The sequence below is a fragment of the Columba livia genome, chromosome 9 (genome assembly GCF_036013475.1).
Source record: "Columba livia isolate bColLiv1 breed racing homer chromosome 9, bColLiv1.pat.W.v2, whole genome shotgun sequence".
Classification (NCBI taxonomy): Eukaryota; Metazoa; Chordata; class Aves; order Columbiformes; family Columbidae; genus Columba; species Columba livia.
Window position 1 is genome coordinate 18,551,827 of NC_088610.1, and position 119,533 is coordinate 18,671,359.

Below are 119,533 nucleotides of genomic sequence, written 5' to 3' on the forward strand. Positions count from 1 at the left end.
ACAGGTGCGCTTTGGCCATGAAGTTGGGCTCCAGATTTGCACTCTTCAAACTTAAAACCAGAAAATTCCCGTCCAGACTCCTCTCTAATTCTTTGTGCCTATTTCTCTAGTTGGCAAGATTTGTTTGAAATTGGTGATGAATCAGGAAATTTTTTAAGAATGTGACCAGAACAGAAATCCAGGTGAATTTTGTGTTTATATATTTTTTGAAAGATTTCACTTTGTTTTATCAATGTTGCTGTGCTAAGCAAAACACTTTTGAGAATCCAGGTACCCACTTCATCCAAGAAGGAACAAACCCAGGCTTGATGTTGAGAGTGCTGATGTAACTAATTCACATTTAAAGCATAAAACCCTTCCCTTCAGTATTATGCAATTTGATCTGGGATACAGCAGAGCAATGGCAACCCTCAAATTGCATTATATACCAGCGAGTTGGTTTCAAGTGCTGTTTGTGAGGACTAAGAAAGCTCATGAGAAGAAAAGCCATCATTCAAAAATTTTAAGAGCTGTTAGGAATGGAAATTAGCTACAGAAAGTTCTAGCATTTTCTTACATACACACATGTATAGATGTACATGGATATGGAACTGCTCATTTAGTCATTAATTTTTTATTCCCATACATGGTAATTCCTTTGCTGCAAGCCCCTAACCAAAGTTTAGGGGTGGCTGCAAAGCCCTTTGCAAACTTCAACAGGACCTGAACACTGTGTTCTAATTATTTTTATTTCAAATGTTTGTATATTATTAAAATAGGAGATCTAGCTAACTGTGCTGTAGAGAAATCATGTTTTACCTAAGCTCAGCCTGCTATAACAATACCACTTATTTCAATAGCTGATAAGTTAAAACGTATTGCTAGTGAACACAACCGAAAGCTATTTTTCTGTTGAAAATAAGAATGAAAAACCAGATCAGCACTGGCATTACATCAAACATCAGTCCTGGTACATTAAAAATTTACCCCTATACGGTTTGTGATCAGAGCAGAGATTAAATGATTCAGAAGGTCGGCTGGTGTTTTTTTAATAAGGTCTGGTAACCGGGTTACAACTCTGGACAGTAGCCAGGAGTGCAGTTTTCACGGGCAATAGAGGCAAGAGCTGAAAATGGAGAAGGGATCAAACCCTGTGTGCAGCCAGGGCAGGAGCGGAGCAGCCGGCAGGTGGTCGTGGCGGAGGCCCCATGATGGGGGACGGCTGTGCATTACACTCCAATGTCTTCTCTTTTCCTTTTCGTTGTTTTTGTTTGTTTGTTTGTTTGTTTAAATGCAAGTGATTAAAAACACAGCTGTCCAGCTGCATCCCTGATGGCAGCTGGGTTTGCCTTCTCACCGATTAAACAAAGCCATCCAGTCTCTGCAGCCCATGGAGACCACTGCCCACTGCTGCCAGCGCCTGGTTCCACCCACCGGCCACGGGCAGCAGGTGACTCTGGGGGACACCACCATGGCCAGGGCAGTTGAGATGCCTCCACAGATAGGCCAGGCTGGGGGGCTGTGCCCGCCTGCTCCTCACCCACCACAAGGCTGAGCAGCCCTCCTGTGTGTAGATGGGGTCAGGAGCTGCGTCAAGCTGAACAGGAATTGTGAGTGAAGCTGAGAACATCCTACCCAACAGCCTCGCCTTTGAGGAGCATCTTACATCTCAGCACACAGCTGAAATTATGCGCTTTTGCAAATACCACTTTGCCTTAAGCAAAGAAGTTGCATTTGTATCAGAAGGGGTCACAAAGGCCCTGTAATACAAACCTTCATTGGAAGCTGAATCAGGGGGTTTTTTCCATGCAACTGTGCAAAAAGTGAAATGGCGTGTGATTAGAAATTGTACATGGAAAGAGCCAATTTCATGCTCTTCTCTATTTTCTCCAGCTCTTACTATCTTGCGCTGTGAAATTCTACACAGCAAACATAGCAATATAGTCAAGTGATATTAGAATATCTTTCCAATACTGAAAAGGATACATCACATATAATATTAGCAAAATTGATAATATTGCTAGATAAATATTAAGCAAGTCAACATTAATATCCAGCTGCCACAATGAAGGACTGTAGACAAATAGTGTAATAACAATTTTTAAAACTGGGGATTTCCAGACAGGTACTCATATCAGTAACCTTTTTCCCAAAGGTTTAGAGTGCCAGGCTATCACCATACGAAATCAGCCGAAGAGATTCTTGTAGAAACAAGACATGGGGTTTAGGATTCCAATTAGTAAAACAATTAGCTGAACTTCAAAGTCATTTTCTGCTTTTATATTCATACTTTTGGTTTTGCTCATTCAAATGTGGATCATTTTCTTACGTACTTCATTTTTTACTAATGGTTCACTATAAATAACATGTTCATTTCATTTCCCATCTATCATGGAAAAGATAAATTATGGAGTTTAATACTAGCTTTTAAAACAAAAATTATTGTCTAAAGGAGGAATCTAGGAACTGTCTCTCATATGAAGGTAAGCTTCAATGCTTAAAAAAGAAGACCCAAGCTGGTGACAACAGCACTTACTAGTTTTACCCCCACTGACAGCATGTCCAGACTGAGATAAGGATCAGCGCTTTGCACACCCATGAATGGTTTCCTTCTCAAGATACTCGTGGTAGAGCTACTCACCCTGCAGTGAGGGTCACCTTTTCCACTATGGCTTTTGAGAGACAAGGAAATTCAGCATTCACTGGGATCAGGCTACTAAAATACCTCATTCTCTTCCAGCTTTTACAGCAGTCCGTGCACAGAGGGGTTGTTAGAAGGGGGTCCTGGGGCAGCAGCCGGTGCCACAGTTGTGCCCCCAGCCCGGGCAGCGGGTGCTGGGATGGAGCTGCACCTCAGCAGTTCTGGGGAAGATTAATAATCTGTGGCCAAAGAGGTAAATGGAGGCACAGAGGACAAAGGCCCATTCCGAATCCCAAGGCCAGCAATTCATGAACTCTGATTTGTTTATTACCAAAATGTCATCCCCTTGTGAATCCATTCCCTGTTTGCTGACCCGCTATCCTGACTTCTGGACCACATTCAGACCACTGAATCAGATCTGCTTTTACCTGGTTGAAAGGACTGAGAAGCCAGCAGACCTATGTTACCTCTATTTCCATTTGAGTTCGGTTTTAAACACACAAGGGAAGCTGTTTGCACTGTCAGTACCTATAAGTGGAATCCTCTTGAGCTGATTATCCGTGAGTAACTTCTCCCAAGGTTACTACGAGTTTTTAAGGCTGATTTAGGACTCTCTGAAGTGCTTCATTCCCACAGGGTTTGTGGCATAGAGCTAAAGTCCATCATTCCTATGGCTTCTGTTTACATTAGCAGTATCCATTTTCTCAACAGTTCCTAAAACATCTGGAGCGGTCTGGGACTATCTGGGTGATGAGAAAATTTCAAGTGCTTTGCTCTGAAATGTCCAGTCTCTGAAGACAACACCTCCTGAAAGGCAAAAAGGCCTTGAGAACATATTCCTGTGAGGCTTGCGAGAGGACCCTGAGTCTGAAAGCCAAACCAACAAGAACCCCACACGAGCTCTGAGGCAGGTGGGATCTGCCCTTTTTCCTCCAGCCTGACAAATTTCAGCCGACCTGCTGGTGACTCCTCGCTTCTGCCTCGCGGAAAACCGAAACGAGCTTCACATGTAAGACCCAGGATAACACACTGTGTACTGGGGGAGCAAAATCTTCTCAAGTTTTCCTGCTGACTTCAAGACCTTTCCCCTGGCAACATGTGTTTTCAAAGAAAGAGAAAATGCTACAGACAAATGCATCTCAGCCTTCCCTGCTGTTCGTCTGATTCAAAGCAGATCTGAATTAGCTGCAACAGATATATTTAAGAGTTGCCGTACACCAGTAAAAAGACACGTTGCTTTGGACTTATTTCTGTAGCGATTCTCGGGATGGATGCCTTAAAAGCTACAGATGCTTGGCCACTGAGCAGAATCCAGAACCTGAGGAGAGTGACTGGGAGAAATTATTGACAAATCTGTGTTTTACTTCAGCTTAGGGAAGCAAATGTGAACTGAATCTCCCAAGCATAGCAGTAAGAATTAGTTAAGGTATTACTTTTGATGAGTAAACACAACAAAACTGCAGGAGTAAATTCCTAGGTACGGCCTCACTTCTCACCTGGGAAAAACACATAACATAGGGCTGGAAACAGAGCCATTTCTTCCGTAGTTGTTTGGATTCAGTGAGAGCTGCGGATACCAGTGCCCATAGTGCCTTTTCAACACACCTGTGAGATACTCAGCATACCCTGACACCTCAGAAAATGACAACGGCTATTTCGGCTTGGCTGTGAGTGCTTTCTCGTTCCCTCTCACTGTTTGCAGACAAAATTCCAGCTTCATTTTCTTCTCCTCAACATCCCCCCCGTGCTGTCCCCACCTGACAGAGCCCCTGCACCACAACACACAGGACACGCTGCAGTTCAAAGGCCAAAAGTTGCTAAAGCGCTTATGCAAGTTAATTACTGTGCCTGTTTAATCCCACGTAATGCAGATTAGCACTGTCAGCCGCTGCTGGGAGAGCGGCTGATGTGACAGGCTGGCCCACCAGCAGGGAAACCACTCTCCAGGAGCAGCGGAGGGAACAGAAACCTCTCATGCTGCTTCCCCGTTGCTGTCAGGGTGTAGGAGGCGGACACGAAAGGCAGGTATGGCAAACAGGCATGTTTAAAGAAGGTATCACACCCCTTGTTTCAAGAGAAAACTGTCAGCTTTGACCCTGTGCCCCACTTTAGCACGCCTAGATGAAAAACTTCAACGTTTCAGAGAGCCCCACAAAAGATGTCCTTATGTCAAGACATCAGCCACAGTGCAGTCAAGCCACTAGCCGCTATTTTCACATCAACCTAAAAAACCTAATACACATTTCCATCAAAATGAACACTGACAGGCCAAAGAAAGCCGTGCAGTTTGAAGGGCCAGCATCGCTCTGGGCAGGAGGAGGTGGAAGCTGCCTAGGAACTGCAGCTTTTCGCAGCGCGAGTCCAATCTAATTGGATTAATTTACAATCGCTCCTTGGGTAAAATGCCCTTTGGGAGCATTGTGTTTTTACATAGTGCCTGCTTATTCCCCAAAAGAGTGCACATACAGTGTGTTCAGATGGCTCACTCCAGAAATTAATGGCATGTAATCTTTCAGGATTTCCAACAATGCTTTTCCTGTTCTGGAGGGGTAAATAACACTGATTATCTTCATTTGTAAGTAGTATCCAGGACTATGGCATTTCATACGACATGATTGGTAACTGAGCTACAGTAATAACACCCATTTCCTCCACCCATGCATTATATGACAGTTAAGAAAATACTTTTCAGCTCAGCAAATTTTATGGTCAAATTATAGACTTTTCTCTCTCTGGTTCACAGCTGACAAAACTTTGTTTGATCAAGGTAATGACAGAATATGTGATAAGGCTATCTACTCCTGGCTGAGAGTCAAGGCATGGGACACTACCATGTTTTATAATAAAAGCCTTTCTTATTCCACGTGACTTATAGATGCAGTAAAATTTAAACATTAGTTTTTTTAAAAAGAATGATTAAATGTAAATCACATCAATTTTTTTTTACATTAGAAATCTGCATTTTATGTTCTAAAAACCAAGACTTTGCAAGCAAAAGAGACATGAGATTAAAAGATAAGCAAACATTTAGAAATGTTTAACCTCACTCTCAGCATGCTTCGGCTGTTCACCCCAATGCCTGAGGACAGACCAAAGTTTCTCTTAAACCTGCAGCCAGCTACCCGAAGCTGAAGCTGGTTCCCTGAAAACCCACCTGCCGGCAGCCCCCTGTGCAGCACTGCAGCGATGCTCTCGCGGGATGATGCTCTCCCGGGATGATGCTCTCAGGTGAGCACACACAGGGCAGCAGCCAGCAACATCCCTGCCCACACCTGCCTCTTCCTCCACCTCTGCCCTGTGCTGCCAGCCTGGGTTTCAATGAAGGCTGGAGCTACGATGCCAGGCTGAGATGTGGACACGCATCTTGTCCCAACAGCTCTGCCGAGGGAGTGCTGACCTCCCTCAGGGAGATGGAGCCGGCAGCAGAGGGTGACATCTCAATCAGCACGGCAAGACTTGCAGCAGCTCAGGTACCAGACACCCCACTTCTCTCTGCTTGTCCCCAAGGACAGCATGAGAGAGGGAGGTTACCTCTGACTTCATGGGAAGAGAAAGACGACATATGTCAAGTCCCTCACTTCACACAGCACGGGAAAAGAAAGTTGCAAGCGAGGAAGGCAAAAGCGTCCCACAGAGGCAACGTGGCAAGTACAGGACAGCAGAGCAGAGCTTGGGAGAGAGGCTCAAAAGGATAAACCCTGCTATAACGTAAACAAGTTTCCAATTTGAGAATATTGAATATTTTTTTCACAGAGTCTTTTTCTCCTTTTGCTAAAGACGACAAAGTGGTGATACATTTCAAATAGCTTCTAGAGCAGCAACAGTTGCATTACAGCGAAATTTTCAGGCAAAACACTGAACCAGAAGGAAAAAATATGCAAGAAGATGAGATAGTGAGAGGGAATGAAGGCATTTGAGCAGGAGTGCTTTCCTCAGCACAGGAACATAAAAATGCCAAGTCCTGAGCATTCAGGAAGGAAAGAGCAAATGCATTTAACTCTGCAAAGCTTGAGTAAGCATCAGCCCCACAGCTCCCCAAGCAGGAGCAGCAAGACAAAACACGCATGTGGCGCGTCAGGGAACCCTGCCTGGGCACCGCTCCGTCCCACTGCAGAAGCATGAGAGAGTACCTGCCTAAATTTTGGCACCCAGGGACAGAAGTGCAAGAATATCCCACCCTCTCCTGTCCCTGATTTGTGACTGTAGTGACCAGGTTAAAAACAAAATTCAGCACCATTTGGAAAATTTGTTCACTGATGCTGGAAAAAAACGCAAAGCTGGGCTCTTGAGAAAAGCCTGACTTCTATGTCTTCATTTTCACAGATTCTGAGGAGCCACAGTTTATATTGGTTTCACGCGGTGCCTTTTGCAGTGAGCGCTTCCGAAAACCTTCCTGGCACACACCCCTAAAAACAGATGCCGGTGAAAGCCCTCAGAGCTCTCTGCAAGGCCAGGTGAGGGCAGCGCCTCCATCCTCCCGCTGGGGCTCAGCCTTGTGTTTCTGCCAAAGCACCCGCCTCCCAGCCACCTCCTGAGCGCCTGAAACGGGACGCGCACCTACAAGGAACTGTCCGGAATGCTCACACGGCTCAGAGCCCCACGGCTCCGGTGCACGCTGCAGGGTGTTCCACGCGTGGGCGTGCGAACCTCCCGCCTTCCCGTGGTGCACCCGGCCGGGAGAGTCGGGACCCCGCGACTGCGGCTTCTCGCTGTCACCTGCCGCCCGCGGAAAGGGCCGGCGCTGCCCGCACCCCCCCGGCCCCCGGAGCGGGGCACAAACCGCGCCCCCCCCGCCGCTCCCCCGACCTTGCACCGGGCCGCGGCGCGGCGGCGCCCCCTGGCGGCGCGCCCAGGCGAGGCCCGCGGTGCGCACCGTTCGCCCTCCGGTGCCGCTCCCGCATCAGCCGCAGCAACCGTGGGCCCATCCGGAGCCCCAGGGCAGCCCCTCCGGCGCTGCCAAGGGTTTCCTGCCTTTATTGAAACTGCTGTAAAAGCCAGTACTACGTGACTTACAAAACAAAAAAAAAAAAAAGGCGCCTTTCAAGCGGTAGAGCCTTCGGCCTCCGTGTGTCAGCACACGCACCGGTTGGCCCGAGCACGCGTGTGCTGCCGTGGCGAGGTGGCCGGGTGCGGTCCGCGGTGTGCGCGGTGGGGCTGAGCCCTCTCCTGCTGCCCCAGCCCGGCCGGCACCCGGCTGCTCTGCTCCGGCCACCGGCTGCCCCTCGGGTCCAGCCCCAGGGGTGAGTAACATCCTCACCTGAAACGTGTTTTTCCAGCGCTGAGCCGAGGTCACGGGTCAGTAACTACCAGTGGTGAGCGATGCTCTGCGCAATAAAACCGCCGCAGTTCAGCCCAGCCTGGCTCATCTTCCACATGAGCCATGGTGGTGCAGGCTACACGGGGTGCCCTGTTTTAACTGGACTCTTTATTCAAACCCGTCTCTACCAGGCAGGAGTAATTTGGGGAAAATTGTGAATAAAATGCCTGCCTTAAACACCAAAATTAAGTTTTACTTTGCATGCATGCAGCAAAAAAATTTAGAGAAATAGCACAAATTTTAGCACAGAACACCTAGGTTCTGTTTTAATGTGGACTTCAATACATTTTAAAGCACATATATGTCCATATTATTGTCTAAGAATTAGTGCTGAGCAATTTCCCCAGGAAAACACTATGATCCACGTCTCTATAGGACAGTCTCAGCTCTACAAACAGCGAGAATGCCAGTTTTCCAGGCAACAAACCTGTTCTCAATACTTGGATACTGGTTGTTGACCGCAGAAGGAAAAGATGAGACCGCTGTTGATTCATCTTAGCCAATAAAAGCTCACAGCCAGTGTGCTGGGCTCGCTCTTGTTTTATTAAATTTCATTGTAGCCATTCAAAAAGCAATGGGGCTCCCTTCACGTCAGCAGGAAACTTAATTAAATACAAACTGCATGAAGAGATGGCGTCGTTTGGCTAACAGTTGTAATGCTTACTATTGACCGAGATGGACAAGAACCCAGGGCAGATGTTGGCCAAAATGAGCGTACAAAGGCAACAAGTACAGTCTTCTGGGACCTGGCAGTAAGGGACCCTGTCTCTCTGTGCACTGCAAAAGGCTCTTCCCAAGCTTTGCTATTTGTGGAACTGGCTGCTAGGGTCTGGAAGGCAACCATAAATTACATGGTTCCTCAACTTCTTTTAGTTACTTTTTTAGAGGGATGTATTTATCCAGCATATGAATACATTGAGTAAACCAATTTCCTCCTGTTTCTCTTATCCTCCTTATCCTCTCTTATCCTCTCTTATCCTTCCTTTTCTACAGCTCTATTCTGTCCATTAAACTGAGACAGGATGGGGGTCTGCAATACAGGCAGTGCTCCTGCAACCCTACAACATGAAATGGATGCCAACATGAAGAAATGTCAGTGGAAAAATCAACTACATTCTTCAAGTCCACCCAGTTCCCTTCAGAGTCAAGTACCTGGGTACGCAGGTAACATCACTTACCTATCACGAGCAGTTGTGCCCAGGATTCGTGTTGCTGCAGCGCTTTGAGAAGCATGAAGATTTAGTTGCTCTCCATTCCTCATTTTTCTCCATTTCTTGCTTTACAGGTATAACTTGCTTCTTTTTAGTGTTTCAGCAAAAACAGGATGTGATGTTGATCCATTCATTGATAAACCATGACACACCTCCCATTTACACACATATGGGTATAATGAGACTACTTCAAAGCAATCTGAGGCCACTTTTCATGCATTTTTTTCCCTTCATAGCATACTCAGATGCAAAGTGGGATTGTTCCATAAATAAAGTATTAAAAGAGTAATAAAACACAATCAGCCTTTCCCAGGCTTGGGAATTCATACTTGTCACTGCAGCTGCTATTCTAAACATTGCCATACTTTTAAAAAACCCTAAAATACATCACCGTTTTAAGGTTGCTGCTTTTCATTTTCCCAACAGGCAAAAGCAACACTTTTTTACCCCAAGTGGCTATTTAGTTCCCTGCTTCCTAGAGTTATGCAGAGCCCCTGCAGGTTTGTTCTCCTTTCTAGGGTACAGATACCAAGACTTGGACTCCCTGATGCAAGTTTCACTTGAAATTCAAATTTATCCTTAAACTCAAGTTGAATTCAGCTCCAAAGGCTGTTAGTTCACCAGTTCCTCAGAGGAGTCACCCACTCTCCAGCAGTCCCTGGGTGCTGCTGCAGCCCATTCATCCATCTGTCCATCCATCTGTCCATCTTCACTGTCCCCTGGTTTCTGAGCATATTATGACCACCACCTATAGCTAATCTAATCTGACCTCTTGAGCTCAGTCAGACTCCCACGGTCCACAGGATGGTGCCCTTACCCAATAGCGAGGATGCATATTTGAATTCCAGTCAACACAAGCACACTTTGGTACAAACCTTTATTATCTCACACCTCCCAGCCACAGCTATCACTGAAACAACTGACATTCGTATTTTACAAGTACCATAAAAAGTTAAAGTGTAAAATATGCTTTGTAGTTCACAAAGCCAAAATTATTGAGGATCAACTTTCTGTAAACAACAGTCGGCAGAGAGATGTTTGCCCACAAGGGAGCAGGCAGGCGTCATCAGCTGGAGCGCCCTGGGGAGGCAGTGTTTGCATGGTACACAGGCACAGCGTCTCGCTGACAGATGACCAGCTTCCTTGGGATTACCTGTGACATTAGAAGGCACAAGGAGAAGCACACCACAAAGCAGGCCCAGTAAGTGTGGATGTCCTACCAGAAATCTGAGCACTACCCGATTCTTCTCACTGCAGCTGGGGAAGGAGGTTCTCACCATTCCTGCGAGCTGCTTGCTCTTGCTTTGTGAAGCATGAACCACAACAGAACACTCTGGTGACACTTCAGCTCCTTGTGGCTGCAGCAGCGGCAGCATTGGTGCAGGCACCAGCCACATCAGCTCTACAGCTTCCAGGGCTCAGGCCTTTAAGGTCAGTGTTGTAGGGCTGTTTTACAAACCCACATGCTAATACAGAGGTAAATATTCTAGATGACACCAAGCCTATCAGGTTGAGAAACTGATATTCCATTTTAGAATAGTCCTTGATACACTAGACAATTTGTAGTAGTAGTTTGGAAGGACCATCAATAAGCAATATGCAGCAGCTACTGAGCAACAATATATATTTAAATAGCTTGGAGATTTTGTTTTCTTTTTTCCTCCATCTTCCTGTGTTACAAAGCAAAGAAAATTTCAGTAGTCAGAGGAACACAATTCCTACTTGTTCTAACTGTGCCAGTTATGGATGGTACTCAGAGCCCATAAGTAATATTCTCATGGAATTCAGAGGTAAGCCTGTTTGTAAGGTACCCTCTGGACCAGATACTGCTCCCAAATCAGTATTCATGTATTCCCTCAAAGTTTTGGCTGGTTTGATCAACAACAAGCCATTGTTACTTCCTATGCTCAACCGAACACTAATGCTTGTAAATTTACATCCTGAGCTTCTATATCATTAAGGCAATGGGAAAAGAGCAGACTGAGAATGAGAGGAAATATCTCATTATAGCAAATGATCTAGGACAGAACCATCTGACACAGACACAAATTCTTCCATCATGAATAATCAGCACTACTCATCAAGGCAAGCAGCAAAAACCCAAATCCAAGCAAAATTTCTCACAACTGGCTAAGAAAAAAACGACTTTTCAGTGCTCATCAGTTCCTACAGTGCTTGGGACGCTGGAGACATCTTCCCAGGCATCAAACCTGCCATGTTCAACCTCCCTAGACACTGTCCTTCCAAGAGCTGAAACAATCCTGATCTTAAACTTGTGTGAAACACACAGTCAGTGCTTCCTCTTCTCAAGCCCTGCTCCTCAAACCTGTTTCTGCTGAACAGTAAGGCATCACTCAATATTTTGTATGCATACATAGTCCTTCAGAGATCTAAACACAGATCTAAAACCAGGGATAGATGAGGAAGTAAAACATCCACACACATGGCACCAAGAAAGCTCGAGTAGAGGTGAATTGTGGGCATACTGATGGCAGTCTCTCAGGGAAGAGGGGGCTGCTTCTTTAGGCATTCTGAATTTGAGCCCCGGCTCCCACAGAGATATCTGTCATCCTAGAGAAGTGAGAGCAGGATTCAGTGGCTCAGTGCTGGTCACACCTGAATGACGGGCACTTGGAGGAACAGCCCTCCTATGGAAACCAGCTTGTTGCTGGAGCACATCAGATCAACATTGATCTACTCTGTATAGCGAATATTTAGTTGGCTTTAGTTCATTAGGGGTCCGCTCCGTAGGAGTCAAGATATTTCCACTTTTTAAGCATCTTCATCTTGCAAAGATTTTTTTTTTTCCCAGAGTTTTAATTTTTTTCCCCAAAATTCCATCTGCATTTCTTTCAAGGAGGCTCCAGCCCAGCAAGCACACAATGTGTCCAGTGCCTTTGTCCATCCAGTGCTACCATTCCTGGCAGCCCCTGAGGCTGAACTGACCCAGCTGCAGATGCCCCAGGCTGCCTGGCAAGGCTGTGCACCCAGCTGATGTAATACTCAAGCACCAAAACTGCTTAAAGAAAATCAAATACTCCAATAAAACCAGATCTGCAAAGTCCATGTGCAGATAAAAAGCATTTACTAATGGAAGGATTTATCTTGTAAAAGTTCAATAATATACTATAATTCTCTTCACACACCATCTCCAAGACCTGGGCATTTTAACTGAAAACGAGTTTAGCTAAAATTTGTCTTTTCTTAAATGGATATTCACATTTAGGATAAACCTTCTCTCAAATTTAGGCACCTGGTTTATACAAAAAGCATCCTCTTAAGCTGCTGCCCCCTACAGCTGTGCTCTTGCTGCCCTGGCAGTTCCAGCTGTGTCACACTGCAGCACAGCTTTCCACACACTTCCCCACATCTGTCAGTGGGGAAGGAAAAGGCGTTTATCAAGCACACTTTCCTTGGTGATGTTTCTGAACCAGACTGAACAAACTGTGTTCTCCTTCCTTCTGTGGAAGAGCATATGATCATAATAAATTTGCACAAGGTGTAAAGATCATGATCGCCTCACTTGCTTCCTCAATACACTTCTCCCGTCCTGTGCCTGACATCTCCTCTGAGGCTGGCACTACCAAACAAAGCTGCATCATCTTCCAAACTGGTGATCCAAAGCACAGCTTGTCAAAAAAAGTCACAATGTTCAGTGTTTCCCACTACCCAGTGTATACATGCACACAGAAAACTCAGCACACTTCTCCAATCACAGGGTTTGTTCTGCTCCATAACTTGAACAACCCCCTTTTGCTGATATCTTGTTCAAGGCAGAAAGCTCCTTTTTATTTTTCAATTCACATGTAAATGGCTTATAACAGCCATCTGCTGAAAACACAGACCTTCATTTCTATGGAAGAGCAGCAAGGTTTTCTGAGTCAGAGAATCATCTGATGTCATGTTTGATACATGCTGGCAAGCCTATCAACTTCTAACCAAACACTTCTCAGGTTTATACTTTCCTGCTCATGATCTCATGCTGGGGCAATTTCCTCTGCTCAAGCCACGGTTTGGTACCACAGTGGTAAGAACATCTGTGTGGAGTCTCTCACTAGTATTTCTGGTACGGAAGAACCTAAAAGGACAACTCAAAACAGCACTGGCTTTAAGGCTCACACCCTAAGGATTTGTTTTTCCCCAAGAGTAAGATAAAAATCAATAAATCATCTAACAATCCCTTCTTAAAGTTATTCCTTACACAAGGATAATTACAGATTGCAAGAAAGATATCTTTCAGCATACACTGTTTTCTTCCACGAGATTTGGAATTCCAAATGGTAATTCGCTACTCGAAGACGAGGGATTTATGCTCAGGGATCCCATAATTTCTTTTGTGTTCTTCAAATAATTGTCTTAGTTTCTGCAGATACAATGCATGTAGCTGTTCAATCTCTTCAGTGGTGGGGTTCAAGTTCTGTTTCACATGGATGGGGCTTCCCACTGTAAATCAAACACAACAGCAGCATTAACTTAACTGATGCCCCTTTTAAGTAGAACCACACTCCCTCATGTACCAGCTCCACCACAGCTTCCAGCAAGGTGGCAGAATCACAGCACAATTCTCTGGCCCTGGGGCCTGATCCTGCCTCACACAAACCTGAGCTCTGGGTCTGGTTCTCCACTTCTTCTTTGCTCAAGTTCAGATAAAATGAATTTTAAAACCCCATCATTTCAGTCTGGCAACAAAAGAGCAAATGAGAAGGGAGTTGAGCTCTAACTTGAAGGAGTATTTTACACTTCAGAGTACAATCCCAGAGGTCATGTGCTGTCTTGTCATCCCAGTAGCACTCCACAAATTCAAAACTGCATTTAAAAAAATGTACCTTCTCACTGTCTTCTGTTCTGATCCAAATACGAAATGTATCCCATGTGAGAGACATGCCTGAGAGGACAATGGTACCTTCAATTGCACAGCCACATGAGCAGGACTGATGGAAATACAGATATCTTCCGATTTATTCAAAATGAGTATCGGAGCACCAGAAACGTTGTTAGCTACCTCAGCCTAGGGAGTGGTAGTTCATAAAGCCCTCAAAGCCTGTAAGATGCCTCTGAACCATCCACTGCCCACAAACACCATTCCAACCAAAACGTTCTCCAGGCATTGCACAAAGCCTGCTACCTGCTCTGTCAGACCGAGAGTGAGCACAGGAGGCAATTCCACGGAGGTCCAGGGAGCAGCCTCCTCCTCTGCCAAAGCTATGGCTAAAAAGCCTGTGATACGCTATGAGAAGCTTTCCACGATCTCAGTCGTCTTTGTGTGGTTCAATCACTACAGACTTTGACAGCTATTCTTGCACTAGAAGCACTGAGAGCTTAATAGATTCAACCAAGATTACAGGTGAGCTCTGTAGAAATGCAGAAAGTTAAAAGCACCCCCAGGAGCTTTTACAAAGGCACCTGAAAATCCCTTTCAACAGATGTTGCCACTTCAAATTGCATGGTGTTGACTAAAGGAAAGTCTAGTCAGAGCCACAAAGAGGCTGATTCTGCATTTTTCCTGCTGCAGCTTCAGCTGCCAACAGCTCTTGCCACTACATGGTGCTGAAATTCAGACTTTATGTGGCAAGGGGCGGGAACCCAGCCCCGGATTGAGCAATATCTTAGGGGGTGTGAAATCAATATACATCAATACAAGATTTCCAGAAGCATGAGTGGGAACACCGAACCACCCTCAAGCCCTTCTGGAGCAGTCTCTTCTAACAGTGGGTATTTCTTGTGGTATTGGAAACTACACTCATCTCTCTAATTTCCTGTGCAACTTTAAGCAACCTGCTCAATTTGGTGTTTTAGAGTTGGTTCTATTTCTGAAAAGCAGTAATAATTTTCAGGATAAACAAAAGTACTTGTCAAGCCCAAAGCATTCAGACTTCACAGACATCGGTTTTGCTGAACTGCATCTCCTTAACCACAGCTTCTGAACCAGGAGGAAACTCGCTGATACCCATGTTGTCACCACAGCTACCCGGCTCAGCTGGAGCTCAGTGCGACTCTGCAGCTCTCAGCAGCTGAGTTAACACCCTCAAAGCCGTGTTGAGCCATACCCAGATCCCCCCAAGAATGCAGGGACATGGTGATAGTTTTCAAACAGGACGAAACAGACACCAAAGGTAAGGGGTTTCTGGAGCTCATACAACAAATCCTGTTGCAAGACTCTGGTCTTGCTGATTTGAAGCACTCCCATGCTTTAGCCATGGATCATCTCTGCCTTGCAGTAAATATTACAATGATGAAGATTTGCCTCAAAGTGAAAGACATTTTAAGCTTCAGAACAGTTCGATGTGTTTTCTGCAGTTTTTCTCTGGGCTGATGACATTGCTGTGATTCCAATGCTTAGAAAACATTTTGGCTTCAAAATAAGTGACATTTTTTGCCTGCCTGTGCATAATATGGGCTTTAAAAGTTAAATCTTTTATAAAACATTTAACTACATGCACTGTTAAGATACAGAGCTGCATGAAATTTAACATAAAAAGAGCTATATTTTTGTCTTAAATATTTTTATTTGATCCATACTGAAATCAAATCATCCCTTCATCAAAGGAAGAGCCTTCTTAAACATCCCCTGTGGAACACCAGAAAAGCTCTATTTATTTATACTTTTCTGTAGAAACAGGCTGCAGTAGTTCACTCAGCTCATAACCTAAAAATCATTTATCTAAAATATAAAGACATCTAGCTATTCTCTTTGCATGATTCCCAGCACAACTTTTTTTAAAGGTGTGGTTGTCAAGAGCACTAGTTAAACCCACTAAAAATCAAAAGACATTCAGTCCTACACTCCAGTGGGTATAGGTGACCAGGGCTGAAAGGTCTGGGGGAAAAAACTCTCTTCCAAACTGTCTGTCGATATGGCATGCATGCTCTCGATTAAACACAAACGGATCTTTCCATAGGGACAAAAGCCAAAAGGGAAGCTGCAGTGCCATGTGTGCAGCAGCAGTGTGCGACAGTGCTGCCGCAAGGCTCCCTCTCCCTTCCTCCTCCATCCGTCCCAACAAGCGCGGGGTCGGGACTGGTCCAGCTGGAACACCCAACCGCTGCTCCTCTGCAGGGCTGAGCAATGAAGGTGCTGGGCATCTTACAAAGTCACTGCAGCACCCAGAACGTGCAGTCACAGCTGCAAAGCTGTGGCAGCCCTCTGGTACCAACTGCACAACCCCTTGGTTTTGCTTAAGGACTGCTGAGGATAGAAGCCTGTGAATAACTGCAAATGAAGAACAAGATTTGGCCTGGAACAGAAAAGGGAAAGAAGAAAAGATCCCCTCCTTTAATTGAAGTAGGACAGGAATTTAAAAAAAAAAAATAGAAAAAGAAAAAAAATACGTATTTTAAACCTCATATGTTTGCTTTAGATGCACAGTGACCAATTGTCTCTGTTAGAACAGATTTATATATTTACAGATATTAGTAGTACACTTATGCATTTTAAACATTTGCAAAAGCATTAGAGGCACGCAGGGAACTTACCAACAGTATGAATAGGTTGCCTGTAAGGTATTAAGCCAAAACTGTATTGAAATATCCCTCTAGCATGAAATAGTGGTAAAGCAAAGCCCATTTTCTTTTGCAACTTCTCCTGTACATTTCTGAGCCATGAACCTTTGGGGTTTGCAACTTGCTTGAATAGTTCATTTTCACCAAAGGAAAACACTGGGACCAGATGAGCCCTGTAAAACAATGAACACACTCAGAATCCCACATCAGCCTGCACTTGCACTGCAGTTCACATCAGCAGCGTGGAAATGGTTTCACAATAACCAGCACAGAAAGCTTTGGCAGCTCAAGACCTCATCAGCAACAGGCATTCAACTCTTCGGATCCGCAGCTGCTTTGGTTTTTTTGTTGTTGGTTGGTTTTGGGGGTATTTTTAAGTGCTAGCATATAGCTAGCAACTAGCTTGTGGGCAGCATTTAGCTGGTTGCTACCCGTACAACTTTTTATGACTGTTCATAATAATAAAAATGAATAATTGTATATATCATAATTATGACTGTGATCTTGTCCAGCACTATTTCAGCAAGTCCACCCTTGTTCCACTGCATTTTCTCCCTTGGCAACACAGAAGCCTCATTGCTAACCTAATAATGCTCCCAGCTGGGCAGCGTCAAAACCAGACCTTAGCTTTCCTCTGCCTTTTGACCGGAGCAATGCACGCACATGATTTCAGCACAAAGAACGTGATAAAAACCAGACATCCTTACAGACATAAGTGCACTCTCAAATTCCTCTGCTGACCAATTGCGAGTGAAATCCTGCTTCCTACAGACTTCTTCGAAAACAGCCTTAATCCATTATTACCAGGGGTCAAATCCTACCCACAGAAATTATACTCACTCACTTTGGCTCCTCCACAGCCTAATGAATTCTCTTTCAGTCCATGAACTGGCTTGGAAGGAAAGGCACTGATTAGCTCCTGGACAAACTACTTAGGCTGATGGAATCAGTGCAGTTGTCTCCAAGAGTCAAAAACACCACTATATTTAAAACCTTGACTGCAGTATGCTTTTTGATGAATGCTTAGTTTCATTAAATAGTATTCTACACAGTTTAAACAAAAAAGAGAAGGGTAATCCTAAGCAGCCTCTGAAGGATACAGAGGTGTTTTATTTGCTTTCCTTACGTCTTAACTTCTATATCCTAGCTCCATTCAGCCCACACTACCTTTGAGAAAAACCTTACAGTAAAATAGCAGCACTGCTATAATACTGTCAGGATAAATTACTGCAGAGCTCTGAATACCTGAGGAGGAGGCACTAAGGACAGAGCTGGCTGGAAAGTACTGTGGACAATCAAAATTCACCTGTATGGAAAAACAACTGCTTCTACAGCTTCTCAAGCCTGAGGACCCCAAAAGACTATAATTCCCACTCACTGACCCGTGTCTGCTCAAATGTTCTTTCTCAAATAGAGCATATATCACCCAGCCACCTGTAAAGGAAATATCGGAAAGCCTGGTACACACTGTGGCTGTGTAAATACTCCACTTTTTACTACAACACTAAGACAAACAGGAACATCTTATGGTGCAACAGTAACCTCAGCCTGTGGGATTTGCTTTAATCTGGTAAAGGCTTTTGCAAGATGCTCTGTAGGAGGTTGAGACAGAGAAATAAGTAATTTACGATTGTGAAACAAATGATAAGTTAGCTGATTCATCATTTGTGTCATGGCTATAGGATTTCTTCACTTCATATCTGATATCTGTACTACCTTGGACCAAAATGTCTTTTCCAGATGTGCAGAAGACTTTTGTTGACACATTCAGAACAGATTTGACAAGTTCCTAGCTGACCAACCACAGCTTCTCTGTGCTGGCATTACAGAAGCCAGGGCCAGAAAGCACAGGTCTCCACATTGCCCCTGGTCTCCACATTGCCCCTTCCTCTCTTGGTATTTGATGCTGCAGATCAAAAGCACCAGAAACATATGCAGGCATTGACAGCAGGTGATTCTTCTCATCTGCCCCCCTGAAGCATTCCTCATCCTTTCCACTCGAGTTGGAAACTTGTTTCCCATTTTGTTAATTGTTAGAAATAAAATGTTAAAACCAGAAGCAATTACTGCATGTCTTTGAACTCAGGACTGCCAACAATGCTGCAAGAGCTGTAATGCCGAGAGTCATTCTATCCTACCGTCCCACAGCCCTACTGTAGAGAAATGAAGTCAGGACTCCTGTGCTCCATGTAGAAGTGTTTTTTCTCGCTGGTGCTCAGATCCAGCATGACTTGTAGCCTGGTGGTTAAGGTGACCATGTGCACGATGTAGCTCTCAAGTCCCTCAAGCAGAAACAAGCGTTAAACAAGCCCTCGTGGAGGGCTCTGGACAACTAATCTTCTTTCTTAAAGTAGCAAATCAGCAAATGCTTGAGCAAGCACCAATGCAAGCCTGAGTTTGTAATAAATGTCTCTCTTCGCACCTTAAAGAGAGTCCGTGCCTCATTCGCTACAGTGACTCTAGAAGACTAATCCTCTTTCTTAAAGAGGAGGGCCATCATTTCAAACAAAGGACTTCATAAGGAAGGAAGTGCCATTCCTGTGTTTTGTAAGTGTCCTGATCTTGTTGTTGTGTGTTGAAGATGCTTTTGAAATCAGGGCCATGAAAAGCACAGGTGTATCTGGTTTCTCAATCCAAATCAGTTTAGATGAGAGATAAACACCAACCTTTGTGATCTGACAGATCAGATGTTTATGGACATGTTAAAGACAAAAAAAGCCCACCACCTGAATATTCTTCTAAACTTTATGGTAAAAAACCAGAAAATCTACTGATAGTGTTTAGGATCCCACTGGATTATTCAGCAGTTGAAGAGAAATTGAGTAAAGACTCATTTGGCTATTAATGTCCTAATTTAAATATACAAGTATTGTTTCTGGGTACAAATTAGACTAAAATGTTACTTTCTATCAGAGAACAGGTCCTTTATCAGACTTCTTGTGATATGTGTAAAAAACCCTCTTGGAACATTTTGACACAGAATAGTTTCTAGAAAAGATGGACCTTAGCATCCTGTGTGAAAACAGAGAACCTAATCTTTTCAGAGACTACTTTTTTCCAGTTATTAGTTTAAAAAACTGCTAAAGATTTCTCACAACTAATATTTTTTTCTCATTGTTTTCCATGTCAATATATAATCTTGGGAGTTGTTCAGAAAGCTAGGCAGGAACAAGTCATTGGTTCCAATATCTCTAATATACAAGACATCTAGTCCAGTCCAGCCCAAACACAACACCTTATACTGTGTTACTCAAAAGATGTTAATACCACCTCTGTTTAGTTACACACTGATGGCTCCTGAAATTTTCACCCAAAATTCTCAGAAACTTACTCTTGCAAATAACAATTTTCAAAAGAAAGTCTTTAGAATAAAGGTGAAAACAAATCTTCCTAGACCACAATTTTCAGTGATTTAATAAAACAGGGCCCGACTTTCTAATATTTTTTGTTTGCCTAGAATGGTAAGAAAATTCTATCTTAATGTAACTTCAGTTTACACAACAGAAAACAGAATGTCTGCTCCACTCAGCAACAGCAGCCAAGATTTACTAATATTGTTTCATAATTCTTCCTCTTTGCTAGTGCAAAGAACAATTGAAACACAACACCAAGATATGTTAATGACACCTACTGCTTACAAATTATGAAAGCCAAAGGGAGTTTTCAAAACTCCCAATTGGATCTGGGTTGACAGACTGGCTCCTATGCCAGCCACCTGCACGTTCTTAGAATTTGAAAGAGTCACTTGTCTAACTATATGAGTTTACTATATATATAATACGAAAAATATTTAAGAATCAATCTGTATTCAAAGCATGCTTACTACAGCAGCCCAGATGGGAAACTTACCCATGTTTCAAGGCCATTTTAATAAAGCCCTTCCTCTTGAGGATGTTCAAAGTTAAACTTCCAGGATGTGCATTCAGGGATTCCTCTGCTCCTCCGATCACAATGACCGATGCATGGCCACCTCCTTCATTATTCAGCACATACGAGACACTCTCCTTGGATGCAGAAACCATTCCTTCAGGAGCAAACATTTTAAGAGTGACTCATTAGATTTTCCTGTACAAGTACAGTGAAATTTAAGAAATATTTTTAAATATATAAACAATGCTTAAAAATGATCACAGCATAGGACAGGGTTCAGAGATTTCGTTTCAACCCCTCACTCTGCCACAGATTTGGTCTTCAGTAAGTCCTTTGATTTCACACTGATGAGCTAAATGCTGTTTGCCTGCCGCAGGGATTGTGGGATCTTCAGGGAAGAGTGTGTTCTTCTGTCCACTGAACCCCCCCTTGGGCAGATTCCGTGCCCAAGGAGAGCAGAGTTGAACAGCAGCAGATACCCTTGAGAGGGAACAGCTAACGCCACAGAGCAGGTGCACATGAACACAGGCACAGAGGGTTTAAAAGCATGAATAGAGGACTTGTTAACTCAAACACGGATCTGTGGTGCTAAGCTGAGCCCCTTCATTCTTTCCAAAGCTATAAAGCAGCAGCTCCATCTAAGGCAATGACCCAACAGCATCAGAAGCAGCAGCAGCAAAGGCTCACTTGTACCATTCCCAATTACTGCATCAGCTCATTCTCTAGTAATCAGGACCTGGCAGTCATCAATCTGTTCAGGCTAAAATAGAAGAATATATGAAGCTTTCCTCATCCTAATACTTCTAATCAAAGGCACACTGCTGTACAAGCCTTTAACATCCACTTAGACCTTGCTCTGAACTTGGTGCTTTGGAAGAATCTCCTTTCTAACACATACACATCTGACCCCTCCAGAGTTCTTTCATGCCCTGAGTTTTACTTCAAAGGCTCATAGTGGTACTACTCACCTAGATGCCATATTCAATTACATTGTATTGAATTAATACAGTATAAATGACAATATAGAGATTAAGCCCAGCTTATATTGTTTTTTGGGAGGGTTTGGGGTTTTCGGGGGGGTTGGGTGTTTTTTGGTTGTTGGTTGTATGGGTTTGGTTTTGTTTTGACAAGGCTAGTATCAAAGTATGCTCTTCTGGATGCCAAGCAAATACTTCATTTCCTGATACCCATTTCCTTTTTTTTTCCTACCAGGGACATTACAACATGGATCATAAAAATCTCACTGGAAAGGCAAGATTATTGTGATATAGTTTTAAGAGCTGGCCACCAAGAGAAACATCTTGCTCCTGGAGCAAGTTCAGAGACCTCAGTAAAAAGATATTTCCATTTGCCATATATATCTTCACAATCACTGTTGCTCTGTAAAATGCTGCTGATCTGAGACTCGGAAATAACCTGCTCGTTCGCCAGTCAGCATGCAGCTTCTCTGGAAGAGAAAGCAAGAGCCACTGTCTTTCCCCAGGTCAGATTTGTGTCCCCGCTGAAGCGGAGGTGCCAGCCCGTGTGCAGGGCTCTGCTCCCTGCTCGCTCACAGCAGCTCGTGGTGCAGCAACTGCTGCAGCCTGGCAGGTTTGGGGACAGGGAGCAAGCGACTGGGAGATGAAACAATGATTCAGGAGCATGGCTTTCCGTACAAAGAAGATTTTGCAAGTGTTTTATGATTTAACTGATAATCTGCATTATACTGAAAGTCCCCTCTGGTTTATCAGCCACACACCTGTGAAAAGTGAGCTACAATGCTGACCATTCTTTACCATGCTTCTTACTCAAGTTGTTTTTTACTTAAGGTAAATATTTGTTCCTATGGGTCAAAATGCCAAAACCATGTAAAGCTGACTTCCAAGCTAGGCAATGTTTAAAAATGTCATCTGCCATCCCTGCCAACCCCTTAACTTTGCAAGCATGAAATAATCCCCTCAGAAATAACATTTTCATGGAAGGGCATTCTCTAGTATGTTGAAGCTACATAAATATGCAATTCTGATATTAATTTGAACAATATCCTAGGCATATTTCTATGAATGGAGCAACTGCATAGCTCATCTGGAATCACAGCATCCATGCTGCAGTCAGGAATAAGAGCTGGATCTCTGTCTCTCAAACCTAGTCTTGTGCACCAGACCGTACTTACTCAAATGCTCTAGCTTAACAAATTTAGGTAAAATAACTCCTGTATTAAGTCACTGAGGGGGAACACTAGTCCTGATTTCATTATACATTCTTCTGTTCCCCAGACTTTATTGCTTGTTATTTTTATCTTTTATTACTGCAGTACCAGTCATGAATACCACCCCTTTGTGACAAGGGCTGCTCAGAATAAAGAGGAAAAAAAAAGTTCTTGTCTTTAGAGTTTACATCTCCATTAAAATTACACAGATTTGCAATATGGGACCTCAGTGAGAAGTAGGTAATTAACTTCTGACTAGAAATATATTTGTAATGGTAGAACTTTAAGCCTTTCAGGTAAGAGATTATCCTCAATTTGTTTTACAAGTGTCTGCGAAATGACTAAATGTTACAAATTAATATGCCCTTCTCTCTTGTAAATAACTGGTACTTAATACTGCTGTCTCATAGTTCAAGGGAAAAACACTTTTTTTCAGAAAGAAAAGTTTAACAAAACTATTAATAAAACTTTTCAAATTGTTTTGCAGCAACAGTTCATCATAAAACAGAGGTTGAATTAACACCAACACTGATCCTTCTGAAGAGAAATTACTTACCATTTATGGGTAGAGGAACAGACCCTACATTTGAAGCAGAAGCTATAATACAGAGCAACAGCTGAGACATTCTGCTTTTACCTACCAGCACTCATTACGTATTCTCTGAAGAAGGGACAACTGAACCAGATGGGCATGATATGAAGATACGGAGTAAGCCCAGGAAATAAATTTTTGAAACTTGGACCGGTGCAAAAGTTTCCAAATGCTCCAGCTACCAGGACCCCATGAGGATGAAAGCCAAGTAAGTAGTTGTAACTTGGATTCAGATCTGAGGTTTTTATAAGCTGAAAAATAGAGACAGTGGAGGACATTATATACTAGCCTCAGAAGGATTCTCAAAACCAGCAAGCATGGAGATTATACATTGACAGGACACAGAACTGATGACAATTCATCTCCTTCTGAGCACTTTAAATTACTGTCCTGTTTTGCAGCTGAACAAAGTCTAGATGGATGTGTCTGAAGATATGTCTAACATTTACTGTGCTGATGCACTATCTTGTGACCTAATAGTCCAAGCAGAAAATCAGCCCCTGCCCCTTTTTGTCACTAAATCTCAGATTCCTTATGTTTTAAAAATAAGCTAATCCACCCTGGAGTAACTATTTAAATTTTATCAAAGAGTCTTAGCTCATGGCTATTCAAGCCACCTCTGTTCCAATATTTACAGTCCTGTGAGAAGCATTTTACTCACGTGAATGGGAAAGTATTCCCTAAAGTACTTCCAAACAGTCCAGCCTCTGACCCACTGGGACCGTCTGCCCCCTGTGCTTGGTGTTTCCCAGTCAAGGTAGAGCCACAGCAGGTACAGAACAGCGAGGAACCAGAACCTGCCCAGGATCAGGATCACGAAGAGTCCACAGCAAAACTCTGCTACACGAGACAGAAAAGGAAACCATAACAACCATTAATCATGCCTGTCTCCTTTTAAGACCTTGAATTCTCAGCCCTGATAATTTTATTACCAATGCTACTCAAAACGCACAAAATGTAATTAGTTTATTCCACATTGTGTGAATGTTGTTACACTGAGGGTGAAACACCTACAAGGATGTATCACCTTGGTCTATATCTCTTAATCTACTGCACAACTGGATGAATAAGCTTACAATGACGCTGGTTTACTTTAATAAAACAAAGCATAAGCTGAGAAACAACACAATTGTCTTCTGCCCATGGTGGGGGCGAACACTAATGTTTGGTAAGAGAACATCTGGTTTACCTAAGGCAGAATAAAAGGAGAGAGCAAGAGCTAAGAAAAAGGTGATGATCCAGTGAATGAGAAGGGAGGAGAGCTAAGGAAGGAAAGAGGGGAGATGGGGCCACAGCAAGATCTCTTTTCTAATAACGGGAGTGGTGTCATAATTTTCCCTTTCTATTTCTTCATTTCTCTACCTATAAAATAGGGATGGTGGCTCTGTTCCCTGTGAAAAGTGCTCTGTGACTGGCCGAGGAGATGCACTAGACAAGACCTAAACATTAAGAGGTTCGATTTCAGCATCTAAACATGCCACTGTTAAGTGGAAACTCACCATCGCTACGGGAACACAACAACAGTTTTAAGTCCTGATACTTTCAGACGCAGGTTAATACAGAACGTACCATCCTACTACAATAATGATATGTAGGAAGTGTATCATACACAATTTGAAAAGCCATTAAAATTTGTTTGATTAACAAAATGTGTTACTTTGGGGCTCAAGCCTGAAATAATGATTCAGGGAAACTCCCTGTAGAAACATTACCTTTGTAGCATTTGCAGAACTTTGCGCTCTTGCAGCAATTCAAACGGCTAAGGACGGAGTGTGCTGAAGCGCAGTTCAGCAGTACCTGTAGCAGCCCGCTCGCCCCCCTGGCTTGGGAACATAACACATCAGCCTTACGGATCAGAGTAACTCAGCAGACACTGAATTCCAGGTTTGCAAGGAAGCTGGGGCTTCAGCTTCATGCATTTATACAATGGCAAGCAAAACAGGACCCAGTCCTCACTGGAAGTCTCAACAAGCAGAGTTGTAAGAAACAGGTATTTTTCTGTGATATTTTACAAAGCAGAAGTAGGACTTGTATGTCTCATAATTGACTGGCTTTCATGAGGGCAATATGCTGTTATGTCCTAAAAGGAGTTGCACCAGTGAAACATATTGAGCTAAATACAAAAGTAAACAGAGAGGAGTTAAAAGATAACAGAACTACATCAGGCAATAATTTGGCCAACACAATGTAAATATTACCAGAATGGAAAACTTTTAAATAAGTAGGTGAACAAACAGTAAAAACCATCCATCCTAGTTAAGATCAGCTTCATTCAAGAAAGAGATTCCTTGGGCATCAAAAACTCACAGCAGATTCCCTATATCAAGCAGGTTTCAAGCTGCTGAAATTCAGAGCTTCACTTGGCCTATGGGCAATGTTATGTTCACTCCAACCTGAGCACTTATTTTTTCTGAACTTGTGCCAACTTGCCCATGTACCCAGTTTGACTGTGCCCTCAGAGTAGAAATGGATATATTGTCATGGGGTGAGAACTACTGCAGAATCCAGAAGCAGACAGGGCAAACAAAGCTGCTGGTTAGGTTGAGTAGGAAAGGGATGAACATTCCCATTTCTGGCAGGAAATGAACCGAAAAATAAGAGATTGCATTTGCTCCAAGGAAGGGAGAAGGGAACAACCATAAAGAAAACCAGAAACAGGATCAAATCTACTGTTTTGAAGAATACTCCCTGGTCTTGCACGGATAAGCAGCTTGGTAAGGGCTGTAGAAAAATACCACAGCTAACTGAGGCCCGCAGACCTCCAAAGCTGATGCGGAAAACTCCCCAAAACCACAACAAAGGCTTCTATGGTACATCACTAATGCAGGAGGAATAACGTAGCTGAAAGATGACACTCAATTCCACAGCTCCAGAGGGAAAACTCAACTGGAATCCCATACCAGCAACAAAAATAGGGCACAAAAATATTTTGAGGAAAAGTCATTACCTCTTCTTTCAAGAAGAGATCCTGAAACTACAGAAATTTCTAGGAATACTAACCTGGACAGGATGCCAAGGTTCACAGCCTAAGTTTGAATAAGTATGAGAAGTTTCTTTTTAATTGCCATAAATCAATTAATTTCAATTTTTAATGCACAAATTTGTAAGTATTTATATTTCCTACCCTTCCTTGCAGAAGGACTTTTGGCTCAGTGCAGAATCACATGGCTTTTTACTATTGGTTTCCTAGCCAAATAGCTGAAAGGCGCTTTGGATCAAAGCATCCTTGCTGTGAGCTAATTATATCAGCAGCACTAAGTGCCAGATAGCACTGTTTAATACTATGCAGACAAACATACACGAGAACAACAAGCTCATTGCTTTGCTTTAGGTAGAACACGTTCCTGCGTGCATATAAGGTATGGGGAGATAAGCGTGCTGTCAGCACTTCCTAAGGGGAGCTCAACATCTTGTAGGACAAAGCCTATTTATTATAGCATCCGCAGTGAGACATGCAAAGCAAATTCCTTTTACCATACCTCCTTATTATGTCAATGAATTAACAGCCTGCAAGATGAATTAAACACTGATGACTCAAAACCAATGAGCTCATAGACATAAAACCAGTGTTTTCTCCTTCAGAGAAGACACTGAGTAAATAAATGGCAATCACTTCACCTAAATTCATAAGCAAATTCCAGGCAAAAGGTGAATAACTTGGACTTTGGTGCTTTACTACATCATTGTCTCCTTGGATGTCATTCCAGTGTACACTGTAAGCAAAACCTTTTGCTTAAAGCTTTGAAAATAACTCTGTGGCATATTTGAACAGTGAGGGAAAAGGAAAATTATATGGATTAAAAGGCAAATCATGGCCATGGGACTCCGAACGTACAGTTTGCCAGCCAACACTGGTGAGACTTTATATCCCATTTCTTCCATTTCCCCATTTACAACATGTGCATACTCATCAGCTGCAGGAAATGGATGAAAAATACTACACATGTTAGCTAGCAGCACTGGCAACCATCCTGCCCAATGATGTTTGAACACCTGACGCTTCACTCATTAAATAGGCTCCAAGTTTGCAGCTGTGGGCACCAAATTCAGAAAATAGTTAAAGACCACAAAGAAAGGAAGTAGGAAACCAACACATTGGGTGGGGAAACACAGGTGATTCCAGCAACTGGAAGCTCCGAATGCACGTGCAGTTACTAAGGAGACAAAAATGCTTGAGTAATACCTGTTCTGAGGGCCACCAAATCTAAGGTTCTCCACTAGAAGACAAGCCTCCCATTGCTCTCAGAGCAGTCACAGACCATGTCTGGCCAGTGCAGGTGTATTCTTAGTGGCCACGGTGCTCCTCTCAACCCAACCAGCACTCCAGGCTCTCTGCAGCCCCCCCGGAAGCCACGCAAAATAGCTCACACCGAGACCTCCGGGTTGCTCGACAGCTCAACACATCTGAACTATGAGCCAATTCCTGCTGTTTCCCACATGCCCATAGCAAAGTTTTCTCAAAACACATTGTCAGTGAGCTGGAGACTGTTTCAGAGTCCAGCAATTTGAACCTCATCCCACAAAGCGTATGATAAACAGGACATCTTTATCCCATTGGCAGTCTAGTGAATACACAGATAGAAAAGTGATTTTTAATATTGTACTTCTCTGGGCTTTGGGACTACACGTGCATACCAATACACAAAGCAAGGTGAAAAGCTCATTTCTTACATCTTACAGAAAAACATCTTATATTTCTTACAGAAAAACAACAACAACAAAAACCTACAAACAAACAAAAAGCACACAGAAAGATGGCATATTTTGAACAATCACATAGATGTACCTACAACAGATCAGTACTTTCTTCACCTTTAGCCTTCAGAGCAGCAATGCCTCCAAGCTGGGTGCCTGAAGAACAGAACATTGGAGGCAACACACAAGGAGAATTGCACAGTGATGTTTTTGTTCCTAATGAACATTTGCTCCTCTCTATTATCCCCCGAGGTAGCACTGACAAGTTGATATTGGCATTTAAAAAAAGAGATTTCCTGCTTAGTGGATTCTTTCATTCAGGGAAAAGAAAAAAAAATAAATCAGCCTTAATTTCTGGAAATACTTTGTAAATTATTCATAAATTGTAAATAAAGGGCTAGAAATTTAACTGAAATAACACATACGGCAAACGGACTCCAACAGTCCCACTAAAGCAAGACCTGAGGCAACAGGAGACACCTGAGAGGAGGCAACCAGCCAAAGCAACAGAAAGCAAGTTCACACCTCTGCAAAGCACTGCTCTGCAGCTCTTACAGAGAAAGTCTCCTTATAAAAAATGGAGTCATAATGTTAGTACTATCCTGTTTAGGGCCAACTAGTCTGTGCAATGCTGTCAATATACAGTTTCCATCAGAAGCCCAGGAACTTGCTACCACCTTTTACCCATGGCAGATATGGGCTCCCAAGCAAACAACAAGCTAGAAATTTATTTAAACTAACTGCACTGGAAAACTGTTGGAGTCCACAGGAATTTGGTAGCCATTTCCATGACTGAGGTAGTAAGGAGGTCAGCATATGATGAATACGTTTCAGTGTCCTGTAGCAGAGGTCCTTTGTCAGTTTGTTGGTCACAACTGGGAGCCCCAGTCACAAGGATATTTGAGCATTCCTACCAAGGGAGCTGTATTTCAACACTACTATGATAACAAATACAAACCCTCAGATGCCAAGCTTTGGAGGCCAGTTTAAAGGCTTGTTTACTCTGGAATTTGGTTCCAGCTCCCAAGCAAGCAGACCTTCCATTGGCAAATACCGATAAACTAGAGATGCAGAGCACTGAGCAGTATTGACTTGTTGATAGCATGGTCTGAATACAGTAAATCCCCAAGTTACTGATTACCAAATCCTGAGACAGCATGCCAAATTTAGTCTACATATTTCCTGCTTCTTTAATTTCTCTTTAGGCATCCACTATCAGTTATGTTCACATACAGGTTGCCAAGCCAGGGCCTCTGGCCTGACACAGCACAGCCATTTTTCTCTTCTTATTCTCAAGAGATGCAAAAAAATAGTATACAGAGACATAGTTCAATTCCCTCCTAAAGACGTAGTTAACAGAAGCAGCATTCCTAGAAAAACTAGTCAGTCAAGCACCAGTAAGTACCCTGTTATTCTCCATGATCACACATTAGCACCTGCCCATGGGCTGGCAATAAACTCTGGGGACAGATGAATACAGACTGACATAAACAAGTAGCAATACCTGCCAGCCTGCTGGGAAAGGCTCATAGAGCTTGGCAGAGTTTTCTTACGTATCAAAACACAGGTTTTAAAAACGGCTTTGAGGAAGAATGAGGTTGTTTTAGTTAGCCAGCTACAGCTGATGAACTAAATCAGTACCAGATAACAAAATATCACTACATGTTTGAGGAAAAGGTTATTTTTGCTTTAGCACATTACACTGACACCTGCTTTCCCAACACTTACAATATCTTACTCTGTGGAAAATGTTTAATCATTTTTTTTCTTTTAGGGAAGCCAGATCCACAACTCAAAACTGTCTCCAGCCAGCTTCAATTAACAGAGTGCTTCATGCTACACGTACAGAAGTTCAATCAGTAGACATGGGATGTACTTTAATATACACCAATGTCTTTAGCATATTATTTTGTGGCTTCATGCATATTGAAGCATACCTTTTATTAGGTACTGATTTTGTATTATTAAGTATTTTGCAAATTAACACGGGGTGCACACACGACAGTCACTTCCTAGGTCCCCAGCAGTGAGAAGATCCAGACAGGGAGCCACAGAAGCACCATTCTCCCCTACCTCCACCTTGCCTCAAAGCAAAACCCTGGTATCCGGGTCATAGGGTTAAACTCTTTCTCATTTCCATCTCTAATTGTCTGGACCAAGACACCACTACTCCTCCCAAGTTACCTAGTTCTGCATTTGATTTTGTACATGCCTAAATTCCACCGTCCCTTTTCACATCAAATGCACAGAAGCTGGCAGGAGAGAAGCTCAGCGACTCAGCCTCTACTTTATTTTCTCCAAAATGCTGTTAGCTGATTTGTGTACACTATAGAGGAAGAAAAACAAAAGGCTAAAGCACCTGCAAAGCAACACTTACATCAAATCTCATTGATTTTTCTTTGTTTAAGTTGTTTTGCCTTTAAATGAAACCTTTGATCTAGCTCCTGCCTAGGTACTGATTGCCTCCCAGCAGAAGCAGAACTCACTCTCAGATGCGTGGTACTGAGCACACAGCTCAGCCCTGCAGCACACTTACGCACAGAGGGCAAATCACTGCCCAACTGCTGTGCCAGAAACAAAACCCGACACTGCTTCCTAACAGGAGGATACCAGACACACTAACTGCAGCAAAATTAATTCAGTCAAAGTTATTAAGAAAAATTCATCCAAGCTTAAAAACAAAGTTTTCATGCTAAACACCAGAGACATTGTTGCATTCATCCATGGTGACAATTTATTTTGCGTATATGTATCATGAAACCTACAGTACACCAATGGGAGTGGTGTAACCTCTTTGCTCTTGTCACCAGTTGGTCCAGCAGCACTTAGGGGCTTGGAGATTTCACTTCTCCAGGCTGGGCTGGCCAAAGGCACAGAGAGATCAGAAGCAGATATTAGCACAGAGCTTCACAGGTAGACATGATGTGGGTGCTGAATGAGCCTGGACTGGGGCCAAGCCTGCTGCAGGACTGCCAGCCCTTGGCCAGGCTAATTAAACTCTAATAACAGCAGTTACAGACATAAAACTACATCAAAATTGTCTGTTTCAGCTTTTTTTTTTTCCCAAAATAGGTACTCTGAAATTGCAAACTTCATATATTTGCTGTTTCCGCAGTGAAACACTAATGACTTGAAATTATGCTTCAGCATGAAGCTGGTTTGGATTTTTGCCCAATACGGCAAGAAACATCATTTTAGCGTTTCCTGCTTTGCAGTTTTCATAGCGTTGGTTTTCTAGGCTTTAGGCTGATAACCACTCTTCTTTTAAAAGAAGGAAGCCCATTTCAAACACTTCTCTTTTTCATGGAACTTTACCTAAACTATTTTAGCTTGCTGCACTTAAGAGCACAGAAGATGGGAAACCATATGGCAGCCTCAGCTGGCACACACTGGAAACTGTTAGACAGGCATTTCTCTCGTCGAATCCAGAAGCTCTTAGGAACAGACTACTGTATTTCAGAACTTATTTTTGCTTCTGGTGTCATGCCTCTGGATAACTAACAGAAGAACCTCTGCTACAATGAAAACTTGTCTTTTCTGTTTGAAGGCAAACTTTGGCAGCTTGCAGTATAGAGCAGGGAAGCACAGGAACTTACACCCGGAATTTTAAAGAGGTTCCTTTTGTATATAATGAAATTCTGTGCACATCTGTACAGCTTTTTTGAGGCAGAGACATGCTTATTCTGCCTATGCTCTGCAGCAGAAGCAATATATCTATAGTGCAGACCCGGGCCAAGCCTGTACGCTGTGTGAAGAAGCAGAACTTTCCTGTTTGTACTGTGCTACTGCAGCTATTTTTTCAGTATTTGTTGACTGATTCACTCTTTCTACAGGTGGTGATGAGATTCACAGTCTTCAACAACTATTGCACATATGTATTTCATGCCAACTTGTAAGTAGTCACACAAGCAAGAGAGCATTTTCAATCATCAATTCCACAATCTCAGAATACCATGCAGCATTACAACAAAGCAAGCTTGGAGAGCAAAGAACAGCACAGTGTGCTTTTTTTATATAAAATTCAGCTGCTCTTAAGGGTCTCAACCAGGAAGATAAAACCAATACTTAATTTTCAGAGTTTTCTATCCAAGTCATATTATGGATTTGAAGTTGTAATAGACTCACGGTCCCCTCACAGCTTACTCTGTATGCCAAATGATGTTTTCACATGTCACTTCCCAGATTTATAGGATACCATAACCTAACTCAGCTTTTGTCTTTCAGGGTACTATTTTTTAGAGTTATCTTACTTTATCTGTTAGTTCTATCAGTCCACTTATGAAGCTATGGTACCTCACTACATACTTTGATAGGCAACTTTAGGAACCATGCCAGTACCCTATTGATTCACTACTCTAAACAGAATCCCTATATCTATGTTATGAATCATTAGTTATCATATGTTATGAATCATTAGTTATCATATGGTGTTATCTATTCATGTTTTCACATGCAGACATTTTTGCATAAGAAAGCCTGAATCTAGAGAAGATGTTGCTTGATATAAACTAGTTCCAGTCATACACCAACCCCCAAACAACACCTACCCCTCCAACCTATCCTGTGATGAACTCACAGTGTTTGATTTGCACTGGGGCATCCCCAGTATGATTTGAAAGTGTCACTTTTGAATTCAACAGGTTACAAACAAACAATGTTTCTATACTTTGCTCAACAGACCGAAAAAAAAAAAAAAAAAAAGGCTGAAAAATACACAATGTCAGAAACCAACCCATTTTTCACTTCTTTAAGTCACTTAGGATTCAGCCACCTGAATTTTCCTGGCACTAAGTGAAACATTTTGGCCAGATCACTCTGTCCTATGACTGAAAGCATACACCTACAAAATTACAAGGTCACCTTGGAGAGCTCTAAAGATAAACATCCCAAGGAAAACATAAGCAGAGAATTATTATTAGAATCAATTTGTCCACCAAAATTTGAGCATTCTTGCAAACAGATTTTTTCATGATCACGTGTACTTGCTACATTCCACGTAACCACCCATGAGACCACTTCTTGTCCATTTTTCCCAGCACTAATTCCCAGGCAGCGCCAGCTGCAGGAGGCAGCTGCCACTGAACTGCAGCACGAGTGGATTTTCTGCAGCCCAATCACTTCCAGTAAGCACAGAAGGATGTGATTTTCTGTAGCAGCGTTGTTACCAAACAGGCTAGGATAAAAATGGTTTCCTTCTGCCACCACTGAACTTCCACTGTATTATCATTGGACCGGAATAATGGGATAGGCCAAGACCTAATTCAATCACAGAAATGTAAAAGCACGGACTATTTACAATGTAGCCACAAGCATGAACTGTTCATAGGCAAATCACATGTAATTTAGAGGTAACATAAACCAGCCAAGTGCTAAGGTTAAATCCGTGAAGAGGGTTCATACCCTCCATGTTTCCCCTACATACACAGATCATTTATGTGTGGGCTAACAACCTAAAACCAACTGTCTGAAAGACATCAGACCAACATCTGAGTGATACTACATTTGCAAGACATACTAAAATGATATTGCTTTTCTCCTAAGTCCTAGACAATCCAAAATGTTCCAACATTTCCAGTAACGCACAGGTAGTCAGTTGCTCTGTACCTCGGAAGAGTTTTGTTCAACACAGACTATTTAATTTACACAATCCATGGATCTGGTCCCAGAGTGCTAAGGCTTATCTTGCCTTATCAAGTAACTCATTTTATCAGGTTCAAGATAACTACCCATGAAAGTAAGATTTGCTGCTATGAATTGGTGTTTAGTGATAGGTGTCTATTAAGATATTAGCAAAATTTACTACAATGGAATAATCAATGGAAAAAAGTTTACCAAGTAAAATCATTAGGAACACTCTCTTAAAGCAAATGAGGACATTTTTCATAAATCTACAGAAGCAGCTGCATTTAAAGCAGTTCACTGTCAATACTTTTTAATTTTTATCACCTAGTTACACAAAAATTTTATGGGACTACAGTGTACAACAGTATTTTACAAGATCAGTGATGAAATCAGCATTAGTCATGTACCAGCCTTTATGCTCACGTTCAGTAAAAAGTTGTTAGCTGTCAGAAACCTAGTGGGCATGTCAATGAGAGGACACAGGCACTAGCTTTTTAAGACCATATTTGAAAAAGAACCTGTAGAAAGAAACAAACACCGAGAAAAGCGAGACAGCCATCCAGAGCTTTCAGGGAAGTGAAAGTTCAAGCCCAGAAGTGCGATGCTCTTGCCCGCCCGGGGACAGCCGAGAAGCCACTCGCCACCCAGCCACCTCTGCTCCCACGTGGAACCACAGGGTGACACACACCAATGCCCACGGGTGACGCTGGTTAGATAAAAAGCCGTTTTTCCCCCTTTTCTCCCTGGGCCAAGGGCAGGAAGGAGGAAGGCTGTTACCCAGCAGGAGGAAGGAGAAGATCCACTGCAGCACGGCGACTGTCTGCATCCTCCTCTTTAGGGGGATGTTGATGGGGGCAAACTCGACCTTCATGCTGCCGGCGGGAGAGCAGCGCGGGGACACACGGACCCGCCGACTCTAGCCGCAGCCGCCGCACCTGCCGCTCCGCTCCGCTCCGCTCTGCCGCCGCGGCTCCGGCTTGTGGCGCAGGGACGCGCCCCCTCCCGCCGCCGGCGCTGCCCACGGCCGCGGGCCCAGCAGGCGGGGTCGGGGAGGGGGTCGGGGAGGGGGCCGGGGCGGCGGCCGCCCCGGCGTAGCCCGCCCCGGGAACCTTCCTCCCCCGTGGCCGGCCCGGCCGGAGGAAACCCGATCCTGACCCGCGAGCGGGCAGAGCCCGGGCGGGCGGGGCGCGCCTCGGAACGCCGCCACACCCCGCTTGTCACAGACACCTGCGACGCGGCCCCCGCGAACACCGCTGCCGCCCCCGGCTCAGAGCAGCGGCACAGAGCCGGGACACCGGCGCTTTGTCAGTGCGAGCAGCCCGGCCGTGCGGGAGCTCCCCGCACCGGGAAGCACCGGGGACTCGGGCGGTTTGTTTCTCCAACGCCATTCCTGCCTTCTCCCAGCCGTGCCCTCGCGGTTAAGACTCTTAAAGAGCTTATGGAAATAGACCAAGAACTTAAAATTTCTCCAGTATTTGGGTTTAATTCTTTCGTTTCTGATTAAACCAGCACACGCGCAACCTCCCCCGGCACTTCACCCGGGGTGTCAGCCACTGCTACCGCCAAAAATAAAAAAATCCCAAAACTTGCAGAGGCGCGGTCCCGGGTGCCCCATCCTCCGCCGGGACAGCGGGAGCCCCGCCGCTCGCCCGGCCCCTCATGGCAACGGACGCCGCTCACAGGGCGCTGGGGCTGCCAGCCAACGGGCTGATGTCACCGCCGTAGCTGCCCGCCGCGCTGCCGGTGCTCGGCGCGCTGCCCGTCTCCTCCTTGCGCGAAAGAGACGTGTGGACCCAATCAAAGGGGGCTTGGTTGAGCTGTCTTCGCACCATCGCGCTACGGAGCGAGGGGAAGAGCGGACGCGAGCCGGAGAAATGGCGGGCGGCCTTCAGGCGACGCGGAAGAAGGCAGGCGCGATGGGGGCCTGGCGGGCGGTCTCGCAGGCGCGGTGCGGGCGAGCCGGGTGTCGCCATGCCGACTGTCAGCCTGAAGCGGGACCTGCTGTTCCAGGCGCTGGGCCGGACCTACAGTGAGTGCGCGGGGCCCGGGTTCGCCGGTTCGCCTCACGCCGCTCCCCGGCCAGGCGGGCCGTGCCCGCGCCCCCGGGGTGCCGGGCGGCGCTGAGCCGCATGGTGCGGTGCTCGCCGCGCCTCGTGGCTGGGGCGTCCTGGGCCCCTCGGGCTGTGCCGGCCCCGGCAAACTCCCGAGGGTCGGCGGAGATGGGGCGGTGTGGCCGCCCCCCGGCTCAGTCCTTCGTTCGCTGCCAGTTCGGGGCCGAACGGAGCCCCGGGTGCAGCCCCGGCCTCAGTGCGGTCGCGGTGTCGGTGTCCGGGGCGCTCCCCAGCGTGCCGGACAAGCCGTGCGTCCTCCTGGGCTCTTCAGCCGTTTGCTCAGAAATGCGCTATTTGAGCCCAGATCGCTCCTGAAATCAGAACCACGCGTTTCCAAACCGCGGTTTCTGGTTGGGGTTTCAGTGGTTTGGGAACTGGTTAAAGCAAACAGGAGACGGAAGAGAGGGGAGCGGGCAAAACACACAGTCAGTACCGTGTTCTCATGCACTGCTTCCCTGTCTCCAGAAACGTGACTCCAGAGCAGTGTCTGGCCGACAGAGCACTTAGGGACACACGGCCTATCCAGCCCACGCTGGAGCTGGGCTCGTGGGACACGTGGGTGTAAATCTCCATTTTCAGATCAGGGTTGTGTTCCTCAAGTGTCATAACGCAGCTGATGCAACCTCTGTATGACAAACTGATCGGAAAAGCAGCTGTTGGCAGAAGCTGTGCAACTGTTCCCTTGTGTTCTCATTATCCATCCAGGCCAGAGCTCCTCTGACAAACTTGGGTGAGGAGCTGGTGATGAAGCCAGGCTCCTGGGCTCAGAAACTCTTGCTGTGACTGTAAGAATAACTTGTCAGTAAATGCAGTATGTACTAAAGAAACTGCTACACAGATGCAAATATAAGTAAAATTCTTTCTCTTTTTTTTTTTTTTTAATAGCATTTGTTATCTTATTTGAAAACATTCAAAACACACACAAAAAAGTTACATTAAAAGTCTGAGGCCTGCTTATCAACCAAAATTCACCCTCTTTCTTCACAGCTGATGAAGAATTTGATGAGCTGTGCTTTGAGTTTGGTTTGGAGCTTGATGAAATTGTAAGTATTGTTTTTATTTGTTACTTTTGCAGTAGATGTAGTGTACTGACAGCGTTCATCTTTGATGAGAGTTCGTACTGCATTATTTCCAGCATGTTCCCTGGTACAGGGTTGGTCTTCTAGCATGTACCAAGAAAGTGCCTAGGCAAGATTTGGAGGATACCACACCCCAGGTACCCTCAAAAAGTGCTGTGGACAAGACCTTGACCTATACAAGCTTTTAGCAGTACTGCAGCAGGCTTTTCATCCTGACACATCTTCAGACATCTTCACACCACAGGGCAGAATGTGCAACACATACATTTAGGTTCTTGTTATAAAATACTGTTGTAATAGACTGTATTAACGCGGGTGTTTTGCATCTGAAAAGAAAAACAGATACAAAAATTGTCATCTTGGAAGCAGGAGAGCCCAGGATGGTGTATTGCTCAGCTTTGTGGAGGTTGGCAGCCTGTGCCACTTGGTCTTCAGTCCCTGGCCCCATTTTTTATAGCAACATAAATATGGCCACAGACTGTGTATTGAACATATTTTACAATATCTGTTTGGCTTTGGTTTGCATGCATTTTGCTATGCAATATCCACGAAAATGTATTTGTCTTGGACATTGTTACCTGAGTTGTAACTAATTTATATTTAAAGTTTTGATTTAGATTCTGTACTTCTGAAAATTTGCTGTCTCTGTTATCTGTATCCATGTAAAAAGTAGACCTGTTTTTGTTTTGCTTTTTAATTTTAATTAATAGATCTTTTAATTATGTTTATTAAAAGACATCGGAACGTTGTCTCTTATGCTTTATTTCAGAATAAACTTGATATGTCCAGTCATTTGACGATCTGTTGCCAAAAATAAGGTCCCAGTTCTGTACTGGGATCTGCTAGCCCAGAGACTTGCTTCTATAGTATCTTTTTAAAAAATTCAAATTCTAATAGTGAATTTTTCTTCTGGTATGCTGCATTAGAATTGCTGAATCTAAGACAGATTTAGATTTTATGTCATTTCTGGTATTTCGTGTGTCCATTTGCTATATAAATCCAAATGGCACCTTTAAACTTTGTTTAGTTAATACAGTTTTTCCTATTATATTATCTCACTATCATATTCTTGTCAACATTAAGGTATTGCAGATTAAAACCACATTTTTGCTTTATTTCAGACATCTGAGAAAGACATTATAAGTAAAGAAAAAGGTGAAGAAAAGGCAAAGGGTGCATCTGATATCATTCTCTATAAAATTGATGTTCCTGCCAACCGTTATGATCTGCTTTGCCTTGAAGGGCTGGTCCGAGGACTCCAGGTCTTTAAAGAACGGTAAAGCAGAGTTGTGAGCTTCTGTGTGGTTTGTTATTTGTTTAAATACGAGTCAGTTTCTGGTCAATAAACAAACTTGCTGCTTGCTTGGATTTTGAGTGTGATCTCATGTGTAGATCAGATTCATACAATGTTCCTCTGGGAAGGATCTATTGTATATTTTTAAAAGACTAGACCAGAATGTTTGTGGGTTTTGGATCTGTTCTAAAAATGTTTAAGCTGCTGTTTCATTTGAAACTTACCCTCTGTGAATACCTCCTGCAGAAGAACTTTCTTGTGCTCCTCTGTAATAAATACCAATACAAATAATTTATTTCACACTTTTGCTGTGACTTGATCTTCTTGAGTCCCTCTGTTCTGGTTCAGTGGTCTGTTTACCATCTGTAGAAAACAGGTTTTAAACAGTTAGCCAAGAAATGTTATTAATAAAGTTTTCTACATATAATTATTGCTACATTTCTAAAGTTCATTGCATTTTGGGAACTTCTTGTCTTTCAGTTACAGACTTATTTCTGGTTTTATTCTAGGATAAGTCTCCCTAGGTACGAAAAGATAATACCAGCTCAGGGTGAAGGTCAGAAGCTGATTATCACTGAAGAGGTAAAAGTGTTTACTGCATCTCTGTAAATTTATTGAGAGTTTCTGAAGGGGCAAGATGGGCATGAAGCATCAGTATCAGTTTTGTAAGAGCAGTGATGGAAATCTTATTTGCAGAAGAAGAGCTAAAGAAATTTAAATATCTTTACTGATTGTGATTTACTCTTAGAGAAGGGGAGGAACAATAGACAACACATTTTTGGGGAATCTTGCATCAGATCAAATCAAACTTTCAGATGCTTACATGGCATTGACCTTCTGGGCCGTTACACAGTGTATTGGAAACCTCCTTGCCTCTACCAGACCTGGAGTGGGTCAGTTTGTTTGTTTTTTCCCTTGGGATTCTGAAGTCTTTCCATGAATTTGCCTTTTGATTACTACTTTACAAAAGAGGATTTTATGAAGAAAAGTGCACATTTGATCAGTTTTAGTTTTGTATATTCTGTGTATTTGAAATATCTAATGTGTTGCTGTTGTAAATTGCAGACTGTCCAAGTCCGTCCTCATGCTGTAGCTGCAGTCCTTCGTAATATAACTTTTACCAAGGACCGTTATGATAGTTTCATTGACCTCCAAGAAAAACTACACCAAAATATTTGCAGGTTAGTGCTCAAATTTAAAATAGCCTATATTGTCTATATATATTATTTCATCACGTTACAGCTGCACGTCGCTATTGCAGAGACATTATATATATATTCGTGCTAAGGAAAATCTTTTATAATAGCTCTCTTGATCCTTCTAATTTCCTTGCCCATTTCTGACTGCTCTCGATATTTTTCAGCATAAATGGCTGTTACAGCTCCTACAGCAGTTAAGAAAGAAGCATTTTGCAGCAGTCCCATTGGATTTGCCTTTGACTGTTATGTGTGTTGTCAACATTTGTTAAAATATTATTAGTGAAAATAATTTCTAGGCTTTTCAAAATCGCCTTTCTGCTTTTTCAGTAAATTCTAGGAATGTACAGGCATGTAGAGCATCATGAGCTCAAAGGAGCTCAAAATATTACTAGTAAAATCATTATTTTGCCTTCTTTCTTTCTAGGAGAAGAGCGTTAGTAGCAATAGGTACCCATGACTTGGACACCATCTCTGGTCCATTTACTTATACAGCTAAAGCACCTTCTGAAATTAAATTCAAGCCCTTGAATCAATCCCAGGAGTACACAGCTTCACAAATCATGGATCTGTATAGGGTAAGTGAGATCTTTCAGGCTTCTTGTTCTAAATGCAGGAAGATACACTTCCAAGTGAAAACATTCTCTTCTGAAGCTTCATTCAGTGAACATTCCATATTTTGCGTATTCATAAGAATATTTTTATCATCTATGAAAGATATATCATGGTGTTTTGCTGCTAAGTATAACTCTTAGAATAGTGAGTTTGATATTAACCCTCTGTTTTGTCAACAAGCTTGAGGTGAATAATATCAGATTTTCTAATGTTATTTTAATTTGCCTTATTACTTAGAGAAGATGTGAAATTATTTACTCAACTATATATTTGGCAAGTGTAGCTGTGTAAAAGGCTCAAGTTAAGTCTGGCACTGCTCTTGGCCCAGCATCCTGATGAAACCAGGTAAATGCCAGGAAAAGACTGTATCAGGTCTAGTTTTGTGATGTTTATGTGGGCCGCTTGAAACACCAACATTTGAAAACAGCACTGTTATCACCATCATTAGAATATACGGCTCTGCTTGAACACACATACTGGTCACAGAGAAAAATTCTCAAAGCTCTCTGTCTAAAGATGAGTAAGAGAGCTAAGGAAACGAGGCGTATCAGAGAGACTAGAAGTAAATTAGTTTCTGATACAGCATATACTTATATCATGGGAACAGACGTAAATTTTGAAACAAATTTAAACATAAATGTGTGAATATTCAGCAATTTATAATGAAAAGTAATGAAGCGCTATTTTTTATCAGTTCTAAGGAAAGTTAATATGAACTAAGGATTTCTGCCCTTGCGTTTGGCAGTGAAAGGTCTGCTGTGGTGAACAAGAACATTGTTTGAACAGCATGGCTCATACATTTTTGAGAGAATCTTTAAAGAAATAATTTTTAATGTTTCTGAAGAAAACCAAAAATCCAATTCTCTCATTTCAAATGTTTTTTTGCTTCTGAAAGTAAACAACTTTTGCTAGTGAAATACCTTGCTCCAAGCCCAATCCTTCCCTCTTTCAAAATTCCCCTTGATCTCTCAGCAAGGGATTGTGGCAGTATGGAAGTTCACAAGTGAGCTAATGTGAAATTTAGGTTGTGCTTTGTTTCTCCAGACTGACAGCCACCTTCGGCACTATTTACACCTAATAGAAAACAAGCCACTTTATCCTGTTATTTATGACAGCAATGGTGTTGTTCTGTCCATGCCACCCATCATCAACGGTAAGATTAATCGTGCCAGTTTATACTGTTGCTATTTTGTGTGTGAGTTCAGGTGTTACCAGAACAGTTACCAGAAACATTGATGTATAATATCAGTAATTCTGTTTTCTTAAAATTGTTTCATTTATGATTTCATAGATTCTTATTTCTGTTTAAATGTAGCTGTTTAGCTTCTTATACCCTTCTAGATTTGTGGGGTATAAACTCAAAGGTTCCTTGCAATAGGAATCTTTGTTAGGAAGGCATTTTGTTTGCATACATGGACATTGTTCCTCAGTCATTTAGCTAAAAGAAAGGTGTAAGAAATTATTTAGTAAAGTGATTACAAATTAACAGTCTGTACTCCATTTTAGGTGGTCACAGTAGGGATCTTTTTACCTAGATCTTAAGCCCAGTGTATTTAACAGCAGTGTGAACCAGTTCTTGTAAATCCTTTTGCTATCACAGAAGTGATTCCGGGAGACTTTCATGGGTTAAAAATACTAGGTTTAGACTTTTTTGCATTGTTTCTAAACATGGATTTCCTCTGAATACAAAAGAAGCTGGGTGATTTTTGAGAACCATGTTAAACTGAAACCAGTTAATGACGTGGCAAGAACTGCTCCTTTAACAAAAGTTTTTTCAGCATACCTATATAGTTAGGTCAAGAATCAGTAACTGTTTACCTACAGTGACCAATAAAATCTGCAGTGATAATATATTTGGATGTATTTTTCCTAATTAACCTTACCCATATCTTAAACAGCTAACCAAATCTTCTTAAAAGGCAGCTCAAACTCTGTGACAAGGACTGGCAAGAACAACTGTTCCGAGTCAAAGGTGCTGTCAGCTACTAATCTTTCCTTGTTAGGCTTATTCCAACTCCGGAGTGTTCCCCATAGAAACATATATTGTTAGCATTTTGTCAATTTAAAAGGTTGAGCTACATTTAATAACTGCCTCTGTTTTAAAGAACAGTATTTGAGAGAAGTTTCCAGGTTAAAGGTACTTTTTAAACAGATAACGAAATGTAAACATCTGTATTGGTTTTTTGGATTATCCACAAGCACTTAAGTGAAAGGTTATATTTGCTTTGAAGTGAGTCCAGAAGAGCTGAGTACATTCTGTCTGCAAAGAGGTGCAGTACAGCATTGTAGGGAAGGGAATACAAGATCCCTCGGTCTTAAGATCTGTAGTGCACCTGACTTCCAGTCTGGCTGTGACCTGGTTTCTCAGGTAGGAAACTAGAACACAGAGAAGCTGGTTCGCTTGCTCAGGGTCAAATGAAGGAAGCAAGAGTGCCCGTGTGTGTCCAGGTGTTTGCTTCCCTTTGCCACCCGTGGGGTGTGTCTGCATTAGTGAGAGGCAAGAAGGAGAGAGGTTGGATTTGGCTCGATCCCATACAATTCTAAGACTATGGGGTGTCCCTTCTGCGTGGTTACCGGCAGTGAAATTCGTTCAAGGTATGCACTGCACATACCTAACAGGCAACACAAGGCAGATTTCTGTACAGGCACTCTAAATTGCTTGTGGCTTACTAACAGCACCCCACTTTTAGGAAATCAACTACTGGGGGGATTTTGCAACCAATTTGCAAGAGAGACACCTTAGATAATGCCCCTGAATGTATTTTCTACCTTCCTTCTTTCCAGACAAGAAACAGATTTGAGTGCTTCAGTGCACACTTCATGACTTCCAAGTACACACACAAAGCAAATTCACACCTACAAGTGGCACCTGAATCGCCAATGTAGACAAACCTGTAGTGTATCAGCAGACAGAATCACAAGGTCTTGGTTATTCACAGAAGTAGCTGTGCCCATTCATCAATCTAAATCATGTTTAAAAAAACATTTCATACATTCCTGTCCAAGGCTACTTTCTTATGCACATCACACATAAAATGCAGATGTGTTCCTGAGGGAAAGGAAGCCGGGCTGCTCTGGCACTGCAGGAGCGCTTGGCCAACAGCAGATGGCTGCTACTGAGCTGGTTTGCTTCTTTAGCCCCATCCTGCCATACCTGTAGGGTGATATTGTTATTTTTCAGTGGACAGCTTAAGCCGGTCAGTAAGTCTGGTCTGCCTTTTTCCTCTTTTTGATTTATAAGTTTAAAAAGAGCTGCTCTTCTGGTAAGAATTGTGAATGTTGGTGCAGTAGACGTAGTGGCTTTTTAGGCAGCGCAAGATAACAGTCTTTCTGAATCATAGAAAGAGTCGATATCAGCATCATTGCAATAAAAGTAATAACATTTCTTAACATCTTTTTGTCTTTACATGTTTTAGGAGATCATACAAAAATAAGCGTAAACACCAGAAATGTGTTTATTGAATGTACAGGCACAGATATTACAAAGGTAAGTTAATATTTCCTGCTTTTGATATGCTGTAATATCTTTGTTTTCCCTCTGGGCTTCAATACAAAGACCTACAATAGCCAGGCACTTACTTTATGGAACAGAACTCCCATTTCAAAAGGGCAGAATAGGCCATGGGACCATGCAGAATGCTTCAACACAGTTTTAGGCTTGTTGTGTGTTAATTGGATTTTGGTTTTACTGTGTTTTTATATTGACATTAAGTGTTCAGTTTCTACAATAAAGTAATTTAGGTAAATTGAAGGGGGTGGTAGTGCTGAACACTTTCTAAATCGGAAAGGTTTTGAAAAGAGTAAAATCACTAAGACTGCCTATTTTGCTAGAATACTCCTTGTAAAGAATCATTTTGTCTCCTACTTTAAATGTGGGCTGAGGGAAGGAAGACAACACTTTTTCTTCTTAGTTATCTTTTTCAAGCAGGGATGCTGTGCAAATAATTTTCAAATTGAAGTCTTTCCATATGCAAATTCTGTAACTCAAAGCCGAAACATGAAAGCCTAGCAGTTATAATTGCCTGTTCTTGAATATAGGTTGTGTATTCATTGATAGTTTCCCTAAAGTGTGTATTTTGACACTTAAGGGCAAAAATGCTTTTAACATATGTTACTACACAATATGTTAACAACGCAAAGAAATTTGCACGTTGAGGAGTGGCTTCTAAGCAAACTAATAAATAACTGCTTATTGCTACTGCTTGCCTTGATAGTAAGAATAAAAATAGTGCTGTTCTGTTTACGCGAAAGAAATTACACTGTGAGGCACGGAAAAAAAAAACCTCTTGTATATTGAGAAGTTGATCTGAATCTCATTATTATGTTATATTATACTAATCTCTTAAAACATTAACTGTAAACTAGATGAGGTTATTTGGCAATGTATTTCTAAAAAATGCACAGTCCTTCGGTCCTTACATTCTCCCTTGGAACTTCAGTGGAATGACTAATTAGACTAAAGGCTGGGAAGACAACATTCCAACTAGTAATAAAGACCCTGTGTATTTTCACAACAGAGTTTAGCAAAGGTGTACAAATGCTTCAGAACCTTGAAAACCAAAGATTTCAAGATTTCACATAAATGTCTTTGCAACAGAAGACATTTTTTTTCTAAACGCAATCTGGTATTCTAGATCACTAGGATTTTGGTTTTTAAGTTATTAAATAGAATTAAGAGAGTGTAAGACAGTATTTTTCCCCCATTTTTTTTAATTTTGTCTACTTCAATACAAGTAGATGACAGATTTCAATGTAATTATTATCTTTATTTTGTAGGCAAAAATTGTTCTTGATATTATAGTCACGATGTTTAGTGAATATTGTGAGAAGCCATTCAGGTGAGTATAAATCTCCTGTCAGAGAGACGTTACATTTGGGCCATATGCTAAAACCATTTTTACTTCTGTTTTTCTGTCTCTCTCAGTGTTGAAGCAGTGGAAGTAGTTTATCCTAATGGCAAGACGCACATCTATCCGGTAAGCATGGTGATATGATACCCCAGTAACCTTGGGGAGAGGATTTTATTTGCACAAAGTCTGGTAGGAGTCATGCTGTCATCTTTTTCTGCAGAGGCAGTACATGCAGGTTCTGAGGGACAGTATAAAAGCTCAGCTTGGTACTATCTATGTATTAGTGAGTCAGGACCTTCTTTGGCACCACAAAAAATAAACCCAGCTTCCCCTTATCTAGGAAACTCGTGCTGAATCTCTACTAATTTACAATAAGGCTAAAAATACAGACTCACTGACGTAGCTTGATAGTCCAAAAAGAAAGGTAAGGTTTAAAGTTACGAGTGGTAACCACTGTTGTGGTTTAGAGTTTGTGTGATATGAACTTTTTCAGGAACAAGTAAAGATTACAATCAAAGGTCATAATCTGCCTCTAAAGCCTTTAAAACCTACATGTTCCAAATCAGGAGAAATGAATGCAGGAAGATGTCCTTCAGTCATAAGCCAGTGGACAACTGAAATCAGCCTCAGCATAACTTGAGTATCAGATCTGGAACCTTTAATGCCCTTCCATTAAAATACCCTTGTAACACTAGATTTTTCAGTCTTTTCCTTTATATGCTTCAACTGTATAAAGGTCTGTAAGGCAGGATGTTGACTTCAAGTGCAGGTTTGCCTGCATTCAGAGTCCCTGGCAGACTTCTTTGCAGTAGTGGACTCTTTTTTGTTTTCTTAATAAGTATAAAGAAAGCAATTCCCCCTGTTTCCTGAAAGTAACTGAAGACAGACATGTAGTTGAGTTCATAAAAATCAGATGGATCAAGCAAGTACAAACTGTTAAGAGGGAAAGAAATTTTTACTGAGAGTTTTTCCAGTGGTATTTTAGCTTTTTTCTTTTAGCTGTGTCAGCTTTAGTCAACAGAGGAAAGACCTAGAATCCTGAAGAGATTTCTGCAGTAACCAAAGTAGTTTCCCTAGATAAAATAGAGCAAAAAATCACCGAAGTTTTAGTTGCCAAGATTTTTATGGATTTGTATATCTAGAAGTTTAGAAACACCTAAGTCAATGCATACAAAATAACTTCCTTAAATATGTTGCAAACTCTCTCAGTAAAATACTGGTAGATATTTCTGTGCCAGTGCATAGAAAGTTTTCTTTTCTCTTCCTCCTAAAAGTCATTTGATCTGTACTAGACCATGAGATCTCACGTGTGACCATTCACTGCTTTAGGGCTTTGACTTAGGATGAACTGGCAATTAGAACCTTTCAGAAACTCCATTACTTACATATATCAGAAATTATCAGAAGTTTCAATGACAGGGATTTCATGCTGCATTTAACCTTCTAGCTTAACCAAGCTTATCTAGAATATGTTTTCAAATATTAAACTATTAAGTTTAACCTAATATTCCGCACTTGTCTTCTGTGGATGTAGTTTTAGTATTGTAATTAGGAGAAGCTAGATTAATAAGATATCAAAATTGAATCCACTGTGTATGCTTAAGAGCTTTGCCTTTTCTTTTTAGGAACTGGCTTACCGAACAGAGAAGGTGAAACCTGAGCTCATTAACAAGAAAATAGGAATCAGGTGTGTTATTGCAAATGAAAACATAGTTTTTACTTATAAACATTAATCATGAAAAAGGTACTAGAAAACATTGCATTGTTTTAAAAATGTTTACACTGTGATTTTTTTTTTTTTTTTTTAATTTATGAAAAAATTGAAGGGTTATCTTGGGTAATTAGATCAGCTCAGTAAGACTTCTTCCCCTGTTTCCAAGGAAAGTGAATGATTCTTTATGGCCTCACACAACTGTTAGGAAAAATTACCATCTCAAGAGTCAGAGTCTGAGCTGGTTCTGATGGAATTCTGAGTCTATGTACAGTCCATAAAGCACATGGAAATTCTTCAGGGTGTAAGACAATGCAGCAGAAACATTGATTACTTTAAAAAGCCAGTCTATAGGGTGCAAGATCCATAAATTACTACTTTCTTGTTTTGTTTCAGTGAAACTCCATCGAGCCTTGCAAAGCTGCTGACTAGGATGTGTTTGAAGTCACACGTCACAGGGAATGGGAACAGTCTAGAGGTTGAAATCCCTCCTACCAGAGCAGACATTATCCATGCATGTGATATCGTAGAAGATGCAGCAATAGCTTATGGTTATAACAACATTCAGATGACTACTCCGAAAACGTACACCATAGCTAATCAAGTAAGATTGCCCCTTCAAATAAACGCTCTGTTGTCAGCAAATGACTAGTGCATGCCAGAAGGGCTTTGGGGAAAACAGAACCTAGGAATTAAATATTTTGACATGCTTTGCCTTGAGAAGTATTTACCATGGATAGGATACAAAACAGATGCCCCACTGATTTGAATAAGTCCAAGACCAGTTGGTTGCTGGTACTTGAAAAAAGACAGGGGTTTAAGTAGGGAGCCCGTATTAAATCTCTAATTGGGAGATTCATTTCCTCAGGCAAGCCTAAAGGCAGCTGGCTGATGCTTTGAGAAATTTTAAGCACACAAGCACAGTACCTCCCTAGTGAATTCATTGCTATGTAGCAGGCAGAGTCACCTCGAGAAAGAATAGAAAAATGTTTTAAGATGGAAGTTGAAAACTTTTTTTGTTTCATTTTAGCTCCCCCTCAATAAGCTTACAGAACTTCTGAGACTGGACTTGGCAGCTGCTGGATTCACGGAAGCACTCACTTTTGCCTTGGTATTTTATATGGATTTCATATTTTTCTTAGTTGTGTGTTGGGACAGTGATGCAACCAGAACTGCAGAGGATGGTCTGAGAAAATGTTATTGTATAAATGTACCAGTATTATCTGGTACTGTTTTGGCAGGTGATAGTTTGCTAGTGCTTTGGAATGATAGTATAATATTTGGTGAGTTTGTAGGTCAGAGAAATTGAATGAGTCACTGTGGCATGTAGTTCTAAGTATAGAGGCAAAAATAGCTGTTGAAGCAGTGTTTTCAGTTTAACTTCATAGGATGAAATTTGAAGACAGCAAGTCTCTCTTGAGACTTTGATCTCCAAATGTGAAATTCATTATAGTTTGATAATCTGGAAAACAAACAAAAATGTAGTACTTTCTGGTAGATGTTACTACAGTTCAAGGATTACCCCGTTTCTATTTGTCTCTTTTCAGTATTGTCACTTGCCCATGATTCCTTGCATTACACACCATGCTAAGTAGTTTTTCAGTCAGCAAAGTATTTAAGGATACCTGTAAAAAAGTTATAATGCACACTCATGTGACACAAATTGCCCTGTAAATTTCACCTCTTTTCTTTTTTTTGCTTGTTTGTTTTATAGAACAACAAATAATGATGTTACCAAGTCGTACTGTTTGTTAGAGCCAAGCAAACAGTCTTTTGTGGAGAATTAGGACTCTGCAGCAGTGTGTGCCACTCCAGTACTAACAGCTGGCATGATTTCTAATACTGAAATTTTGCAGCAGGGTTGTTTTGTTGAGATGAAGTGTTCAGTAGGAACATCATCTTTGTCATGGCCACTTGTTCATACCCCTTTGCCATAGCTGTGAACTGAAGCGGAGAACCTGATCTACTATTAAAAAAACCCAAAACAACTAAGTAAACCACTGTGCCCTCCAAATGTATGTGGTAACTGTCCATATGTGGAGATTGGCATAGTCAACTCTTGAAAATACACTATACATTTTAGAAAATCCTCACTGTTGCAAGATCTGCTCAAAGCCTTTGCCGTAAGGTGCAATTTGTGGACCTGTTAGCATACAGGGAGCTACCATCACATATTCTATTAAAAATTTCATGGAATTTCTCAACCTTTCCCTGAACTTAAAACTTACTAGAAGGCCAGAAGTATACATCCCTGAAAGTATGCAACCTTGTAAGAGGTAGGTATCTGATCACAGGTTATCTTTTGATAACTTACGCAAAGATTTTAAGATCCATTGATGCAGGCTCCTAGAACACTTCCACATGTTTGAAAAGCTCAGGTATTGCAACCAATGTTGGTAATGCAAATGGATTAAATAAAATTTTAACACCTTCAGATTTCATGGAGCTTCAAAGGCAAAACTTGTACTAATTCTAAAATCTGAGAAACATATTCCAGTTTTAGCATTTTGTTAGTAACTCACTTAAGTAACCATGACAATAGCTAGTATTACTTCCTGCAGTGCTCGTATTTGACAAGGATACTCAGACTAGCTGGGGTAGTATTGTGTTGGGGAAATAGCATGTATAAAACATGGTCAAGCTTTTCTAGATTTTCCTTATTCATTAATAAATATAATTCATTTATTTCAGCACTGAATAGGTATTATGCTTTAAAACATTGAATACGTTACATCACTGCAACTGAGGACCTTCATGAAGTGCAACAGCAGAATTTTGTACGATCATGCAGTATATCATGTTATCACATTACATAATGGTATTTCTGCTGTGGCACGATGAAACCCAGTGTATGCTATGTCTCCAACACTTTATTAAAACACCAATGTGAGGCCTTTGACTATGATGAATATCATTTACGCTACAGCATTTTGTAGCCCAGTGTTATATGACAAACACTGCTTATGTATTTGTGCATACAATCTGTTTCTTGGTTTGAGCCTCAAATTATACTCATGCACAATAACATTGCTTTTTGTGGGGAGCTCAAATTTAGCCAAAATGCATTTACTTAAATCACTGTAACATACCATAGTTTAGATACACATCTGAAAACTGTTGAACAGTTTTCTCCTCCTAAGGTCAGCATTCATTTAAGATTTTAGTTTTTTTGGTATTCAATAATCCACTTTTTCAGATGGTATCGTCTGCTCATTTTCCTCACATTTGGTCTATCAACACACTTTTCGGAGTGCTGCCAATGCAAAAGGAGCACTGCTGGGAGACTGCAGTATATTGGCAAATCCTCAATTACATGCCTAGTCTGCTATTGGTTTCTTTAATACATTAATAAAGCTATAATTTCTGGAAATCTGTGGTGTGGATCTTATCAGTAGCATCTGTTCTGTACATGCACACACATCATCTGAGCCTGACAAAGTGCATGTGTATTGCTTTACTGACCAGCTTCAAAATACACCTTGAGATTAAGGGCTTTGGAAATACTCCAACTCAAACAAATGAAAACAACAATGAACTACAAGACTCCTGTGCAGCTACGAAAATCGGAGGCTCAGCCACATGACCTGTTTTTCATAGACAGTATTTCACCTTCTGCAAGTAGCCCCCAAGAGATTGGTGTCTTTGTGAGAAAGCTGGGGTACCATTCCCTTTCCCAGTGCTATTTTCAGAATAAAATACCCTACCCACTGCAAGTCAGGGGGCAGAATCTGAGCCTCTGTTTCCAAAACAGATGACAGCAGTCCATGACAGAAGCCTAAACAAACACTTGCTTCTTTTTTTTTAAACTAGTTTTATTTTGGTTAATAATTGACATGTGTAGATAAACTAGTTTTCCTACTTAGTCTTTAGACTAATTTTTGTTACAAGTGGAGGTTGCACATGAGAGCATTTATTATTGGGCCTCAGAGCAAGTGCTACAATTGCGTTGTTCATTCTTGGTATCAAATTTCATCAGTGGCTTACTGTCTATGTTAACTATTTGACCTTGGTGTTGTTTTGTCTCTTCCTCTCAGTGTTCTCAAGAAGACATTGCAGATAAACTTGGCATGGATATCTCTGCAACAAATGCAGTGCGCATTGCAAACCCCAAAACTGCAGAATTTCAGGTGAGATATTTCAGATAACATTTTGAGAACAACATTGTCATGGATTCTATACTTAAAGAGGAAAGAAAGGAACCAATGGGAAAGATAATTTATAAACTATAGAGCTGGTTTTCCTGCATTTAAGAGGGTATGCATATTTATGTGCCAAACTTGCTGACAGTCAGTCATTCTCTGTTACTCCTTCACTGAGAAATACCTTATGCGGTGTGAAATACTGTTGGTATTTCAGTAATGTAAAATAGCACTATCTGTATGACAGCATGTGGCAAAATTGAGCTGCCTTATTACAGAAAACCCAGATGATTGATCAGCTCGCACATTTAGAAAAGCCATTCAATATAAATGGAACTCCTAGACTTGGCAATCTCTAAACCTCCTGAGTACTGGATAGGAAATGCTTTTTAAAAAATTATTAACCATTATTAGTCTTCTTTTTTTTTTAAATTAAAATTCTGTATTGCTCTTAGGTATTTTAATACTCATTTCTAGATCATTTGGTCTTTGCTGGAGCAGAGAGTGAGAGCTCAATTACAGTATTCTCAGAAATTCTGAAAATATCTGAAAGCACACTTACAGTTTTTGTGTTTCTTAAAAAGATGCTTTCGTTAGTTTACAGGGAAGGTAAATTTAGAGGCTTTCCCCCACAAGAAATACAATACAAATACAGTCTTCAGAAATTTTTAGAAAAGTTTCGGCAGTCTGTGGGTATTAAAGTTTTGTGATTTGTGTGTGTTTTTTCTGCAAGATCTTGTTCAGTCAGTCTGATTTCTTTGAGTGTCTAAAACACCGTTTTAGGTCTTATCTCTAATACTAAGACCAGTCTTCTGCTACTCTGAGATTCAGAAACATAACTTTTGGATACCTTAATGTATTTTGTGTTCTGTTTGGTACCACAAATAAGCAGTGATGCTAGATGCTGTTATAACGTGTTTAGACTATTATCACCTCTTCATATTCATCATTTGGCATGGTGATGATAGCTGAGCAATACAGAATGTACCACAAACAAACAGTACACAGTGTGAACAAGAAGTGGCAGCCCCTCTAGCCACGTACAATTTCAGATCCCTGTTGTGCAAGGACTGTAGGCCTTTGCAGCAGCAATGCTGCTAAGCAGTTACGTTATATTATCGGCTGAATATTCCTTGTGGCAAAAGTAGCTTCAGTCTTAAAATCAGTAGGCCTCCTTGAAAATTGTAAAGGATTACTCTTTGTGGGGCACTATAAACTTCCAGCTTTAGATGATTGGGTTCTCAGGGTGGATTTTCCCCCATCCCTTATCCTCTGACAGCACAACAAGGGCAGGATGATGCCAGGGACCCTCTTCCATTTGTGTTAGCACAGTAAGAACAGTAATAGGATTTGCCTCTTTCCTGGCTCTTTGCACACATTCTCTCTATATTTCAGGTTGTTCCCAACTGCAGTGTATCAGTTGCTGTTACTTAGGTTCTGCTTACATTATTCATTGGTATCAGGAGGTATCAAGATAGTATTTCAGATAGCACTCAGTATTTCTAAGATAACACTTAATATTTACCTTTTGCATGAGTGAGATGACATTTACAGGATATTTTTGCACTTCGTTCAATATTACTTGTTTTTCTACCCTGCACTGCAGCTCAAGCATCTATGAAATGATACACATATAAGCTCTTTCAGAAAATGCAATATAAAGAACATTTAGAGAATTTACATTTTCCATTTTAATAATTGTAAAGCAAAGATGTTTAATTGTAAGAGATAAGTGCAGTATTTGCACCTGACTACTTTTAAACTCTTGTCACACGTGGAAAAAAAAAACAAAACAAAACAAAACAAAAATAAAGAAAACTAACATTAGCTATTTTGGAAGGTATTTGACTTGCAGCATTGGTGTTTGTCCTGCAGGTGGCACGTACAACCCTCCTTCCTGGGCTCCTGAAAACTATTGCTGCCAACCGAAAGATGCCCTTGCCGCTCAAACTCTTCGAGATTTCTGACATTGTAGTAAAAGATCCTAATACAGGTAAGAGAAGGTTCCTCAAAATCTTTGGTAATGTAAAAATATTTACATACCAAATGGTAATAGTAAGGAGATTTGGATTTCTTTAAAAATGTAGTAGTCATTGGATACTACATTGTATTTTTTACGTGCACAGTGCAAGAGATGGGTAAAACAGGCTAGATTTTAAAGTGGCTACAGATACAGTTCCATTTTAAATGCCTTCTCAAAAGTGCAAGTAGGTGCATTGCAAATATTTTTAGGCATCAAAATATCCCTTAAAATCTGTCAGGAATACTGCAAGACTGCAAGGATAAGTGCAAGACAATTTTACACCTAAAAGAACCTGCTCTAAATTGCTTATGTCGATGCTCCCATGCTCTTAATGTAGTGCTCCTTTGTATTCTTACCAGGGGTAACTCATGAGAGAAGCTGGTGCTGTTTTCAAGTGGCACAAACCTTGGAAAGTAGTAAATATTGAAGGCGTGCTGCTAGTACCGTACTGGAGGCTGCGGAAATGCTGCAGTCTCCAAGATGCGCAGCGCTGTGCCAGCCGAAAAGCAGCATGTCTGGAGCCTGGGAAGAGCAGGTTGTTAGGGGCAGACGGATTCTACTCTGGAGAGCTGTAATTCCGAGAAAAATTTCTGGGCCAGTGTGTCTCAACATGAATCCCTTTTCCATCTTTCTGTCATCTTCAAACAGCATTGCTTGTATTTGTTCTCCAAAATTATCTTCTGGAAAACTGACAGCCAGTATGAAGAATTAGATTGGTAGCACAGATACAGGGTAAATAACAGTGCAAGTCTGTGTATAAAAATGTATAAACAAATTTTAAAAAAAAAGTAGAAAACTTCCCTTCTCATCTATAAAAATATTTTCCTTATCTTTCCATTTCATCCAACTATGCTAAGAAAGCATGGCTGCCTTTGAATTGTTCTGCAACCTTAATTGTTTTACATCCAGCAAAGAAAGCAGCGAGTTTACTTTTTAAAAGCTTTAGTGAAATCCTTCCTGTGTTTTGGGGCCTCCTTGCACCGATTTCACTGTACAGGATCAAAAATTCAAATTGATCCATTCTTCCAGATAAAAAAGATAAAGTGAACTGTAAAAATGGATTTTTAAATGTAGAAAAAATGCCTAAAATGTTCTGATTCCTGTCTATGTGGTAAATTAGTGGAAAAGGAGTGCACAAGCTACAGCTTTTGGGAGGAAGGGCGTGTACACTGGGTTACAACTGTGAAGTTTTGCCTCTCAGTGAGAAACTGGCATGACTTTAAATTCAGCAGCAGCAACGGTTCTGTTGTTTCATTATCTGGTTTCAGATTTTAGTGCCTGTGTTTAAGGTATCTGGGATCTGCAAAACAAAGGTTTATATAAGGAATAAACAAAATGGCAAGTAAATTGCTTTGGTGATGAATTTAATTTGTAGATTACTGTTTTTTTTGTAAAGAAGAAAAAGCCTTGCCAAGCAAAATAAGCAGTTTTAGCAAACCATATAGACTCTCTTTTTATTAAATACAGACAGTTTAGTGGTGCAGCTCATTCCTTGTTGGGCGTGCAGTTAGCTAGAATGCAAAAAACATGGTACAGATGGCAGAATAACATCTGCATTCTTCAGAACCAAGAGCGGGGCTATTTATCTTGGACTAAGGAGTGTGTTTATTCTGGCTTTATAAAATTTGCAAGTTAAATTGTTACTTTTATTTCGTTTGTGTTAATTGTATCTTTTGAAAGTTTTCATTTATGTGGATGGCTGATTAGCAGTTTTGTAAAGACTGATTTGGTAGCGTACTTCATTTTGATGGGAAACATTACAACAGATGACAGATAAAGACTCGGGGGCAGCCCTCCCATGAGTTGAGCCCTCGCAGACTGTGAACAGTATCTGCGATTATTTTTAATGTTGTGGGCAGAATAGCCATTGTCTTTCCATAATTTAACTTCCAAAATTAAACTTGCCTAACTCTGCAAACACTGCAGAATGTGGGGTTGTCCTCTCACATATGGAATGAGATTTCCTGTAGAAGGCTTATGTCATCAGACTGACTAATTTAATTTTATTATTTCATGATTTTGGTATGCAATTAATAATTTGAAATGTATGGGTCAAAAGAGTACTGACATTAACTGTATTTGAAATGTCATCTTGTAGTCATTCCTGTGTGAGTGGACCTAGCTCTTTTAAACACACTGGTTTTCAATAAAATACCTTCTTACACAGAACTCATGCTTACCCAGGTGAAATGGACATATTTCTCTTCAGACATATCTGGCAGAAGGGTTTGACGTACTAAATTAGCAAAATGTGTGCCAGATTGAAAATAACTAAATGGAACCAAATCTGGGCAGAAATGTTTCTTCTCAAGGCAGGAGGAAATGTGCTGATTTTGAGTGTGTTACACAGCATTTGCGTGGTTAGCTCGTAACACTAGATGTGCACTTCTTGTAGGATAGTTATACTAGTTCAGCATAAAAATCGTCACTTTACACCATCAGCACTAACAGGGAGTAATTCCCTTTCCCTTGCTGCAACAAAAGAAATGAATCCATTAGAAAATCACCTCTGACCAGGTGGGAATCTTGGGGAATCTGGGAAGCTTAGTACACGTTTAGCACAATTTACATCATTTGTGACTACAGCTGCTGCCATGTTTTGAAGCATTTTTCCAAACTCTGTGGAAGTGTTAGCTATATGCAGAAGAGAGTTTGGGATTTTTGTGAGGCTGAGAGACAAGTTTAAATGAGCAGGTGCCCCCTTTCAGACCAGCAAGTCGTTTTTCTGAAGCATCTCTAATTGGGAGGGGGCAGCGCACAACACTGCTTTATCTTCCTCTGCACTCTCTTGGCTGTCGTATTCCTAACCAGCTGCCCATCCTTTGGGTTTTCAGCAGCATCCCCAGGAAGTGCTTTGAAGGCTTAGAAATAAATATATATATATATATATATATATATATATATAATTTAGGTTGACATACTTGGCAGGCTCACTTAAAAACCAGAATTGTTTCATGGCATGACACGAGAGATCTCTTAAGTGAGTTATGAAGAACCGAAGCACTTCTAACATCCTCCAGCTTTTGCCTACAGTTCCTAATTCTTTATTTTTTTCTTCCTATTGCCTGTAGTGAGTGAACTTCTTGTGTTGTAATACAACTCTGTAAGGGAGTAAGTTTTATAACACAGCTTTTTGGAATGCTTGAAAATGCCTCCTTTTCATTACCAAGGATTTCTTCAGGTATAGAAACTGTTCTGTATGTTTATGTCTGATGCTTTAGTTAAGAATAGTGATCTGAAGACACCACTGGCTATCTGAATAATAATGAAATTAAAATTAAGATAGTTGTTAAAAATTCCACTAGCATGACAACTCAAATAAAAAAAGGAAATCATTCTCCTGAATGTCTAGCCCAAAGAATGTACTGTCTTAGAGATGGAAAAACATTTTCTGTTTTTCTGTTGCTCAATACAACACAAAAACAAGTTATCCACCATTCATGACTGTATTACAGATTAGGAAACAGAGATGCCAGCGTGTCCAGACCAGTAACCAGATGTTGCATTTATTGATACTTTCTCTGTGGCCTTTTCTGTGTGGCCATTTTAACTTCAAGATTGGATTCTCCAGTATTATTTAACACTGCAAATTACTATAATGACAGGTAAAAATCCTGAGTGACAAAATGCAGACCTACTGCCACAGTAAGTTCAGCTTTCAGTGGCTGTTGAAAGAACTTGCAGCTTTATTGCTGCGCTCGGAGTTTTGAATGACTTCTGGCTCAAAAAGGCTGTGCTTACATCTTGTGTAGGCTCTTGCTCCTGTATTTTGAAGTCCTTTTTAATCTGTGTATTTCTTTCTAGCCACTTGGTAAATGTTTTCATGTTTAATTTTTGATAAGATTTTTTTTGTTACTAAATGGTTAGTTGGAGCAAAGGAACAAGATGTAAATTTAGTTTAAAAAGAAATCTCTAATTTCTTATGTGGCAGATATTAACATTTCAGGGAACACTCACCGAGTACCTGTCACTGTGTAGAAGATTCTTGTATTTAACAACTTTGTTTCCTGCCCAAGGCACAGGATGCTTTAAATCTTTCTCTACATTTCTGACTGTGAGAGCCCAGTGGGTTAAAGAAATCCCATCATTTCCTCAGATTGTGACAGGTGTGTCAGCGAAGCCGTTTTACATGCTCATTTCTCCTGTCAGCCGCAGATGCCTCACTGTACTGCAGAAGAAAACTGATGCAAAAGGCAAGGTTGAAAGTGTGATAGTTTCCCACATAACATAATTGTTTCCTTCTTCTTCAGATGTAGGTGCAAGAAACTACAGGCATTTCTGTGCAGTTTATTACAACAAGAGCCCTGGGTTTGAGATTATCCATGGTTTGCTGGACAGGGTCATGCAGCTTCTGGAAGTACCACCAAATGAAGAGAATGGCTACACGATCAAGGCAGCTGAAGGTAAGACAGAGCTGCAGTGTACAGCTCAAATATTCCCCTACAACCTGAGGCAATTCTCTGGTTGATCTCAGCAACATGCATTAAGAATTAATACTATTTATGTGCTACCATACTGTGGTGTAAGTGAAAAGGCATTAACTGCATTCACTGATGGAAAATGGGATTGCTGTCTTTCTGTGAGCTATTCTGACTATTTTTATATAAATTACAAGTTGGCAGCTTTTTAGGGAGACTTATAGTAAAGTGTATGCCATGAGCCTCATGGATTGTTTATAATTAATTAATCCCCCGATTGTTAGTGTAGGTAGGAATTCACTGAATTGATGAATATGCCAGATACCCACTGTATTATCTTTGGCTAACAATGCCTGGAAAAGACAACTTCTTACACCTAATCTTTTAGTTTAAAGCTTTATCTACAGCTTTTATTTATACGAATGTTCATATGAAGATATATGCCTTATATATCTTTTCTTCAAGGAGCTGCTGCCTCTAAGTTTGAACCTGCTGCTTAGACAAGTAGTTGTATAACAGCCCTGTTCCTCCTCCATACAGGGCAAGCTGCACATGAATTAAAAATACCATCCTTAAGTGCAAAATCTCCTCTGTGTATGTGCATACGCATGAAAGAGAGAAAGCAAGCGGGTTGACCCCATTACTTCATGGAGAGAGCGTAGGCTGATGCAAGAGAGCAGCATCAGCAACTAATCTGTACTGCTACCTCAAATAGAAGTGTAGTAAATACAGTATAGAATAGCAAGACTGCAGGGGTAGCAGCTATGATTCTACTTTTATGTCATGCATTGGCGTTCAGAGATACGAGACATTGACTCAAGTTGTCTCAGCTTGAAGAAGCACCTCCATTCTGCACATGCTGGAACAAGCATCACTGACAGAGTCCCTGACCAAGCTTGTCTATTCATAGAACTTTAATGAAAAATGGTTAGATGTCTCCCTGTTGCACAGAGTGCTGCCAAGATGCCAAACATAACCCTCTGACTAAGCAGCCTCCTGGCACTTTAATGCACATGTCACTTTGTCAAAAAACAAGAAAGTGTCAAAGTAGTATTTTGCTCAGTATTGTTTAGGCAGACTTTGAAAGGGTTTATTAGAATATTGTTAACAGGATTCCCAGTTTGACCAGAGAAGTGTTGAAATGATTGTACCTCCTGCTCTAGTTCTACCAAGCACAGAAGAGGTAATCACAAAGCTCTTGATTTGGAATGGGGAGAGAGGCTGGTTAGAAGATCTAGGGGCTGCATGCTCAGCTCTCATTGCAGTCACACCAAAGTGTTAGTTCCCTTTTCAAAACCCTTCAGTTGCTTCTTTTTGAATAGATAAAGTGTTTGCTTTAGTACTGAAAATATTTGCAAGTGTTTTATATTTTGTACAGTAGTATTTCAATGATTGGCTGGCTCCAAGAAACTGGAAAAAAATCAATCAATAATCCTAACACAGTGGAGAAGTTATTTCTATATACTAATGCTGTTGAGTATTCCTGATGCCGTGGGATTTGTAATGCCCATTCAAAATCCCCGCATTCCCATGACATTACTCCACAATGCATTTAGTGTAAAGGATGGATTATGCCTTGTCATATGCAATATATTACAAGCAGTTTGTGGGTTTTGGCTATAGAAAAAAAAAAAACAAGTGCATACTACTTCCTGTTTCATCAGTGATTCAGAAACTCTCCTGAAGTGGCGCATAGATTCCTTGCAGTTCTCCTGACATTGGAATTTAACCTTGGTGACACTGCAGGCGGCTGATACTCGAGGGCTGCAGCAAATGCAGTGTCACTGCACCAGCTTGCTTAAAAGACCTTGACTGCAGAGATGGTTGGAAAATCAAAGTAGCTTGGGGGATTTTTTTTAACACTTGCTTTGCAATCTGTCAGTTAAGCATGTGTGAGCAAGAAATTATAGAGTAAGGTCAATTGCTAAATGAAAAAAATACATCTTGTAACATCTTCAGAGACTGCAGCTTAATTAAATAATCCGGAAGAACAGTGTATGTTACTTCAGAAGCCTTAAACCAGGCTGTTACATACGGCATGGATTTTTAGATGCATCTTGATGGAGCATGCTCTTTTATTGCCTGTGCCAAATTAAAATTTGTACAGTGAGAAATGGGTTTATCCTCTGATTTGGAAAGATCCTGGATACTTCTGAATGTGATGTTAAGCAAAACTTGAGACTAGTGAGAAACACAGTGCAAAAGTGGGGTTTTAGTCCAGTCTTTTTTTTTATTCCTTGTATAACTGATTAAAATAGTTCTAGTGATTACTGGAAAACAATACAGGAAGAAAAAAAACACAACCAAACAAAACCCACCCCCCCCCCAAAAAAAAACCCACACACACAAAAGAAACTCACATTTTAAATGAGCAACAAAGAATTAGATAGAGATGTATCGGGCACCTATTTGACTCTTGCAAATTCACTTTGAAAATCAAAATGCCTGTAGTATAGCCATACTTGGTCCATATGTGCAAATCACGGTTATTTAAGCTCCTTCTGTTCTACCAACACCCAAGTGCTCTGTGATTTGACCTTAAGGTCAGAGCCTTTCTGCCTTTATAGCAACACCTGTGAAAAAAGTACAGATGAGAGAAAATATGGGTGAAATTGTGATGTTCCCCTGGCCTTTGCACTACGCTTTGCTGTAATCTGAGCTAGGTAATAAATGGAGAAGAGCTATTCAGAGCAGCCCTGAGGAAGAGAGGGGGCTGAGTGACTGAATTTAAGGACTTCAGCGTACATTTAGCACTCAAGGCTTTTCAGTTTCTTAAAGTTACTAATGGAACCTTTTTTTTTCATATTATTACCAATAAATATAAAGAATTAGAAAGTTTTAAAGACAGAATTCCAAAATACTACCCATTGTTTTCAAATACACAGAATGGACCTTTTGAGATGTTAATAAATTCTACAGTTACTGGCCTAGAAAAGCATTTTGGTTTTTTCTTTGTTTTATAGCATAGGCATCCCTAATCCAATGTAAATTGAAAAGAATACAATTATTGCATCAATCCTCAAATTTCTGCATGCTCCATAATAAACATTTTTGCAAAAAATTATTGTTTTAGCCGGCTCCATACCCTTAATCAGATCTAAAGATCAGTATGGATGTGTATGATTAGAAGGTAAACAAAATAAAATCAAACTTTTTAAACAATAAGAATATGGCTAGAAAGAGCCCACATATTTGATCATATGTTGTCGAGTAATAAAATTATTTTTTAGTGCACTTTCATTAGTTTTAGTTCCCTTGAATTGAAAACTAGAGGCATTCTGACAGGTATACTGGAAGGTATTGAAGTGTTAATCTCTGCAGGAATGGGTAGAGCTTCTGCAACATTTTGGTCACCTCGTGCCTCTGGCTGGCCATCCAAAATGACTTTCTTCCAGAACTCAGGACCATGATCACAGGAAGCGATGTTAATAATGGGATTTGGGTACACCGTAAAGTCTGTCTTAGGCTAAAAAGAGTGAAAAAAGGCTTAGTAGATACTGACAGTATTGGTTCTTGTGAATTTCACCTAACTTGGATTCTTATATATTTTTTTGCTTTAAGTAAATGTTTGTGCCACTCATTCTTTTAGGGTAATCAACAACTTAGTGAGGCTGAGAAGTCAGCTTGTTTGTGTTCAATGTAAACGTGTACCTAATAAAAGGTACCAAGTCTGACTTCCTTCAGTAATTGACAGTTGTCTTTCAAAAAAAAAAGAAGACAATTTGCACTCCCTTCTTTTTACTGCCCTTATTTAATTAAATGAAAGGTGTGGTAAAGTGTAGAAAATTTTAATTCCACAGTAAATCATAGTAATAGCTTCTCATTTAGTAAGGTTTAGCTGTGAAATTAGGGGTGTAATAGTTATCTCCATAACTAAGAACATCAATAAACATTTGCTCTTATAATAATAATTATACAACAAGCCACAGTCTAAATCTTCTTTTAAAGTTAACCTCAGTCCACAAGAGGAGGGAAGTCTGGGACTAATTCCGAGTTAACATGGATAGAGCTGAACCGCAGCATCTACCTCTGGAGATCAGTTTAAACTGGGAGACTAATACGCACAGACGTTTAGTACCCAGGTTGAACTTGGCATTATTAATACCTGTTTTATTTTAATGAACTGTAGCCTGATTGCTCCTAATGGCAATCCTGGCCTTTCAGTTGCCTGTCTTGGCAGCCATTGCATTGTTCATGGATGTCGAGAATTGTGTATTTACTCATAGATAGCTAAAGGAAATGTGCCAGTTTTACGATGAAGTCTCCAAATATAATTTGTGACATACCAGAAGATAACAGTCAATTCTTAATGCATTTAATTGGCATTTGCAAATACATACTTTATAGAGGATATTGCATCCTTGTCATTGTATTTATCTACCAAGCTTGTAATTTGAAAGACTATAGTAAGATTTGTTTGATAACATCTATTTTCAATAAAAACATATCAGCTGCTAATTGACTGTATTCAGGTCCTCTGAATTTCACATTTGCCAATTCCCAAATATTATTTTTTTCTCACCCAGAATCAATTTAGATCATCCACCTTGGAATGCTGGCACCACATGGACATTTTTCTAGCATTGCAGAACTGCCAGGGTTGTTACTATAAGTTAACAGCAGCAGGTGGGATATTTGCTTTGAGAATTGCACCGTAATTCTGGTGCCTAAGGCTCCCAGCATGTCGGAAGCAGCCTCGTCCCAGTGGATGTAACCACATTGTTAATTCTGAATTTTTTTTTCCAATGCACTGGAAGGCACCTTATTATACTCAAGAATAACCTATTTGCCATGATGAAAATAAATATTTATTAAGAATGTATACATTTCTCTCACATAGGGAGTTGAATGAGTCTCCTTAAAGTGTTACTACCTACAATTTGTTTCCAATATTCTTAAAAATTTTTCTAGTGCTGTTTTTGTTATGCGTCATTAATCTTTCTTAATTTATTCAGTTCCTTCATGAATTTTCAGGCACTGTTATTAATCACATTTCACAAAGTGCAATTTATTTCTCTGTACATAGCTTTTCTGATTTTTCAGAATTGTTCACTTTCACTTCAGTGCTAAGTATGGATAGGGTTTGAGCCAAAAATCTTCCCAGTTTTGTTGTGAAACTAGTACTCCTCGTTTATCAAATAAATTGTTCTTGAAGACCTTCCACTCCTATTTTTCTGTTTAGTTCCTCCCAGTCAGTTTCGTTAATTAACAACATTAAAAGGCAAGGACAGTTTTATTAAATCTGACTGATTTTAGTACTTTTAAATGTATTACCGTAATTCTGCAAGGAATTTCAGTAGTTCCAGCACTATCGTTACAACAGCTTAGTTACAAGTCATTTTGCAAAATCAGATGTTTGTCACCAGGTCTTGTGGCTTTCCCAGTGTTGGCCACTACTTTGAGATGTAATGAACTTCTAATTAATTTCTCATCCTTTTCTCTTCAGCAATTTTCCCTGCAGCATCAGGGGAGCTTAGTTTGAGTGAAGAACTACAGTTCTAACAACTCAAAATGAAATTAAATTATCTAATAAAATGGATGTGGCTGCTCAATGTCCCTTTAATCATTTATTATCTCTCCTCTTTATTTACTTCCTACAAATACAGAACTCCAGATTTATAGGAACTAAATCCCTACAAACTTAGACCAAGTTTATTTCTGTCATATCAGGTATCCTCCCACACCAGTGTTGATGCATCAAATTTGGTTGTAACCATTTTAACACCCAGGAAAGTACCTGACAAGACATGAACCAAGCGAGTTGCTTATACTACTTGATTAGCCAAAGTGGGAGTCTACAGTGTCTGGAGTTTCCCCAGATAAACCTGATTTATCCAGATTGGACAGCATGCTGTAGGGCAGGACACCTCAGAGCTGTCGTGCACGTGATGCAGTTACGATGAGTGACACTGACACAGTTTATGAAAAAACCCATCGTTTGTTTCTGGAAATCAGTCTCATTTCATTAGTTCTGTGTTATACAGCTGATTCTACTATGAAAAAAGAGCCTATCAGAAGTGAGTTTGAGGAGGGCTTTTTCTATTCCTGTGGTCATTTCAGCTCTTCATCTGAAAGTTTCTTCCCAATACCCTTCAAATATAATATGTTTGCACAAACCTTATCCCCCCTGCCCAAAAAAAGGTGTCTCAGGTAGAGGAAAAGCACATTACTTTAGCACTGCACAGGACAATAGAAGGTTGGACAGGCTTAGACTTCTGAGCCTTTTAAACCTTCATCACCAAATTATGTTTGACATGTTTTTTCCCCATATATGAAATGGAGAAGTTCAATGGGAGAACAAAGATTATATTTGTTTCTCAAATTCAGAATCTTATTCCAGATGAGAAACTCTTCTGAATTGGTTCAGAAATAGGTTTCCTTTAGTATAACCGTGGGAGGATAAATCTGTGGTAACTGCAAAAGTGTCTGGGGAAGGGTGTCAAGTCAACTTGACACAGGCCATCTTCTTTTTTTGCAAGCACTAACTAGTCAAGATTACGATGTTTTTCTTCCCATCGCATTTTATTCTGACAGATTAGGGATGCTCCAAGAACTAGCAGCATTTCTCCTAACAAACTTTTCATTTTCTACCAGTTTTTTTCTACTACCAGAACCATCTAAAACATCAGCATTTGCGTTCGTAAGCTCAGGGCATTCATTTCTTCTCACTGACATTAAATCTTTGCTCTTCTGCTGTTCCTTTGCTGGGGAGGCCTCTTCAGAGTTTAATTATTTTCCCACTCCAAAGGCAACTATCTTTTTTAATCATACATCATAAATCTAACAGATAAAAATCTTCCTTGCATCAACAGTTTTAAGCGTCTGGCACAGCTGACATTACATAACATAGAATTAGGTCATTTCCATTCTTTCTGTCTCTTACATTTTAAAATAGAAAATTATTTCTTAAACTATATTTTCCATGTCGCAAAGGCTTCTTTAGCAAAGAGATGATTTGTCCAAGCCAGCAGCAAATTGCATATGTCGTATCTCCGGACAGGGGCAGCGATGGGAGCGGTGAGGGCCAGGGTGCGGGTCTGCCTGCACCGCTGCTCTGCTCAAGTGCTACGTTTCATCCTTTGGCTCTGTTTTCACCTCTGCACACTCGCTATGGCCAGAGACCAACTAAGCATCTTTATGCTTTCATTTGCACTACCATATTCATGCTATCAGTTGTGATCGTGTTGAATATATAGCTCATGGTTCAGCAGTTCTCTGATCTGTTTTAATTCTTGAACTGTGATATGGAGGCAGAGAGGCAGTCCTTCAAATTTAATCTTACATACATTTTCTAATATTTATTTATGCAATTGAATTTTAAACAGGAATTTACAAGATTTTGGCTCAAACATTTAGATCAAGATGAATGCAGGATCCTAAGATTAGTATTTCTGTTGCCTGTGGTGGAGGACATGAGTTTACCTTTTACTTTTCTTTGTTGTGTATGTATTAGAAGGCCATAGATAAAAAAGAAAAGGTGCAGACTCAACCTAGTACATGCGCTGGCACAGAACCATGTTGTTTGGGTCCAGAAGCAGAGCAGCATATTGGTTTTAGAGCCACTATTGCTTCTGGTCCGGGCTGGCTCCCGCTTGGCCAGTTGGGGCATTTCTGTTACCAGTGCTGCAGAATCAGCCACAAGGCACCAGTTTGCAACAGGAATCAGAGCTGCTAACAGTGTGTGATTAACAGTTGCAGTGGCTGCTGAGATTCATCATTTAATTATGTATTATTCCGTGCTAGTTTGTCAGGTATTTTTCTAAAAGGCATGAAATGCGGTAGCTGGGAAAGCACAACATCAGGTGTGTGTTATCTGTCCTGGCAAGTAACGTCAAGTCACTGGGAGGGGAGGACGCCTTGGTCTGGGACATGGAGTGAGTAAACAACATGCAAACTAAGCGTGACATACTAAGGTAGACTTGCAGATCGATTTAGTGCGGGTTCTTGTTGTTCTCTAATGCTTGTATGAAAGCAGAGCCTGAAAGCTAAAGTTTGCTGCCTTACTGCGTGTACAGAGTATGTTATATCCCCTACCATAAAGAATATGGTCTGTTTTTTCCTAGTTTCTGACAAACTCTGATGTTTGCAAGGATTAATTATTCCTTTAGCTCTTTAAAGAGGGATAAAAACAGTAATGGAACAGAAAGACATTAAGTGTTTTAGTATTCAAAACTTTGTGTTCTCTAGCTCAAATTAACTAGCAAGATATCTTAAAAAGAAAAAAGCTTTATTTGGGATTAGGAATTCTCTCATTTTATAAATAGCTGTGACACAATATCAGCTTAGTTTTGTGACTCCTAGACAGGACAGAGTATAACATTTCAGATAAGTCTGATAAATCAGATAAGACTGGCCCAAAAAAAGATTAGCTGTGGAATAGTAACTCTGCAGTGCAGCTAAACTCTAGTGTAGAGTTGCTGTTTCTCACACCTGCCACACAGATGCAAATTTATTGAGCTTTAGACACAAATACTGATTTCCAGAAAAATACATGAAATGTGATAATTTTTTTCCTAAGTTTCCCACTCAAGACAAGTTTTTCTGTATGCATTATTTAAGCAGCCACCCCGATACTCCGACACTGAATACATGAAATCCTGTTATCCAGATCAGTGACCCAGAATGTCTACTCTCCCTAGCCTCAGCATCCTCCCAAGTATTACCTTCCATTAGGGAAGGCAGGAACACAGCAATTTTACCCAAATAATCTTAAGTATCTGACGCTACTGTAATCCTGAGAATAACACAGGTGAATGAAGAGGAACTCCAAACCTGTTACATTCATGAACTGCTTCCTGACATCCAGCAACACCAAACATCTGTTAAAGCTCCCGGGACATCCTCAGCAAGACTAAAAAATAAATCTAGCCTAAAAGGCCATGTTGGTCTCTGTCCTCAAGGGAAACGAAGGAAAGGATTGCTAGTTACAGCAGTCCCCAGCTTATCACTGCAACTCGAACATGACTAACAACAGTTCCGTCTGGACCCAAGCAGTATTATGATTATTTCCACACTATTTATAGTAAGTTTGTATTTGTAAAACAGTATCATTGATCCCTAAATAGTCTTAAATATAGTCAAATACAGAATAGTATATATTCAGCTGTAGAGTTGTGTGTGAGGGTTCTTAAAATGGACAGCTTAGTTTTTCCTCACAACCTCCCCAAGATACAAGTCAATAAAACTGCAGCCATTGACTTAGTTGTAACACGAGAAGATGATTAATTGACTGACCACTGCAAATCTGTGGATGATTCTCCACATCCGCCAGCCTCACTGTCTGCACAAGGACGCTTACATTCAACTCTGGTTTTGAATATCCATTGTGCCAGTGCAGGTAAATAATTGATTATCCCTTTACCCTCTGCTGCTATGCCCTGTATGTGGAGGCATTTGAAAAAGCATAGGAAGAAATCAGAATTAAATATGACAGAAATTTAGATAGAAAAAGGAAGATATTGGGGATAAATCCTAAGGAGCTTACCTTAAATTTGACTGTACTGATTTAAATTTCCTGACACGTCATTACAGTTGGGTGTGGTCTGGGGAGTGGAGGTTGTTCTGGCACAGCTGTATTCAGGAGTTACAAACCAGGAAGCTAATGTCAATAAATATCCCACTGATCCCCAAGTGTGGGTTTTCTGGACATAACAGTGTACGGGCAAAGAACTGCTGACAACATCCAATTCAAACAAGCAGTTGGTCTGTCCATATGTTCCAAAAATCATGCAAAATTTGAGATGTCTGTGATTTTAAAAGATAGCTGAAGCATCTCATAACAAGATACGATTTTGAGGTTGCTGTTGCTTTGCATAAGGTTGTGGGAGCCTGACTGCGCTGCATGCATGGGCAAGAAAAGGCAGCTGCCTTTTAAAATACTGACTGGTCTGACAGTGTCCTGTAACTTTGCATTTGAGCCCATCTGCCAAAAGAAGGAATTAGTGAGAAGTGTGAAGAACCTGATCCTAAAAAGAAAAACAGCATCCAGCCCCACAACACTAAATTCCATCCAGTGTAGCACAGGTAAAATACTTGCCCAGGTGAGTCAGGGTGGGGTAGTGAAAGGGCAGCTGGAGTGACTGAGGGGATGGAGAATTAAGATGAAAGACTTGAGGCCAACTGAGCTCTGCTCTATTACCTTCTTAAGCTTCAGCTTCCGATGTTCCTTCAAATTATAGGAACAAACAAGTGGGTTTGAAGGCTTAGTGCAACTGTATGGCTATAATACTGCTTTAATCTATTTCTCTTTGAAAAGGAGGGAGAGTAAGGCAGAGGAAAGAAACTGTGCAAGGTGTTTGACAACAAAGAGTGCAGGGACCTTTGAGCTCTTTGAGGGTCAATTAGCCAGAAAACGTGCTAAAGACTACATGCTCTATTGGATTATTGGCCAAAGAATTAGCCCAAAGCAATCAAAGTGGCCCCATTGCCTGACTACAGAGAGGCAATTACAGATTTTGAAGACATGCTACAGAAGCTTTAATTAGAGATATTATTTCTACATCACTGAACACTGGAAATTAAATTCTTACTTGCAGCCATGAGAAGTAGCTTTTGTCTTTCACTCGCCTGTAGTATATCAGCACAGGACATGGCTGGCTTCAGCGTCTCCTTCACAAACGCATATTGTATTTCACCCCACCCCTTCTCATAACTACCAGTTATAACATTGACACATTGGGAGGTGGATTTCCATCGCTAGACATTCTGGCTTCCTCTGGCGTTATGTAGGTCTCTATCAGCAAGGACAACACAATCTCTGACTACATTTCGAGGTGAAGTTTATGAGATACTATTTGTGTGCACAGCAGAAAGGATTAAATATATCAGCAGTAATAAATATGTTATCCTTAAAATGGAAGGTAGAGTAAACTACAATTCTGAAATGAATTTTGGCTCTCACTGTAGCTGATAGTAAACCAACCAGACCTAGAAAAGCGGCCTTTCAGTATAATTACACCAGCAGCAAATGCAGCCCCTTCCTAGCACACCTGCTGCTAACGGTGCCTCCAGGGGTGGGTTGGTGGCTCCCTGACTACCACAGGCTCTCTCCAGGAAGACCATGCTCTTCACCACCATACCCTTCTTGAGGATATTACATACACAGGCAGGACAAACTCCACTGTCAACTTTTAACTCCTGCTCAAAAGCTGAGGTCACAGCTGCTGACTTTTCAGTGAAGGTGCCCTTTGCACTTCTTTTGGCATCAAGACTTAATTGAAGCTTAAGAGTGCAGGGCTTCGGTTTATGGTGCAATTCATTCAAATGAGATAACAGTGTTTGTATTTTTTGCTGATTCCCCACACATGCAAGTAGCATAAGCACATGTCTTTCATACAGCCTCGATTCTCAGTCTGGAGTTTTATAATTTACTTCAGGAATTGACATGATAGTCCAGTCCATAACATATGCACTGCTAGAAATGTATAACACCATTGCTATTTGCTAGATAATACAAGAAACATGCAAATCAGGAAAAAAGAATGCTTACCTTTGTTTCCCAGTAATGTTGGCAAGTCCTCCGTTTGCTGTCCTGCTCTGTGGGTTGCTCAGGTCCTCCTGCAACCCATGGTTGTCCTCAACACACTGAGGTTCTTCCAGCTCAGGTCTCCTTTTCTAGTCATGGTTTGTCCCTCAGTCAAAGCGCTCCCCCCAGCTACAACATGCTCATTTCTTCCCCCCACCCCCCTTCTCCAATTTTTCATGTTTCTTCTGAGTTTTGTCTTTCTTTATGTGCTTCCCTTCCGATGTCTGATTTTTCTTAATCTGAAGTTTATATTTACATCAAATTCTGGTGCCCTGGCAGAGACACACAGACCAACACCACCCAGTCTCAGGCATGAGCCAACCTCCTTCCCTTACCGTGTGAGGTCAAAGGGAGGGGTGCACCTGTGGGGTGCAGTCCGGGGGCCCATTTCCAGGCAGGAATACACTTTGAGCATTTCATAGTGCAGCCAATTATCATAATAATAGTTTCCTTATTTTAACTAGAGTTCATAAACTCTCTGTAAACCTATTCTTCAGCTTATGTTTCTTTGGTGCAATAGCTAAGTGTTGGCTGAATGGATGGGACCCCTAAAGCTTTTAACAGGTTATTTCATTTTTATTTGCTTATTATCTGATCTCTTCCAGTCATGGAATAACACCTGCCAGTGCCATGCCTGCACAGCACCATGCATGCTAGTGAGTGCACTGGGAAATAACCAGCATTTCAGGGTTAGTCTAACTGGAAATGGGGATGTGATTTGAGGGCCCTGCTTCCTGCACTGTGGGGAGCCAACTGTTGCCCCTTGATATTCATCATGTATTTGCCTCTTCACCTGCAAGGATGCGCAAAGTAAAATAAAGAACATCATGGTCCAGCACTGGTTGCTGCATATGAGATGAAAAATGTGGCTGAGTGCCTAATGCGCAGCCTGGAGTGGTATATCCAGCACCACAGGGAATGTATGGTCTCACGGTCAGGGCTTCAGCCAAAGCAGCAGCACGTCCCCCTGTCCCGGTGACGGCCACCACCTCCCTGCCGCTGTGACTCGCTGCTTCAGTTCACTTGTTATGTGAAGCTGTGCTGTCGGCTCATGGAAAGAGGGGATAAATTTTATTGGCGTTAAGATTCTAGCTAACATAACACTGTGTGCCCTAAGCATTAAGCCATTTCATACTTTCCAATATAATGTGTCATGCATTCCCATCAGTTCTCAAAATTTATCACAAATGCATCTTATTTAGTTACATGCCAGGCAACATCTGCTGAAGTTAGCCTTCTACAGTAGACCAGTAGTGGTGGATGTGAGGGTCAGGTAAGGTTTTGAGACCCCCATCACCTGTCCACTTGCTGCCCAACTTCTCACTGGAAACCGACCGCTGGTGATGCCCCGATAGCCGAGCATTTCGTGTGCCTAGAAACATAACGTGGTTTCACACATCAGGAAGCGCCACAGACCTTGGAAACAGCCTTTGATAGACTGACTGGGTGCAGTATTATTTTAGACCCCATCCAGATGTCCAAAACAAGTTTGAAAACAGTTAAGTCTCATGATATAATTGAGTCTAGATGTGCAAGAAGATAAAGGAACTTTCCCAAGGCTACACACAAGGCAACTCAGAAGAACAGACAAATCAGACTCACAGCTTTTTAACTAACCATATTGTCAAAGCTCTTTTTTCCTATAATTTTTTAGCAGGGTATCATGCCAGCATTATTAACTTCTGCTTGGTTCTTGCTCTTGTGCCAATTTAAGCTCACAGTCAAGTTTCTAAAAGAGTCTCATTGTGTGCTGCTCACATCCATGGTACAATACGAGCTTTATTCAGAAATAGGAAAGCCTTTACCACTAACTACAAGGGTACTTTATTTTTAGATTATGTTTTCACCCACAATCTGCAGAGTGATCTGTATGTGTGACATTTGTTTGTTTTCTAAATTTGTTACATCAAGTTTTATTTTAACACTTGTTTTGGATAGTGCATCTTGGCAGTGGCAAGTGTCTGTATGGCTGGAGTCACGTGCCAGAAACAGCCAGGGGCTGCATAATGTCACTTTTGTGTGCCCAGTGTACATAGTTGGTTTGCACTTGTAGCCAAAACTGGAATGGGGTGATTTAAAAGATACTTATTCCGAATGCTTTTTGAAACAGCCTTTACATAATGTTACTGTGATCATTTACTACTGCCGTCAGATTTCACAAGGCAGCCAAAATTGAGGTACACATTGAAGTTAATTTGCCCTTGCAGCGAGTTGGACAAGAAGAAGATCTAATTACTGATCTTACTCTTGTAGCTGCAAGTCATGACTACAAACCTCACAGGAGACACTTCTGAAATGAACTATTTCCACTGGGGAGATAACGAAGAATGTATCTCTGGGCCTGACCACCAGTGATCAGTGTCATGAAGACGTTCCTGAGGTTTGAGGTTAATCTGGCCCTTTATTGCCTTGATTAAATAGCACCTTGTAAACACAGTAAGACATCCTGGTCTGGTCCTGAACCTTGAGTAGGATTTGAAGCAACCGTAGAGTAAGTTGCCATGAGGAAATAGTTGCAGTTCTTTAGCAGGAGGCAGAGGATGCCAAAGGGCTTACTTACCCCTTAGATGACAGCAAGCTTTATTTTCTAAATGGAGTAAGGTAAGAAACATTCAGGTGTTAAATAACCAAAGCCTGCAAAAGTTCTTCATTTCAGTATTCCTCTGACTTACCTGTGCTAATTTCTGTTACAGGACTAACATAGTCAAAACAGCTGGAGTGTGAAAAATGCCAGCTCTCTGGGCTTCACATTTTATTTTTAACTCAAAGTGTGTCCTCATTCCCTATCAGTCGTGACAACTGTTAATGTGAGAAAGTGAGAGCCGCTTCTTAGCATCTCAGCACAGAAAAGGGTTTAATACTGAGAGCTTTGTTCTCCAAGTTAAATGCCTATTGACTTCTTTAGCCCAGAGAAATATTGATTTTTCTCTCACTTTCTTTACAGGCTCTGCTTTCTTTCCTGGTCGCTGTGCTGAGATCTTTGCCAAAGGTCAAAGCATTGGGAAACTTGGAGTCCTACACCCCGATGTTATCACCAAGTTTGAGCTCACCATGCCGTGCTCTGCCCTAGAGATCAATATCGAGCCCTTCGTGTGAAGACGGGACTTTTATCCTCCTGCAGCCATTCGCTGTCACATGCAGCACCCCCTGCTCCTCCGTCTTTCTCTGCAGGGGATGTCCGCTTACGCTTTTATTTTCCAATAAACTAGAAAAACAGCCTGGCTCCCTGGATAAATGTTCCTTACAGCGCAATTTGGCTACCTAGTAAGAATGTGGCATCCCAGACTAGACTGTGCCCTCAGTATTTTTAAAGGGCATGGGGAGGAAAGAAACAAGTTGGGTAAAAGCCCGGTGTTCTACAAGAGAAATGTAATGGCAGAGCACATGATTAGTTTTCAAAATCAGAAATGTTCCACAGACACAGCTTCATACTGTAACTGATTATGGCTGCATAACAGGAATCTCATTCTTTTCTTATTGCATGAAATAAGATAATTGATTAGAGCAAATGTTGAGTGAATGTGAGCAGAACTAAGGAGTTGAGCTTTTATTCTGTACGGTTGTCATGTGCTCATCAATGGCTGGGGGAGGAAAATAAACTTGTTTCATGAAAACCAGAGCTATTTAGTAAGCAAGATGTGTGTAATATCTGCTTCCCTACTCCAGACATAACTGTTGATCCTTTATCATTCTAAATTCAGAAAGGGGAGGGGGTGGAATTAAATCTTGTCATGGTTGATGTAAGCCTAGTGGTTTCTGAAGCTCCAAGCCAAATTGGGGAAATTCATTTAAGAGCATATGCCAGTGGTCTTTTGCATGAGGAACTGAAAAATATCAAAGCCTTTGTCCGACTGAGGCTGGCATGTGTGTCTGCAGAAGTCAGCGTGGTCCTTGTGCTCGCCCAGCCCCACCACTGGCTTTCTGAACCCAGCTGCGCAGCAGGGAACATGCGGCTTTTGGGCTGTTTTTGCCTTCTTGCAGTCCTGCCACTGGCAACACATGAGACCCTCTCGTGTGTCAGCCTGCTCGCCTGGGTGGCTTTTCTGGCAGCAGGTACGTCACAGCCCGGGGCGTTGTGCCTCTGCTTCTGGGAACCGAGACCCCCCATCCCGCGTGGCGATGCCTGACACATCCCTCCTGCTGTCACGTCACCGAGTGGGTGGCCAGCTCAGTGCTCCTCAGCAGGCCCTTAGCCAGCTCACTAACAAAGCTGTCTGTCCCTCATTTGCAATATTATAGCCATCGCTAATGCTGCAGGCTGGCAACAGCGAGGATTTTGTGTTGGGCCGATGCACTGTGGTTCGTTTCTGTTGGGAGAGCCAGACAGGCCCTGATCCCAGGCGGGGACCATCCAGGGGTGGACACCTGTGTGATGCTGGAGAAGGGTGATGCAATGACGAGCTCACGGATGAGAGAGATGTGCAACGGTGTCCATGAGGTCAGCTCATAGTTACAGGAGCTGCACGTCTGCACAGACCCTATCGCTGGGCCCACGGTGGCTTCTCAATGGTAGCCCTGTCCATAATCTCAACAGGTGGAAGGGCAACAGGCAAGGCTTTTTGGTGCAACTGTTAATCCAGTATGAAAAATGCACTACAGTTACCCATCTGGAAGCCCTACAGATCCCCTCAGATGGACGTGTAGATTTTAATTATCTCTGCATGACAGACATGAAATGAGAATATAGCTGTTGCCATACGTTGCACGACTGACTCCAGTGCCCACAGAGAGTGAGAAAACTGCAGCTCACATTTTAAAGTCTTCCCAAGGGATTAGCCATCTTGTCATTTGCAGGATATATCTCTCCATGATGCCTACATAACTGTAACCAAGCAAGCTCGCAGTGTGGGAAGCAATCTGTAACACAGATGGTAAGTATTAAACCCCCCTGTTTATTAGTGTGTCATGCATGGGGATTAGGACGACAATAAGGCAGATTTGCATTTCAGCTGAGTACAGCCATATTTGCATGCACTAAATATATTTCTCTACACAAGATTTTCTGACTCTTTGGGTGTCCTAGTCTTCTTGTGAATTTACTGTCCTTTGAGTGTAAAGAGTAGATTAGACTGGGACTAATGGCTTGAGCTGCAGTGGTGTATGTTGCAAGCCTTTTTGGGATCACTTCTCCTCCTTTTTCATACCATTTGCCCATATGCCAGTAGCTAAGTGCTCCACAAACGAGACGTCAGCTCCGTCCTGGGAAAGTAGCATTACTTGCTATAAGTCGAGGATGAGAATCGAGAGGAAGGTTAAAAAGCCTCTTCAGAGCCACCGACCCCTGTTGCAGCCAGACGCGGTGCCAGCAGCCTCGCAGAGGCTGCTGTAGCTCTGAAATTCAAGCTTTGCTGTAGTGCTGTGCTCAGGATTAGCTGTGAATCCTGATGAGTGGGACACTTCATACTAATCTAGCAGATTTATTGCAGAGTGTTGTCTTTCATAGCCCCAAACCAATTATCTGATATTTACAGCTTGCTCATAGCTGTATTCAATAATCAAGGTATCTAACACACATCTTTGTGCTAGAGAGAGCCACCAGCAACATTGCTCTTTTGCTTTACTCTTTGCTGTAGTAATGGTCTCTGGCAAAGAAAATATTGCCTGCTGATGGTGCTGACCTTTGAGCAATTTTTGAACATTTCTTTAACCCTGAGTATTTAAGGAAGAGTTGGAAGTTGGATTTTTCACTAGCGGTCCCCAATTATGAATTACTTTTGGCCTGCTCCTGCTGGCTGTGGGTGCTGGGTCATCACTCGGGACCTCAGCATGAGCCCGAAAGGCAGGAGAGCTGGTGACAGAGAGGTCAAAGCCCATTTTAACATGCGTGTGTCTGCTGGGTTCATTTCAGCTGGACACAAGGACTGACTTCTGGGTTTGTCCTTCGAGTTGCAAAGGTGCTTTTCAGAACAGCTCGATTGCCAAGAGCCTGGCTGCAGCTCCAGCCGCGGGTCCCCGTGCCTGCAGGTCACTGTCACTGTTGCCTGCAGGTGTTTATGTGAAGGTGACACTTGGGCCTGTTTCCATCTCCAGCTGGTAGCATCCTTGCTTGCAATTTAAATCAATGTGGGCTTGGCAGGTGAGCATGGAACAGGCGGAGCAAAGCCTGGGGTGCAGCCAGGAGGCTGCGGGGGGATCTGGGCCCCAGGCACATGCGACACCTCTGACCGCCCAGTGACCCTGAAACTGAGCCCTGCGCGAGGGTGGGCGAGCGGGTGGCAGCGGGGACAGCAGCAGGTCACGGCCACGGGCACAGCAGGAGCACGGTCCCGCCGCGCTGGGGCGGGAGCAGGAGCTGGGTGGCTGCAGATCAGGGTCACGTTTCAGTGGGTTTTGGCAAATGTGCCAGATCCCACCTGCTGCCGAGCTGCACTTCCATCCTGGTGAGAGGTGTACCCACATTTCCTAACTTCTGTTTGCTGCAGGCACTAGAAGGGTTAAAACTGAAACTGAGAACATTTTCTTCCATCCCCTAAACTAAATCACCAGCACCCAGAAAAGCAGCCTGCATGCTTACTTGCAGTTTTACATAGAAACCTGGATGGATTAAGAGAGCGGGGTCATGACAAAATTACTGCTGGAAAATGAAAACAGGCAAATTCAGATGCCCTGTGACAGGAGGAAGCCTGGTTGGGCACCATGTGCCCAGAACACAGTTTGCAGAGCCAGCACCTCAGGATGAGGCAGCCTGAAGGCAGAGCAGGCTAAGCTAAGAGTGAGATGCCTGCTGCATCCCTCTTGGCAGCGTAACAAAGGAAATTTAGAAAAAGATTGTCTCAGCACCACTCCTCTGGCTGAAGAAGGCCACAGGATGGAGAGCTGGAGTGCTGGACCAGGTTCTACAGGGCAGGACTGAGAAGTCAACAGCCCAGGCTTCAAAGCTGATGCATCCATAGCTGGAAATTATGTCCTACCCCGTTCACATCAAAAGCAGTGTTTTACTTCGTAAAATGAGCATACATTCTCAAGAGGATTCAGCTGATGCCTTTGTGTTACTGAGTACAGAACATGACCAGCAAGCAGGCCACAAAACCTCATTTTCTACCATCACACTGGAGATGTGGAAGCACCCAAACCATGGGAATGAAGAGGTGGGGAGCATTTCCAAAGACAGCAAAGACAGACACAGGTTTGCAGGACAACCTTGTGCTTCAGGTTAATGAAACACTGAAAGGGTGGCTTGTCTTACCTTATCAGAGGTCTTGCCTCCTCAAGCCTGGCCCTGCAGGAACTGTTGTGGTCCTGAGAACATCCCACAGCACAGCCCCAACAGGAAGCCCAGCTGAAAGCCTTGCCTGGTCCTGGTGGCCCAGACATGCTGCAGCAATCGGGGCTCACACCGATCAGCTGTGGGCACTTAGGGGTCCATGGGCACGCCACTTCCAGGTGGGATGTGATGCTGAAGGGAGATTTCAAGCATGCATCCTTGAAAACAAAACCTTGTTAGGCTCCTCAATGAACACAAAATATTCTGTGGTTTATGGGTTGTCATGCTATAATTGTATACATTAATTTAAAATCAGATTAAGCTTCCAGTTATAATAACTGTTTAGTCTATTAGAGGTAGATGTTGCAGGGGAAGGAGATTGTGGGTGCCCAAGTGCGCCCCATCGCTAATGACATGGCACTTCACACATTTTCATTCGCAAGGGACATAAGAAATAGTTTTGAGTAGATCAGTAGGGTTTTTTATGTTTTAAGAAAAGCAGCATGTTGCTGTTGAGACCAGAGGAGCCAAAGCTCACAGCTGGACTGAGCAGGAGCCAGCTCAGGAAGAGAGGTGGGTGGTTGCATTTGGGAAGCTTTTTAAGCTATGACTCATTTCCCTTATATCTATCATTTACAAGTACCAACAGAGGATGCAAAATGAACAGAGAAGCACCAAATTTTGCAAAATACATATATTTTAAAATTTGACCCAAGTACAGTTTGCATGTATTGCATGAATCACATGCAGGTGAATACTATAAAAATACTTGTGCACATCCTTTATAAATCCAGGCATTCGTATGTCATTTATAAAATCTTCATAGCATAAAATAGGTGTGATTCAGAGCAGAAATTTTACACATAAAACTGCATGACTGTCCCTGTCAAACCGTGCCTTTCTTGGGACTGATTCCACCCCACAGCTTAAACACTCAGATGGTGGTCAAGTTTTTTTCCCAATTTTGGTCCCGTCCGCTGTGATGTGGCACCTCCAGAGGGCTCCAGCTCTGCTGTGCAGCTGTGAATCAGGAAACACTCTTGACAGAAGGAGCTTTAAAGGTGTTTGAAAGCCTGATGGCAGCGCTTCTGTGGCGTGTGGGAAGGAGGAAGTGCGAGGACAGGACCCTGTGGCTTTGGTGGCCAAGTCCAGCGCTCACCTGTTCCCTGACAGACACCTTGGAGCTGTCTGCATGCGTGTGTAATGTCCACACAGCCTCACGTAAAACAGCTGATCACAGCCTGGCCACATCTAAAAATGGTGACCAGTTCTGTCTGCATTTCTTCTGGAGACAACTCACCTGGTTTTAAAGTCTTACGGCTCTTTCAGGTGCACGCTTCCCGCTCCTCAGACAAAACTCCCTGCTACGTTTCTGGAACTTGATTATATTTATCCAAGTGGCCAACTGATAGCAAAGCACTTCCTTTACACTCTGCAGGTTAATTTCTCTTGCAGCTAAGACACCAAGCGTATATGGTTAAAAAGCTGGCTTTCACTATACATTCTGCCAGGGAAAGGCACAGGGGCCATACTTGAAGCTCCGAGGTCATATTGCGTTACGTTTCTCTAGCCAAGCAGACCACATTCACCGCTGTATTTCTCAACAGCTCATAGGTCCAACTGCTTATATATATATATATTTAAAGAAGCAGCCTGAGTTATAGTGACAGCCCTCCTATGATCACTCCTCAACTGCTATTCTACAAGTGTAATACACAGTATTGCAAGATGTGTGGAAGACCAACCATAATGCTGTGCAGCACCAGAAAACGATGGCATTTTATCATCGCCACACATTGCAGTCACCAGAGTCACCCCTCAGCTCCTTCCACAATGTGGTCTAAGGACACTACTTTTCACCCCTGTGTGATAGGAATGACTTTGTCCTGTCCCCTAGACTGGGAAACTAAAACAGAGTTAAACAGTTTGAACACAAGCCTCAACATTGCGGTAACAACTCTGCTTGGTCATATGTCAGGAAAGGACCTTCTAGTGTAGACTTTCTTATTAACAGGCAATATAAATTTCTTACAAATCACTTAAAATGGTTTTTTTTCATTGGATTTTTTTTCTTCTATTTTACTTTTTTATTTGTTGGGGGGTGGGAGGGGGTGTTTGCTTTAGTTTGGGGTTTGTTTGGTTAGTTTTGTTTCTTTTGAGGGACTGTAGTGGGTGAAACCATACATACAGAACCAGCCAGGACTGGCAGTGCCGTCAGAGACACTATGACAAGTGACGAGTACAACAGTCATCAGGTTTCTTTAAGGAAACTCTCAGTTGTACTCAAGTGCGGCCATCTCTGATCTCTGCCGACGCTGTTGCTGAAGAAACCTGCTGTCTTGGCCAGCAGGACGCTCCCACCAAAGCATGACAGCAGGAAGCTGCCAGCACTTGAAAAGCCTCCACCTCCACATAACCTTCCCATCTTCAGCCGCTCTTCTTTGCCTCCGGTCCCCAGGGGACAGTGGGGCGCAGACAGAGCTCTGTCTCATGGCCCCTTCCCGCTCCGCAGCAGCCTCTGGCTCCCCGTGGCCAGGGGCCAGCCCTTTCTGGCTCCGTAGCCGGAGCAGGCCCTGGGCAGCAGCAACTTCACAGCCTGCAGAGCCCTGGGGCCAACATCCCCCAGGCACAGCCAGGCTGCCCAGCGCCCCTGCCTCTGGCAAACCAGACGCTGCCACCGGGATTTTGGCTTTGTACTCTGTACTTGTCATCTATAGTCATCTGGGCCAGGAGTCACTAATTATGGGACACAGTGGGGTCAGTGATTTCTAACCCAAAGTTATTTATGTACAGCTATTCCTGTGACTCTTTCGAAGCGTGTGTTTTAGGCCAGTGCAGAAAGGCACAGAACACTTTTTGGTCAAGTTGCCAGCCTTGATCGACTTGTGGCATCTCTGAAATGGTGGTGCCATACAGCACTTTGTGAGGAAGGTGTTGTGCTCACATCAGCCCTAACAGCTCATGCAGCAGCGGCACAAGCACAGTAGCGCTGAAGCCTACTGAGGAGTACGTTATAAACTTATACGGCACTTCCACTTCCAGTTGTCTTCGGGCTTCCAGGTCACCAATAGAAAAGTTGTACCGATAGCCCAGCATGCCAAGGACCACACTCTTCATGAGTTGGCGTGTCAGGAGAACAACACAGATACCTACAAAGAACCTGGCTAGCACGAGCACCACTGTTTTACTGGTGATCAGATGAAATCCAAACTGAAAATTGTCACTGGTGTAGGCTGGCACGGCATACTGGTTATTTAACCAAAATCCCACGGTGGCTCCAGCTCCTGCTCCTAAGATAGTAGTGGTGTCTCCCCTGGTAGGGCTGTAATAGTCTAGTTTGGGGTAGTTGTAACACAAGACAAGAGGCAGAACTATGGAAATCAGTGGGCAGAAGGGACTGGTTAACAGCAAGTGGTCTATCACGTCCCACGCAGGATACAAGAGCACAAGTAGCACAGCCGAAATCAGCGCTCCGCCGATCACATCCTGCAAAGAGATCAGGTTTAAAGGCTTTGTGAGACCTGGAAGGCGAAACAGAAATTCTCAGGTGATGGTAAAAGACCAGTGTCTGCATTTGTGAGTGCACAGCAGCAGAGGAACACCCTGAATTCACGGCGGTGGCACCGTCCAGGCACAGTGACAGCCCAAAGCCTGCGCTAAACAAAATGTGACAATCTGTGAACCCAGCCTTGTCCATGTGAATGTATCTATTGACTCTCATTTTCTCCTGAACAAGAGAGATTCTTCCCCTCACCTGCATTCATGTTTTAAAGGCATTATCTACCTACGACCTCAGTGGCAAAGGCACGTGCACAGCCCAATCTCGGGGAGAGTATCACAGTAAACTGCCTTCATACAAAACCTTCCTCTCCCTTAACCCTACAAGTAATTTCATCCTGTCAGTAGGATTATCACTTCCTTGCTTTGCACAAATGGGAAGATGCTGTCTTTTGTCAGAGACAAGCACCCAGTCGAGGATCACAGGCTCTGGGGGGAACAAGCGCAGACCTGTGGGATGTGGTGTGTGCAGGGACCCCTGCGAGAGGTCGATGCTGCTGGGCACGGACACATCAAGGAGAAATTTGTTGCTCAAGCCTCTGAAATGTGGCTTGTAGTTAAGTGCCCGAGGCAAGCACATAGTTAAAATCTAATTTATTAACAGAGGCAAATAAGGTGTTTTGAGAACTTGACTGTTGTCAGCCACAAAGCTCTCTCTAAAAGAGGAGACAAGAGATAACCCCTAACAAAAGCCGTCTGTATGAGAGCAGCCAGACAAAAAGCAATATATCAAGTTTCCCCGTGGTGCTCTCCCAGTGTCGCTCAGCAGGCAGCAGAATTTGTATTCTGACCATGAAAAGCCCTGCAAAAGCCAGTTAATCACAGACAGAAATGTCCTCGTCTCAAGATTGTATCTTCTTCACGAAGTTATGACACTTGACTACTACCATGCTTGGTCACAGTCTAAAATGAATTATTTATCAGAATGCAGGGACTTTTTAACAACAGAAATATTTAATGACTTTTTGGTAAGTGCATCATCATTCCAGTATGGCTGAACTTTAGCTGTTCACAACTGCCAGGCAATAGATTCACAGCACATTTGGTTGTAAGCAGCTCCCATAACCATTTTGCATATTTCTAATACAAATTCCCACTTATATTTATTCCCTTATCCATGACAAAAAGATAGCCATGGAAATACACAGTTGTTCACAGAAGTCTAAAATGTAAAATGCCATTAGGTGTGAATATTTCATAACAGCAAAATAATTCACTTTTTGATACCAACTTTTTAATAACTTTACACACAAAGGCATGCTTTGGCCCACCACTAAGGAGCTGGGGGTCACTCCCAGCACCAATGTTCAGAAATCCCATCAGCACTGCATATCTCCACTCCCATCCCACTATTCGCCCGCCTCACATTAGAAGAAGAAATCCCAACATCTCAACACTCCGTCCACGTGTAACTAAGGAGTGAAACAAAAGCTGTTCACATGCTTTTCTGTCCCAACTAAAGACATTTAACCAATCATTAACATTCTCCTAACAAATGCTTTGCTCAGATTGACCCAGCTGACTCCAGCAGTTCCCGGTCAGATCATAGACAGCCTTTATTTATAGACCAAATTAAAGTTTTCTAAATGTTATTACCCTCTCATTCGGTCCCAGTACAGTGACATGGCTCCTGTAGCTGTCAGGCAGGACTCAGATAACCAGCTCTGCTCCTGACCAGTGCTTTATGCCAGTGGTCTCCAAAGTGGGTGTGCAAGGCAACCCACCAGGCTGTGGGAAGAAAATACCTTTTGCACCACTAATAAGTAAAATAATATGCATATTAAAAGTAGTGCTTATTTCATCATCTCATCCTTTTTTAATTTTTATTTTTGTGTATGTTTTATAAAGTACATATCAGTAAAGGAATATATGTATATAATTCATAAGTAAATATACATATATTGGGGGTGCATACTCAAAAAATGACAGGGGTGCACAATCAAATTTGGAGACCAGTGTTTTATTATGTTTTTCCCTCTATCCACCAATATATGGGCTTCCTATTTTGCAGATTCCCTGCTAGACGCTGCTGGAGAGCGTAGGACATACACAGCCATGGCTGTCAGTAGTGACTTCTTTGGCTCTGGTACACATGAGCAGAGGGCTGACTTTCTGAACACCCAGATGAGGTGGGTGAGTTCAAGACCAACATTTTACAATGCCATTTAGCAGTGCAGAATTAGTGATTTCCCCCCCTCACCTGTTAAACTAAGGAGAAGATGGGAAGAGGAGGGATTGCTCTGGTATTTGAGAAAAACTGCTTCTCTGGCCTTTTCCTCCTGCACGCCCAGGAGCGGGACCTCAGCCTTCCCAGTGGCAGAGATGCTGTTAGCGCTCCGAGGAAGCACATTCTTGCCCGGCTGCCTGTGCAAACAGCTCAGCCTCCCATCAAACCCACAATTACAAAGGAATTTTTAAGTGAGGGCAGTATGAATTTTACTCAAGGTCCAGCACTACCAGCAAAGCTTAAAACCTCCCGTTTCCTCGCTGGGATGCTCCAGCTCCCTCAGCACACACAAGTCCTGAGGCTCCATCCCTCTGAAAAAGCACCCCTCACTGCCATGCAGTCCCTGACACTGTCCCCTCACGTTTGCCCGGATTTGACACAAAGGAGAACTCGCTCCTATTGATTTTAGCTAGAGAGCTGTCATTTTGCTTTGCTACCTAAAAAACAGGCCACTATCGGGTTTCTAATGCTGCAAACCCTTTGAGTTATTTCCCTGTGCTGCAGGTACTGAAAGAAAAACAATTTACTTAGAAATCTGTTTGCACACAATGCTGTGGATGCAAGAGCAGGGAGCTCCAAAGCGCGTTCTGCCTGTCACCGAGGTGAGACAGCGGTGGCACAGTTCATGAGGACTGACACTGCTGCTGTTCTCACACTGGGCTGGTTTCCTTGTTTCACAAGGTCTCGTAGCACGATTTTATTTATTTTAGGATTGCAAAAATACGTTGTCTGGCTCTCTGAAGGCAAGACCCTTCTGTGCTCTTCCCATTGAAATCACAGCTGGAGATGCAAACAGTCACAAAATGCTCCCAGAACACTGAACCAACACCCTAGACGTGGTGGCACTCAAACATCTTCTCTGATGTTCCAGTCAAAGCAAAAATAACACTTTTCCTATTCTGTCTTGCATATGGTCACTTACTGCCTGAATTCCCTTCACTGTTCCATTTACAGCATGACACTGTTCACCCTCCTGAACAGAAATCTCTTACTTGCTTGCCACTCCTGTGGGTTACTCAGTTTCATCCCATGAGGACTATATTGCCACAGTTTGTAAATTGATGTCAATACAGTGTTTGTTTATCAGCTTTAAAATATGTAAGGTAATTTCAGGATTAACGGTGGTGTTAAAGAACCCGAGATAGAGCACAGCAAAGGAGCAGGGTGGGGGCTACAGAGGACCCTCTCCTGAGGGTGCTGTAATCAGCAATAAACGCATCAGTACTGAATATCTCAGGGAGAAAAAAAATAAATTACTTTGTTTACAGAAACTGTTTTCTTTTTGGTCATAATAGGAGACCTTTTGACTTCTCCCTGTATCCTACCCCTGACTCTGCCTGGCATAGGGCATTATTGCTTTTAACTCAGGGTGGGAAGCCGCAGTCCCAGTAAGCCTGTCCCCAGTTCAGCTGTAGCTCTGGGGTGACTGCTGCTGCCCCTGAAGGGTTAAAAGAAGGATAAAAGCCTCCCCTCCTCGCCCTGCTTTAGGGGCTGCCCTTGGCTGATGAGGTTCTTCCCAATAGGATTTAAAATTATCTTGCTCAGTATTTTTGGAATACTGTGTACGCACATGAACACCATCGCTCATCATTTCAAATATGAGAAGACTCAGATGTGCTCCAGCAATGCTGAGACAGAAAAACGTGTTAATCTTACCAAGACAGGGATCAAAAATGGGACCAGATTTTTAAGATGGGGAGGAAAGTGATATTTTTAAAAATACAGTTGTCTGGGAGGTGGGAAAACAGAAAAAAATAAAAGAAAAACAAAACCGCCCCCACCACAACAAAGCCCAGTCCTAGTGTCTTCAGTTGCTTTTTCTTCCTTAAAAAACAAACTCCTAAAATGTTACAAGTTCCCTGCTTCAAAATGCGTCCACATTGTTACTTTGCTCTTTCCAGGTAACTCCAGATTCCCTCAGTCCCTCTTCACCAGCTCCTCAGACTTAATCATTTAAGACCTAGAAGGAAGGACCCTCCTTTCCCCTGCTTCTTCACGGACATGGGATATTCTCCTGTTACAGTGGCAAAGGTGGCTTGTTATAATTAAATTATCACCCAGCAGTGCAAGTGTATTGCTTCCATCCCTTCCTCTGCCTGGGTGACCATCTCCTGGTAACAGCCCAGGCAATGGGTGTTTATTACCTTTTCCCTAAGTGTACTATTAATTCTGATATGCCTATAATGATGCAGAGAGCTCTCATACTGGCTCCCTGCATCTCCAGGAGGTCTTTAATTGTAATATCTCTTTTACTGACATGACTGTGCTCCTGATCCAAAAGCAACACCAGCAATGCTGAAGTACAGACTGATTTGTCGAGCTAAGACCAGAGAAGTTGAGCCCCCATGCGGAGCTTCAGCAGTGGCTGTAGCAGAGCGTGGTGCAACCACCTTGCTGCTCCTTCTCTGGTTCCTCAAACAGGAAAAATTCAGTTACACTAACGTGGTGGGTGTAGGTAACCCGTTCATTTGCTTTACTGAAACATTATGATTGTTTGATCCATTATTATATCCTGTTGGTATTCATTTTCTATTAAGAGCTCAGTTAAAAATCCTTTAGATAGAGGGTGCATCAGCTCGTTGCTGTCTGAGTGGCTGCTGCACCGTGACCCCATGGCGTCTCTGGCAGGTCAGGGTGGGAGCCACCCCTAAAGCATGGCAAATGGCTCTGAACCACGTATTCCCTGAAAGAGCCTGTCACTGCAGGTGGGACAGATGGCACCGCAGAGCTCGGGGCTGCATTTGTGCACCTGTGATCATTAGACGTTTCCCCAGCTCCATCCCCACCATGGCACACACGGGATGAAGACCCCAACGAAGCACATTTGCCCTTCTGAAAGGCAGCATTGCCACTAGTTCAGACTAAGGAGCTTTTTCTATTTTAAAGACCTTTTTTATCATGTCAAAGGCAGAAATGACTTTTTCTTCTTTACCCTAAAAATCCATCTAAATTTAGAGGAGGCTTTCATTACAATGGACCAGCAAGGGAAGTATGCAAAGAATTTTTACTGACCGACTTCAGGTCTCTAGCCAAGAAAGTGTGTCTCCAGCTTCGATTTAAGATATTGTTTTGATCCACCAGGCCTCGAACGTCAGGTCAAGCTATATTTTATAGAGAACCTTAATCTCTGTTTTATAGATAACCTTAATCTCATAAAGGCTCCCTTTCTTACAGTCATCAAGTGTCTTTATTACAAACATAATTATTACTTAGTAAAAAAATGCTATTATTTATGGATATGCAATAGTGCATATCAAACAACTGCAAGGAAGTACCTGGGGAGTTGGAAAGCTGGACCACCCCTCTGACTGCTGTGTGTAACAACTCAATAACATTTCCTCCCATCAGGAGGAACCAGCTACTGCATAAGCAAAGTCACACAGCAATCTGTACTTAAAACAGGGCTGACATCTCTAAACAGCTGTGCCCAACAAGTCTGTCTTATAAAGTCACCAATATATTATGATTATTTTAGGATTAAGTATTTGTGCATCTCAGTTCTTTGAGAATGAGCTTCCTACTAGCTGAAAACGAGAAGCTTGTGATAATATTTTTTTTAAGTGCCACATCCCCGTATGGTAACACGAGACTTGCTGTCCCCCCCGTTCCCCAAGGGCAGCTCATTTGTCATGTTTTATCCTCTCCACTGCTCTCCCCTGGTCCCTGGTGTGACTCACCGACCTACTATTCCTTCCCTGACACTCCCAGGCTCAACCAGCCCAGAATATTTCTTGCTAACAACAGTGATACTATTGCACAAAAGGCTTAGCTAAGGAGCAGCCTCAGTTGCCCAAGTGCATTCCTCGCAATTAAAATTTCAAAATAGGGAACTACAATTTGAGTGCCACACAGACCTCACCCGGCTCCTCACCCCGTGCGCACTCCTGCTTCCCTAATTGTGTGAATAATTCCCTTGAGGACTCAAATAGCAATAGCCTGAGGGTTTCCTCATGGCTGCCTTTGAATGTACAGCCTGAAATTTAGTGGCACGACTCCTGTACCCCTGAGGCGACTTCTGTACCCCTCCAGGGGCACAGCCGAGGCAAAAGGTACAGCACTTGAAGAGGAGATGGGGATAGCTGTAGGCAAGCAGAGCTAGGGGCAGGACTGGCATGGGACCTTGCAGTGCACCCTTACCAGGACTGTGTGCATCCCCGTGTAGAGCCTGCTCAGACACACCAGCGTGGAAAACACAAGCGCTGCTGCCAGGCCTAGTTCGAACGGATACTGTGAAAAGGGGAAGAAAACAAAACAAAACACATTATACTCTTACCCACTTTAACATCAGTACATATCTGAAATAAAACCTCCAGGTACCTAGGCTGACATAAGGATCTTGTGCTGTGTTCCTGAGCTGTGCTTTCCCAAAGAGGTTAATGTGACCCAAGACAAGATCTCACATCAGCCAAGGTGCAATTCTGCTGGAAGGTCTTTTCTTTATCTGTGGTGTCCACTTTTGCAAAGGTCTAGTCTTAGTGTGGGGAAACTTGGGAAATAAAGGGTATCTGCACAATTTTTCCCCACAACATCCACCTGCAAAATCCATGTTAAAAAAGGCAGAGCACACTGTACAGGCAATGCCCGAAGTTGAACTGCAGCCTCAGCCCACCCGAGGGGAAGGCGATCATGCAGAGCCTGACCAGAAGTGTGGTCAATAGTCCTCGAGCAGCCTGCTGGGAGGGGAAAATCAATGTCTGGGTTGAAACCACAGTCCAGCTATTAGAGCAGTCAGAACCACTCTTCCCTATGACACTTGAGGTTTAATTGTCTTCTTGTGAAGCTGGTTTTGCTTAATTCCCTCTCTGGGTTGCCTATGAACATGGAAAGAAGTGTTGAAAGAAAACAACATTTAAAAATAAAAAAAACAAAACAAAACACCCCACACATTTGGTAAAGAATAAGCTTAACATTTCAACCCTTAATGCACTCATTCAAATTCTAAAATCAAGTGGGCTGGTCGGCTCCTTTCTGGCCATAAAGGAGATTTTTCTGAAAAAAAAAATAAGCCAACCCAAAATATAAATAAATGAAATTAGTTCACCCTATTTGGCACAAAGTCTCCATCTGCTGTCAAGAGGCCGATGAGTGACTAGGGTGGCCATAGGTCAGTGCAAAAATGCTTCTGTGGAGATTTAAAGCACAACAACTTGTATCTGACCCTTTCCCCTGACGTACCGTAGCTTCCAAAACAGAGAGCTCAGACCCACTGCAGATGTCACTCCCAGCCCATAAAATGCTGTTTCTTCTACACTTCTCTAAACCTTTGGAGGATTTACGCCCACTTGCTTCCCCCCTCAGCAGGCGGCCTGGGACCCAGTCCAGATAAGTAATTGATGACTAGGGCAGATTTAGAAGACAACAGCATAATGTACTGGTAGATTTTCCCTTCTTCGTAGAGGCAATTAAATCATTTAATTATTTTATAGCAGCTTTATTGTTTCACGGCAGTTTCCAAGAAGAATGAGACAGCCCGTGAAGAGCTGTGTGTCCCACTGGTGGCTTATTGATGGAGAAGGAGGAGAAAGTGCTGCTGAGCAGGTCTTTTGGGCCGATCTGACACATGGGATGGATCTGGCCTTCCAGACCTGACAAACATCCCGTCTTATAGCTCCTCTTGCCCGTCCCCATCCCACTGCCAAGCTGCTTCCACCAGTTACTGCACAATTACCAGACTGTGACCAGATGAGTCTGGCTGTTAAATTAATTCAGAGATTTTGGTGTAATTCAGAGATTTCCACTGCCGTGAGTTACAGCCCCTGGACACAGCACCTTTCATCAAACGAGTGGCCACCTTTTGTCCCTGCACACAGGCTGGCACCGCGGGGAGGACACCCAGGGACACTGCGGCAGCGAGACTCCAATGCCATATTGCGAGGCCTCTTGGTTACATGGGTTTCTTTTGGAAATAAACTTGAGAGGGCTGAGAAATACACTTAAAAAGAATGCAGCCAGGAAGTTATTATTGCTAGAGTACAGGAAACACACCTTTGGATTTGTAAAACAAAATGCAAATAATCATCATGGAGAAATGAATTTCCAGTAAATAAGCCTTTTAGAGAGATACAAGGCTGAAGGTTTGGGGAAAATAATTATGAGATCTCCCCAAGCAGCCTAAAGTTTCAGTGCAGCGAAACTGCTGTTACTTGTCTGACAAACAGGCTCTAAAAACAGGGAAGAATACACATATGTGAAAATAAATACAGAGCTCCTCTGGAAGTGGCAACAGATTTAGATTTGTTGGTTTTCTGGAGGCTGCTGGAAGCAAAAACATGTGCCTTTTTTTTTGTTTTGTACCCCCTACCTTGTACTGGTTCACAGTTGCAATGAAGAAGGAGAAGGAGATGGCAGTAGCTGCCATGGCATGGGTGGAAGGCATCCCATACTCTGCATCCGTCCTCGTTTCCAGCTTGACGACAGGTGGTGAGAGGGGCCGAGGCCACTTCAGGATGTCCTTAGAGACCTGGCCTATGTACATCACGATCTGGGGAGAGGAAAGGCCACAGGGCTGTCCGTCAGCACGGGTAATCCCCACCCAGCCCACCTGAGAACAACCTCTATTTCTGTACTTCTTCCTGCAAAATCCACCACCCTAAGTGCAGAATTTATCCCCTGAATTATTAAAGGGTTTTCCATTATCCCAGACATTGAAAGAAGTGGTGGTTTTACTGCACCATGTCGTAACCTGATCAGAAGTGGGACCAAAAGGAGGGTTCACTGACAAGATGCATCAATACAGGATGGCGTGAGAGGGACAGCTGGCTCCCACCCTATGCTAGAGAAGTTCAAGTTTCCTCCCTATCCCTTACAACCCCTCTCCTGCAGAGCAAACACATATAAGAGAAATTTTTCCATCACCACCTTCAAATGACTGCCTTGCCCAGCCATGTCCCTCCCAGCTCCGGGCAGCAGCCCTCCGACGGCAGCACCAGCACCCCCATTCCCAGCAGCTCCCACTCCAACCACCGCACAAGTGCTGCAGGAACCCCAGCGAGACACACCATCCGTGTGGTTGTTAGATAACAACCCTGGCATCCTCAGGGAGGCAGCAAGGAGAAAACTGGGTGGGTGACATAAAGTACCAGTTCTCTTGCCTTGTTCCCTAACAACGAAGAGCTTTTGCACACTGCTTGGGACACCAGAGGTTTAAGCAAGGGCTCCGTTCATTAGCTACTGAGCACTACAATGTGGTGATTTTGGGGGGAATTGTTGCATTCTCAGGTCACTGCAAGCAGTAGTAATGGGAAACAGGCAAGAGGTGAAGCCAGCCAGCATCCCGAAGAGGTGCAGCCTGTCCAGCAGCACCCAGGGCAGCTGCTGTGCTGCCATCCTCTGCTCCCCAGCACCCCCTTCACAAAGACAACGGTCTCTCAGCATCCACAGTGAGAAGGATGTGAAGGACAATCACTCAGACTGTTTCTGAAGGATGTATTGGCTTCCTATCACCTCCCTTTGGATAGTGCAACCAGACATAAGCAAAGCAAGCTCTACAAAACAAAGCAAGCAAACCTTCTTTCTTTTCTTTCTTAAATACAGAAATCAGGTTAACTGACATCTGCCATGAAAGCTCAGTTGCTGTGCGAGACGGCTCACTGTTCTGCTTCTCACACTTCCAGCACAAAGTAGGGTCTTAAAATAACATCCCATGCTGGTGTTAGCCGTATGCCAGAACAGCAACATGATAATCTGCTGCCGCATTTGTCACCAGCCACATTGCATCCCTCTGTCTCCCACCAGTCATTTAAAAAATGGTTTCATGTTAAAAGAAAAATGCCAGGGTTCAGGATTCACAAATCAGGACCAGGTAAAAGCCAAAACATCACATTCCTTCATCCCCCCTCTCCACAGCAAAGCACATGCTGTGGGGAGTGCTGGGCTTCCAGCCAGCACCAGAGCCTGGAAAAGCAACTGCTGCTGCCTTTGCATCCTTTATCCCCGTCACATGAATCACATTACCGCCTTATTATGGGCACCACCTGCGGCACGCCTGGCTGCTCCCAGTTCCCCCTGATAGCCGGGGCATAGGGCAGCCAGCACATACCCTGCCCTGTGCACAGCAAACAAAAGCTCAAGGAACAAGTGTCTTAAAGAAACCACCACATGGGTTTATTCAGTTAATGCCCCCAGTTTCCAAGCAGATATAGGCACATCTTTGGAAGTTAATTAAATTCCAGGATTGAAAGCAAAGTTACTCTCTCTGACAGAACATAAACCATAGAGGCTACTATTTGTGATAGCATCAGAGAAGCAAGGTAGGATGAGCCAGTATATCAGCAGTCCTCTATAATAATGACTTCCACTTGTAGAAGTATTATTAGCACTCATACGTAAGAGTATTACAGAACAGGAAATGAGTCATCTTTGAAATGAAGGCTCTGCTAGGACTTCTCTGATGGTAAAAAACAGGTTGAGTGCTGGAGGTGGTCTGGGTAAGCAAAAATACCAGGCATCCTCACACCACCTTCCTTCCTTGTAGTCCAGATTAAATCCTGAGCCTTCTGTTTTTAAAAAACACATATTGTATGGCCTTGTACAGCAATGAGAGGTGAGACAACCTCCATAACATATGAAGATGAGTACAGAATATGTTCAGCCTAAGCATGGATCTCTGAAGCACAAGACCTTTGCCTTTAGCTTATCTCCGTAGCATACACGGGGTTTTGCACACAATGTCCTGCATTATTTGGCAGAAACAGCAGTTGTGGGAGCAGTTAAAACATCCCCCATCACCTGAATGGCAGGCTTCCCCTACAAGGTGAAAGATGACAAGTGCACCATTGCTAAAAGCTGCCCAGCAAAGGTGTTGCTCTGGTTTGATGCCTCCCCATATGCTGCTGACAGCGGCTGGGGGAGCACAGGGCTCCCAGCACGGGCAAGCAGGCAGCCCAGTGCTCCTGCCAGACCTGCCTGTGGCTGGCAGAGGGGTCTCCTCCTCAGGAACATGGCCCCACGACATGGAGCAGGGCAGGCAGAGCTTCAGCTGGGAGCTGTGCATCCCTCCCCAGCCTGGAGCATCAGCCAGTCCTGCTGAGGACCGTCACACAGTAGGTGACTGAGGGCCATACCTCTGCCAGCATGCCAGGCACAGACTCGCAGAGCTCAGCCACAAATAGTAATAAAACACCAAACCAAATCAAACCAAACCCAACCAACCAACCAACAACAATACATGCAGGAGACCACTGTGGATGCAGTCACAATATGAGAAGTGTTACACAGAAACACACTTAGAGAATTATATTTAATTGCAGGATATATCCGAACTGCACTCGACTGAGGCTCTTGTCCTCTGAGGATAGCAGGTATCTGCCTTGGTTAAGTGGTGTACTCTCTCTTAAGCCACATTTCATTATTTCCTGACCTTATTTCCCTGTCATGTTGCATTTACTCTCTATCAGTTCTGGGAAAGAAAGCAAGTAGTCTGAAAGTCTTGGCCTGTTATTAGCTTTTTTCAATCCATCAGATGAAAAAACCACTGTAACAAACATTGTGAACGATAAGAGCACTAGAAAGAAGGGAGACAAAGAGATGAGTTTGGGGCTAAAGATCAACACTGAGCTAAGCCTCACCTACAGTTGAATTACCTCTTTGTGCAGTGCCAAAAATCTTTGATGGCCCTGGAACTAAATTTAGAATGGGCAGAAATTATCCCCAGTCCAGGCCAACAAATAAAGTGGGATTGCTTAGGTTGCAAAGCCGAGATCACAGGACTGGGTGATTTTGCTGTGATTTTCAGCCTGTCCTGGGTAAGCCAAACAGCACATTCACAATGACTTTGGACAAATAAGGAAGGGTAGTTTAAGGCTTGACCCAGGAGTGCATCAGCCTACAGACCCCGATTGGCAGCAAGTTGATGCATTTCAAGTTTAAGGAAGGGTGATCCCCTGGGCTTCACACAGCTCCCCTTTCTGCATGAGGACTGGGAAGATTTCATGAGGAAGGAGAGGCTAGGCTCAAGCCATACTAATGGAAGGTTTGAATAAAACCCATTCCAAAAGTCCTTATATGTTTCTGGACTTTTCCACCTGATGGGCGTCCAGGGCCAGAGCTGAATGTTGGAAAGAAAAGGGACCAACAGACCCTTGAACACTGACTGAGCAGACACTGTTTGCAGTCATGTAGGAATGACAAAGAAGAGAAATCTTGAAGCAATTGAAGCAAATAATTTCTTCATGCTGTATTGTTCTGTTTGCTTCTTCCCTAGATTAAGTGCTATGTTATGGCTCTCAATGCTATTCTTCTGTGTTTATCTCTAGGACAGGCTCTCCTCCACTCCATCTGAGTGATGCAGATCAGCCAAATTTTCCGCAGTTCTGGTGAAAAACAGTTTGCAGATATCTTCAGCATAAATAATTTAAATCTGAACATTAATAAGTACCTCTGCATGAGGAATTTATTTTAACCTGGAGACTCTGCTCCCTAATATTTGCAGCATTACTTGACAGTGACATGGCAGCACCAGCTAGAGAGATGGGAGGTAAAACACATAGCCCAAACCCCTTCTTCCAAAGCCACAGAGACATGGCCCATCACTGCAGGGTTGCCCCTGCCAGCCCCAGCAGCTCCTGGCTGTGTTGCTGTGTGCTGCACAGCTCCCATGTCCCTGCCACAGTCCTGCCCCTCTGAAACACAAACCAGGAGCTTCATTTATGCGGCTGAATCTGTGAGATGCTTTTGCAGGCACAGGAGAGCTCAGGGCTAGGTGAGGCAGGCTTGTCTTCCCAAGGGCTTCTGCCTATCACCCATGTCTTGTTCTGCTCCATGGTGAAGCAGTAAGCAGCTGGGCTTACTGATCCATGAATGAAATCCAGAGTATGGCTACTCTGATCCATTCAGAGTTGATCCAGTCTCTCCTGTGCCTGCGCTGCCAGGTGCTGCTGCACCAGCTGGGAACGCCACACAGCACAGACTGCACCCGAGCTGCATTCATAACCCGAACACGTGGGCCAAGGCAGCCACCCTGACACACAAGGCACTGTTCTAACCCCCAGTCCACAACACCATTGTTCAGTTTGTGAATTTCCAGTGCTATGTAGATGAATCTAAGGTCTGCAGAATTAAATCCTTACAACAAATGCAAGAAGCTTCTAAGCATTACTTCTGTAAAGACTTCTTATCTGTTGTACAGTTGTACACACTTGTTCCCTTCTCAAAGGGTTTTTCTGTACTGCTGCAGGCAACTTAAAAACAAGACTACCCTCAAACTCTGGTGCACACGAATACTACTGGGGCAGCCTGGGCTGCATGAGGGCAATAGCAATTCTTCACGGCCTTTTCTTCAGGTGAAGGCAAAGCTTTATTGCCACTATGGGTAAACAGCATTACATTTTACTACATTAATACAATTAGCAGTTGCTATAGCAGCACAATAGCCTTTTTCAGAGTGTTTCCTCTGAGTCATAGATATGATCCATCTCCAAAAATACATCCTCACCTGAGGCACTGAGGTAAACAAGACTAATCTGTCTTTGTGTTGTAATAGGTCTTGCTTTAGTGAACACTGATGAATCAAACTCAAAGCAGTGGGATCCACATAGGTCCAGGTACCAACACTTTTGTCCCAACATCTGCAGTGGTTCCCTCCGAGGTGAGGAGCTGTTTCCATCCCTGTGGGCATCAGAATCCCATAAAGTGATGTGGCTCCTTGGCATTTGCAGAACTCCAGTGTTGCTTCAATAATATAAGTGGTTTTGCTCACCTGCAGGTGTTGCCTGGCATTTCAGTGGTTTTCCCTCACTACTCTCGCAGTCATTGTGAGCAGCACTTCCATGGCAGGAAACAAAAGAGCTGCACACAGGTTTACCACCGTGGTGCAGATACATATGAAGGCACATGGAAAAACATAGCTGAGCCAGCTCCATATGCAGAGGCACGGGACCGGTGCCTCAAGGCACAGTTTACCCTTTGGAACATTTACACGGCAGCTGCACAGACCTTAGATCTGGCAGGTTTTAGGAAACAGGCCCTGTGCTGCAGGTGTGCTGTGTGTGACATGTCCTCCTCACAGCCAGTCACCTGTCCCCTGCCACAGCCTCTGCACGGGCACAGATACCCCACCAACTCACAGGCCTGTGGAGGTTGGGAGGAACAATTCTTTTTGCACTCTGTAATATTTCAGCTAACAAAGGTGAACCAGACCATATTGATTTTCAACTTCTGATTTTGGAACTCTCCCATCAGTACTATTGATCTATTAAAAGGACAAGATGAAATTCTAGAGAAGACGTGGGGCCAAACAGCATTGCCAACTTCTTCCCTGAGACTTGTTCTGTGGCAGCCTGACTTTGAATCTTCTGTTTTGGCTCCAAAACAGAAACTCTATAACCTGTCTCTAGAAACGTTTCCCTGCAATAGTATGTGTCATCTTCCCAGAAAATAAATTTACAGCTCGAAAATGGTGTTGCTTTATTTTTTATCATAACCACTGTGTGCTGATAGGAGTGACAGAGCACATCAGGAACGCTGGAATGAAGGAAATAAAAAAAACCAAAAAGAATGCACTATTAATAAACTGGCATTTGCAGAAGATTAGTCAAGCAGAAGCAAAGGCTGTATCCTGAAAGTGCCAGCTATTTTTCTTGGTTGTCAAGGCAGGTGTGACTTTGATTAACCATAAAGAAATTGAACCAAGCACGCAGTCTGCACTGTTTACAGCTTCTATTCTAAGCATCCCTCAGCCAAGGCTTAAGTGAATAGATAAACACTGCAACAGTGCCCCTCAAGCACCACTTGGTTCACAGTGAAAGAGGAACAGAGTGAGGAAGAGTATGTTCTTCTAGAGATGCTTCTCCTACCCGCAAGGCGGTGCCAAGAACTAAGGTTTATCATCAGGGAAATAACCATGAAGTCACAGAGCAGCACTGCTGGCCTTTCTATCATGAGGGCAGCCCAGGTGGAGGAAGTCCCTCAGAAACCCAGGCACCTCCACCCACGCTCCAATCACATCCTGCTCCCCATCACCACCCCAAGTCACACAACTGCTCTCCACATACAGAGATGACAATGATGACCACGAGGCTGGACACCTCCTCAATGCACACGCGCCTTAGGAAGAGGGCAGCTGGCTCAGGGAGCTCAAGGATCTGCCATCTCCAACACGGTTATTGTTTTCCAGAAAATACACCAATCTTGTGTTAGCTGCACCAGAACTTCACAACATGTTTGCCAAGGATTTGGTCAGGTGCAAGGGGACATTCAAGCTTGCATGGAGCTGGTGGGATGCTCAATGAGTCATTGAAGTTGTCTTGGCCACAATGTGGGCAGCACATCCAGGAGGCACAGGTCTGCAGCACATCCAGGAGGCAGGTCTGCAGCCCACCACAAGCAGTGCCACGTGTGTGTCAATGCAAGGACAGCAGGGCATAGGAGGAGGGAAGAGACAGCATAGACAGCTATACAACATGCATAACATGCATAAACATGCCACTATATGTACAGGGGGAGGACTTTGGCTTTCTCAAGACAGACTTCAGAAAAACAAAACCAGAACAAGAAGATCAAGAAAACCTTGTGCCTCCAGAAATACAACCAACCAACATCCTAGGACTTTCACCCCGTCTTTAAAAGAAGTCTTCAGCCAAATCCATAAGATATCTTACTATCTTGCAAGACGTTTAAATAAGAGAAATCATTACCAGTTGTAGTTCTAGTGATATACAAAAGGCTTCCAATTTAAACTTCACTTTAAATTATTCTAACTGAAATTTAGCAGTCTTGAACTGACATCAGATACACAGTGTTTACCTTTACACAGTGTCTCAGTTATGAAAGCTTCACTGGCACTTTTTCTTCAAGAGTAGAGCATAGCTACCAGCACATACAAAATTCTCTTTCAGTAAACACTTCATCATCTTGCACGTCTTTTTTTTTTTATGGTCAATTTATTTTTGTATTCTGACATTTTGTAGTTACTTACATATCTGAGTACAGTCTTATACGTTCTTATGCATTGTAATATATGGCACTTTGAAGAGTTTGACTTTCCACTGACAATGTTTATCAGCTGTTCCAAGCTTGTTTTGGAAAAATGTTGCAAGAGCACAAAAATGTTTTGGTGAAATGTTGCAAAAGCACAAGAACTACCAAACACATAAGAAACAATAAACCCACACTTTGCTGCAGCATATGTTTTCAAAGCAGCAGCCAGGGATTCAATTGCCACAAGTAACATCAGCAGCATCATGGCTGTGGGTAAATTCCTGCTCGTTATTAAACTCCTGGTTACTCTGAGAGTCAGAGTTCACCATTCCCAAGTAACAGCCTTTGGAAAACTGCTCCTCTGAAAGGCAAGGAGGGAAAATAAATGGCCATGGATTTAGACCCAGGACTTTCTCAGAGTCGAAGACACCTGTGCCCAGTGCCGCCCGAGGAGCACGGAGGGGCACAGCCCCCCTGGCATCCCCAGCACCCCCCAGCACTCCCACTCTGCTGGCCCTCAGCAATGCTGCCTTCACCCAGTCACCAGCTCACCGCTCTCACACACCAGCAGCTTCCACACCTACCCCGACAAAGTCCACGCTGGTCAGCTCTTATTTATATTGTATAAATTGAAGCTTTATAGGCTCAAAAGAGGTGTGGATATATTTTACATCCATGCACCCTGAAAAAAATAACAAGAAAAAAAGAATTCCAACCATGCTGGATAGCAAGCAGAAACTGTAACTGCTTTTTTCCCAGGTCTCTACCTTACTACTGAGATTCCACATCAAAATAAAGCTTTCAACCCTGAAGGAGTACATAGGTTAAAAAACAAGCAAAACAAAAATACCCAACCAAACTGAGCTTTAACCTCTCAAGCCGAGATGTGCAGTAAATTTAAAGTACATTTGGGAGCTGGTTCATGTGAAGTTATTTTTCATCTCGGTACTTCCTGGTTGAAGTAGCAAGAGTCACAGGCATCAAAGCCTTGTCTGTGTAGACTCAGGAATGTTTACTTCAAAGAGCTGAAGAAGGGAAGTGAAGACACTAAGGTACTCTTGACACTGAGACACAGCATCGTGCTTGGGGGTTTCAGGCAGTTATTTCCCTTGTCTAGCTGAAAGGAAAAGATAAAGCCTACATGTATTCTGCAAATCCACAGGGGAAATGCACCATGGAAGCACAATGTGCTGTTTTAAGCTCCCAAAGCACCTGGATGTGACTGGAGCCAGCATTTCCCAGAGCCATCCAGCTAAATAGAAAACCATGTGCAGCTGGTTTTGGGGACTCAGAGCTGGAAAAGACCTCCCAGGGCACCAAGCCCACTCCTCTGCTGCTGCTGAAATAAACTCTCTTTGTAATTTTTCTTACTGCTCCTTCTAGAGCTATTTCACAACCTTTGGCTTTAACCTAGCTTATTTACAAGTGTCTTACGCATGTTTCTTCTTGTGACTGTATTTTTACTTTAAGTGCCTTCCTTCCCCTGGTGTTTAAAGCCAGCCTCATTTTCTCTCAGACTTCATTTTGTTAGGTACTTATCTAAGCTTTCAGTCTCTGCTAAGAAAAGAGCCTGGTCCCTAATCATCCCTGGCCTTGCTCCAGTTTGAATTTATCTTTCCCAAATGCGGGTGACTGGCTCCGCATAAACTGTTACAGATAAGATGGCAGGAGGACCTTGTAAACAGCACTAATACTGCTTTAATTTTTAAGGAAAGAAGTTCCCCTGATTCATTCTAGAACCCCAACTCTGTCATTTCCAGTTTGCAGCAGAAACTCACAGGTTTAAGTCCCCAGTAGCACGAGGCAAGAAATCCCACACTCGGTACCACTTCTGTCCCTCCATTACCCAAGGGGAAGCCCACACGTCCCTCGCAGGGGTCTCAGTCCCTCATCACACCATGCCCGACGACGCTTCACCTGCGCCTGTTCCCATCGGAGCCCTGTGCTCTGCACTGGGCTCAGGAAAAGGTCATTGCTGGTCCCCGGCTCTCTCCCTGCTGAAGAGCTTCACTGAAAACCTCCCCTCATCCCAAATAGTGTCAGAAAGAACCACTACCACCTTCTCCTTCGGGCTCACTGTTTCATACCAGCTCATCTCCACAGCTGCATAAGAGCCTCTGCAGACAGACTATGCTGAACTTGCCCCTCCATGCTCTTCCCAGCATCTCCTGCTGGCAGCTGTTGTCAGACACTCTTGGGCTGCCTGGATTTTTACTTTTATCTAGCACAGCTGTTCTCAGCCCCACATCACCATTCGTGCAGAAACAGAACTTCTTTAAAACTCTGAATTGCAGATAGCCCACAGATCTGCACTCCTCCTCACCCCCTTGTCACCAGACAGGGGTCCCTCCAGTGCTATCACCCAAAACCTTCCAGAAAGTTAAAATCAGAGCTTTATCATATTGAACACCCTGCCATTTCCCATGCAGCTAAGACTGTTGCATACATGACCAAGGTGTCTTAAGACAACAGCACTTATGGCACCATAAATGCTTATTCCTGTTCACAGTCTCATCATCAGCAAATAAGCCACCCAGCTGAGTTTTCCATAACATTAACACAGAGCCTGCACAGGCGTTTTTAGCTATTTCAAAATTACATGCAATTAAAATGCTTTTAAAACTACAGATTGTCACAGGCCTGTGTATTTAAAACAGATTCTCCTTTTCCCCTCTTCAGTAAAAAAGGCAACTACTCAACTCACTCAGTAACTGGAAAAATAATATTAATAAAATATTAATAATCCTAATATCACATGATTGAATATTCTCATTAAACTAGCCTAAAACTGGCCAGTACTCAGATGGACACCTTGCAAGGTAAAGGCCAGTCTGCAGAAAGGCATATAAGGAGCTCTAAAGAGTCATTTTTTTGAGCAATATGCAAACCCAGAAGGCAGTGACTACCAATTATCATCTTCTGTGGCATGTCTCCAGAAGCAGCACGTCTACTCCTGGACAAAACCCAACTCCAATTATACAGTGTCCACCTACTTTTAAATTTCATCTGCTAGTTACTTTTCATGTTCTCTCTATAAAATTTATTGACCAGGGTTACTGGCACAGAACAACTGATGCCTTCTGTCCAAGAACAGGTGCATTTGAAATGTATGGCCCAATTCAAGTTGTTTTTATTATTTCTCATCATATTATTTGGACAAAAGACAGAATATTATTAACCAGAACTGACTAAGTCAAGGAGACTGACTTAGCTTCCAAGCTTCACTGGAAAGAAACAAAGCTAATAGATATCACATCCAAGTTTTTACCAAGCTTCGATTTCTTAAATCAATGTAGACTGGCAGCTAAACCTCTAGGTTCTGTCATCTGCCAGAGATGCTTCCTGACTCCCTTCTTTGTTCTAAAATGGTCTTATTTGGGCAGCAAAGATCTGATCAATACCAAGATGAGCAATGGCAGTGACAATACAACAGCCACCCTGGATTAAAGTGCCTGGTTATCTACGGGTTTTCCGTGCCAGAACAGAAGTATGTTATTCTGGATGCCTCAGGCCACATCTGTGAAGGCCGTAATGCTGAAGTCTATTAATTTGAGAACGCTCCTGTAGTAACAAAAACCATTGCTTTTACCTAATGTTTTTTTCCCCCTCACATGACTGCAGAAGCACCCTGTGCATCCCCTTCCTGCTAGGTTTATACTAATTTCAACCAAACCAGAACTATATGACCAGGTTATGCAGAAGAAATCAGGGCAAGAGAAAGATTTCCTAAAGCAATGAAAAATTATTCTTAAAATACCATGACATATTGGGAAGGAAGTGTTTTCCCAGCTGTTTTGGGCTAAAAAAAATTAGTCAGTCCAAGATGTAACAGATGAACAGACACGCTGTGTCAGCTAATGCAATCCCACCTCCTCCCTCCGTGTCGCAACAACTCTGCTGCCTGACATGAGCTGCACATACAAATAACTTCGGCTTTGTAATGTTCAAAAGGATTGTTTCTTTGAAGAGCTATTCTTAAATATTGTCTACAGTTACAGAATGTACACATTTAAATAAGTCATAGAAATACTTACAGACCAAACAATTATCATCCTCCTAGACACAGAGTGATCGATGTTCCAGTAGATAAAGGGAAGGAAAGTGATATAAAAAATTTCTTCACCCAAAGCAGCTGAAAACTTGAACAAGTAGTAGTAGAAGTAGTTCTTCACAATATACTTCTGTGACCAAGCCTGGAAATGAGAGGGTTTTAGAAAGTTTCAGTGAATCAGCAAACCATATCAAACATTTAAAATATTTTAACTGTTACGGTTCCCAGTCCTTAAACCAGATAATTTCTTGGAACAGGTGTCAAGAAAAGAAGTTCAATTTTTATACTGAAATGAAGACTACAGTGACAGCTCAACTACATTTCGTGCAGATCAGGAATCTATTCTAGCTAATTAAGGGTAGCAGTCAGAGTGGCAAAGTTTTGCAAGATATCAGATCAGTCTTTCCTCCAGGGAAATAAAGTATATTTCATAAAAGGGTACTGATGCATTAATTCTGAAGTTTCTACATCTGTGTATAAAGAGAGTCACCATTGCTTTTGCTGGAAATGTGCTTTGAAATGAAAAAAGTAAACTGCAATTACTGAACCATGCCATTTAAAATTCGCCTCCTTATAGCAGGCTAAGTTTACCCTGCTAGTCCCTGAAATTTGCTGTAGGGTGCCACTGGACACAGTATCTCCTGTGTCCCCTGGTGGGATGCCCCTGGGTGGGAGAGGGCTCAGGAACCGCAGCGGCAGGAGCTGGTCTGGGAAAACAAGGCTGCGAGCAGGCAGGGAGAAGAGCTGCCCCTGTCACCACCACATTGTCACTTCAGTGTCTTTAAGTAACAACAACCAGGCTATTCCTTTGAACATCACCAGCAGATATATTGCAAACAGCATCAGGTGACACTGCTTGAGACTTAATTTATACCTTTTATTAGATGATAGATTTCACATTTCTCTGTATTTGGCAGCTAGATCTTCTAAAAGGCTGCACCCAGCCTGCCCAAGCTGGTAAGCCACACAACAGCGTATATATTAAGGCCATGACTTTGGTCACTGGTGGCTAGGTTTGCTGTTGTTGCTGTTTTGGACTAGTACTCCACTAAGAAGCCTTTCACCCCATTAGCAGGAGCAATAAACATGCAAGTCATTCACATTTTATATAAATGCCTGTACCCTTCTGAAAAAAAAGAGATACACATGAAGAGGAATTTTGATTTGGGGACAGGAACAAGGGAGCCAATCTAGACTCTCTCCAACTCTTCAAAAAGAAAATAAAAATGGAAATTGGTGGTGTAAATATGAGATGAAAGAACTTCCTAAAAATGAGAGCTGAGAAGAGATCATGAAGGCTTCAGTAGAGACACATTGAAATACAGCTTTGACATAGCTCCTAAAACTCTTCTGAGAGGAAAACTACTATGCTTCAAGTTGACTGTACACCTAATCTACCAGTGAGAAATTGTCATCCTACATCCTAGTGAGAAAGGAGTCTAGACATGCAATTGTGACTCATTGTAAAGACAATTAGAATTTACAGACCCTTAATCTGCTTTCAATATGGAGATGATGCAAACTGCATGAAGACAACAAAAGCAAGATGGAAAGAAGTTGCTTCCATTCACATATCATGAAAAAAACCCACAAAACAAAAAATCCCCCAACTTATTTACATTGATTTTTTGCATCAATAAACAAAAAAGATAAGTCAATGGTTTTGCAATGCTTGGGTCACGGGAGTGTCCCCCATGTATTAGCAACAGAGGTCTCAGATGAGGCACTGGTGTCCCTCTAAAACAATCCAGCAGGATGCTATGGCTGGCTGAACGACAGAGCAATCAGCTCAAGTGTCTCATACACCCATTAGGAAACACCCCCCATGCAATTAACAGCTCTGATGCTCCTCTCTGAGCTCCTGAAACTGTATTTCGCCACACTTACACGGCCCCAGAGAAAGCTCTCTTCTGGCATTGCTAGCTCCTCAATTAAGCATCAATCTCCAATGTATTAGGAATTATGTATTCATGTGCTTTAGAGCATTGTGGGATGAGGGATAAAACTTTCTAATTCCAGTAAGCTGTTTTGTAGGAAAAAAAAAAAAAAAAAACAACAGTTTCTAAAAGAATTCTCGAGGTAACGAATATTTCCAGGCGGAACACAAGGCCAAATCCTTGCGCATGATTTTTAAAACCTTTTTCTTTCTTCTTTTCCCTTTCTGTCAGAAATCACCCCTCACTTGTTTAAGTTTGTTTATTTTAACAATTTTTTTTAAGCACTACAGCAGCAGTTGTGGACAGCCCAACGCGTGTGAGGCAGGGGACAAACATCACACCTGTGACACACAACAGTAGCAACCACCTGTTAGGCATGTAAGGCATCACAGAATCGCTCTGCTTCATTTCAGGTAGTGTACATTAATTAAAAAAGAGATGTTTTCAATCACTGCGGTCCTAAAGCTTTGTGAGTACAGAAAGCCCACTCCATGCACCTTCAGCCCCTGGCCCATGAGAGGTCCATGTTTGGCTATCCATGGTGATGGTGGAGCCCAGCAGTTAGCTCATGTTTACTGTTTCTATCTATTATTTCTGCAGAAAGCAAAAGCTACTGTGCTTTGTGAGTGCCTTCCCTTTCTCTTCTCGTTCTAACCCCAGCGCAGGAAAAAGCTGTTACAATTGTTTGTGCAAACATTTAGCATGTTTTAACACTCTCAGAAGTTTATTCAATCTCTACTTTTAAACAACTCCAATCTTTAGCCTTGTTTATATTTAATGTACTGGATTGACCTGGTGCTTTCCACAACTTCTGAAGCACTTTCAGTGAGTCAGCCCCTCCATCACTATTTGGTCTGGATCAGAGGGCTTTTAATGGGCAGTTATTAAGGCTGTAGAAAAAGTCAGAAGTTTAAGAACATTTCAGATGAAAGGTGTAATAAGACATCACTTTCGCAAACAGAGAAGACAGGTAATATCACACAAATTACTCTTCTCACGAAGTATAAAATATCTATTGTGAAAAAATTTAACTGGTTAAGTTACAAGACACAGATTCATGTGAGTCTCCATAAATTAAATACTCACCTGAAGTACTGGCACAGAGATAGCTGTTGTAGGTCAGCCTAGTCTCTCTCAGTCTCTGCTCACTGATGGGTCACCCACAGCAGGTGCTGCCCCACACATGCTCAGGGGTCTGAGTGCAGCCCCAGCGCTGCTGCAGCACCCGCCCAACCTGCCCCCAAGCACAGGAGCATCTCCAAATCCTCTCTATGGAGCATTAATGGCAGGACCAGCAGAGCAGACCACATTACCATCATGGTGACTCTTGGGAGACACTAACACACAATGACACAGTAGAGCAGGAATCCATAATGTTATACAGTATATATGTAAGAATATATGTCCTTTATAGCTGCAGTAATGGAATAGCAGCTGAACCACAACTGTAATGGTTTTAAAATGTATTTTAAGGCAGAGATATAGCCCACAAAAGAGGAAAAACACAAGCTGTATAAAGATACAACTCTCCTTCCAATTTCAGTAGGATGTCTCTCATCAGGGCACTAGAGACAGCAGCTTTTCCTGCCTTGTCTCTGGAGAGCAGCTTTGCAACATCAGGCATCTAAGGCTCAGAGCCTGACCCAGAGATACCATTAGCCAACATTTTGTTCTCAGCTCTCAATTACTTTGAATCCTTCAGGAGACATGCACATTTAATTAAAGTTCCCAAAGTCATTACATTGCTTCCCTTCCACCGGAACTGCCTTTCAGAAGTTCAGAATTTCCCTCCCAAAGCCCCTAGTCAATACTTTACAATACTTCTCATTTAAGGGTATTTTTTTAATGCTGCAAAAAGGCAGAAAAATTAGAGAAGCCAAAGACCAGGTACAAGAAAAAAAAGCCAAAAATTCCTACACAGATGCTGCTGCACACAGAAACAACATAAATCTGACAATTCAGTCTGCAGTGCAGTACTGTGTGGAGTATAACCAGTGGGATGAACATGCTTCAGTTTTGCAGTATTCTGTATAGGCAATCAGTTTTACATCACTTCTATGTTTATTAATGTACCTGACTAAAAAAACAACCTATCAGGTCACAGCCAAAAATTAGGTATCAATGATCAGATTTTGGAAAATAAAAGAAAGCAAAACCCATTATATTGAAGACTTCAGTTCTTCGATCCACCTACATAGCTAAGTGTCAAACAATTTCAGAGTTTTTGAAGATCCAACAAGCAGCTGGGAGCAGCTGGTGACATCTCCAGCAGCTAAATGTTCACCTCCCCTGATAGCACCAACACTGGAAACTCAACACTCTGAGGTGGAAGAACAGTGTGGGCAGGAAAAGGGGGTTGTGCCACATGGAGAGATCCTGGTGTGGCCCCTCACAGGAAGGGCTGGGGGCACAGGACTGGTGGGAAGGGGAGGGAGGAAGCAGAGAAGGAGGGATACAAACATAAGGAAGAAATTTCCCAGATGTCAGACAGCAGAGAGGAGGGCAGTGGCACACAAAGCCCACAAAATGCACACAAGGAATGCCAAGGCATGAAAAACTCAACTAACCAAACTCATGTCTGTGAAGATCTTGCTCTGTTCGAGTGCTTTTAATTGAGTCATTCTTTCTTACCCTCTACAGAATGTGATGCAGCCAGTTAACAACAATTGTTCAGGTTTCCATAGTCTCCTTGTTGTTGGAGAGACGCCTAAAGCTAACTGAAACCTGAGCGATTTGGGTATGAAGGCAAACAGTAATAATGGGAAAACCCTCCTTCAATGCCCTCAAGTTCTGACCAGCTCTGCTATTAGTAGAAAGGTCTTACTAACTAGTACACAAACAGGCAACATTCAACTCGCAGCTGTTGTGCAAGTGTTTACAGTGGCATGCACTAATGGCATCATGAGCAGGGACATGGCCTTGAATCATCATTTGATGCAGAAGCAAGTCACTCACTGCAGGGGAAGTTACAACATGCATGCTTCAGGTCAAGCAATCACAGTACTTTCAGTGGTGTCAGGCAAAGAACAAGCAGTGCATCTAAAAGTCAGGCAGACTTCTGGCAGCTTTTTGTAGTTTCTTAATTCATTCAAAGCACCAGAAAAGGCCATTAAGTAAAGCTCTCAGCAAGGTACCATAGCAGAATGGTGTCACACAGCCAGCAGCACCAGGGATGGCTCGAAGCTGTTGGGCTGAAAGGGGTCGAGATTTGCAGGACCACAGGTTGAGACCAGTAAAGTGGAAAAGGGGAAAGGTCCAGCACTCCCAGCAGTGCTCACCCAGTCGATGCCTCACACATTCATGACATCTTACATCAGTGCATCTTCATCCAAAGTTTCCCCTTCAGACTGCAAAGGAAGTTCAGCTGAGACAGACACATACATCTGCATGACCAACATACGCCCAGCACACCACAGCTAGGACAGTTAAGAGACCTCAGTTATCCCTGAAGATTTCATTTTTCAATCTTCAGATTATTGTCCCTTCCACTCTGACTAATAATCTGGAGGTAGACTGAATTATAGGTTAGATTTCTGTATATTGCTCTTGAAGCAACATAATTAGCCCTCCTTCCTTCTGTTGAAAGAACACAAGTAGATATAACAGAATCTGCCAAGTCATTTAAATATAAAGTGGAATAAAATAAGACTAGAGTTGACAGAGCACTTCTTTAGGCAATTAATAGGAAGAATCAATGAAGGAAAAAATTTACTATGTTGGCTTCCTAAAAGAAAGCCTCCTTAATTAAGAAAAAAGAAAAGCCCATAAGTCTGTCCCAGAAACACAGAGGAACTGCTGCTAACGAGACTGAGATTGCTGGTGAAGGACCATACCTGTAGTCAGCTGAAAGGACAGCCTCATGTTTCACAAAAGGCAGTCTAACCGAAGGCTAGTCCAGCTTGTCCACCAAGGATGGGTGGCTCACCCTCCCATCGCTCTGACAGACATTTGTTTAACCTGTCCTTACCGATGCCAGTGGTAGAAGCTCCACTGCTTGCTCCAGGTGACCTCCAAGTGCTTTGCTCTCCTGACACCTAGCCTGAAACTTTCTTACTGGAATTTAAACCTGTGACTATTTTCTTAACTACTGCAGACAAGGAAGAAACAGTTTCCTTCCTCTGAAGGCTGACATGGGAGAAGCTTGTTACAAGCATTCAAAAAGGACATAACTGTCTGCTCTTCCACTGCTCAATCACGTGGTGTTTCTTGTAGAAGATATTTGGCATTTTCCAGACACAGCACTTAAATGTCTGTCTTGAATTACATGCCTGAAGATCAGACATGGCACAGTAATGCAGAAGGAATAGTACTGTACAATTCCATTCACTTTGCAGGCTGTTTATAGAATAGCATGCCACCACTGAACCATGCCCAGCCCATGATCTCCTCTAACCATTTTTCCAGTCCATTAAAGTGCTACCAAGCTCATAATTTCCCATTCTGTAGTTGATTAGTTTATTACACCTGGTTGTTCGATAGCTATCTGCACCTATTGGATAGAAGGCAGTTTTCAACCATAACTTTGACTCGACTATTCAATTTCTGTTCTTGTCCTCCGACCTACATGCAGCTCATCTTACATTCATCTCACAGGCAGTATGCCTCTCTCACATTTCCAGATAGTTATTTCCATGTGGCTATGAAACCTATTCTCAAGAGCCTTCATACCCATCACTTTCCATCAAAAGGTGTTGTTCTTGGCACAGGCCATCCAAATTCATGTGTTCCTTCCTTAGCAGATGCCTGAAGAGTTGACATTCATGATTCCTACATTAATCCCTTTGGAGTTTGTGGTAGTCGCTAATAAAAAGGCAAGATCTTCTCCACACAGTGGTCTCATGGTATTAGAATGATGTTTCAGCCCATGCACTTCAGCGTCTTCCTACATTCCAGGAAGAATGGACTGGTTTGTGCAACAAGGAAATAGCAGGGCAGGAGAGGGAAGGGCCGAAGGGAAAGGCTTCCTTCCTCCCTGTTTTACAGTGGGAAAACAGGTTTATTTAATTGCATTTTAATTCCTGAGAATTAGATTGCAATTTTGTAAGGTGCACTGCAGAACCTATGCCTAAAAGTGTTTGAGTAAGTTATTTTAAGGGTTAGGTAGCTATGGACAGAGAAGGGTGAAACATGAGTTAAGAACCAGAGAAAGAATTAAATTAGAGACAACTCAGAAGAACAGGGACTCCAGCTCCAAAATGAAGATTTAAAAAAAAAAAAAATCCTCTGAAATTCAATCGTATTTCACATCTCCAAAGGATGAGTGTTACTAAAAGTGTTTTTGGATAGGAGGATGCATCACACAACAACAGTTTTCAAACTGCACAGCATTAGACGGCCACCCTGCCCACACACCAGCTCCCTGCAAGCACCACCACCTCTTATTTTTGTCTTCCTGCCAAAATACATGAATCAGAGTGTTACTAGGGCCAGCATGGCTGCTAGATATCCAGGCTGCTCTGCAGAGATCTGGAGAAGTGGGAAGCCGCTCAACTCACTTTTCCCCCAGAACACCAGGTTTGAGGAGCTCCCAGCTGATGGTCATTCATCAACAGAAGCCTCACTGAACCAAACAGAAGCATGCAGGAATAGCCAAATGACCATGGAGAACCAGGACTTCACTGTTATGTTTCTTTTCAGAGCAAAAAGCTTGTTCTCACCTTAACACTTGGCTTTAGAAATCGACTGTAGCCTGGAAATTTAACTTCATAGATTAGTCACACATTTCTACCCAGCAGCATCATGAATCCAGTCAGCCTGCTACTGCACAAAGGTTGGTTCCACAGCAGAGGTCTATTTTGAGAGGCACAGAGCAGCAAGGCTTCTATAAGATAAATGGGCAGAGTAACACCATACTATTTTTGGAGAACTAAATTGTTATCTTTTTAATGTTATAACCAGATACTAGCACAGGGAGAAGCGACTCCCCAGCAGATAGTTCCAAGATTCAAGCCAAAGAGCACTTTTCTACGGTAGTGCCGAATAAGGCTTTGGGTTAAGTATTGTGGCAAATATGCAAGTCCTAGGTAGATGTGCTCCTGGAAAGCAGATTGTATGGCACATGGTGCTCAAATTGCAGCCATGGCTATAGAGAGGCAAGTTGGAGGACACCTCAGAAGCCACCCAGCCCCTGGGGATGCAAGCCATAGATACAATGTTCTCAATTCACTTGCTGCCTCATTATTAGCTGCAATTAATGCAGGCCATACCAATGTCAGCTGTTTCTGACGGGGAAACACTCAAGTAGACCAACACATAACCCAATGTTGCCAACAAGCACTGCTTCAGGGATCTGTGCTGCTGCTTCAAGGCCAGGATCTCTGACACCACTGAAGGAGTGACTCTGTGGCTGAAACCCCTGTGGCATCCCAGCAGCCTCCACATACCAGCACTGCTCAGCTTAGCGCTGCTGGCATGGTTTGGGAGATGCTAGCAAGATTTAATGCTGCAATCTGTGCCACTTCACTATTTACCTCACAGGTAGGGGTGGCGTTGGCACCACAGCCACCCTGCTGTACATACCCCCTTCTCCTCCCTAGACACCTCTTATACTTCTTTGCTTATTCTGTCTTCTGCTTCCTGCCACATATCCTGGCTTACAGGCACTATGTTTGTCAGGGAACAGGTTCCTCGCTGCTAATGCCTCTGAGCCCTTTCCCACGCAAATATTCGGTCTTTGCTCTCCTGTGGTGTGACAGAGGTGTCTGACAACATCTTCTCCTGTAAAATACAGTACCTCAACACTCTCCCTTCACACAGAGAATTGTCAATAGGGAACACTGAAGGCAGTGCACCTAGTTAAACTGATTAGCATAACTACATGCTAGCTGCAAAGGGGATAACAACCTGGTCTACTGCGACAGAATGACCACACCGCTTTGTACGTACCAGAACTATCAGGCTCAGGGAACTCTGTTAGTGACAGTTTGCAACAGCCAGTTGTCTTCAGAAGGAAGGATTAAACTTACTTTTTTGTATATATAGTAATAAATGTTCAGAAATTTAGTAATACAATAGAATAGTAAAAAATTAGCAATGTAACCCTATATTAAACCATTCGTGTACCTCTAAATTTAGACCAACAGCAGTTTGCCTTGGAAAAATAAGCTGCTGCTGCTGCTAACTATACTAGACTGACATGAAGCCCTATAAAGCAGGAACTTGAATAGCCATTTTAAAAACAAATCTTGTGGTTTAGACAACACTACCTGTACATTCTAGACCTCGGATTTACTTGCCATAGCAGTCAATAGCCACCATCCTTTGCCCAGATGATCCATAAATATTCTGTGCAGAGCATATACATGAAGTAAAGTAGAAGAACTGACTGTCCAAAGGAGTCTTCCAGGGAGAATAGATTTTCTCTGGCTCCTTGCCCATTAAATCTACCTCTGTTCTCCATAGACTCAAAGGAGAAAAATGGCAGCAGCTGAGCTTTTATTCTTCTGGTTGATATCTGAACTAATGGCCTAAGACATTCAGCAGAATTATAAAACAGTAAGTGGCTCACCTCCAAGTACTGGAATTAATCCTAAGATCCTGACATCTCCTCATTATGAAGTCCAGCAGCCTCCAAAAAGATGACTCAGGCTGTGAGCCGGGAAGCGCCGAATCGTGAAGCATCTGATCATCAGCATAACAACACGGGCTCCCAGTGGGGCTCCTGCTTCAATCTTGGGTGAGACTGCACTGTCATCTTCTAAAAGACCATCACTCATAGACCTGGCCAAAAATTATCTGATGGAACAGTCTTGTCCATATAGCCCAATTACATCCCTTAAAATTGGACACACGCAGGACAAGAAAGCTCCCTCGGCCACTGGACTGGGTAGGGGAGCTGAGCACTCAGCACCAGAGCAGCAGGAGTGGTGTTGAGGAACATGAGCCTTGTTCAATGAACCCATTGAAATAAGAAACTGGATCTCATGTTTCTTCAGCTGCAGCTCCAAACTGAGGAAGTTCCAAAAGTTCAGCTATGTTCTCTAGAAGGACAAGGCATGAGCAGTTGAGGCAGAAATGCCTTGTTGCCAGCTCTCCTAGTGGTGCTCATGGGCCCATGAGGGTTTGTCTCACCTGCTGAACCTGCCTCAGCTACTGTCCGCTTACTGCCGCGTAGAAAGGGAAATATGAAACCGAGTAAGCAAGTAATATTATTTAAAAAGGAAAAGTAAGACTCTGAGGCTGATGAAAAAATCAATTGCAAAGAAACGCCACAGAAGGGAGACCTTGACTCAAGCTCTAGAGCAAGTCTACTTCAAATTACCAGAGAGCCTATCACAGAAAAAGCAACACTGTCATCTCTGTCTTACCAGTAATCAGCTACATTTTGGGGGACTGCAATACATCCAAGATGAACATGCAGTTTTTACCTACCTTTTCCACTTCTGTTACCATCACCTTGCTGTTATCCTGGTTATTCACCTCCTCACCTAAGGCACGAACAAGAACTGTACAATCACTGAACATGATCAGGCAGTTTGTAAACATCACACCAGTCCGGAGCAGTTCTGACCGTTAAGTTATAACTACAGAGTAAATATGAACTGTACTCTTTCAAAGGCAGAAAGGTAGATCTCAAGAAATGATAAAGCATCTAAGAAAAGGAAGAGTGGAGAAAAACCAACAAACCTGTTGATTGTCCAAGAACTTACACAGCAGAACCTGAAATCCTTTAAGACTACTGGATTGTGGCAGTAAAGACAAAGTAATGTAAAAGTTATTACGTCATAGAAACCTTCTGTCTCAATAATACAGACTTTGAAAGCCCCGAGCTCCAGGAATGGATACTCAACCTGAATACAGACCCACCAAAGGTCACCAGGAATGCAATGCAGGGGTAGTGCTGAAGCACCTTTCTGCAAATGCCTGAAGCTAAGAGCAAGAAAACACCACTATCCATAGAAAGTTTATGGCCAAGGACTTTGCCTTGCATATTAGACACTTAAATCCACTTCTTTGCAGATACATCATGGCCACCCCAGCTCATTTAGCAACAGTGCAATGAGTATGTGTTTTGGTACAAGGAAGATCTACATTTGTTTTTTTGCATCTCTTGGCAGGTTGCAGAAGTTTTGGTGTTCACAGCTGGCCCACGTTTATCATGCAGGTAGAGTGTGGAAGACGATTATCACACCTCCTTTTCCAAAAGGTACCATAAAGTGATGTGCTAATGAATTCAAGTCATTGCAGTAAGAGAAAAAGCAGGTCATCCAACCTGTACGCATGGGATGCGTTATGCCCTTCCTATTCCCTTCAGATACACAAGTGAATTACAGACAGTGCCGTGAAACACTGTGACCTGCTCGGCCACAGGGAAGCACAGAGAGTGCAGCCCATCTCCATTGGAGTCCCGGCTGCCATAAACAGTGAGGAACAGCCCGGGCCTGGGCAGCAGCAGAACACAGCTCCGAGCAGAGCTCCCGCTGCGGCCTCAGCCCAGGAGAGACCAGCACGAAGCCCCGGATCAGCAAAGTACCACAACAGGTGCACCCCGAGTGGAGAGAGATCCACGGCAAACAGAATTGCCTTCCCATCCACTGCGCACGGGAAACCGTGCAACCCGGGAAAGGCAGCGCTGCTGCAGGGCTCCTCCGGGCACAGCTGCGGACAAACCCCCGCTCACACCGATTACCGCATTTCGGGGGCGCCAGCGACGGGGAGTAAGCAGAGAACCATAGAAACGCCTCCCCGGCGGGCCCAATGATGCCGAGCTGCGGCCCCGCCAGCTCTCCCCGGCACCCGCACCCCCGCAGCCCGTCCCCTCCATCTCTCCTCCCTCCCACACCCGCAGCCCAGCCCCTCCATCCCTCCCCCAGCTCCCCGGCCCGGGCAGGCGGCAGGATGCGCGGGGACCCCCCGCCGGCGGGGGGCGGCTCTGCTGAGTCACGGCCGAACTCGGCCACCCCCCACGGCACTCACCTGCGGGCCGCTCCGCACGCCGTTGGGGAGGCCGCGGTCGGCGGCTGTCGGGCTGCGCAGAGCGCCCGCGCCGTTGCAGATGCCGTGGCCCCGGGCCCCCTCCGCGGGGTCGCAGCCGCCGCTCTCCTCGCCGGCGGGGAAGAGCCCGCAGCAGCGCTGGAAGCGCGCCACGGGCTGGGAGCCACGCAAGGTGCGCAGCAGGCGGGCCATGCTGCCAGCAGCCTCCGCGCAGCCCCAACCCGCGCAGCGCAGCGCCCCGGGGCCGCAGGCAGGTGCGTCCCGCCCCGCCCGCCAGGTGCCTCCGCCCCGCCCGCCAGGTGCCTCCGCCCCCCGCACAGGTGCGGTGCCCCGCCAGGGAGCGCCCCCTGCCGGACAGGCCGTGCGCCACCCCCGCCACCCCGAAGAAACTCAGCATTTTTTTTGCCATTTTTCCTCCCATGACTACCCTGATGAAACAACGAACACGATCTGCCTTGAGATAAACGCAGCGCGCTTGTTAACCTAAAGATAAATGCCCCAAGTCTCAACATGACTGTCAGGATTTCCCTGGAAAACACTGAAACAGGGATGCTATGAAAAGGCAGGCGAGGAGGACTGCAGGGAAGAGATTTTTCCCCTCCCCACGCCATCCCAGACACCACTGCTCCTCTGCATGGAAGTGCCACCTGGGCTCATCAATTCCCCTCTAGGGCGTAAAACACACCCCGGGCTGGCCCAGGTTTATTTTTGTCCTGTCTTGGAGATAACATTTATTTGTTTTTCTCCTGAATATGTACACATATATACTGTATACATAGCCATGTACATATGCACATGTAAGCATACAGCTCTGAATATTTATGCCCTTAAATACAGCAATGGAGTTTCCCATCGAAAAGAGAGAAGTTATCACTTGAAAAATACCCCTCAAGCTCTGGGGCTACAAAACTTGCTGTGGATGATACTGATTATTTCTGCTCTTGAAACTTTAAGTACCTTAGTTTTATTGCTGTATTTGATTTTTTAGAACAGCCTATTTCTATCCCCAGAAATACATTTTGTACAAAGACTGCAAGATCATTGTTCAGTCAGTGTAAGTTTATTGCAAATCTGTTACTTTTTTTTTTCCCCGCCTCTGAAACACCCCAAATTTTCCGGGATTGCATTAAGGTACTTTTTTTTCTACAGTCCTTGAAAAATAAAACCATGCTCCTTTGGTTTTACCAAACCAAGCCGGTTTGTCTTGTGCCATTGCTTGTGCTGCCTGTGGGAGATGATCATCCAGCCCCCAGTGCCACCGCTCTGGAGGTGTCAGGGCCATCTCCTCACCCAGCCCCAGGCCAGCTCCACGAGGAGCTACAGGGACAGGTCTCCCTCATCCCACCCAGACTCTGGGGCAGACTCTATAGATCCCATGTAATTGTCTTGTGTCATTAATTTTCTTTTATCTTTACCTTCTTATTTCTTTTTTTTTTTTTCTCCTTATTTCTTTCATCTTCTGTCATTCGAGGCTGGCCCAACCCTAGCTCCAGGTGACATCATGTTTCAAGCTCTTTGCTCATGGCGTGTGCGCACATGCACTCAGCAGTGGCTGTGTGACAGGGCTGCCACTCGCTTGTTGGCAGAACCAGTTCACACAGGCTGAGGAGGAGGCTGCCTGTTCCAGCTTGGTTATGTGTTTATATTGTTTGCTTGCAGGCGTTATTCATTGCTCGCTTCTGGTTTTGTTTTTTAATGGCTGTTTAGTTTATTAGGTACAGTCATGAGTATCTGGGAAGCTTTTCTGTTCTTTTTCCTGTTTCTTCGATATATGAAACATCCCCAAGTGTGGAATTTCAATTAAAAAATGCATTTATATTGCTTAATTACTTCTACATAGACTGACTTCAGTAGAGCTGGATGAGATTAATTCAGTTCATAGTTACTTCATGGTTATTTTCCTTGTATTACAGAAAGAGTCTTCAAAACAATTTCATTCTTATTTTATCCACCTATATGACAACATGTACAAGAGTTTTTAACATCTTAATTTCAAGAGTAAAATTACAGCCCTGCCACTGTGGCTGGGAGTTTTGCTGCTGACATGGGTGAGATAGGATCTTGTCCAGAGACACAGCGTAAAGCAGGGAAGTGGGAATGAAAGTGCAAGGCAGCAACAGCACTTTATAGGTGTTTTAAAACGTCTCTTTGTCAACCACAAGTCAATACTTACCTGATCTGCCTACATACTTGTGTCTCTCCATTGTCATTATAATACTTCCCAAATATTAAACGAGAACTAACAATTCACAGCCAGCTTCTACCTAATTCTTCTTCAAGCAAACACTTAGGTTAAGTGGGAATGTGCCTCAGGGAGGACATCAGGATCCAGCTGGTGAGAATTCAGGATGACTGAGATTTTTTTTCCAAACTTACTCTAAACCTAATAGAGCGCCCCTCCACCCTTCATGCCCTGCCCCCCCCCCAAAAAAGAGGGATTTCTACTTATTGCCAATTCTAATCTGCCTTGTCCATGTCTTTGAGCACTCCAGCTCTTGGTTTGTCATTATTCACTAAGGCTTCCAGAAACCCCAAGAGGGTGTGGGGACAATCTGCTTTTAAGAGTTTACCATTTTCTTGGCATGAGTTTAATACAGCTGTGACTTCAGATTGGGTTAGCAGATTATTTTAACAGAGGCATTTGTACACAACAACTGCATGCAGTTTTCCCACCATATTTCCCTCTGCTAGCTTGAGTAGAAAAGCATTAGACAAAGCCAAGCCTAAGAGACCTTCCTGCTGCTAAGTGGAACAGGGAACACCAGACTGAGCAAGGCCTCTCACCTTACAGGGGCGTCAGCATGCAGGTTCAAGCCACTGGGGAACGGCAGAAAAAGCAAGGCCAGAACTGCAGTGGCACTGAAAAAAAATGCAAACTGGGTTTGAAGCATGCCAGATCTGGAGGAACTTGAAGCATTCTGTAAGTCAAGACTGCAGTGACCCTTTGTCTCTGCAAAATAAGGGGGTGTGTGGTAAAGACGCTGCCAGTCATTTCTAGCTTAGAAATGAGCTGAGCCTAATGAGGTTGGAGGCATGGGAGCACTTTACAAAGGTGCTTGGGGACACAAGGGTGAAGTAGATGTATTTCCAGGATCGAACAGAGAATCATAGGAAGGACCACAGCACATCAGTGGGAGGTGTTTAGGCCACAAAGAGGATGGAGGTTTTGAGGAGAGAACTGAGGGCAGAAGACTGACTATTGCAATGGAAAGTGCCTAGTAATGGGGAATAAAAGTCTATAGGAAGCTTGTTTTATCATTTGTGTTGCTCATGGGACAACTTGCTTATTCTTGCTCAAAGCAAGAGTATGAATCATTCCTCTTTATAGAACAATGCTCTAATCACCTTTTCCTGAGACCTACCTCACATTACCTATGATGGCCAGGAAAAATACTCAGGATTTGGTTCCTTGAAAGATTTGCTTTAGAAAAAAAGGAAAGAAAAAAAGAAAAAAGTTCCAGAACTGTCCCACGCTTTGTATGCCTCGTGCAGGTTGCCTGACATTTTTTATAGAAAGCCAATTATCTGTAAAACCAGTGGAAGCAACATCACTGCAAAGGACTAGATGATTATCATCCTGAGAGTGTTTAAAAGAAGCTATTTATGAACTGTCCAGCTGCAAAGGACGTTTTTAAAGCTTCAACTGGTGAAACTTCCTAATCTAGAGCCAAAATATCTCACTAATAGCTGGTCAGCATCCAGCTACATTTTCACAGGGGAAGAAAATCACCTCTGGGCTGAGGATAAGTGTGAAAGATGAGAATACAAAGGATAACTTTTGAGAAAGCTGAAAATAGTGCCTTGCACTGAAAGCATTTCCTTAACAACAAGTGTCACTGTCATGAGGGTGAATAATTTTGCCTCCAGCATCAACAAAGCTAAGAGCAAAGTACAAATTCCACGACTGGGGGTGGATAACGATGCTAGAACACAGCTCAGTTTTCAGATGCCAGTGTGAGTTTGCAAGCCTGACAGCCAGACAAGTCTTGTTTTGACTCGTAAGCTGAGGGAATGGGTCTGAAGGAGCAAATATGGGCATAACTTTCACAGTCGCTCTACAGACAGCAACCATGTTTCACTGCGGAGGATTTAAACTTGGAGTTACTTCAGCTGAGAGCCCTTCCAGGTGGTGGTGTGTTATTAGTTATACAAACAAATGTCAGAACTGCAGTTTTCCAAACAAAAAAACACTGAGATGACATGAACATGGACAAACTGACGCCTCTGCTGAAATTGCTGTAGAGGAGGCACAGAGCCACTGCATTATGAGATGTCTCTGGTACTAGTGGAAAGGACTAATATCTTTAATTCCTGGAGGGGCGATGAAGAAGGCAGAGCTGTAAACACCAGCACGCTGTGACCTGGGACCACAGAGTGTGACAGTGGGATGTGGGGTGTGGGCTGAGCCAGAGGGAGTGGGACATTCAAGTTACCGTTTGGTGCGATCCCTCTTCTTCACCATTTGAAGATGCTTAGGGCTAGACACAGGAACACTTTGGCCATGCAATGAAGAAAGAAATCCCACCAACTCATCAGTATCACAGCACATCGCAATTCAACAGGTTTTGAAAAAATTTTCTTTGTCCCCATTTCCTCCCATATGTTTTCATTATCCTAAGTAATTTTTCAACATATTTAGAACTCAAATCTTACTTTTATCTTCCGTCACCATGTTTTGGCAATTTGCATTTTCCACTGTTCGTATTGCAAAAGAAACTATTAAAATGTGTATGTTTCCAGTACCAACAGTCCTGACTACTCTTTTTATAAGATTCTTGAATTTTCATTTTATTTAGTTGACATGTTACTGAACATGTCATTTTGGATTTGAGACTTTTGTACTGAGTGTCAGACCCAACCATGAACTAACCTCACAGAGGAAAAAGTGGAAGAACTGAAGATTTTGAAGGCGAAGAGATGACAAAGTTCTATGGATAGTGCCCTTAGAAACCAATGCACTAGAAATTGTTTTTCACAGCACCTGAATATTTTGCTTTTGATTTAATACATATCAAATTTCAAATAAAATTAATTTTTAATACATTTTCCGAGAAAAAGTCTTTTGCAACATAGGTCAATGAAGACAGAATCACAAAGTTTCACCAGGCTTTGCTCTGCAGCATTCGGAATGGTCTTGTGTCTGCAATGTAAAGCCATGGGTAGGTACAGTTCCCACTGATGTTCTCCCAGATTTTATCTCCATTTGAGTTGTAACAACAAGAAACCAGTTTGATTTGGCACAACAGGAGTCCACACAGCTGTAATGGGTCTCAAGCCTGCACGTTTTGTCTGCCTTTACTGACTATGAGAAAATGATTTCTATGCAAACACCTTCGTTAGTTTAACCAAGCAATATAGCAAGATTGGAACATATTTCTGTAATAGCTCCACAGCCTTCAATACGTTGAACACATAGCTGATTGTCTTTGCACAGATGGCCTTAAAAATGTAAAGCTTCGGCACACAGCGTATCCTTCAGGGTCCAAACCGCTCCTCAACTTCCATACCCTTAAACATGGGAAAAAATGGAATTGTAGAGCCATCTTTTTATAAATTGCACAGAATTTTATTATAAAATTGTAATAAAAATATATTATACACATGGTCATACTTTTAATTTTAGAGAACGTAAGTACAAAAGCAAAGTGGATTTTAGAATTTGGAAAGATGAAAGCATCCCCAAAAACTGCGAGAAAGAGAATGTGCTGAAGCTGCGGCTGCTGTCTTGGGTAGAAATAATTAACTTTTCTGTTTGCAGTGTAAGTAACCAGATAATGCTATGTAATTGCTTATGATTTGCATTGCTTGAAATGGTATTGCTAATTTCTAGTGATGATTAGCATGTCATTTAAATAATTATTCTGCACCATATCATTTGGACAGTTCAATTGCATGCACATCTACTGTGAAATTCCTAGGTGTTCTCAACATTTCGAGTTATTTGTAGGCTCTACCATACCTTGGCTGTTTCAGTGTTTGGGAAAATAATGGCAGAAGAGAAATAAATAATGCTGCGTTTAAATATCAAATTTACCCCTGAAGGATTTTTAAAAGTTGACTATCGTAAGAGTTGACCTGTCTGACTTTATGTTCAATACTGTATCTTAGCCCTCTGGAAAAAAAATGTCTGATTGTCTCAACAGCACTCTAGGCTTAAAATGGTGAACGCTTCTCTCTCTCTGGGTTGAGTTTTGCCTTGATGCTCTTGAAACCACAAAGCGTTTCCATCGTTTGTTACAGTGGCTCCCAAGCTGCTGCCTGGCGTGTCTCTGCCCACAGCAGTCAGCAAAGGGATGACACAAAGACAAGGGAATTCGTCCACCTCTGTAAAGCACCCCTGTAAAAGTGTCTGCGAGGGTCTTTGCCCATGGTGACCAGTTCCTGGAGGGTTGTAACCAGCTCTCCTGGACACATCCAGTCTGAGAGCTCACCTCTGTGGTGGAGACGTGGGCAGAGCCAGAAGAGCTCAGCTGAACACACGTCCTTTCTCTTTGCTTGTTTGCTTCTGACATCTCTTGGCATGCTCTCTTCAATAAACCCTCACTCAGCACATGAAAAAATGGTGACACAATGGCAGTTCTTAGGCAATGATTATCAAACGCAGCATAATACTCTGCTTTTTACAACTTTCTTGTCTTTCAAGCACGCAGCCATTCTAGGAAAGGCTGGTTTTGCTCTGAGCCCATGTGCACAGAAGGAAGCCTGAGCACGGTGTGTTGTCTTTAAGCACTCAGCTGCTAACGGGCACCCTCACATCCCACATGTACAAAACAGAGCAACGACCATGGGAAAGGAGCTGCTCATTTCAACCACGTACCTTTCCTGGGGGAAAAATTAATGATACTCACTAGTGGTGGGGAGCAGTGGTCTATCCTGCCATGGCAGAGACCCTTTCCAAATGCCCTCTGTGCTCTGCATGATTGCCCATGGTTCTTCATCCTACTCAAAGCAGAGGCTGGATGGAAGCTGGGTACTTCTTCATCCTGCCCTATGAAAGCTTCTCCTTAGGGACACCTCACATGCAGGAAACTTCCTGCCATCCTTTTTTGAAGCTCCAGCATTATGTTTTCTAAATGTTTATCGCTGCAGTATGAGTCACGGCTGCTGTCAAACACTTGTTAGGAATGCAACAGACTGAGGGTATTCCTCTTTCCTCTAAACTCTGTTTATTCACAGTATGAAGCTGAGCATTGCCAGTGCAGGTTAACCTGGCCATCAGAAATGGTTCAATCCCTGCAGAGACTCAGCCAGCAAAAAACATCCCGAAAAGGGCTACAGTGTTTTTTGTTGGGAGCTCCTGACTTGTTATGTTTTTTTCACGTAATTTATAAATTTCAACAAAAACCTCTGTTTGGGAGTTAACAGTCCAGAGAAGGAAGAAGGGTGGAAATGGAAAATGAGGAATGAAATGGATTGAGGGTAGTGCAGCCACTTCATAGATTTATGTTTAGTTCACAGAGTTTTTAGTTTGTATGCATGAATTTGGGGTAACTAATGCTTTTTAAACCACGAAAAAATATATGCTCAGTCAATTCATCCAACTGTGAAGAGCTTTGAAATTCTCTACTTTTCATTCTACTGCCACCCACGTTACAGATGTCACCCTAAAACCATAAATAGCTCTTGGGTTTTTTGCTTTATTTCTACTATTTACATGAAAAACCTTAATGTCATTGATCCTATTTTAAAGACAGAAGAAAAATCCCACACCCATATGTCAACATTTTGACATTGATTGACTGGCAGTAAAGCCAAAAAGGATACATACGTACATTTTTTATGGTATGGTAGATAGAAACAATCATTAGGAGGTCTGACAGCATTCACCTTGATTCATTAGAAATACTTTAAGTCATGCACTTCAAACACTCGGAGCCATTAGACTAACTGTACAGGACAGTAAGGAAAAAACGTTTATATTCTGGGAATTTGGCCTGATTCTAGCAATTAATACTCAGCTAGTGATGAAGGAAGGGTACTGAGATTACCATTTGTTCCAGGCGTGACCAGCGTATTTGCAGATCCTCAGGCTGTCCTGCCCTTGCTTTTGGAAACAGTTTGCAACCCTTTAAAAATGTCATCATTTCCAGAGTGAGGGAAGGGGAAGGGGAAGGGGAAGGGGAAGGGGAAAAGG

General features: G+C 42.8%; 3 protein-coding genes and 1 long non-coding RNA gene across 8 annotated transcripts; 1 reads left to right on the top strand and 3 right to left on the bottom strand.

Annotated features, from left to right (window-relative positions):
• Positions 1–10,011: 10,011 nt before the first annotated feature.
• Positions 10,012–35,303, bottom strand: MOGAT1 (monoacylglycerol O-acyltransferase 1). 2 transcript variants are annotated; one of them, XM_065074106.1, is made up of 6 exons: positions 34,393–35,303; positions 23,960–24,135; positions 23,348–23,549; positions 20,498–20,672; positions 16,622–16,821; positions 10,012–13,591 (listed from the first exon to the last, which is right to left on the bottom strand). In XM_065074106.1, exons 1-6 carry the CDS (start codon positions 34,484–34,486, stop codon positions 13,437–13,439), a joined length of 1,002 nt encoding a protein of 333 aa, XP_064930178.1. In that variant the 5' UTR covers positions 34,487–35,303; the 3' UTR covers positions 10,012–13,436. The 2 variants fall into 2 exon arrangements, with proteins under 2 accessions (XP_064930178.1, XP_005513156.1); XM_005513099.3 differs by having other exon boundaries at positions 23,960–24,138.
• A 140-nt stretch (positions 35,304–35,443) lies between these two features.
• On the top strand, positions 35,444–72,194 carry FARSB (phenylalanyl-tRNA synthetase subunit beta). Its single transcript, XM_065074102.1, has 17 exons — positions 35,444–35,644; positions 36,714–36,769; positions 37,927–38,081; positions 38,609–38,681; positions 39,165–39,280; positions 39,723–39,873; positions 40,955–41,063; positions 43,327–43,397; positions 44,687–44,748; positions 44,835–44,886; positions 46,386–46,447; positions 46,868–47,075; positions 47,502–47,582; positions 50,506–50,598; positions 52,486–52,603; positions 56,884–57,036; positions 71,520–72,194. The coding sequence occupies exons 1-17, from the start codon at positions 35,587–35,589 to the stop codon at positions 71,669–71,671; spliced, it is 1,770 nt and encodes a 589-aa protein (XP_064930174.1). The 5' UTR covers positions 35,444–35,586; the 3' UTR covers positions 71,672–72,194.
• On the bottom strand, positions 36,581–68,690 carry LOC110355131 (uncharacterized). 2 transcript variants are annotated; one of them, XR_010474718.1, is made up of 3 exons: positions 68,540–68,690; positions 38,324–38,462; positions 36,581–37,131 (listed from the first exon to the last, which is right to left on the bottom strand). It is a non-coding gene; the product is annotated as an uncharacterized LOC110355131 (long non-coding RNA). The 2 variants fall into 2 exon arrangements; XR_010474717.1 differs by lacking the exon at positions 68,540–68,690 and having other exon boundaries at positions 38,324–38,599.
• A 4,264-nt stretch (positions 72,195–76,458) lies between the features above and the next one.
• SGPP2 (sphingosine-1-phosphate phosphatase 2) lies at positions 76,459–111,675 on the bottom strand. 3 transcript variants are annotated; one of them, XM_065074103.1, is made up of 5 exons: positions 111,382–111,674; positions 99,513–99,671; positions 87,866–88,045; positions 85,702–85,791; positions 76,459–79,265 (listed from the first exon to the last, which is right to left on the bottom strand). In XM_065074103.1, the coding sequence occupies exons 1-5, from the start codon at positions 111,589–111,591 to the stop codon at positions 78,720–78,722; spliced, it is 1,185 nt and encodes a 394-aa protein (XP_064930175.1). In that variant the 5' UTR covers positions 111,592–111,674; the 3' UTR covers positions 76,459–78,719. The 3 variants fall into 3 exon arrangements, with proteins under 3 accessions (XP_064930175.1, XP_064930177.1, XP_021136017.1); XM_065074105.1 differs by lacking the exon at positions 99,513–99,671 and having other exon boundaries at positions 111,382–111,675; XM_021280342.2 differs by lacking the exons at positions 99,513–99,671; positions 111,382–111,674 and adding an exon at positions 96,063–96,160.
• Between the last annotated feature and the right edge of the window lie 7,858 nt (positions 111,676–119,533).

What these genes read in the sequence shown, in the direction of transcription:
- MOGAT1 (XM_005513099.3), bottom strand. Translation starts at nt 34,486, where the DNA reads ATGAAGGTCGAGTTTGCCCCCATCAACATCCCCCTAAAGAGGAGGATG. An exon ending in GGGAATACTTTCCCATTCAC is followed by an intron (nt 23,550 to 23,959) that starts GTGAGTAAAATG and finishes TCTATTTTTCAG; the next exon opens with CTTATAAAAACCTCAGATCT. An exon ending in GCAACCTATTCATACTGTTG is followed by an intron (nt 13,592 to 16,621) that starts GTAAGTTCCCTG and finishes TTTGATTTACAG; the next exon opens with TGGGAAGCCCCATCCATGTG.
- FARSB (XM_065074102.1), top strand. Translation starts at nt 35,587, where the DNA reads ATGCCGACTGTCAGCCTGAAGCGGGACCTGCTGTTCCAGGCGCTGGGC. An exon ending in GTTTGGAGCTTGATGAAATT is followed by an intron (nt 36,770 to 37,926) that starts GTAAGTATTGTT and finishes GCTTTATTTCAG; the next exon opens with ACATCTGAGAAAGACATTAT. An exon ending in AGTAAAAGATCCTAATACAG is followed by an intron (nt 52,604 to 56,883) that starts GTAAGAGAAGGT and finishes CTTCTTCTTCAG; the next exon opens with ATGTAGGTGCAAGAAACTAC.
- SGPP2 (XM_065074103.1), bottom strand. Translation starts at nt 111,591, where the DNA reads ATGGCCCGCCTGCTGCGCACCTTGCGTGGCTCCCAGCCCGTGGCGCGC. An exon ending in GCGTGCGGAGCGGCCCGCAG is followed by an intron (nt 99,672 to 111,381) that starts GTGAGTGCCGTG and finishes TCTCATTTCCAG; the next exon opens with GCTTGGTCACAGAAGTATAT. An exon ending in CGGGGATGCACACAGTCCTG is followed by an intron (nt 79,266 to 85,701) that starts GTAAGGGTGCAC and finishes ATCTCTTTGCAG; the next exon opens with GATGTGATCGGCGGAGCGCT.